Source organism: Marmota monax, unplaced genomic scaffold, assembly GCF_021218885.2.
Source record: "Marmota monax isolate L192 unplaced genomic scaffold, Marmota_monax_Labrador192_F-V1.1 WCK01_AAM20220418_F8-fsc00098, whole genome shotgun sequence".
NCBI classification, from domain to species: Eukaryota; Metazoa; Chordata; class Mammalia; order Rodentia; family Sciuridae; genus Marmota; species Marmota monax.
The window spans coordinates 596,945-741,123 of NW_026694639.1; the positions used below are offsets into that span (position 1 = coordinate 596,945).

General features: G+C 37.4%; 1 protein-coding gene across 4 annotated transcripts; it reads right to left on the bottom strand.

Annotated features, from left to right (window-relative positions):
* Nucleotides 1-14,716: 14,716 nt before the first annotated feature.
* On the bottom strand, nucleotides 14,717-116,202 carry Armc3 (armadillo repeat containing 3). Of its 4 annotated transcripts, none has more exons than XM_058572281.1 (19): nucleotides 115,970-116,202; nucleotides 113,191-113,239; nucleotides 104,769-104,886; nucleotides 89,998-90,123; nucleotides 87,307-87,375; nucleotides 86,869-87,044; nucleotides 83,780-83,974; nucleotides 77,183-77,366; nucleotides 65,665-65,817; nucleotides 65,458-65,563; nucleotides 49,481-49,730; nucleotides 45,477-45,613; nucleotides 44,218-44,386; nucleotides 42,247-42,347; nucleotides 41,338-41,439; nucleotides 40,788-40,883; nucleotides 23,417-23,614; nucleotides 20,956-21,118; nucleotides 14,717-17,564 (listed from the first exon to the last, which is right to left on the bottom strand). In XM_058572281.1, the coding sequence occupies exons 2-19, from the start codon at nucleotides 113,236-113,238 to the stop codon at nucleotides 17,355-17,357; spliced, it is 2,601 nt and encodes an 866-aa protein (XP_058428264.1). In that variant the 5' UTR covers nucleotide 113,239; nucleotides 115,970-116,202; the 3' UTR covers nucleotides 14,717-17,354. The 4 variants fall into 4 exon arrangements, with proteins under 4 accessions (XP_058428264.1, XP_046279025.1, XP_046279027.1 ...); XM_046423069.2 differs by having other exon boundaries at nucleotides 40,788-40,895; nucleotides 115,970-116,198; XM_046423071.2 differs by lacking the exon at nucleotides 83,780-83,974 and having other exon boundaries at nucleotides 40,788-40,895.
* Between the last annotated feature and the right edge of the window lie 27,977 nt (nucleotides 116,203-144,179).

The window sequence follows — 144,179 nt, forward strand, 5'->3', positions numbered from 1 at the left end:
GATTTGCAAGTAATTCTGACCCGAGGGAATAATTTGGAGTTGACAAGGTCCAGAATATGCTATAGTGGCATACAAATTACTTTGGTCTAATTTCTAGTTCACTGATCCACTTTGAGTTGAGTTTTGTGAATGACGAGAGATAGGGGTTTAGTTTCATTTTGCTGCATATAGATTTCCAGTTCTCCCAGCACCATTTGTTGAAGAGGTATCTTTTCCCCAATGTATGTTTTCGGCTCCTTTGTCTATTATGATATAACTGTATTGATGTGGGTTTGTCTCTGTGTCTTTTATTCTGAACCATTAGTCTACATGTCTATTTTGGTGCCAATGCCATGGGGTTATTTTACTATAGCCCCAAGAAGGAGGAGCTGAAGGGTTAGAGATCCGTGTGGAGGAGGGAAGAAAAGAGAGAGGGGAGGGGTTTGGGCGATGATATGGCACTGGCTCAGTGGCTCCTTGGCTGGATCGAAATCCATGGATGAAGAGGCAGAAAGAGAAGAGGATTTATAAGCCAAGAGGACATGCTTTGGGTTGCAAGAGGTATGGAGAGATGAATACGAGCAAAGGAGGAAGAAAGCCTGAATATATAAAATCTCTGCCCATTTTTTTGATCACCTGCAATAGTTTCAGATCCTGCAAAACGGTGGGGTCTTTTGTTATCTAAGGGATAATTGGACCAATCCTGAATAGAGAATTTTATCAATTTTGGGTTTTTTTTTGTTATTGTTGTTGTTTTTTCCTCTGGGGTTAGGCTGAGCGTGTCCAAATTGTTGAGGAGGCATTCCAAAGGGGACTCAGCCCCCCATGGGCCTATGAGGAAGAGTATGATATGTTGACTGGAGAGGTGTCCCACTCCAGCCAAATATCAGAACGAGACCTCAGGCTGAGGATTCGGTCGTCACCAATATCTGCCGGTGAGGGGACCCCGAAGGACCGTGGGAACTATGGGTCATCTGGTATCAGGCTTTTTTGGAATGAGAGGAGGGAGGAGGAGATCCAAGCTCGAGGAGGGGAGGGGGTTTGCCAGTTCTTATGCCAGCTGAGACCCGTAAGGAAGGGGAAGACTCCAAGAAGACCACTGTGCCCATGAAGGTCTGGGGGGTGGGGTATATTCCTTCCCGCGACACACCAAGGGGCTGCTGGACGAACAATGGCCAGTTCCCTGTGACCGTGCCTCCGTGGGTTTAGGAATCTGGAGAGGGAGACTCACCAATTTGTAGGCCAATGTGGATGCGAAGGAGGCGATCAAGAAGATGGGCGCAGGTTGGTCACTGCTCAGGTGGTGATCTCCGATGGGATGGGGGTCCTGCTTAAAAGCAGGGGAGCCCCATCCGAGTCACGCAGAAGGGGAAGAAAAGGAGAGGAAGAGAGCAGCAGCGTGAGCCTTCCAGCTTCAGCTTAAGTAGGATTGCTTTGGCGACGTGGTGGGTGCTGATTGGAAGGGTGACTCAGGAACAGACGCGGGGACACTCTATCCCGTGGGGATTGGTCAGGAAAACTTTTGACTTTGGCGCCCTTAGGCTTGAAGCCCTTTGGAGAGGAGGGGGAGGGGTAAGGGATTAGATGATGTTCTTCTCCCTAGATGGAACCTTAACTTCAGCCAGGAGAAACCCAATGGGGGAAATAAAACCCAAAGGCAAGGTCTCGGACGCCCCCAGTAGAGGAGGAAAAGCTTATTTCAGGGCTCAAGGTTAAAGAGGTCTCAGTTACATACAGCCAGCTCCTTTCTCCTGGGGCTCCAGGTGAGGCTGAATATCATGGCAGAAGAGTATGGTAGGGGGAAGCAGTTCACATAACAATCAGAGAGAGAGAGATATCACCAGTTGCCAGATACAAATATATACCCCAAAGCCACATCCCCAAAGCCCCACTTCCTCTAGCCACACCCACCTGCCTTCAGTTACCATTCAATTAATCCCATCAGGTGATTAATTCACTGATTGGGTTAAGGCTCTTGTAATCATTTCTTATCTGAACCTTCACATATTGTCTCACACTTGAGCTTTTAGGAGACAGTTCACAACCAAACCAAAACAGCAAGTTTTGGCTTTTTTCCAGCAGAGACTTACATTTATGGCTCTGAGCTGGGGTTCCCAGTGGAATTTCATTCCCCCACCACCCCCACCCAGCCCAGGCTTTCAGGACTTGGAAGAGAGTGGAAACTTCAGCATTTTACAACTAAGCCAACGCCTTGATGGAGAGACTAAACTAGACCTAAAAGGAATCCAGTGGCCTCACATGGCCAGTCTTAAGAGATCTGCCCAGGTTTCCCTCTGTTCTTCATTTCCTTTCTGTGGGATTTTATATTATATATTCTTCAAATGTCACAGTGCAGCAGCTTCGGACAAAGCAAACCTGAGTTCAGGGCCTTCATTTTGTGGAGGACAATGCGTTTTCATTATCCTGTAAATGTTTTCGGCTCACTCACAGTGTTGACCTGTTAGGGTCTGTAAACAAGTCAGGATGGCACCTGGTATTTTGCCAGGGGAGTGGTTTGTGAGGTGGCGCCAGCGAGCCATTAAGTGTGGAGATTTCTTATTGGTTGACTGCTGTATCTAGTTTATGCTAATTAAGATAAGTTGTGTGGAATGGATAAATACCTCTGTTGTCCTACAATAAACGGCTCCTATTCCTGCTGTATCAATGTTCACAAGTTCTCATCACCCCCCCAGTTATTTTGCTGCAGCCGGACTGAGGCATTGACCTAGCTGGTGATCATGGCTCTTGGGCCTGGCCAGGGCTCGATGTGGCTAAGTGCAGCCAGGTATCGAGATGTTCCTTAGAGCCACCTAGAAAGGTTTCACATTATCACTTCTGAGAAGGACTCTGAAGTCTATTTCTAGCCATTTTTAGCTCCCCCTTCCTTTTTATTCTTTTTCTTTTTCAGTGTTGGGGTGCAAGTGCTCTGCCACTGAGCTATATCTCCAGTCCTTTTATTATTGTTTTATTTGGCTAGGGAAAATAATAACTACATAAGGAAAATCTCCTCATCTAATTTAGTAGTTAACTTTTTCCTCTCACCCTAAGTCTTAAGGAAGTAAATAATTGCTTATGAGATATACGAGCTAAGCTTTCTATTCTGTAAGAGTCTAAGGAGCCAACCTAGTTAACTCTCTCTCTCTCTCTCTATTTGTATTAATAAAATGCAACTTAAAAAAACAGTTTTCTGGAAAGCCAAATAAATGAAATCATACAACTAGAAAATTGTGTATGCACATAATGACTATTAATGAGTTCGCAGATAAACAATTTGATAATACAGATGAAATGCAGTTACCTGGGTTCTCCAGAGTTATCTTAAAAGTAAAGACTATGGAATCAAAAGGAAAGACAGACATTAACTCTTTTTTTTCCAAAGAAAGGAGCCTATAAATAAATTAATTGGACTATTACTTGATTTGTATGTCAGATATGTAAGTAGTGAGAGCACTCTGTGTTTCAGCTGTTCTCATCAGTATGATTAACAGCTACTTAAAAGAGCTTGATTCCATTTGTGTGCCAGCTGTCAAGTGTAAAACAACCTGGACTTTCTCAAGATAATCAGAATCTGGCTGTCTTCAGGGCTTGGGAGCTGCTACCCATGAGCTGTGTTATAGTTTGGGTTTTTGTTGGTTTGTTTGTGTTTTTGTTTGTTTGTTTGGTTTTTTCAAGCCAGGGATTGAACCCAGTGGCACTTAAGCACTGTGCTGTGTTCCCAGACCTTTTTTTTAAATTTTGAGACAGGGTCTGGCTAAGTTGCTTAGGGCCTGCTATGGTTTGGCTCTTGCATATTTCCCCAAGTCCTGTGTGTTCATGGCTTGGACGACAGCCTGGGGTACTACTGGGAGGTGGTGGTACCTTTAGGAGATCAGGCCCAGTGGAAGGAGGCCGGGTCATTGGGGTGTACCCTTGAAAGGAATATTTGGACCCCAGCCCCTCCTCCTCCTTTCTCTACTTTCCTGCTATAACAAGCTGAGCAGTTTTGCTCTACCCCATGATGTTCTGCCTCCCCACCTAAAGGAACAGAGCCAGTGGACCATGGGCTGAAATCTTGAGCCAAAATAAACTTTTCCTTCTTAAAAGTTGATTATTTTGTCACAGTGACAGAAGGCTAACTGAAGCCAGAAAATAAATCAGTGACTCTTAGGTCATTGCTCTGAGGTCAAACCCAGACCCTCATGACTGAACTATCCCTGAGAGGATGCTGCTTCCTAGGGATGTGGAAAAACAGGGGCCTGCTCCTTTACAGGTTCTGGTTGGCAGAAAGGTCTTAAAGTATATTAACACAACCTTAAGTTATATTTTTTTGTGTGTATGAACATGTAACAATAAATCCTGGTATTATTTTCTACTACATACCACTATAATTATAATGCAAAAAAAAATAAATTAATTTTTAAAACTGGAAAAAAAATTACAAAGTCTTATGCCTTTTTGGCAAGTTAACAAGGACCTAAGTCACCTTAACTTCACAAATAGTACTTACAGGGTAAGTATACAAGGAGAGTCATTCAAATCCATCCACAGAGCAGCAATACTAAGTCATTAAATCTAACATGTTAAACCCAAGGCTTCATGGATGCTGAGCATGCACTTCACCACTGAACTACACCCCCAGCCCTCAGTCTCCTTGTTAACGAAACAGTCACACATAGCTTTTGGAGATTATCTGGGGCAGGCAAGGTGTTGGAGGAATGAAGATATGCACAATGAGGGATAATTTCAGACATAAGCTCCCAAGACAGCAGGAATTTCTGTATTTTCACATCCTATTTATAGAAGTTCAAAAATAGTCATGCAATCATCATACATACCCTCTACACTGATTGGCAAAATGAAGTTGGTACCTAATTAGGGATAGAAGTGATTTGCTTTACCACCCAACCACTTCCGGAAGTATCCAATGAAAGTGAAACTAATTAAAATCCCATTTTAGACATTCTTCATAGAACTAGAACAAACCGTCCTAAATTTCATTTGGAAGACTGACTGAAGATCCATAGTAGCCAAAGTAGTGCTAGGACAAAAAAAAAAAAGAAATCAATGCTAGAAGCATCACAATATACTATGATATACTACGAGCTATAGTAACAAAAACTGAATGGTACTGGTATCAAAACAGACACACAGACAAATGGTACAGAATAGAAGACACAGAGACAAATCCACACAGACACAGTAATCTGATTATCGACAATTATCGACAAATGTGTCAAAAACATACATTGGCAAAAAGCACCCCCCCCCCCAAAAAAAAAACTGTCAAAAACACTATACCAGCCTTTTAAACAAATGGTGCTGGGGAAACTGCTTATGCCTATGTAGAAGAATGAGAGTAGACCCTATCTCTTACACTGCATCAACTCAGAATGGACCAAAGATCTAGGAATTAGACCAGAAAATATGCAACTCCTAGAAGAAAACACAGGGTCAACACTCCAACATATAGGCAAAATGACTTTCTCAATAGGATCCCTTAAAGCTCAGGAAATCATGCCAGGACTTATCAAATAACATGGCATCAAATTAAAAATCTTCGGCACAACAAAGGAAACAAGAATATGAGGAAAGAACCTATAGAACGGGAGAAAATCCTTGCTAGCTACTCTTCTGACAGGATTAACATTCAGAATATATTAAAAAACTCAAAAAAAACCCTTAACACCCATAAAATAATGAACCCAAATGAATACATGGGCAAATGAACTAAACAGATACTTCTCAAAATAAGAAATACGAATGGTCAAAAAATATTCCATGTCTTTAGCAATAAGGGAAATGGAAATCAAAACTGCACGGAGATTTTATCTCATTCTAGTCAGAATGGTAGTCATCAAGAATACAAATAATAATAAATGCTGGAGAGGATGTAGAGAAAAAGGAATATTTTACCGTGTGGGTGGTATTGTAAATTAGTGTAACCACTATGGAAATGAGCATGTAGCTTCCTCAACAGATTAAGCATGTTACAACCATATGACCCAGCTACACCCCTCCTTGGTATTTATCCTGAGGAATTAAAGACATTATGCTACAGTGACACATGCAAGCCCCATTCATAGCAGCACAATTCCCAATATCCAAACTGTGGAACCAGCCTAGGTGTCCATCAATGGAGGAATGGATAAAGAAAAAGTAGCTAAATGTACAGAATGCAGTTTTATTCAGCCATCAAGAAAAATGAAATTGTCATTTTTGTGAAAATGGATGGAACTTGAGAACATTATGTTAAGCAAAATGAGCTAAAGTCAAAAGATCAAGAACCATATGTTTGCTCTTATAGGTGGAAGCTAGAGAGGAGGAAGAAGAAGAAAGGTGTATGGGGAGGGTGGGTCTCATGAAAATCGAAGGGAAATTGGTGGAGAAGAGAAAAGGAATCAGAGGGAGTCAGGAGGGAAAAGAAAAAGGAAATACTAGGAAATGATACTGGCCAAATTATATTTTTATATTGTGTACCTGTACGAATATGCAACAGCAAATCTCACCATTATGCACAACTGTAATGCAATAAAAATATGGAAAAATTAAATTAAATAAATTTTAGTCTTTAAGATCAGTTAGTTTAGGGCATAAAGACAGTCAACAAATATTGCTGTGCCTGTAGTAGTAATTGACCATAAGTTATATGCCAGACCAGAACTGTCCCATCTCACTGGGGGAGACTAAAGCATAATAATAGTCAATAGTTGTAAAATGTTTACTATTGTTATTAAAGAAAAATAAAAACAGAGGCCCCAGTTTAAGTAACACAAAGGCCAATTGTCCAAACATAGCCAGGTAATAAAATCATGTCATCCTGATTTCCCCCAAACACTAACCCTAAACGTAAACAAACACAAACATAAATGTTTTGGACTGGGGATGCAGCTCAGTGGGAGAGTGCTTGTTTAGAATGTGTAAAACCCCCAGACTCAATGCTCAGCATCACACAAAAAAACTATAAATAATAATAATGATAAATAAATGAAATAAATGATTTGTTCTGATCATTATTGTTAAAGAAAGATTGTTTAATGACACTTGTTACAGTGCAGTAATGAAGACTCTATTCAGAATCCCGGAGATAAATATAGAGGTGACTGCCATAGGGTCTTGCAATGGAGGAGAGAGATTGGTCCCAACTCTGACTACAGCATGGGCAAGTGGGCTTCACACACAAGGAGCAGGTGAGGGCCAGTGGATGGAAAGTAACTAAGAAGAAACATCAGGAGCCAGGGATATTCTGGCTCAAATGAACTAACAGATGTTTTGCTTAAGACAGATGGAGGTGATCAGACATTACCTGGGGTTGGGGTAATGGTGGTGAGGAACCTGATCAGATATTGAGAACGATCATGTATTGAGGATGGTAGTTCTTATCAAAGTGACATTCATTGCTAAAACTGGATTTTATAAGGAAATGCACAGATGGCCCGAGGGGAAGTTTTAGAAATAAAATTTGGCCAAGCAAAGAATCTATGTCATCATGATTCAATGAAATTAAATCAGTTGGCTACAGGTTAATCAGCTTAAGACAGCTGTTTGCCTTAAAAAAGGAATATCTGACAGTCAATTGTTAAAAAGATAAAAATACTTCCTCATTCATACTCCATAAACCGTGCTGTGATTGCTATAAAACAGACAGCGAGACCTCCAAGTTTGTGAACTGTTCTTTTTTATGCACCATAAACTCTTAGAATTCTAACTTGATCTTTTTTTTTTTTTTTTTTTTAATTGGGTGCTCCATGTTTAGCACTAGACATGCACTCTCTTTTTTACTCCCAGGATCAACTTCATGAAGTGGCTATTATTATTACGTTCTCCATTTTAGAGGTGAGGAAACCAAGATGCTAAAGATCTCACAGCTAAGGACAGCAGAAGCAGGAATCAAGTCCAAGACTCTCTGACTCTAAGGACCACACAGCTTCATGTGCCCTTCTGGCCTGCAGTTTTTACTGATGTAAAGAGAAATGACATAAGTGTACATTAAGAAAATAGCAGTGCTAGTCAGTAAGCATATGGAAAATGCCCAAATGGCACTTTCTTAGGTCACCAGTAGAGCAGAAGCATCTGAGGGAGCTTAGCAAAGAGAATTGGTCTGAATTTGGATGTGAACTCAGAAAGAAGATGAGCAGATGATATTGAGCAGGATGGTGCTGAGGGTACCCACCATGTGCTCTCTCACAAATGGTCCTTTGGTGCAGCCAGAGAAAGAAAATTGGTTTCTTTTTTTTTTTATTGGTTGTTCAAAACATTATAAAGCTCTTGACATATCATATTTCATACATTAGATTCAAGTTGGTTATGAACTCCCAATTTTACTCCAAATACAGATTGCAGAATCACATCGGTTACACATCCACATTTTTACATAATGCCCTATTAGTAACTGTTGTATTCTGCTTCCCATCTTCTCTCTCTACCCCATCCACTGTAATTCATATCTCTCCTTGTTTATTTTCCCATTCCCCTCACAACCTCTTATATGTAATTTTGTATAACAATGAGGGTCTCCCTCCATTACCATGCAATTTCCCTTTTCTCTCCCTTTCCATCCCACCTCATGTATCTGTTTAATGTTAATCTTTTCTTCCTGCTCTTCCTCCCTGCTCTGTTCTTAGTTGCTCTCATTATATCAAAGAAGACATTTGGTATTTGTTTTTTAGGGATTGGCTAGCTTCACTAAGCATAATCTGCTCTAGTGCCATCCATTTCCCTGCAAATTCTATGATTTTGTCATTTTTTAGTGCTGCGTAATACTCCATGGTGTATAAATGCCACATTTTTTTTATCCATTCATCTATTGAAGGGCATCTGGGTTGGTTCCACAGTCTAGCAATTGTGAATTGTGCTGCTATGAACATCGATGTAGCAGTATCCCTGTAGTACGCTCTTTTAAGGTCTTCAGGGAAAAGTCCAAGAAGGGCAATAGCTGGGTCAAATGGTGGTTCCATTCCCAGCTTTCCCAGGAATCTCCATACTGCTTTCCAGATTGGCCGCACCAGTTTGCAGTCCCACCAGCAATGTACAAGAGTACCCTTTTCCCCACATCCTCTCCAGCACTTGTTGTTGTTTGACTTCATAATGGCTGCCAATCTTACTGGAGTGAGATGGTATCTTAGGGTGGTTTTTTTTTTTTAAATTTTTTAATATTTATTTTCTAGTTTTCGGCGGACACAACATCTTTGTTTGTATGTGGTGCTGAGGATCGAACCCGGGCCGCACGCATGCCAGGCGAGCGCGCTACTGCTTGAGCCACATCCCCAGCCCTAGGGTGGTTTTGATTTGCATTTCTCTGACTGATAGAGATGGTGAGCATTTTTTCATGTACTTGTTGATTGATTGTATTTCCTCTTCTGAGAAGTGTCTGTTCAGGTCTTTGGCCCATTTGTTGATTGGGTTATTTGTTTTCTTATTGTTTAATTTTTTGAGTTCTTTGTATACTCTGGATATTAGGGCTCTATCTGAAGTGTGAGGAGTAAAAATTTGTTCCCATGATGTAGGCTCCCTATTTACCTCTTTTATTGTTTCTGTTGCTGAGAGAAAACTTTTCAGTTTAAGTAAGTCCCATTTGTTGATTTTTGTTATCAACTTTTGTGCTATGGGTGTCCTATTAAGGAATTTGGAGCCCGACCCTACAATATGTAGATCGGAGCCAACTTTTTCTTCTATCAGACGCAGAGTCTCTGATTTGATATCTAGCTCCTTGATCCACTTTGAGTTAACTTTTGTGCATGGCGAGAGGAGGGGATTCAGTTTCATTTTGTTGCATATGGGTTTCCAGTTTTCCCAGCACCATTTGTTGAAGATGCTATCCTCCCTCCATTGCATGCTTTTAGCTCCTTTATCAAATATAAGATAGTTGTAGCTTTGTGGATTAGTCTCTGTGTCCTCTATTCTGTACCATTGGTCCACCCTCCTGTTTTGGTACCAGTACCATGCTGTTTTTGTTACTATTGCTCTGTAATATAGTTTTAAGTCTGGTATCGCTATACCGCCTGATTCGCACTTCCTGCTTAGAATTGCTTTTGCTATTCTGGGTCTTTTATTTTTCCATATGAATTTCATGATTGCTTTATCCATTTCTACAAGAAATGCCGTTGGGATTTTGATTGGCATTGCATTAAACCTATAGAGAACTTTTGGTAATATTGCCATTTTGATGATGTTAGTTCTGCCTATCCATGAACAGGGTTACTGAATGATCAATGGGTTACAGAAGACATAAAGGAGGAAATCAAAAAATTCTTAGAGATAAATGAAAATACAGACACAACATATAGGAATCTATGGGACACAATGAAAGCAGTTTTAAGAGGGAAATTCATCGCTTGGAGGTCATTCCTCAAAAAAAGGAAAAACCAACAAATAAATGAGCTCACACTTCATCTCAAAGCCCTAGAAAAGGAAGAGCAAAACAACAGCAAATGTAGCAGAAGGCAAGAAATAATTAAAATCAGAGCGGAAATCAACGAAATTGAAACAAAAGAAACTATTGAAAAAATTAACAAAACTAAAAGTTGGTTCTTTGAAAAAATAAATAAGATCGACAGACCCTTAGCCATGCTAACGAAGAGAAGAAGAGAGAGAACTCAAATTACTAACATACGGGATGAAAAAGGCAATATCACAACAGACGCTACAGAAATACAGAAGACAATTAGAAATTATTTTGAAAACCTATATTCCAATAAAATAGAAGATAGTGAAGACATCGATAAATTCCTTAAGTCATATGATTTGCCCAGACTGAGTCAGGAGGATACTCACAACTTAAACAGACCAATAACAATAGAAAATTGGTTTCTTGAGTTATTGAGTTGATATGTTCTGACCTTTCTTGGATAATTGCAAATATGTATAATGAACTTTTATATGTTTGCACAAAACATATGTAAATATTCATATTTAAGGCAGACTGGCTATGATAAGTTCACATAGCTATGTATCAATCATTTCTATTCTATTTTTGTAGTCCTGGGGACTGAACTCAGGGCCTCACACAGGTAGGTAAATGCTCTATCTCTGAATTACAACCTTAGCCCTTTTTTAAAAAAAAAAAATTATTCTGAGGCAGGGTCTCGCCAAATTACTGAGGCTGGCCTTGAATTTACAATCCTCCTGACTCAGCCTCCCAATAGCTGGGATTACAGATGTGTGCCACAGAACCCAGCTTCATTTCTATTTTACAGATGAGAAATTCTGTAAAGCCTCATACACTGTAAGAATTGATGACGCTGTTGGGAGACAATTCTCCATGGTCATCTTTCCATGCTTACCTTTCCAACTGTTCTTTGTTTAAGACTTTCTTTTCAGTTGTTAGTGATCAGCCTTGGAAGATAGAAATACTGTTATTATATTATCTCTTATTAAATTTATAAATAAAACAGTACATAAAAATTTATTTGCCCTCTCTAACAATGCTTCTGTTTCTAAAATTATGATTCATGTTTTATTTGTTGGCAGGTTTCCTCTCATAATGTGTGAGTTCCAAAGAGATCTATTTGAATTTGCTTTATTAATATAGTCACATCTGACACTTTGATGATTGTCCTCGGGTGTGAAGTTCCATTTGTATTACTAAGCTAATTATATCCATGGCTTTAAAATTAAAAGTCTAAACAAAACAGCTAGTGAGCTGTAAAATTCTCAAGTGATTTTAAATAAAGAATAGTACTTTGTAAATACTAAGCCCTGAAACAAGTGATTTGATACTATTATAATGCTCAAAGAATAAATCAAGGACAGTGATAGTTTCCATATAGCCTTTAGTCAGAGTTCAAATTTCAAGTTTAAAAACAAGCATTATGTGGATTAGATCCTTTCTCTGAAAGGTTCTGAAATACAGTTTCCTGATGTCCTCTACCTCTCATCTCCAGATGGTTGTCTTTGGCAAAGAAATATCCTGGTGCTACCTTCTTCAGAAACACATGACTATTTGTAAGAATTCCATCTCAATTAAAAGAAAAGGACACTGTCCATTGGATTTCACATATTATTTTGAGCTTCTAGAAGAGCATTTTTTTTTCATGGATGACAGTGTTTTTTCTTATTCCTTGATGTGCATTTACTGTAAGCACAGGGCAGCCTTGAACCTTCATTACACACAGTACCTACCCTGAGAACCGAAGCTTGTGGGAAAGATTCTATTTAACTCCTGATTTCTCCACTTAATTAATAGGAATTTCTAAAGTTAGATATGAATTTTAATGAAATGTTTTGATCCCCAGAAGTGAAACTCTAGTTTGATTCTGACAGAATAACAACTACAAGCTATTGAATAGAAAGTATTTCAAAAACCTCACAACCACAGCACTTGCCAGGGTTTTGGGTTTTGTAAGCCAGTCTATTCTGATTCAGATATCTGTGGTTCCAGCTATTATCCCCATATTGTCTCATCTAGTTTTGATCAAAAGTTCTGTCATTCCTGGCCAAAGCACTAATTCCTGAAGGAGATCCTTAGAACTTTCCCCTCCTACTATAGTGACTGAGAAGGTTGTATATTCCAGATAATGCAGCTATAAAATGGACTGGCTTTGTCTTAGTCTGTTTGATGTTGCTATAACAAAATGACTGATGCTGGGTAATATTTAAAGAAAAAGAGATTTATTTGGTTCATGATTCTGGTAGCTGGAAAGTCTAAACAGCATGGTGTCTGCATCTGGAATGGGTCACCTAGTAGTGTCACAACATGACAATGGTATCACATGGTATGAAAGCCAGAGAGAGACTGATGACAGTGACAGAGCAGCCATGTGGTGAGAGAGGAAGCAAGAGAGTGGAGAGGGGCCAGCTTGCTCTTTTATAACAAACTGCTTTCCAGGAGCTAATTCATTCCTATGAGACAGAAACCACTGCACTAGACTAGCCTTATTCCCTTCACAACGATGGTCACGACCATCAACTTCCACCAGGCCTCATCTCTTAAAGGTTCTACCTTTAAGGTTCTACCATTACCATTACAACCAGAACCAGGCCTCCAGCACATGAATCTCTGGGAGACAGTCATATCCAGACTACAGCAGGCTCCTATCAGAGCCCTTTCTGTTGATTAGTTTGATGTGATCAACAATTTTTAATTCAAGCCAGTGAGGTCCAGGGATTGCTTATCACAACTATAGAAGTGTATGATCATCTTTTTCTATTTTCAAGTGGGTTGTCTTTTTCTTAGTGATTTATAGAAGATCTTTGCCTATTTCGAATATTAACATTTTGTCTGTTACATATGCTGTATTTTTTCTTGTTGCTGTAATTTTATTTGCAATGCATTTTTCTGTCAAGAACTTAAAAGTTTTATCATATATAGTCTTTTAGAGTTTTTCTGTCTTTATAGAAAGGGTGCATCCCCTTGCTAAGATTATAATTTTCCCATTACTATTTACTGAATAGACATCATTTTCCCACTGGGACAAAACTAAATTTGAGCTATGCATATATAGATCTATATCTGGAATTTTAATTTTTCTATTTTGATGTCTGTACCATACTAACTTTTGTATTTCTTTTCAGTATATATTCTGATATGTGGTATAGCTTATTCCCCTACATCACTTTATTTTAAAATACTCTTGGTATTTATATACATTTATTCTAGATCAATTTTTCTATCAAGTTCAGAAAAAAAATGTATTGAGATTCTGGGGGAAATTTTACTAATTATGTATATTAGTATGGTAACTATCATGGTGGTACCTGACTATCATTGCTACTTGAGAGGTAGAGGCAGAAGAATTACAAATTGGGGGCTGGCCTGGGCAACTCAGTGAGACTCTGTCTCAAAATAAAATTAAAAGGGCTGGGAGTGTAGCTCAGTGTAGCATGCTGAGGTTCAATTCCCAGGACCCCAGTCCACCCCTCTCACAAATATGGGGAATACTGACATCTTCATACTGCTGAGTTTCCCATCCAAGAATACACTATGTCTTTTTATTCAGATCTCGTTAAAATTTTGTAATGTGTCTTGCTAAATTTATTCCTAGGCATTTCCTGACCTTTGCTGCTATTGCAAACATATTTTCTTTTTGTAATTGGCTGATTATTAAATTTTACAGCTCTGTTTAATGGGTAAAACAGAATACATAAACTTCAAAGGCCTGTCTGAGAAAACAGTTTTAACTATTCCTGTTCAATAATTATCTAGAACCTCATTGAGAGACATACTGTAAATGGCTGACTCAAAGATGCGACAAACAAAAGTGTCTTTGGCATGCATCAGATTTTAAAAAGTGGTGTGTCTTCCTGGGCCCTGTCACAGCGGCTCTGCTCAACACTCACCTAACTTCACCTTGGTGTTAATCACTGGCCTATGAAAATTCTTTTCAGAACTTTCTACAAGGTTTTTCTTACATCCACATTTGGCCATCTTTCTGAAACTCCCAAAGAGAAGTGTTTGCCCTGGTCTTGGTTCTTCCTAGAAACTGCTCTGGACTTTTGTCTCATGGACCCTGGGGTAAATCATCCACTGGATAGCATTTCCCTCTGCGTTGGCTGCTAGAGAGTTTAAGGTCGAATTTTTATTCATCCTCATTTTCATGATGAATGCATTTTGAATTCTAAACTTATTCCTAGCCTTGAACTTTCTTATATGTAGTGGCCGTTTTTCATTTATTTCCATCTTGTTATACCTTACATATCTTTGTAATCCACTTTAAATGTTTTCTTGACCAAAACAGACTTGAAAATGCTGAGATGAGCTTGTGTCCTATTAATCCATGCTCTAATTTCATGAAATTATGAAATAAGTAGAATTACCACACTATTTGAAATAAAGACATTTATTCTGAAATAGAGAATCATGTTCTTTGAAATTACAGATTGGTTTATTAAAAAAAAATAATAACCCTAATTTCTTAAGTCAAATTTACTTTAAAATACCTTTTAAGAAAATGATTATAGGGCTGGGGTTAGAGCTCAGTGGTAGAGCACTTGCCTAGCATGTGTCTGAGAAAACAATTTTAACTATTCCTGTTCAATAATTATCTAGAACCTAGGGCCTAGCATGTGTGAGGCCCTGGGTTCAATCCTCAGCACCACTTAAAAATAAAAAAAAATAAGATAAAGATATTGTGTCCATCTACAACTAAAAAAAAAATTTAAAAAAAAGAAAGAAAATGATTATATAGCCAGGCATGGTGGTTCACTGCTATAATCCCAGCAACTGGGGAGGCTGAAGCAGGAAGTGTAAGTCCAAGGCCAGCCTCACAACTTAGAGAGATGCTGTCTCAAGACTAAAAATAAAAAGGGCTGGGGATGTATCTCATTGGTCTCTGAGATAAATCCCCAGTACCAAAACCAAACAAACAAAAAACAACGAAAAGAGAGACCCTGTGCCTACTAGAAGTAAAAGTAGGGCCAATTCTCTATTATGTCGGCTTAGGAACTGATTTCCTTAGCAAGACTCCTAAGATGCAAGAAGTAAAATTAAGAACGAATGAATGAGATGGTATCAAGCTAAAAAGCTTCTTCATAGCAAAGGAAACAGTCAGCAATGTGAAGAGAGAGTCTACAGAATGGGAGAAAATCTTTGCCATCTGCACCACTGATAGAGCATTAATCTCCAGGATATATAAAGAACACAAGAAACTTAACACCAATCCCCCGCCCCCAAATAATCCAGTTAATAAATGGGCAAAGGAACTGAAGAGGCACTTCACAGAAGAATAATTATGAATGGTCAGCCAATATATGAAAAAGTGTTCAACATCTCTAGCAATTAGAGAAATGCTAATTAAACTACACTGAGATTCCATCTCATTCCAGTCAGAATGGCAATTATCAAAAATAAAAGGAACAATAAATGTTGGCGAGGATGTGGGGAGAAGGGTACACTCATACATTGCTAGTGGGACTGCATATTGTTGCAACCATTCTGAAAAGCAGTATGGAGATTCCTCCAAACACTAGGGAAAGAGCCTCCCTTTCATCTGTAACTCCAAAAGAGTTACAATCAGTGTGCTACAATCTTGTGGCCACATCTATGTTTATAGCAGCCTAACTCACAATAGCTAAACTATGACAACAATTTAGGTGTGCTACAATAAATGATGGATAAAGAAAATGTGGTATACACATACTATTATTCAGCCATAAAAGATTCTTACTTTATGACTTTTGCCAGTAAATGGATGGATCTGGAGGCTATGTGAAATAAACCAATCCTCCAAACAACAACAACAACAACCAAAAAACCGAAAAGAAAAACAAGAAAGAAAATGATTACATGGGTAAACTTTATACTTGAAGGTTGGCTAGGAAATTCACACATCATGAGAGTCATCATACTGCTAGTTTTTGTTTTCTTGATTGAAATATGCTTACTCCTGTCTTGTGCTCAATTCTGAAAAAACAATTCCTCAGCAAGGATTTTGTTGTTGTTGTTCTATTAATTTAAAGCTTTGTTTTGATGACTCAGCCTAATAATGTTAAGAATAAATTGGGATTGTTTTTAACTGAAAGTCTACAGTTTTCTTTCCTTTTAATCAGCACATGTTAATTGTACAAAATAATGGGTTTCATTGTGACAATTTCACATGCACACACACGCACACACACACACACGTGTGTGTGTGTGTGTGTGTGTGTGTGTTAGTTTGGTCCTATCCATCCTCCTTGTTAAGCTACAGCCCCTTCCTCTAGTTATCCTCCTATTTTCATATCATCCTTTCCCCCACACCTCCATTGAAGGTCTATTTCCAAGTTTATATACACAAGACAAAGACATTTTTAGGAAATACTTTTTTAAAACTCTTGGTTGGTTGGTTTGTGGTACTGGGGATTGAACCCAGGACCTCACACCTGTTAGGTGAGTGCTTTACCACTGAGCTACATTCCCAGTTCCTAAAAACTAATTTCAATTCAGTGAAGTAGATCTAAATAGTGTGGTTAACGGTAAGTTTTTAAAACCATGAACAAAAGGAGTTAGAAAAGGAATTTGTTAATACTGAGGTCTACCTATAAGCCGATCAATACTCAAACTATCCAAATCTCAATGAAAGTGAGAAAGGGCCATTGAAGACATTAAAAATCCTCAGAGGTAGCGTCAGCACGTGCTCCTGAAGCACTCTGGGCCTGAAGGACAGTCGAGGGCCACAGGGACCTCCTGGGAGCAGCAGCTGAGAGCTTGTACTCGTGATTCCTCTGGGCAGAGAGGCACAGTGGTCCAGGTTGGTCGGGACCACAGGGACCCTTTATGTCAGAGACTGATCGTGAGCAGGAGAGGACCCACAACTCTGGCCACAAGCCCGAATCCAGCAGCATCATACAGTTCAAGAGAGTTCCTCATTTCTACACAGAACATTGCTAATAATTTTATTTAAATAAGATCAGTTGACGAACTTCTCAGAAAGTGTGTGTGGTGACTTTCTCAGCTGAACCCCTCTGGCATTCCCCTCCATGGCTCAGAGGAATCGGTAGAGGTCGGCCTCCCTGCTCTGCAGCTTCAGCAGCGCCCCCGGGTGGAACATGAGGTCCACGATGTAGACTTCGGGCAGCGGCAGGCCCCCGGTCAAGCCCTTCCGAGACTCGTTGACCAGCTTCACTTCGTTCCACGCGCGGCCGTACTCCCCTCGCACCAGACTGCAGCCGAGGCCGATTTTATCAGCCAGAGCCTGGGGGAGAGAAACGGAGAGAGAGGGGGGGATGGAGAAAAGCCCTTAGTTGTAAAACCCACCGAGGTGGAAGGTCAGATCCACCCTGCAAAGGAAGGCTGAGTTTCAAGGCTGAAAAATGTGGACGATCTGCGATAGGAGCCGATCGAATGTAAGAAGTTCCCTGGTTCCTCGCCATGCTGTGACCTCAGAGGGTCCTGGGGAAAATGACATTTTTCAGGCAGTTGCTGTATTGAATCGGGCTAAGATGGATAAGGTGTTGGGGAAAAGCTATTGCGTGGCTCTTAGCCCCGGCCCATCTATCAATCTTTCCACACCTCCAGGCTGCTCTTTGGCTGTGCTGTGCAGTGCGATCGAATGGGGGCATCAAGTTCGCGGGGACCTATTTCTAGCCAATTTATTCTGTGTAAGGTAGACAGGGACTGGCCTAGAAGGGGAAGCAGAGTTGTGAGTGGTGGGCCCTTCTGGGGCCACTTGCTGCCACCTCAATAGAGGATACTTATGTTCCTTAGACATTACCTCCTCAAATTACCCCCATTTTCCTGATTTTGAGGTTATTTTTTTAAAAAAGTGTCTTTAAAATAATCTGGAAACTTCTCAGCCTGTTCACAGTGAATAAAAGAGCTGGGAATAACTACCTAATTTCCCCTCAGCCCTGGGATTTACTAGCCACTAACCACAAGCCAACGACACAGCATATCTAGGCTTCCATTTCTTCATCTGTGAAGGGAGAACAACTGTCGCTTCCTCATTTGGTTATAAAGATGAAGTGAATTAATATGCATCGAGGATTAAAAGTCAAACATTCCATAAATGCTACATAGATTCATAAGGCAAGACTTGAGTTGTTTTAACAATCTTTATATTCATATATTAATTTAACTAATTGGTTACTTACTATGCAATGACTGTGCCAAGTAGTTTTGGGCAAGCCAAAATGATTAAGATATGGTTGTCATTTTCAGGACTTTATATTCCACCTAGCCTGACACAGCCTAGTAAATAGTCCATTGAAACACAAATAGTATCTAAATGTATGGTCCTCATGGTCGAGTGGGGTGTAGAGACCACACACACACACACACACACACACACACACATCCTATAATTATATATACGTATGCGTGTGTGTGTGCATAGATATATGTGTGTGTGTCTGTAAACGCACACACACACACACACACACGTACACGTATATATAATTATAGGATGTTTTCCAAAATAGTATTTACTGATCTTTTAACACCATGTCAAAGCACTTTAAATCCTCAAAAAAAAAAATCCTATGGAATAGATGCTATTCCCCATTTTGTGGAGAAGTATCAAGGTTACTGTAAATGGTGGCCCAAAGTGAAAGCCAGGGCATCAGTCTCCAGAGTCTGCCTTTGTGACCTTGGGGAAAAAACTGAGTGAGCCAGCCCACAAGCAAATGAGCTTACATCTTCTTTGTGAAGTGGGACACAATTGTAAACCTTAGGGATTTAGGTACTATTTCAGGTGTATGAAGAAAGACTTTACCCTTTGAAATTCATTAATAGAGAACAGAAGAAAGCCTGGGTCAGAACGTAGAGAAACCCCGGTATTTAAGAGAGGGGTGGAGAAAAAGAGGCCTCCAAAGCAGACTAAATGAAATGACATGAGAGGACAAAAGCAACCAAAGAGAGCAGTGTCAGAGAATAAAACGGACAGTGACAAATTCTTTGGCATATTAAGTAAGACAGACATTGTGGAGGTCACCATGGTCCTTATTGACAGTGGGTGGCAACAAGTAAAAGGTGAGCCAAGGAGTGACAAGGAGTTGATATGACTCAGGATTTTGACCAGGAATGAGAATTCCCTCTGGGTGGAAGCAAAGTGGTAGGTTTTTTTTGTTTGCTTGGTTTTTTGGGGTGTCTATTTTTATTCAGATAAGCATGTGGTTCAAATTCTAGTCCTACCTCTGACTGAACCTGGGTAAATTATTTTTCCAACTCTCAGTTTTCTTGTCTTTAAAGCAGGGTAGTAATTGTAATCTTTGGCATTTCTGAGGCTCTTCACAATGGGATTCATCAAGTGTCTGGGATGCAGTTTAACATGGTGACTGTCATGATACTAGGCACTGTAATAGTAGTCGTAGGTTTTATAAAAAGAGATTCACATTTTCTCTTTATATATTACAGACTTAAGTGTGTTTGTATTTTAAGTGGGAAAGAGTTAATAGAAAGAGATTTAAGACAGGAGAAGGAACAATTAGTAGAGCAAGAAATCCAAAGAAGTACGAAAGGCATTTGGATTATGAACAGGATTAGCCTGGAACTGGGGAGAAGATACTGGATGTGATGAGGTTGATAGGTCTTTGGAAGAGGGTAGGAATTTTACATATTCAGTCTGTAGTTTGGGAAACTTTTTTCTCAACTCCTGTTCTATGCCATACACTGGGTACAATAGAGCAAAAGATGGCTCCCGCTCTTAAAGTGGCCTCTTAAACCAGGCCATCCTCCCTGGTTTCCATGCCAGGAGCCAGGAAACCATTCTGTTCCTCACATGCCATCTCTCATGTTGTACTCTAGCAGCCATCAGTTCCTTTTGGTTGCTCCTCCTAACTCTCTCTCTCTTGATCCATCACCTCTTTGGTACAGGTCATCTGTACTTCTTGCTCTAGCCCCTTCTAATTGGTCATCCTGTCCCTGGTCTTGCTCCTACTCTAATTCATTCCTCATTCCATTACCTGAATGGTCTTTCAAAGTTATGTTCCTCCCTTCCTCCTCGACAGTTTTCAGTAACTACTCTCAGATTTTTTACTGAAGCACAGACCTACATGCTGCATTAGGATCAGGCCTTTAGCTTTATTTAACTCCTTTCTCTCTCTCTCTCTCTCTCTCTCTCTCTCTCTCTCTCTCTCTCTCTCTTCCTCTCTGTCTCTCACTCACATCCAGATAACCTACTCTCATCCTTGTGCTATTTTTCTAAGGGTGTTGGCTCTGGGTGGAACATTCTAGTTTTTCTTCTTTACCTGATGAAATCTTATGCAGCCTCTAATGCTTGCACTGTTGACCACTTATTTCTTTGAAACCTTCAATATCACCTCAGAAGATGCCTGGTACCTTTCAATTCAGGGACTCCTGCTTTGGTATCTCCGTACTCCCAGACACTAGCAGAGGCCCTGTAGTAGTTTTATGATAAATGCTGAATGAATATGCTTCTAATAGTCTAGACATATATGCAGTCATGTGTGTATGTATATACACACACATATATTTTTGTACACATACATTACAAATATGTCAAATATAAGCAAATCTAAAATATAGGGTCAATATTATCCAGTTAAATGTTAGCAACTGGCTCACTGTGAAATGGTAAAGACAAAACATATTAACATAATGGCCAATAGACAAAATATCTGAAATACCTTGAAAAGCAAAGCTCGGTGGTAGAAGATTCCTTTTTTGATGTATCCAATTGGAATAACGTTGGATTTAAGTTGAACTTTTAGTTCACTTATATGAAGTTCCCAGCTGAAATCAGGCAGTTTGTCTTTTGCAATCTTACCACCCATTTTTTCTGCCACATACCTGTGTCAATTACATTGAAATAAAATCAATCAAGTTTAATATCTCACTTTGGATACTTTGATTACTATTATGTGTATTATTATCCATATAAAAACTGTATTCCCTCCAGCTGGACGCAGTGGCCCCATGCTGGTAATACCAGCAGCTTGGGAGGCTGGGGCAGGAGGATTTTGAGTTCAAAGCCAGCCTCAGCAACAGTGAGGCTCTAAGCAACTTAGTGAGACCCTGTCTCTGAATAAAATACAAAATAGGGCTGGGGATGTGGCCCAGTGGTTGAGTGCCCCGGAGTTCAATCTCTGATGTCAAAACAAAACAAAACAAAGCCCCCCCAAAACTGTATTCCCTCTGATTTTTTTTTTTTTTTGCTGTTTGATTTACTTTTAAAGATGTAAAAATTTACTCACAATGAGGTTAACATTATGCTTACTGTATGTATATAAGTATTTACATATACATACAAACTCTAGCAATTTAATGTATTGTGAAGAGGAAATTCGATGCCAATTTCCCAATATTTATAACAAGATACAAATCAACATTACACCAAATATAAATGCAGTCTTGAAATTTATCTCATTCTGAAAAAAAGTATTCTGAATGATAATGTTTTAATCTCAAGTCCAAGGTGTTACACTAACATAAGAGTTTCCTCTGAAGGAACTTAAATTTAGAGACAAGACAAACAGAAAAATTTCCCACTAGATTCACTGACATTTTCAAGTCCTTTAATTTATATATAAATATATATATTTTAGAGAAAGGCATGACATCACATAGCATTGAAGTTAGACAAAGAAGAGGAGGAATTAGAAAAAGAGCAGTGAGCAATGATGGGAGTGGATACTTTGTTTATGGTTTTCTCCTAGAGCTAGGTGCTCACTGAAGAACTTAGCAATCACACCTGCCAAGATCCTCTGACAATTAAAGCCACCACTCTCTGTAGAATTGCAAGTTTAAAAGAATTTCCTCTTGCTGTACTATGAAGAACAATAGTTAAAAAAAGAAAGAAAGAAAAGTCAGGCTCAGTGGCTCACATCTGGAATCCCAACTACTCTGGAGGCTGAGGCAGGAGGATAGCCAGTTTGAGGCCAACATGAGAAACGTTATGAAACCCTGTCTCAAAATAATTTTTTAAATAAAAGGACTGGGGGTATAGCTCAGTGGTAGAGGGCTTGCCAAGCATGTGTGAGGCCCTGAGTTTTGTCCTTAGCACCACAAACAAAACAAAAAACAAACAAACAAAACCCAAAAGGAAAGTGTTGAGAAAGCTGGAAAACTGACCATGGCTCTATCTAGCCAGGAGTGCTTTAATGACTGCCAAGGACCAGAGGTCTGGGGACAGATCTCTGCATCTCTCTTCAACTTGTTGTGGACTCAGGACAATGATTTGGGAGTGATGGAAAGAACCTCAGAGAGAAACAAAGCACAGAGAAATGTGACAAATGTTTATAGGAGCTGAATCAAAGGTTTTGCTTAAGTCATCACTTCTCAAGGTCGTCAGGAAAAACTTCTGATGCCAAAAAATGCTGTCTTTCAGTCCTGGCTGACAAGAAGTCAGTGATCTGGCAGCTGCAATCCTTGCAGTTGTCACATCCAGGTTTGATGACTGCGGCTCACTTCTACTTGGAGTAGACACAGGCTCCTGTGGAGACTGCAGCTGTTGCAGGAGCCAGCAGCTCACCTCCTGGGCGGTGTCAATCACGAAGCCTACCCTCCACTTCTAGTGATTCCTGATCCCTTACAGCCACCAAGTCACATTCTCAGCCTTTCCTTAGTGGCATCGATTCAACACTCTCATGAGGACCAGTATTCCACAGGCTCTAACAACGTTCATACCCGACTTTAGAGCAATGTGAAACACAAACAGAAAAACAGAGGATGATTATTTGTATGAAAAATCATTTTTAAGTTACAAATAATTTACAGTGGGGCTTATTTAAATTATGAGGACTTTGTACACCTAAGGAATGATTTATTTCTCAAACTTTTGATTCATTCATAACATCTCCAAGACCACACTGAAAGATGTTTTTAATGGTTTAGCTGGAGAAAATAACAGACATGTTTCTCTAAGCAATTTCTAGCTCCTAGCTCTGATTCTTCAAGGAAAAGTGACCTAAAAGAGAAATTGAAAATTTTTGAAGTTCATTATGCTTCTGCTTCAGAGTCAGAGAAAGGATACTATGAAGTTCAATTTTATTGTAATGGATTTGTCAAAAATGGCTTAAAAAAAAGCAAACCACTAAAATGAAAAACATTCATAAATTAAAAATGTATATGTATACCCAGAGAACTTACTTGGCCAGAACCTCAATCTGTTCCTTAACATTGGTTATGGGCAGTATTGATTTGGTCGCTTCATACACATAAATACAGAACTCAGGATCAGGAGGAGGGAACCACTCTTTATCAGAACTTTCTCCAGTCAGTTTTGGTGCTGCCAGAACTTCTTCTTCCTCTTTCAGTTTTTCCTCTTCTTTTTTCCCTCTGCCTTTCCTTTGAGAGTAAGCAGCAATCAAAATCACATCTTTTGCTAAACAAATGAACAAAACTAACTATGCTGAGTTAATTTGAAGAGCATTATAGGAATAAAGTATTTTATTCCTCAACAACCATACCATATGTAGTTTAGAAATTTTCATTTATAGTCTATATTATGTTGGAAAAACTATTTTTGAAGAGAACCTATATGATTGGTATATATTATAAAAATCATGGATTGGGCTTTTGCACAATTGCCTAGCAAGGTTTTTGGCACAGTGTAGGCATAAAATAAATATTTATTGAATTGGAAAAAAATTGGTTTACCTAAGCTGAACTTACATATTGCTTCAGTTAAGGCTTTTGAAAGAATTTGGATAGCTAAATTTAAGAATAATTATCCAAAACATGGAACTATAGCATAAAAGAAAATAAAAATGGCATATAATTTCCAAGTCATATGGGAGCAAAGACTCATTCAAGATTTATTGAGAGAACATACTTAGTAAAAACAGAATTGCTTAGCATCAAATAAACTATTTACTATTTATTAAAAGTTCCAGACTTGAAGAATTACTACTTAAAGTGTAGCTTTTGTTTAGTAAAGATTAATATAATTTCTGTTCAATGGAAAAGGTACTCCCCAAAATTAGTTTATTACATTGTAGGATGTTAACAAGTTTTGCACAGAGCTCAGTAATCTTTTTGTAATGTTTCTTAATCAAATTGGATATAAATACCTCATATCTCAGGTATCTTTTGAACCAGTATTAACATCTTACTGGTTCCCTCATCAATTAATGAGTTGAACAACAAACAATGATATGTGGTCTCATTCCAGGTAACATGGAGTAAGCACATTCCACTCTGTCTTTCCCAGTGAACATAGCCATACAGTATTCATGTAACAGCTATTTGAGGACCCCAAAAGTAAATATCAACAGGAAGGTCAAAAAGACCAAAATGAATCACTACTAAATTGACAATGAGTTTATCCTTTTATTTTCTTCACAATTCCCCACGCTGAACTAAACCTACCGTAATAACAGAAGTGAGCATTAGCACAGACAGGAAGAAATCAAGGAGAAATGCTCTTGAGAAACAGGTAAGATAGTAGAGCAAAGTCTCTGTCTGTTTTCTTCTTATTCTCCAGTTTTGTGCACCCCAGCCCCAAAGAAATGCCATGACAGGGGAGGCACCAGGGTCTCATAAGAGGTCATACTGTTTCATATGCACTCATTCCTCTGTTTGATTGTAAACATCTGGGAAGTCATGCAAGAGAGCAGCAGGAATGAGTAAATGAAGTTTTATGGCTGGAGGACCCAAAGGGAAGCTCAAAGAGACCCAGAAAGAGAGAGGAAAGAGAGAGGGGATGGGGCTGGAGGGAGAGAGAGATAGAGATATCATGGAAAGGAAGAGGTTGAAGAAAGTGACCTTGTAGAATTGTTTATATAGCAACAGCAACAACACCACTACCAACAAAATTCGCAACTCCCTGAATGGGTTTAATAACAGAATGGAGACATATAAATTTGAAGCTACAACAATAAAAATTATCCAATCTGAATAACACAGAAAGAAAAGATTGAAAAATCAAGAGACTCTCAGGGACCTGTGGTATTAAAGAAAAAAACAGATTAAAGACTGGTGTCAACCAAGTCCCAGAAGAAGGAAGAAAAGGGTGCAGAAAGGAAAAAAAAATTGAAGAGGGGCTGAAATTGTTTCTTTAATTTAGTTAAAGACATCAATCTACATAGTCAAGAATTTCAGTGAATACCTCATTAGAATGAGGTAACCCAAAGAAATCCACTCCTTAACACACCAAAATCAAACTTATAAATTAAGGACAAAGCACATGACATGACCATGTAGGAAATCCCAAGAAATGTAAGAAAAAACTTCTAGAACAAACAGTTAAGTTCATCATGATCTCAGTATGGAAGATTAACACATAGAAATCAATTGTTGCTAGATAGAAACAACAATGGAAATCAAAGTTCGAATTCCTGCCTGATCTGTGTGCTCAATAATAAAAAATGCCAATGAAAGCAATCAAAGAAGACATGAATGCATGACATTCTGTGTTTGTGGATTTGAAGATACAACATGTTAATAATGTCAGTTCTCCACACACAAACAAAAAATGATCTCTAGTTGTTTTCCTTTTCTCTTGGCAGTACTGGGGACTGAATCTAGGGCCTCACACTCGGTAGGCAGGTGCTTTACTACTGATGTACATCCCCAGCTATTTTTATTTTGAAACGGAATCTGAGTTGCTGGGATCCTCCTGTCTCAGCCTCCTGGGAAGCCTGGGATTATAGGTTTGCACCACCACCTCCAGCTGATATCTAGTTTTAATGAAATACCTGTCAAAATCCCAGCAAAGGGATTTTCTAGATAGAAAATCTTATTCTAAAACTTATATGGAAAATCACAGACTGTAGAGTAGCTAAATCAACCTTGATGAAGAAAAATAAAACAAGAAGACACACTATGATAAGGCTTACTATATAGTCACAGTGATTCAGAGTGATACTAGTGGGGGAACAGAGAATCTTGAAATGGAGTCCCACAAACTTGCTCAACTGATTTCTGACAAAAGTGCAAAAGCAATTCAATGGGAACTTTTTAAAAAGTGGTGCTGGAGCAATTAGACAAGAGAGATCCATGTGGTGATAAACCTGTTCATTATTTTAATTGTGGTGGTAGATGTATAAACCTACATATGTGATAAAATTGTATAAATGGAATACAACCATTGGATGGTATCACTGTCAATATCCTAGTTATCTATTGTGGTAAAGTTTCAAAATTTTATAATTGAGGTACAATGCCCCTAAACACGATCCCAAATGCCGCAATCCCTTATGTTGAAATCCTGAAAGCCAAAAAGCCTGAAAACCACAATTCTCCAGGGGCAAAAAAAAAAAAAAAAAAAACCAAAACAAACAAACAAAAAAAAACAAAGACATAAAATTGGTTAAAAAGCTGAATTCTGAGGAGTCAGGATTGCCCATACAATACAGCAACAACAATTTCAGTTTAAAAATGCATAATTTTTCTGCTTTAGCCTTCTTTCCAGCTGATAAAATTATAGGAGTATTAAATGAATTGAAGCTGCATTTGCTTGAAGATGTCAACAAAGTTACTGAGCGGTTTGAAAATAATTTTGTGCATCAGGGGATAAAAAGACACACAACAGTCTGCTGTTCTCTCACCAGTGTTGTTTCTGCCAAGCCTGTGATCTTATTTGAGTGCACAGGGAAGGGACTTCTATGTACCCACAACAGCGTAAAAGCACAGGAGACAGGAACTGAGTGGCAAATGCTCATGTAGGTGTGTATCCAATTGTGGTAGAATTTCAAAAGGAGCAGTGCCATGTAGAAAATTATCATGAATGTATTCTTTTAGGAGAGCCATCCCCTACAAGAAACAAACAGCTACTTATTGATATGTAAGACTTTAAAATATAGTCAATGATACTGAAAATCAACCAGTCAACTCTTATGGACAACCTCCACACAACTGCCCATAATCTGTCCTTGTAAGACATTGTTTCATATGTCTTGTTTCCTGTTTAAATTTTATCTTTGTTTCAAGTTGTTGACATGCCTTTTTTTTTTTAAACAATTTGCTGCAGTATGTATTTCATTTTTGTGCCATTTCCAGTAGCAGGGGCATAGATTTTTAAGAAAGTTCAGTTTATTTTATGCAGTTTTATTTTTGCAAATTTGACTCCTTAAAAGTGCATTATCACAACATTGAATTTATGCGTAAAAATTGTGTGCATATGTAAAAATGCTAAACTTTCTCAGTTAATAAAGAGATGTACTATTTGTACATATGCCCTTTGAAAGATAAAATCCTTTGAGAGCTTGGCTCTTTGGTTTATTCCATATATGGTGGTGAATCACTGTGATATGTGACTGATTTGATCAAGACTTAGGCAGTCCATCCTGGGTTTTTAGAAGATGGTAGTTATAAAGCTGGGTACGCATAATTACCAATCACAGTGGTGTGTTTATACATTCTGGTTTTTGCCTTATTTCTTTATGAATGCCATTTGCCTGCTCTTAAATGTTACTCTTGTGTAACTGTCATTAGTATACCAGAGTGTTTATGCTTGCAAAAATATGTAAATATTTTTTAGTATACCAGAGTGTTTATGATTATAAAAATATGTTATTATCTCCTGTTTTATTGCATACTTGACCTATGAAGTGTTCTGTGTGCTTTTATATGTTTCTCAGATAAATCTCCCTTTTAAAAATCAAATAAATGTCTTTTAAAGATGCTAAAATTACTTTTTTCTAGAGTTATGTTTGGGATTTTGATCTTTCAGGATTTTAGACATTAAGGATTTTGATCTTTTGGGATTTCAACTTTCAAGTTTGTAGCTCTGAGGATTACCTTTGGGGATCATGGCCCAGACCCTATCTTGACCTGTAGAAATTCACTAAGTAATTTTTGATAAAGCCGCAAAGAAAATTCAAGGGGGAAAAAAAGGTTGGTTTTCAGCAAGTATTCCTGGAATAATTGAACTGCCATTGTGGAGTATTTCCATATGGAAATTGAACTTCAACCTAAACCTCACATCCTCTGCAAAAATTAACTCAAAGTTGATGATAAATCTAAAATATAAAAACATCCAATTTTTATTAGAAAATGAAGGAGGACTCTTGATTTGGGATTAGGCCAAGTTTTAGACAGAACCCCTAAAACAAAATCTATAAGGGAAATATTTGATAAACTGGACTTCATAAAAATTGAAAACTTTTTCTCTAAGAAAGATACAGCTTAAAGAATGAAAAGACAAGGTAAAGACTGGGACAAAATATTCACAAAATGCATAGTCAACAAAGGACTCCAACCAAAATATATAGAGTTCTTAAAAGTAAACAGTAAGGAAACAAACAGCCCAATTTAGAAAGTGAGCAAAAGACTTGAACAGACCCATATTTGAACAGAGGATATTAGGATGGAAAGTAAGGATATGAAAAAATGTCCAACATCATTAGCTATTATGGAGATGCAAACTGAAATCATGAGGAGATATCAGTATTTGCATATTAAATGACTACAAAATATACTGACAATACCAAGTGTTGGCAAGGATATCGAGCACCTGGAACTTTAGCGATGCCGAGAATGCAAAATGCTATCACTACCCTGGAAAATTTTGGCAATGTCTTATATAGTTAAACATATATATCTTATATGATTCGTAAATCCCACACCCAGGTATTTGTCCTACAGAAATTAAAAATTTACATTCATAAAAAAACTACATGTTTGCAGTACCTGTATTCTTAATCATCAAAAACTACAAATAATTCACATGTCTTTCCATACTAGGTCAGTGGATATACTATGGTATAGCCATACAATGAAATGCTACCTAGGAATAAAAAGGAATAAGCTATTGATATGTAAAACAACTTGGAAGAATCTCTAAGGCATTATGCTGTGTGGAGTTCCACGGTGAATCACCCCATTCAATGGCATTCTCACTATAGCATCATGGAACAGATCAGAGAATACCAGGGATTTAGGGTTTGGAGTGGTGGAACTGTTTTGTATCCTGACTGAGCCAATGGCTACATACATCTCCTTTCCTTTTAAAATTCATAGAATTGTAAAGAAAAGTTTGATATTTTGCTCTATCAATTTAAAAATATAAAAATTTCTGGGTATTAATTTTACATTTGCACAAAAGTCATAATTTCACTCTTACACAAATTATATTTTGACACAGAGATGGAAAAGCTTGCTCTTTCCTGTGGCTAACCCCAGGCACCTTGCTGACCTGATGTGATGTGCTTTGATGAGCTGCAGCCCATTTCCTGCTGTGCACCCCTCCTCCGACTGGCTGACCACTTTCTCTGTGCAATCATCATTTAGTTAAAATACCTCTGGGCTAATGCATAATGTCTTATCTGTCGTTTGTACCTCTCCACAAGGTTCACCTTATCAGACTTTTCCTGAGGGATCCCCACTCGTTGAGAGCCAGCCTTGGGAGAACAGAAGGTGATGCCAGATGACCCTCAGGGAGGATTTCCTCAGCTCTGTTCTAGAGCCACTTTGCAAAGAATTTACAGAAACTCAGAAAGAGAAGATACCAGTTAGGAGAGTCACAGCCTTCTCACTTCATAGCTGGGCAAGGACTTGAAACTGTCACTTTTCACATTTTTTTAGCTTGAGCTTTTTTTCCCCCTTCATCATTACCAAGGTGCTAATGAATGATGTGCTTAAAGATGCTTTCCCCTTTTTGAAGTACTGTTGCTGCACCCACAGTCACGAAGAAGCAGATCAAGAAGCAGTCTTGTATGGCTCCAGCAACCTTGGGTATTGGGTGTAAGAATGAATGAAAGGAGAGTAAGTTCCCAGGCAGTTTTGGACTCTAGTGTGGATTGGGAGGCAGCCCTGTGACCCTGGGCACAACCAAGACCTGCTCCCCTGCCCAGGGCCTAGCTCCCCAGCTCTCCAGAATAGGCTGGTGTGGGACTTGGGGTGGAGTTTGCAGAGGGACAACTCTGCTTCTAGATCCTGATTCACAGGCAATACTTCAGCCTGTTCTCAGTTCTATATTTTAATTTTTTCCAGCAGAATTTCATCCTTTAGTAACTAGCAATATATAAAGAAACATTTCTGTTTATGATTAAAAGGAATTGTTGCTTTACCTAAATATTTCCATACTCTTCCTTACGAATGATGTTCTTTATGAAATTTGTCTCCTTTTTTGAGGGCAAATCTTCTTAACACATTTTGTTTATAATAATAGGTCTGGCAATATTAAGATTACATGGTAGCTTCTCTGTAAGCTTTTATTTTGTTGCCTTATTGAGAACAAGGAACTCAAATTTGTCCCAGGATCAAGAAGGTTGAGAATATGGAGCTAAACAGGAAAGACTGGAGAATTACCTAAGATATCTATCTATCTATCTCTATATATATTCATTCACTTATGTTCTCTGTTCCATTAACAGTAAAAGGGGAGTGGAAATTTATTTATATTTATTCTTAAATATTACTTAAAGCATAAAGTGGGAGGGAGGGATCAACTGAAGTCCATGTGAATTTTCTTATTAATTTCTTTCAAGAAAAATTTGGAGGGGCTGGAGCTGTAGTTCAGTGGTAGAGAGCCTGCCTCGCATGTGTGAGGCACTGGGGTGGATTCTCGGCACCACATAAAAATAAATAAAGAGGGCTGGGGGTGTGGCTCAAGCGGTAGCGCGCTGGCTTGACATGCGCAAGGAGCTGGGTTCGATCCTCAGCACCACATACAAATAAAATAAAGATGTTGTGTCCACCGAAAACTAAAAAATAAATATTTAAAAAAAAAATAAAATAAAGATATGAGTCCATCTGCAACTAAAAAAAAATCTTTAAAAAATATAGAAAGATAATCCTGTTGATTGCTATTTGACAATTATAAAACTACTAATTATAAATACTAAAAGTTTCATATTTTCTAATTAAATATTGTATTTGCTGTAGCTGAGTAGAAAGTAAAATCACATGTCATTAAATGCATCCATTGTATATTATGATAAAATCTCTAAACAAAAGTTATTATTTCTCAGATATATTAACACTTTTTCTTTTTTGTAAAATAAATCAGATATCTTCCCATAAAGAGTTAAGATTTTAAGTAAATTAGAAACCAACATGAGGAAAGTCAGAATTACAGAAAGCCTAGTTTTACCTATATCCTAAAATTTCAAGGGAGCTTTTTCTTTATTTTATAATAACAATAATTATTAGCAGTAGTACTGGGGATCTAACTCAGGGTCTTGTGCACGTTTTTCTTTGTTTTTCCTTATTTTGAGACAGGGCCTTGCTAAGTTGCCTAGGCTGTCCTTGAACTTGTGATCCTCCTGCCTCTGCCTTCTGAGTAGCTGTGATTACAGGTAGGCTACACCACAGTGGCTTGCAAAGGGCTTTCTAAGAGTGGATAGCTCAGTTGCTATCATTACTCAGAGCCACCCATGAGGCGGAAGCAGGAGTATTTCCTACTGAACTTGCTGCAGGAAGTAAGAAGCAAGAGCCATCTGGCTCCCAGGTGATGGCATCTGGTATACCTTCAGCGGGGGGGGGGGGGAACCATCTTATTGAGTGATGCAAGAGATAATTTTCTGGAACTCCAGAACTGTAGTTTCCTGCTATAAATAGAAGCACTTTTTAAAATTTAATTTGAAGGCACTAAGTTGTAATAATAAGGTCTTTAATACTTAAATAAATTTTATTTCTAAATCAATGTGGAAAGAAACACTTGGAAATTGCAAAGTTAGCTCTTGTACAAATTAATCTCCAGGAAGAACATTAGTTTATGATAAAAGAAAGTGGCACTTCTAGCTTTCTTGCACAAGCTTTAGCAAATGTACCCCAGAAAACACGGATTTACTGTGAGATCAAAAAAACTAAGGATATTTCTACACTCATAGGTGGATGAATAGGAGGGAAGGTAAACAGAATAGTTAGCTGGTTCCAAAACATGTAAGCAGCTGCTTTGTAAGAAAGACCAATAAATTAATCAACACCAAAAGTGCAGGTTATAGGTAAGAGACATGATTCATAAAGGAGTTTCAGTTATGCAAGATGAATGTGTTCTGGAGAGGTGACAGATGGTATAGTAACATTATAATAATACTGTACTGTATTCTTGAAATTTTCTACAAAGGTAGGTTTTAAGAGTTCTCACCACACACACACACACACACACACACACACACACACACACACACTCAAAGGTAATCCTGTAGTGGTGGATATGTTAATTAGCTTAATTGTATATTTGAACATCATGCTGTACGCTGTAAATACATATCATTTTTATTTGGCAATGATACCTCAATAAAGCTAGAAAAAAATGAATAAAGATGTAAAAACCCCAATTCACAAACTAGTGGGCACAAAGTATTTGTTTAACCTGGGGTGGTCAAAAAGAAACCTTCACAAACACAAAAATATAAAGAAAATAAAGAACAGGAATTTGCTTGCACTTAAGGCCAGGAGGGCTAGTTCAGGGTATTAGGCAGGGTGCTGGCCTCCACCTGGGCGACGACAGGGGGTCATTGTTTCAGGAAGAAGCAGGGTTAAAAACAGAATAATCAGGCTGGGATTGTGGCTCAGTGGTAGAGTGCTCACCTCCCACACTCGAGGCCCTGGGTTTGATCCTCAGCACCACATAAAAATAAATAAGTGAAATAAAGGTATTGTGTCCAACTACAATTAAAAAGAAAAAAAAAAACCAGAATAATCTCTCTAGACTTAACCCATTTCACTTGCCCTTAGTTACTTGCTTTAAGTTGACCTTAAAAATCAACAACTTTGGTGATAACACCTCTGCCCCAACCATGAAGTTTGATTGCATGTGCGCAGACGCCCACCTTTCCCCAGCCTCTACCCAGAAATACCCGCAACCCTATCCTCGGGGAATTGGATTCAAGATGAAATTTGCTTTCTAGTGTCCATGCTTGATCACTTCATGAAAGAAAGAAAAAAAAAAGGTCTGTTTTGAAAAACTTGTTTCAGTGATTAGCATACTGTGTGGTGGGTAAAAAGGCCCGATTGGGTAACAATATGATCAAACTTTCAAAATAGTTACTCTTTTGGGAGCAGGAAGGATAGGTTTACACAGAGGCTGGCAAAAGCCAGGAGGGTCTTATCATAGGGAAGTGACAAGTTTGAGATCCAATATCGAGGCCTGAACTGGGGAAGTAACAGTGCAAACGGAGGAGAGGAATCCATTTAAGAGACAGTATTTAAGAACGGAATGGCTAGGATCCAGAGATTCACTAGGTATCAGTGGTAAAAGAAAAGAACTTTAAGATGATGGCAGGGTTGGCAGTTGTGTGGGAATAGGAGTAACATTAACCAGCAGAGGGGAGAGATGAGGAGGCCACGGCTTGGCAGTCGGGGAAACAATGAATTCAATTTGGAATATATTGAATGTGAGGTGCTAGCAGGGTGGCAGTGCAGAGAACTCTAACAGGCCACAGGGTATACAGGTCGGGACTGAGGAGAGGTTAGCTGGCATACAAATTTGAATGGTAGCTAAAACTCTGGAGAGAAGAAACCAAGACGATGAAGAAGGCTGGCGAGTATCAATTTTGGAGGTATCACAAAGAACGGGGAGGTGAAAAGGGATCAACAAAAGAAGGCATTTATGATGGACCAAAGTGACCTGGAGCAAATGAGATTAAGAGCCAAGTGCTTCAAAATCTTACAGAAATGGAGATCTGTAAGATCTGTAAGATCTACCTGCACGGGAGTTCGGGCCCAGGGTGGGCCTCAGTCCATCCCATCACTGGCTGAACACCAGAGCTCAGGCTTGGCCTAGGACCAACTCTGCCCACTGGCAGACACGCACAGTAGTCAGGCTTGGCCCAGACCCGCCTTGCTTGACCTGTGTGGGAGCTCGGGTCCAGGGTAGTCCCCAGTCCATCCTGCCAATGGCAGACACACACTGGAGCTCAGGCCTGACCCAGACCCGCCTCACTGACCTGCATGGGAGCCAGGGCCCAGAGTAAATTTGGGTCTGCACCACCACCACCACCACCTGGAAGCCCAAGTCTAACCCACTTCCATTTTGAGACACTGCAGCCATCCCCATACCCTTCCCCAAGCCTCTACCTTGGGACAATAGACAGAGCCTAGAAGCAGCTGCATCTGGGAGCAATATCCCAAAGCCAGTACAAGGCCCATTCTTTTAACCCCATCTCTGAAAGACACTGCATCCATCTTGGGGCACCTCTACTGCTATCTCGAGTTATCTCCTGCTATTGCTGCCACCACCTATACTTGCAGTAGCATCCATCCTGGGACACTGGCAGGGTCTGGAAATCCAATACCAAGGTGAGGTAGAAGTAATCTGCACAGATACTACAAGATTATAGAGTAGAAACCGTAATACCTCAGATCCACTCTGTAAGAAAGGAAATCACATAGATAACATGGGAGGAAAAACAAGGAAAGAAAAAGGGAGGAAAATTCTCCAAAGTAAGATACTACAATAACAGAACCTATGGACAGCACAGTTGGTGAAATGTCAGAGAAGGAGTTCAGAATGTTCATAATTAAAATGATCTGTGAATTAAAGAATGACCTAAATGAGCACATACAGGCATCCATTGATCACACCAACAAAGAGATAAGGGAGCAAATACAGGTAGCAAAAGATTACTCCAAGAAAGATATAGAGATTCTGAATAAAAAAAAAAAATCAGAAATCCTGAAATGAAGGAAACAATAAACCAATAAAAAACTCAATAGAAAGCATCACCAACAGACTAGATCACTTGGAAGACAAAATTTCAGATAATGTAGACAAAATATATAATCTGGAAAATAAAGTTGAACACACAGTGAAGATGGTAAGGAACCATGAACAGAACATCCAAGAATTATGAGACAGCATCAAAAGACCAAATCTGAGTTTTGGGATGGAGGAAGGCATAGAGTTTCAAACCAAAGGAATGCACAACCTCTTCAATGAGATAATATAAAAAAATTTCCCAAACATTAAGAATGAATTGGAAAATCAAACTCTTAAGGACACCAAATGAACAAAATCACAACAGATCTACACCAAGACACATTATCATGGAAATGCCTAGCCTACAGAATGAGGATAGAATCTTAAAGGCCACACGAGATCAGATCACATATAGGGGGAGACCAATTCGTATCTCAGCAGATTTTTAAATCCAGACCCTCAAAGCCAGGAGATCCTGGAACAACATATACAAAGCTCCGAAAGAAAATGGATTCCCACCAAGAATCTTATATCCAGAAACATTAAGCTTTAGATTTGATGGTGAAATAAAAACCTTCCATGATAAACAAAAATTAAAAGAATTTACAACTAGAAACCTGTACTACAGAACATCATTGGCAAAATATTCCAAGAAGAGGAATTGAAAAACAACAATGAATCAGCAGAGGGAGGTATTACACAAAAGGAAAAACCAATCAAAGGAGAAACCAAAAATAAACAAAAATTGCTGGGAATACAAACCATGTCTCAAAAATAACCCTGAATGTTAATGGCCTAAACTCACCAATCAAAAGACATAAACTGGGAGATTGGGTTAAAAAAAAAAAAAAAAAAAAAGCCCCAACAATGTGCTGTCTCCAAGAGACTCATCTCATAGGAAAAAACATCCACAGACTGAAGGTGAAAGGTTGGGAAAAATCGTACCACTCACATGGACTGTGGAAGCAAGCAGGGGTTTCTATCCTCATATCAGATAAAGTAAACTTCAAGCCAAAGTTAATCAAAAGGGATAAAGAAAGATATTTCACACTGCTTAAGGGAACCATTCATCAATAAGACATAATAATAATAATAAATTTATATGCCCCAAACAGTTGAGCGTTTGTGTTCATCCAACAAACTCTTCTCAAGTTCAACAGTCAAATAGACCACAACACAATAATTCTGGGTGACTTTAACACACCTCTTTCACCACTGGATAGATCCTTCAAACAAAAACTGAAAAAAGAAACTATAGGAGTCAATAATACAATTAATAACTTATACTTAACTGACATATATAGAATATTTTAATCTTTCAATGAAGGATACACTTTCTTCTCAGCAGCACATGATCCTTCTTTAAAATACACCATATATTATTCCACACAACAACTCTTAGCGAACATAAAAAGTAGAGATACTACCCTGCATTTATCAGATCATAATGGAATAAAATCAGAAATCAATGATAAAATAAAAAATAAAAGCTACTCCAACACCTGGAGACTAAATAATATGCTACTGAATGAATAATGGGTTGCAAAAGACATCAAGGAGGAGATTAAAAAATTCTTAGAGGTGAATGAGAACATAAATACAACGTGTCAAAATCTTTGGGACACTATGAAGGCAGTATAAGAGGAAAGTTCATTGCATGGAGTTCATTCCTTAAAAGAAGAAAAAGTCAAGAAATAAATGACTTACCATTACATCTCAAGCCCTAGTAAATGAAGAATAAATCAACACCAAAACAGTAGAAGACCAGGAATTATTAAAATCAGAGCTGAAGTCAATGAAATTGAAACAAAAGTAACAACTAAAAAAACTGACAAAACAAACAGTTGGTTCTTTGAAATTGACAGATCCTTAGGCATGCTAACAAAGAGAAGGAGAAAGAAAACTCAAATTACTAACATATGTGATGAAAAAGGAAATATCACAACAGACACTACAGAAATATATAATTAGAAATTATTTTGAAAACTTGTACTCCAATAAAATACAAAATATTGAATGCATCGACAAATTTCTAAAGTCATATGATTTGCCCAGATTTAATCAGGATGATATACACAATTTAAACAGATCTATTTCAAGTGATGAAATTGAAGAAGCCATCTGAAGACTACCAACCAAGAAAAGCCCAGGACTGGATGAATACCCAGCCAAGTTCTACAAGACCTTTAAAGAATAACTAATACCAATACTCTTCAATTTATTTTCAGGAAATAGAAAAAGAGGCAGCACTTCCAAACTCATTCTATGAGGCCAATATTACCCTGATTTCAAAACCAGGCAGACACATCAAAGAAAGAAAACTTCAGACCAATATATCTAATGAACATGGATACAAAAATTCTCAATAAATTTCTGGCAAATCGAATACAAAAAAAAATATCAAAAAGATAGTGCACTACAATCAAGTGGTGTTCACCCCAGGGATGCAAGGTCGGTTTAACATATGGAAGTCAATAGTGTAATTCATTACATCAATAATCAGTAATCCTTAGCAGGAAGAGTGAAGCCGGTGGCATCACTATACCAGATCTTAAGCTATACTGCAGAGCAATAGTATTAAAAACAGCATAGTATTGGCACCAAAACAGACATGCAAAGATAAGAACCATATGATCATCTCCCTAGATTCAGAAAAAGCATTTGACAAAATACAGCACCATTTTATGTTCAAAACAGTAAAAAAAACTAAGGATAACAGGAACATATCTCAACATCGTAAAAGCTCTCTGTGCTAAGCCACAGGCCAACATCATTCTAAATGGAGAAAAATTGAAAGCATTCCTTCTAAAAACTGGAACAAGACAGGGATGCCCTCTTTCATCACTCAATTTAACATAGTTTTTGAAACACTGGCCAGAGCAATTAGACAAATGAAAGAAATTAAAGGAATATGGATAGGTAAATAAGAATTCAAATTAGCATTATTTGCTTACAATATGATTCTATACCTAGAAGACCCAAAAAATTCTACCAGAAAACTTCTGCAACTAGTAAATGTATTCAGCAAAGTAGCAGAATACAAAATCAATGCCCATAAATCAAAGGCATTTCTGTATATCAGTGACAAATTCTCTGAAAGGAAAACTACCCCATTTACAATAGCCTCGAAAGATAGAAAGAAAGAAAGAAAGAAAGAAAGAAAGAAAGAAAGAAAGAAAGAAAGAAAGAAAGACAAAACAACAACAACAAAAAACTTGGGAATCAATGAAAGAGGTGAATGACCTCTACAATGAAAACACAGAACACTAAAGAAAGAAATTAAAGAAGACCTTAGAAGATGGAAAGATCTCCCATGTTCTTGGATAGGCAGAATTAATATTGTAAAAAAGACCATTCTACCAAAAGCACTATACAGAATTAATGCAATTCCAATCAAAATCCCAATGACATTCCTCATCAAAATAGAAAAGGCAGTCATGAAATTCATCTGGAATAGCTAAAGTAATCCTTAGCAGGAAGAGTGAAGCCGGTGGCATCACTATACCAGATCTTAAGCTATACTGCAGAGCAATAGTATTAAAAACAGCATAGTATTGGCACCAAAACAGACTGGCAGACCAATGATACAGAATAAAGGACACAGAGGCTAACCCACAAAATTGCAATTATCTTTTATTAGACAAAGGTGCCAAGAATATGCACTGGAGAAAAGATAGCCTCTTCAACAAATGGTGCTGGGAAAACTGGAAATCCATATGCAATAAAATGAAATTAAACCCCTATCTCCCACCATGCACAAAACTTAACTCAAAATGGATCAAGGACCTAGGAATTAAACCAGATACACTGCACCTATTACAAGAAAAATTAGGCCCAAATCTCCATCATGTTGGATTAGGCCACAACTTCCTTAATAAGACTCCTATAACACAAGAATTAATATCAAGAATCAATTAAATCAGATGAATTGAAACTAAAAAGCTTCTTCTCAGCAAAAGAAACAATCAGTGAGGTGAATAGAGAGCCTACAATTTAGGAACAAATTTTTACCGCACACATGTCAGCTAGAGCACTAATCTCTAGGATATATAAAGCATTCAAAAACCTTAACATCAAAAAGCAAGCAAGCAAACAAACAAACAAATAACCCAATCGATAAATGGGCCAAGAAACTGGACACTATCAGAAGAAGATATACAATCAATCAATAAATATATGAAAAATGTTCATCATTGCTAGCAATTAGAGAAATGCAAATCAAAACTACTCTAAGATTTCATCTCACTCCAGACAGAATGGCAGCTATTAAGAATTCAAACAACAATAAGTGTTGGCGAAGATGTGGGGGGAAAAGGTACACTCATACAATGCTGGTGGGACTACAATTTGGTGCAGCCAATATGGAAAGCAGTATGGAGAATCCTTGGAAAACTGGGAATGGAATCACCATTTGACCCAGCTATCCCACTCCTTGGTCTCTACCAAAAGGACTTAAAAACAGCATACTGCAGGGACACAGCCACATCAATGTTTATGGCAGCACAATTCACAATAGCTAAACTCTGGAACCAACCTGGATGCCCTTTGGTAGATGAATGGATAAAGAAATTGTGGTATGTATACAAAATGGAATACTATTCAACATTAAAAGAGAATAAAATCATGGCATTTGCAGGTAAATGGATGAAGTTAGAGAATATAATGCTGAGTGAAGTTAGCCAATCCCCCAAAAAACAATGCCGAATGTTTTCTCTGATTTAAGGCTGCTGATTCATAATGTAGTGGTGGTGGGGGCATGGGAGGATTAGATGAACTCGAGGTAGGGCAAAGGGGAAAAGGGGAGGGAGGGGAAGGACATGGGTGTAGGAAAGACGGTGGAATGAGGTGGACATCATTTTCCTAAGTACATGTAAGAAGACACGAATGGTATGACTCTACTTTGGGTACAAACAGAGATATGAAAAATTGTGATCTATATGTGTAATATGAATTGTAATGCATTCTGCTGTCATATATAACAAATTAAAATTTTAAAAAATGAAAAAAAATGTAAAATGGGAAAAAAAATCTTACAGAAATGTCCCACACCTGTTAATTCTGGAGACTTGGGAGGCTGAAGCAGGAGGATGGCAAGTTTGAGATCAGTCTGAGCAATTTAGAGAGGCCCCAGCAAGTTAGTAAGACCCTGTCTCAAAATAAAAAATAAAAAGGGCTGGGGATGTGGCTCAATGATTTAGCACCTCTGAGTTCAATCCCTAGTACCAAAAGGAAAAAAAAAAAAAAAAAACGGCCCAAAGTCACATTAATTGTTCCAATCAAGTGAGAGCATTGTCCTATTTCCCTCTTCTGGATGCTTCTGCCTTAAAGGGTCAAGACTCCTGACGACAAGGGGAGTGAAAGGCCAGGGCAAACTGGAGGCCAAAGCGGGCCTGGGGAGGCAGGAATGTGCTGGGCAGGTCAACCAATACTCAGGGCTGGACTTACAAGGTGGCCAGAACCTGCAGTTCCTGTTTTCATTTTTGAGTTCAAGTGACTGTGGGACCTTATAGTTATTTTCAGTGATCACAGTGACCTAAACTCTCAGCTGAAGTTAGAGGAAATTCTCTCTGGGTAAATTTTAAAGAAACAGGGAGGGGCAAAATAAAGATTATTTTTAATTATATCTCAGGAGTCTTGTCTCCTTCAACATACCCATTTCAGAAATAAACCTTCCTGTTTTGGTTTTCCATAGTATTGGGGATGGAATCCAGGGTCTTGGGCTCACATGCTAGACAAGCGCTCTACCACTGAGCACGCCACCAGACCCTAAAACCTCCTGTGAAAAGCCACCTCTGAGGCTGGGGGGTGAGCTCAGTGTTCAAGCAGTTGCCTAGCATGCCCAGGGCCTTGGGTTTGGTCCCCAGCACTGAGAGAAAAAAAAGAAAAGCCAGGAGTGTTTATAATGAGAAGATAGAATGACACATTTCCTACCTGGGTCCTTTTTCTTTCGTAGCACTTTTGCTAGCAACAGTGTTTCTTCCAGAAGCAGGCTCTGTTCTTTCTTCTGTGGGAGATCCAAATCCAGTACTAATACAAAAACTAATAATTTTTTTGGTTTTTTTTTTTTTTTGAGTCATTTGGAAAATATCGCAAACAATTATAATCATTCAGAAAATAACAATATGTTATATTTGCAAGGCATTTCATGGTTTATAAGGCCTTTCCCCTTTTGATTTGATTCTTTTTGCCATTAGGAAGCAGGGGCTACACATCATTCCCTCGACAGCTAAGGAAGCCAGACCTGCTCACAGAACTGACTCATGTCATTCCACATACTGCAGGGTCAACAGCAGTCAAAAGGGGAAAGCCCAAATCTCCCAGCTCCTATTTCAGAGATCTTTGCTACAGCAGTTTAAAAAGCAATTATGCAATTATATTACTGTAAGAAGAAGCAGAATCATGTTGCCAAAATCTAAAAAAAATTTCACTTCCAGATTAAGGGGAGAGTTATTTGAGTATAAATAAAACATCATTTTCTTACTTGGTCTTTTCTCTACTTCCTCTTCTTAAAGAAGATGAAGAAGAAATACTTCGTCCATAGCCAACATCTGATGATTTATCATCCATAGATGGAGGTGGAGAACTAAAATTTGACACATTTGAAATTATTTTCTTAAATTTTTGTTTTATTTATTTTATTTGTATGTGGTGCTGAGAACTCAAACCCAGTGCCTCACATATGCCAGGCAAGCGCTCTACCACTGAGCCACAATCCAAGCCCACATTTGAAATTATTTATGAATTAAAATAATTTGTCAATATTGTCAAAAGAACAGATTTCTTTCTGAAAGCCATATTTGGAGCAGACTTTTAACAGGAACATACTATTTTAAAAGCATAAAGGAGAGATTAAGACACAAAAAATATCACAAAGCATTTACACACTAGAACAGGAAATATTTATATAAAATGTAACACCTTGGTACTATATTAGCTATATAGATATATGTGATCACTTTAAAAAATGTTGAGCTTTGATTTTTTTAGTTCTATCATTTACTTCTTATTTCAAAGAAAAATGCTGGGTTGTTACACTCAAGTACACAGTTCTAGAGACTCATAAACAGAACTCATCTTGGTTGACTCCTATCTACCCTTTCTGCAGTTACTCCAGGAGGGAGAATCCTGACTTCAGAAATCCACTGGAAATTGAGGATAACATGGTGTCAAAGGAAAAGAGCAGAGAACAGGTTGCACTGGTAATGGAGGCTGGTTATTCAGTGTCTGGCTGTGACTTTATGGACCACTGTTTGTTTTCAATGGTAGTGTTAGATACAGGAGAAGAGAAAGAAAGATACCATGCTGGTAATCTTCACATATTCACATGCCGACAAACAAAAAACCAAAAAAATGTGTTTTCCTGCACCCCTGCCCCCACCCAAAGACTCACTTATCAGAAGCTTTACTGTTGATTAAGAGTACAGCTCGTTGATCACTTGGTTCTTGAAAGCAGAGCTCCTTCAATGGCAAAAGTTTAGTGCCAGGATTTATCTGTAAGATAGTTCAAGAATTGAAAAGTATTCTCTGTATGAGTCAGTATTTTTTAAAATAAATTTTGATGGACTATATTCTTGACAGTTTGTTTAATTCATTTACATACACGTCATATCTATGTGTGTGTGTGTGTGTATCTCCCTCTCCCTCTTTCTCTCTCTCTTTCTCTCATATATTAACAATATGTTATATTTGCAAGGCATTTCATGGTTTATAAGGCCTTGAGGATAACATGGTGTTAGAGAGAGAGAGAGAGAGAGAGAGAGAGAGAGGAGAGAGAGAGAGACAGAGAGAGAGAGAGAGAGAGAGAGAGAGAACTCGGAACTGACGCTGTGGGCATTCTTGCCTTTGGGTGGCGTACCTCCCTCCAGTTCCTCACAACCTTTACTGTCTTAGCTATTTCTTAGCTCCTGAAAGTATCCGAGTTCACAATCCATCTATATGCCTCAGAGAGAATTTACTGTTGTAAACAAAGCCTTAGACAGGCAATTTTTATCAGCCAGGTAGAAGAGGATGGTCTAGGATCAACTTCTGAGCTCTGAGATCTCTTTCCAGTTAACTGATGGTTAGATCCTGTTCTCATCCAAGATATTTTTCATGATCCTTTTAGAATAAGGCAAAGTGATCTTTTTAAAAGAAGACAGACCCCATCCTTCTTCTGCCCCAGATCCTCGCCAGTTTCCCACTTCATTCAGATTAAAACCCAAGTCCTTCTGATGGTCTTTGGCAGCCCTTTATCTCTCTGATTGAGTTGCTACTCTTCTCTCACCTTGTCCTGTCAAGGATGTTTACCCCTTGTGGCTTTTGCACTGGGTATGTGTGTCACAGGGTGTTAAAGGGTATGGTGGTGGTGCTGGAGGAGGAGCCAGAGTAAAGTTTTAGACTAGTTGTTTTTCATTATTCAAAATTTCTCACATTCTCTACTGCCATAGTTGAGACCTCCCTTGCAAATACAGCTCAGCTATCTTTTATGGTCCTGTATTCTCTGCTTCTTTGAACCCAATTGGTCCAAGAAGGCTTCTGCTTCCAGCCTTGCTCAGTCCAGTTCTGAATTCCTGCACCTGCCCACCAAAGCATATGGCTTTTGCTCTTCCGAGTTCCCCCAGGGCCTCAGGAAGTACACACGTGATGGGACTTTCTGAGCTCTGCCCCCACTAGCTTTCTCGCTCCTCTGTGGTTTTCCTCCCTTTGTCATTTTTCCTCTTGCAGAGGCTCTACCTGACCTCAGGGACTTTAGGTAATGCTTAAATTTTTTGAAGTCTTTAAATCATGTTGTTTTCTCAGTTTTGCAAGGTTCTAAAGTTTTCTCCACGCCTCTTATTGCCTTTGGTGTAAAGTTTTTTTAAAAAAAGAAATTTCAACTTAAGCAGCCACATCAAAAAGTCCTCAAGATATTAATTTTTCTTTCTGTTTTTCTCAATATAATGCTGAATTATACTGTATATTTTTTTGAAATTCCATCAATAAATGCAATTAAGTAAGATAATAGTCTTCTACATTTTAAGGTCTAGTACTAGAATTTGGTTAGTTTCAATCAGAGTCTAATTAATGAAATGAAAAACATATTTTTATTCACTAAGCACAAGAAGTAATAGAACCAAAACTTAAAATGACCCTTTTGTAGCTTATCTGACATTTGAGACTGGCATTTGCAAGATGATTAAACTATAATTAGATTCTGGCTAAATCTGTTTAAAAATGTGAAATCTTATAACCAAAGTTAAGGATAATATGCTGATTTTCAAATTTCTGTCTCTAAAAATATGAATTATATTTGGTGCTCATAAAATGGCCATGTAATGGCATCATGATTAAAGGAAAAATTATTACTCTGCATACTAAAACACAAATAAGTGCTGTCACTTACCCGACCATAATCATAGAATCCATCACTAATTATGTTATTTGACAATAAACAGCCAGTCTGGCTATATTTCAGAGAGAGATTATTGTTGAGCAGTTTGTTATAAGCTGCCTCACTGAATTTATTTTTTCGTCTCACCGATAGATTAATTTCTTCAAGGATATCTATAGCCCTGTCAATAAAAGCAAAAGATATTATTTGCTTTCTAGGAGCAATCCAACCTTGAGCTCTCTCACTTACATGCTTAAGGTCCTGAAGGAATTGACATGCAAAGCTGAATGCCTCCCCGATCCTTCTAGATAACGTAATACTGACAAAATTATGAAGACAAATCAACCCTTTTGGAGAACATATATGCCATATTCAAATGGTTGTGAAAACAAAACAAAACAAAACTATTGTGGTTTGGGTTAAGTGTCTTCCAGAAGCTTGTGTGTTGAAGGCTTGGTTTCCAGTCTTTGGTGCTCTTGGAAGGTGGTAGAACCTTTCAGAGTGGATCTAGTAGGAGGAAGTTAGATCATGGGGGCATGCCTTTGCAGGGGATATTGGAACCCCAGTCCCATCCTCTGTCACTTACTTCCTGCTAGGATGCCACTGGCCCTAAAGTAACAAGGCCAACTGATCATGGACTGAAACCTCCAACACAGTGAGCCCAACAAACCTTTCCTCTTTGTAAGTTGATTCATTTCAGGCATTTGTTGTGGTAATAGAAAGTTAGCTAACACAAACACTTTTAGGGGGAAAAAAGAATCATTGTCTATTTAAAACAAAACTAGTATTGGACCCCAACCTTTTCAGCTAACCAGGCAATATATACAAAGAATAAAAATGGTTAGGAATTAGTAGAGTAATTGTAAAACCCTATTTGCTGCTATGCTAAGGGCAACTAAATTCACCTGCTGTTTGTAAGAAGAACAGATTAGGCCAGGTAGGTTAATTAGATAATTCTGGTAAAAAAAAAATAATTAAAAAAAAGGATTGGATGGCTGGGGAAGAAAGACTGAGATGATATCATGGCCTGCCTATTTTATTTTAGTCTTAAAATTGAGAGACAAATAGATTGGGTTTGGCAACAGCAGAGGAAAGTGAAAGAGAAACATGTATCAAGATGGAGAAGTGAGAAAGGAAATAATGAAGCTGGCTGGGTAAAGGGCAGTGGGGCAGCTGACAGGGAGGGATGGGGAAGGACGCCTGCCTCTAGACAGTGCTTCCCATCTTCAGCTCCTCATCTGAGCCGGAGACTTGAGATGGCATCCACTCACCCGAGCCGGCATAACTCCACCGCCATTGGCTCCTCACTGGCACAGACCATCACAGCCCAACTGGCATGCCTTCTCACCTCGTCATTCTTGGAATACAGGAGCTCCACCAGGGGTTCCAGTCCACCACAATTTCTTAACTAAAAGCAGAAACCAAAATTTTACACATTAAGAATATAAACATTCATGCTTAAAAACAAACAAAAAAACCTCATTGTTTGATTGTTAAAGTTTTTTTTTTTTTTTCCCGGGCCCTCTACCACTGAGCCACGTCCCCAGTCCTATTTTGTAGTTTATTTAGAGACAGGGTCTCACAGAGTCGCATAGTGCCTCACTGTGGCTGAGGCTGGCTTTGAACTCACAATCCTCTTGCCTCAGCCTCCTGAGCTGCTGGGATTACAGGTGTAGGCCACCATGCCCAGCTGTTAAAGGTTTTTATGATCTAAAAATGTGTCTCTATTTAGAGTTATTAAATTTAGGGGAAAATCAATTATAAACCTTTATAGACAGGAGCCCAGTTTCTATAAGAAGAGACCCCCACAGAAGGAACTCAGCATGATGGCATGTGGTAAGGGGGCGGTGGGGAAGGAGTCTGTCTTCTCACTGCCTGCCTACACAAGAGATGCTCTGTGCTGAGGTACTCTGCTCCTGAACACTGAATCTTCACTTGGTCCTATGGTAGACGGTCCCCCCACAATGGTGTGCTTATTCCTTGGTACATGGAATAAAACTAAGGATTTTGAGATGGAGATTATCCTGGATTATCCAGTGGGCCCAATATGAATACCAGGATCCTTCCAAAGAGGAGACAGGAGTGCCAAAGCAGTAAAAACTGTGATAGAAGCTGAGATTGCAGTGATATGCTGTGCAGATAGATGAGGGGAATACAAACCAAACAATGCAGGTGACTCGAGGAGCTGGAAAGGGTAAGGAAATGGACTTTCCCCTAAAGACTCCAGAGGGAAAACAGTCCTGTTAACAATTTGACTTTGGCTTATAAGACCCATTTTTGGATTTGTGACCTTCCAAAGTGTAAGATAATAGCTTTTTATTGCTTTAAGCTACTAAGTGGTGATAATTTGTTATAGCAGCAACAGGAAACTAATACAATCCCAAGGCTGGATTAGAAGCAATCAATGTGGGCAAGCAGCACCCACATCACTGGACACAGTCACCAAGCCAGCAGTGTGGCCAAAGCAATATTGAAGCAATTCTTAGAAAAGGACCCACCAGTGCTATCTGCACAATTTCTCTATTTCTTTAAGAAGTAGAGAAGAAAAAGAACAAGAAAAGAATTTGAAGGAGCTACATTAATTACTTTATTAAAATAAATTACTAATGTGTAAAATTGTTCTAATCAGGAAAACAAAAATATCTGACAGAGCTGTTGTCTCAGGTCTGAAATACAATACTGGGACTAGGGATACAGCTCAGTTGGTAGAGTACTTGCGTTGCATGCACAAGGCCATGGGTTCAATCCAGTATCACACAAAAAATAAATAAACAAACAAATAAATAAATAAAATGCAATACTGTATTATAGGAGCCTGAAGGATCAAAATAATATTCTATCAAATATTAGTACCAAAGACAGTATCCAAAGTTGAGAGCCCTCGTGGACCATGTTCCACTTTCAGTTATTCTTGTCTCAAACTCAGACTCTGGCAAGATTTTCACATTAGCAAACGTAACTTGGATAGCTCAGAAAAGTTCTTTTAGCTCCCTATGCTTAGCAAGTCAAATTTCTGAACATCTTTGTTTCTGGGTAAAACACAAGATAGTTATTAAACTCCATGTGTTCCCTTGGTAAATACCTCCTTCATTTATTAATTCCTCTGTTCACTCATGCTCTCATTCATTGAACAATTATCTACTAAGACTACAGTATGTACCAGGTATATGTTAATGACACGGACACAGGGAAGAAAAAACTCAGTTCCCTTCTTCAAAACCTCAAAGAGCCTATAGTCCTTCTCGCAAGAACCATAAAGTGCAAAAGGGATGAAAAGGAAGTGATGTGTGGGGTGTAATGGAAGCACAGAGGATGATGAACTCAACTTTGAAAACTAAAATAAGGCCTCATGGAGGATAGGACAGTTAAGCTGTTTCTTTGTTTCTTTATTTATTTATTTTTGTGCTTCTGGGGATCCAACCCAGGGCCTCATGCATGCTAGGCAATCACTCTCCCACATAATTACCTCCCCAGCCCCTGAGCTGCCTTTTGAAAGAGAAAGAGGAATCTATCAGATGGATCACAGGGAGACTAGCTTTCCATGCAGTCAAATCAAGGAGGTATAAGTGAGAGAATGGCATGTTCTGATGGAACAACAAACAGTGTGGTATTTCTGGGGTGTAGAGTCCCACCTGGGAAAAGCTGGAGTTTGGGCTGAATAGGTAGGCAGGTGAGGATCATCCAGGGCCCTCCAATGTAACACTAAGCTGCTTAACCCTTACTATGTGGCAGTGGAAAGCCACGGGAGACTTGTAATGGTGTGATGAAGGTCACATATTGGTCACAGATTGGTCTGGAGGAGGTATGAGGAGCAAAAGCAGTAAAGAGCCTTCCGCAATCTTTCAGGAACTAGACCGACTGCTCTGCAAACTCATGCAGGAAAATGTGGCCATGACACTTGAGTTTAACACTGTGTTCCCAGTGCCTAGCAGAATTGCCTGGCATGTAGTACTTGACAAATAAATATCTGGTGGATACCTGAATGGATGAGTAACAGGAAAAAGGGAAGGAGATAGAATAGATATCTAAGAAACAAAAGAAAAATGAGTAGGAGAGCATGAGTATCAACTTGGGCTCTGGACTTGGGTGTGTTCTCATGTCACTTACCAACTCTGCTTTGTGCATCTTATTTCTCTAAACCTCCTCTTCATCATTTGTAAACTGGATTGCAAACATGCCTATTTCAAGCAAGTCTTGAATGCTTAGCACAGAGCCTGGCACAGAGTAGGTGCTCAATAAATGTTAACTTTTGTTATTTTTATTGGGGAAGAGGAACAAAGTCCTTGGGTGTTTGAATAAGTTCAATGGTGACACATTTCAAAAGGAGAAAATTGAGAGAAAAAGGATATTTGTAAGTTTATATCAAGTTTTAGTAAAGATATACTAGTATCACCATAAGCACCAAGATTTTTATATGATCAGCTTTCAAAAAAGAAACTTCTATGTTTAAAGTTTATGGTGTACAAAAGAAACACCAGAATATAATCACATGTGTAATTTAAATAATCCTAATAAAAGGCAGTCTTGTTTGTCTACCATGGTGCATTTCAATGATCTTGAACCCTTGTGTGTTTCTCCCAATCGAATCCACTCCCTAAATCTCCCCAGAGCAACCATCTTCTTGAATTTGGGATTAATTATTACCTTGCTTATCTTTATCATTTTAACTTATATATTTGGATGCCTAAACAACATAAAGCTTAGCTTTGCATATTTTTGAATGCTGCATTGGAAGCATAAGTATTGTTCTCTACAACTTGTCTTTATTCAGCGTAAGGTTGATGGAATTCATTCCTGCTGATGTCAAGCTGTGGTTCATTTCATTTTGACCTTCATGAGAGTCAGTTTTGTGAATACACCATAATTTATTCATCTGTTCTCTTAACACTAGGACAAATGATTTGTTTCCACTTGTTTAGATATTATAAATAATGCTTCCTGGTACGCAGAGGTGAGAGATTCCTTTAGAAATCTCACATAGAAACAGAATTGCTGGGTTGCTAGGATTTGCTCACCTTCTTTGCTTAAAAATGCCAACTTGTGAGCGCCTGCCTAGAGTGTGCAAGGCCCTCAGTTCACTGCTCAGCACTGCTTAGAAAAACCAACCAACCAACCCCTAAACTGCACAAAATGCCAACTTGTTTTTTCATTGTGGTGTTCCAGTTATGAAAGGACTTAAATCACGGAAATGTTCGCGTACCTGAAAATGTTTCAAATGCATCCACTAATAGGTACTGAGCAGGAAAACCAGAATGAATGCTGGGAAAAGTCTCACCCCTGTCCGAGCCTCCACGTCGCACGCGGTGGCAGCCACCATGAGCGCGGCTTTGCTCTGCACCACCGGGTTGTCAGAGCGCAGCGGGCCCAGGAGGGCGTGCATGATGTCGCGGCCCTGGATGCTGGCGCGCAGGGGCTCCTGCATGGCCATGTTGGTTAACACGGTGGCGGCGTTGGCAATGGCTCCGTCTCGTTTGCTAGACAGGATGCTTATCAGTGGATCGATACCGTCGGCTTCAGCAGCAGCACTGAGTAAATGAGGGAGAAATGACTGTGATTCATCTGAGTTCAAAAAATGAATCTTTGGAGCATTCAACAAAGCTTATACAGCAAATGCACACAGAAATGACGATTTTAGAAATTAATTTGTCATGCGATGAACCCAGAATTAGGTGCGGTGGTAAGCGGAGTCTGGGAAAATTTCAGGTGTGAATGAATTAAAATAATCCTTTTTTTTTTCTATTTCCACAGGTTTTGGTCATAGGAAAAAAGTATGCATATTACTTCGAAAGGAGCTCTATTATAACTTGTTTTTTCCCTCAATAAATTCTGTTCAAAGAAAATATATTAGACTCTTTCTGTTAGGAAAAACAAAACTTTAAATAGGGAAAATAAGGGAACATGGAAACTCCTGATTTAAATTAAAATTCTTTAGCTCATCTTCCATTTCTTGAAATGAGAGTGTTATTTGTAGGCAGAGGCTAAAATGGTTGAAACCAGCAAATTTTTTACATAGGAATTTTGATTTTACAGATTGAATGTCAAAGATCCAAATCATGATGTTGCTACAGATAATTTTAGGAATGCAGGTACATTTAATTTTTAAATTTCCTATTCCAAGGGCTACAGTTAGCTATTAATATCTTAACATTCTTTTCACAATGAGAAAACCTCTTTTAAGAACATGGTATTTTCTATGGTCTCTACATTTTAATCATTTAAAAATCTCACAAAAGAGTGAAAATGAAAATTAGAGTATTTAATGAGTGGGAGACCACTTAATTAGATTCTTTAATATTTGGAATTGCTTTAAATAGATGATGTTCAAGCAATGAGATCGAGCTGTTCAAACAATAAGATATACAGAGCATCCTGGTTTTAGATGAGGACCCAGAATCACGTGTTAAAAATCCACTTTAATCATTGTGTTAATAGAGATCATCAAGATCATAAAAAAATTGAGATTCCAATAATATGAACAACTCTTTTAAGTTTATATTTTACACATTTTTTTCCATTTAAGATCACATGATAACCAACTACATGATTTAAGCCACCACCCTGCATTCTGATGCATTTAATTTGGCACTGTCACTTAAATTGTCTGATTGTGAGGCTTGGAGACCTCAAAAACAGAAGTTATGACAATTGTCCCTATGAGAGCCAATGACAATTAAGATCTTGGTAAAGAGACTGCTAGCCCATGGTGAAGGGAGGCTGTGATTCTGGCACAAACTGGTGTGGAAGGAAGCTGGACAACAGGGTTGGACAGGAATGCCATGGGCTGGGAAGGCAGCCCTGGAGAATGACGGGCTCCATTGGTGTTGGCTCTGAAGGGCCACTTTCCACTCTGGCTTACGTATTCCAGTCCATCAGCCCAATTCCATCAAACACACCGTACTGATCCCAAGGTTCAGCAAAGCCTAGTTCCATTTCTCCAGGCCTTAGTGTACAGTTAACTGTTCTTGTGATATCTTCTTTTCTTTCTCTGGGAAGATGTTTCTTAAAATTAAACTTTGTCTGGCTGTTATATAGCCCATGTTTACTTGTTTTGTATAAAATGTTGGAAGGCCCTGCATCTCACTATGATAGCCCAACGGCTAGCATTCAGTTTCCTTTCCCAGGGGATAAAATAAACACTCATTAAGATAGTTTCACTTTTAATTCTCTCTTCTATTATTAATTGACATGGTGGTCATTTGGTCTTATGAATAAGGAAAAATTTGGAGTTTCTAATTTTTTAGTTTACCAGAAACTTCTCATTTTTTACATTTTTTTTCCAAATTATATATGTTAAAACATCGAATTTTAAATACTTATAGCAAGACCATTGTTGTTGCTGGGAATCAAATCTAGGGCCTCGAACATGCTCAGCGTATGCTTTATCACTGAGATATACCCCCAGCCCCTGGGATCTTAAATTCAGTATATTTTCTAACTAATATATGCTTAAATATGTTCAGAAATCATTTTCTTTCCCTTTTGAGTAACTTTTCAGGAATCCAATGAAATCAGTCCCTTAAATCATATACTTTATATTTTTTAATTATCATAAACATGCCTTGGTCAAAATGCATGATTCCTTTATCAAGAGACAGGTTTTTTTTTTTTTCTCTTTGACAATGTTCACTTTTTAAAACATCTTGGCAAGTTCAGAAAGAGCACACAATGGAGGTATTTCAACGGCTTCTGTGATAGAAGCCAGAAGTATTTTAAGAACATGCATACCAAATAAGTCCTCAAAGGCTTTGTCTTTTATGTGCATCCAAGAGATTTTAAAAAATTCAAGGAGTACATAGGATCACACCCCATCATTTAGTTTCTCTTGAAACCAAGAAACTAAGAATTACTGGGTCAAATATAGGAATTTCTATCAGGTGTGACAGATTTCTCAGCCTTCTGCGTTGCTTTTGGCTTCCTTCTCCTGCATGAAGACACATTTTGCATTGCTCCATATCTCTGCATTCTGCTCTTTTCTTTGCTCTTTATGGAGGCAGTAAAGGGAAGTACATAAAAATCTAGCTGTTTAAAAACCCAGAGATTCTAGTACACAGGGAAGAGAGCTTTTATTACATTGACATAAAAACCAGCACAGGAAGACAAATCCTGCCTTCACATCTGGGAAGAACCACCGGCATTATCTGCACATTATCTGTCCCTCATTTGGTATGTTCAGCTCTAAGTCTAAAAAGAACACCTGAAATTAACTTATTGTAGAAAATTAAACTATTATTCTTACTTAAGAAAACTAATTTCATTCATAAAAAAGTACAGAACTTGTACTTTTTACCAAAAACAACTGCGTTAATTTTGTTTCTCTTAAGCCAAAGGCATCATTTTATTTTTCTCTGCCTCTAATAGGGAAACAGGCTGAAGACTGTCACATTTTAAAAGCATATTCCAGTTTCCTAAGTAGTATAGTATTATCCAAATGAATGGGACAGGAGTCAAACAGCTTTGCTATAAAATCCAGAATTATAGGGCCATATGCCACCGCAAATAATTTTAAAATATTTTCTGATATTTACTATCATTAGTCTCCATCCAGTTGAAGTTTAATCCAGTAAGAGTTTAAAATGTAAATTGAAAACAAACCTAAAAAGCAAACCTAGGAATGTATAAAAACATCTGTTTACATCATGTGACACGTAAACAAAGATGAAGTTTGACATGTCGTGTATATCCAATGTATTACGGGTCCTAACTACTTTTCTCTTCCATTATTTCTCAAATCTCACTCCTCAGTCCATCATTCTACCAAATTTAATCCAACAGCCTCTTTTGTGGGTTGATATAAGTAGACTGTCCCTGACTTACAATTTATGATTTTTCAACTTGACAATGTTGTGAAAGCAATGTACATTCAATAGAAACCATGCATTTGCATGTTTTACCAGGTCAGTAATGTGCTGTAAGGTACTCTCTCACCATGTTGAGTATCACCCATGAGCCATAGCTCCCAGTCAGCCAAGTGATCATCAGAGTAAACAACTGGTAGCTACAGGATGCTGTGTTGCTAAGCTACAGTGCACAGAAAGTTAGTGTATTAAATACATTTTGGACTTAGATGCTTTCAGCTTACAATGGATTTATAGGAACACTCATTGTAAGTTGAGGAGCACCTATAATCTCATCCTCACCCTGGTCCTTTCTCCATCTGACAGCTAAAGCAATCTTTTAAAATCATAAATGTAATTATATTGCTTCTCTACTTAAAACACTCAAGGTTTCCCATCCCTCAGGATAAACCCCAAATATATCATATGGCCTCCACAGAGACTTTCAATATACTGGGCTCTTTCTCACTTCAGAGTACTCCCATGTGCTTTTCCCACTTCCTGATATCCTCTTTCCACTGGATAATTCCCATTCAACTTTCATAGTCTAATATAAATGTCTTTCCCAAGGGATTACTTTTTTCTTCTCTTTTTCTTTTTTCCTTTCTTGGTTATAGGGGTGTTTTACCACTGAGCTGCATCCACACCCTTTTCATTTTTTTTTTATTTTGAGATACATTCTCACTTAAATTGCTGAGGTTCTCACTTAGTTACTGAGGCTGGCCTTGAACTTGCTGTCTTCTTACCTCAGCCCCCCGAGTTGCTGGAATTGTGGGTATGCATCATGGTGCCTGGCCATGGAAACATTACTTGATCCCCAAACTGGTCTCTTTTTAAAGGTGAGCTCAGTGCCTTTGTTTACTAAATGTGAACTTTTCTTTTTGTTTAAAAAATTATATTTTAATGAGGGGCACAGTGGGGTGCACACCTGTAATCCCAGCAATTTGGGGAAGCTGAGGCAAGAGGATTGCAAATTCAAAGCCAGCCTCAGCAATTTAGTGACACCCTCAATAACTTAGTGAGACCCTGTTTCAAAATGAAAGATAAAAAGGACTGGGAGTCTACTCAGTGATAAAGTGCTAAAGGGTTGAATCCCTAGTACCTTACCAAAAAAAAAAAAAGTTTGGCATAAATGTCCATAATCAGAGAAAGGTAACAATTTAAAAATAGTATTTTACTGCATTTGTTATGGTTTAGAATTAAGCAGTCTTTCACATCCCAAAGCCCCACAATGAAAAAACATTTACAGCTGAGTGTGGTGGTGCATGCCTATAATCCCAGCAGCTTGGGAGGCTGAGGCAGGAGGATCACAAGTTCAAAGCCAGCCTCAGCATATTATTGAGAACCTAAGCAACTTAATGAGACCCTGTCTTAAAATAAAAAATAAGGGCTGGGATGTTGCTCAGTGGTTAGGCAAACCTGAGTTCAATCCCTGGTACCAAAAAAATAAAAAATAAAAAATCACAGAATGGCTACTGAGGAGAAATTCAATTACACAAATGAGTCAGTGAGTCAATTGCTCACTGAAATATACTGTGCTATTTCGTGGCTGTCTTTGCGCTTGTGTTCCCTTTGTCTGAAATACCCTTCCCTATCCCTCCTGCACTTCTGCCTGAAGAACTCTATTTAGTTCCCTCTTCAGTTCCTGTGTAATGCTCCCTTTCTCTGCAGCTGCCCATAACCATCACTGACCCTTTTCGTCAATTACTCCTTCCTCTGTGCTTTGCCTACATCTGGTAGTACTTCTTAGAGACAATATTTGAGTCTTATTTATATCTCTAATTCTGAGAAGATCAAAATACTTTAATTGACCTAAATTAACTCAAGGTGAGTGAAGAAAAACCTCTGCATGAGTTAAAGAGGAGTGAGGGGGAAAGGTGCTTTGCTCAGCTTTAAGTTCACAAGAAAGAATATGATCCAACAAAATCGGGATCTCCACTTTTATCACTTACAGCTGTCCTTGAAACTGGTTCATTTCTTCCCCATCCTTAATGCTTCTCCAGTAATTTTGGGTAATTTTTAAGTGAAGTTCCATAAATGAAAGTTTGTACTGTGGATCTTAGGAATATACTTAATTCACATATCGAGGAACGCCTCTTTTTTGACTTTGCAAACATTGTTGACTCTGAGGGTGTCATCAGATGACACCATTTGGTACCTCTTGGAACTGGATCTTTGCTGCAGTTTGAGGTTCACATGCGACCCATCTGTAAAGGCTGGTTACGTGAATCAAGGGTGACCTTGAGTAGTATGGAAATCTGTTTAACAGAGCCCACATACAGGGTAATATGTGGAACCCGATGGAACAGATGGTAATATTGGCAGTAAGAACCTTGTTTGTTAACAGTGATTACAACCATTCCCACCAGCATGACTTTTCATATGTCTCTGAGAGTTTTGTCACACTGAGGAAGACATATTGGCGGCAAGACTGTGCTGCAAGTGGTCAGGAGAGGTGCATGTGTAGCGGCAATTCAGAGGTGGCATTTTTAAGCCTTGCTGGCTGACAGTAAATCAGCAGTGGTTGAACCCTGTCTAATATGATAAGCAGGTCTCCTGGTTGGCACCTCCATATTTGGAATGCGGAGAACAGGATTCCTGACTCTTGTTCCTGCCAGCTTTTCAACAAAGGCAAAGATCCGAGAAGTGGGGTATGTTTGCTAAATTGGTCACTTTCAGGACCCAAAGCAGCCATCACCTGACTGTAGCCCCAGAGCTTCAGAATGGTGGGATGTGTGCCCTCAAACTCTGGCTCAACTCCAGGATTGACAAAACTGGCCAAGAGAATTTCCCCCTTTTTAAAGAAATATTATTTAAAGAAGTTTTTTTGGTCTTTTTTTTTCTTTTTACTATTAAGGGAGAGAATCACAATTAACTGCAGGTAAATGCTTTAAATGAAGGGTTTTAAAATAACATATAATTATTAAAGTAAAATATAACCCCAGTCAAAACTGTTTTGACTTCTATAGCAAAATAAGAAAAATGCAAAACAAACAAACAAAACCCCTAAGAAATATGTGAAATCCCCTGGTGCTTGTCTGTAATCCCAGATATTTAGGAGGGTTAGTCAGGAGTATCACAAGCTCAAGGCAGCCTAGGCATTTTAGGGAGATCCTGTCTCAAAAAAGAAAAAAAAATGAAAAAGAGCTGGGGGCGTAGCTCAATGATGAAGTACCCCTGGGCTCCCAAGTACAAAAAAAAAAAAGTGCTATTTTACATATATCGATGGGCCTTAGCAGTAATGATTTGAGACTTCCAGAATGCTCTTTTATGTTTCACCTCCTCTGACATTGTGGCTTCTCCAAAAGAACCACAAAGAGAATAGTCTTGTTAACCTGGTCCTTCCAAAAATAGCACAGGTGTTTTTGTTACTGATTCTGAGGCAGTCAATCAAAGTCTGGGGAAATCAAATGTAATTTCCTTACATGGAGTAACACGGAGTCTTTATTGACCTATCTGTTCAATCACAATTCTTCATTTCCCTACATGCTCCCCTTGGTTTCAAAAGCTAGATTTCCCTGCCAGTAATTAACTACCTGCCATCAGGAAAAACAACTCTCTTTACTTCGCATGGATGACTTGTCTCCTAATAAAATAGGAATTGTGGTCAGAGTTTAGGATATTCATATTCAGTGTCCTCTGCAGCTTATTTACCCATTATCTATAGATGGCAAAAGACACAATCCCAAAGAAATGAGAGATACCATGTTGTTGATTTTCTTAACTAAATAATAAGGATGCGAATATGCTAGTTTGACAGAAAATAAAAAAATCTTTAGCACTGAGCTATATCCCTGGCCCAGGACTGGCTTATTCTCATCAGCTAAAATATCTTTCTTCAGAGAGTGCTTTCTTCACCAGCTCCATGGCATTCCCTAAGACCTCTTTCAAGACCCTTTCATGTCCCTTTTTATGACACTGTGCTGCTTTATTTTATTTATACTGCTATCACTTCTGAAATTACCATTGAGAGTGACCTGTGTATTGTCTCTCCCTGACTAAAATGTAAGCTGGATGAAATCAGCTTCAAGGAACATTTGTCCCCTTCCCTACTGTGCTCCTACAGCTAGAGCAGCCTAGCACATGAAGAACCCCCAGAGAATGGTGAACTGATTACAAAAGACATTTACGTTAGTAGGTGAATCTGAGACACAGTGAAAAAGCCACAGACAGGGATCCCCTCCACCCCTATTGGAAGCTGAGTTCTAGAATCCAATGCTGCATTGTGGGAAATCATTTAGATGCACAAAATAGTGGGGTAATAATCTAGGTTCCTTTGGAGGTTTTTATTTAATAACAAGAAATATGAAATTCAGACAGATTAAAATTTGTTCATGAAGCAAGTTAATAAACAGACACGGGATTAAAAACACGGTCTTCTGACTTTCAATCCATTATCATTTTATATTTATCAATTGCTTAGATATTAACAAGCACAGTGTTTTCAGGAAAAAAAAAAACACAGAAACAGGACTGCTGGCCTGTGGTAGAACACTCAGTAATAGAATACTTGCCTAGCATGCATGAGGCCTAGGTTCCCTTCCTACTGACCCCACCCCCAACACACACATGTTAAGGGTGAATAAAAATAAATGTACATATGCTCAAGTATGCTTCCAATTAAAAGTGAGAGGATCACACAATATAAGATATCCAAACTGATCATTTCCTCTGAAAATCAGTAATGCTAGAAATTAAACCCGAAAGTACCAGGAACTTTAAAATGATGGTATGCAGATATCAGTCTTTGTTCTGTAGATTATAAAAATCACACAGATGATTTTCTAATTGAACATTTTATGAGATTTTCCGAGCCTCACAAAGCTAGAAATTAATCAAATGCTAACTATTTGTCAAGGTTTAGGAGGAATCACCTGACCCCAAATGGGGATATGGAGTCAACTGTTTATTGCAAAGTTCATATTTTCATTTTGCATGTTTTTGAAATCATTGTTTGTTTTCAATCAAATATAATCAATGTAATAACGAGACTATCAGAGAGGAATCTAGTTTCTAAGGAGTAGAAATGAAAAGCATCCGCAGTAAAGTTGAATGGAAATAATGATAGAATAACACAAGATTAATATGAAGATGGTTTTCATCTATTTTATCACTAAAATTCCAAAGGACTTTTAAAGTATTAAATAACACTTTAAATTATTTGGAGTCTCATTCTTAATAAAAAAGTTCAATCATTCTTTGTACAAATGGAACCTCCTAAAACTAGCTCTCTTTATGTGACAAGACACATTGTGATCACACTAATTCAAAGGATCTATAATTTTATAACAGTTATGTTAATAAGAATTTTAATCAAATTATCTTTTCTATTATATAGAATTAATAGCAAATATCAACTCTAGGGAAACTATGATAGCAATTAGATTTATTAATGTGGTTCGAATATATTATATTTGTCTTATGTGGTCATATAGCACAGCAGATATTCATCTACCTGTACAACGAAAGTGTCAAAATATTTTGAAATGGCTCTACCTTAGAAAGAACAAACACAAACACGAAACATCTATTAAATAAAAAATTAGCAGCAGCATCTCTTGAAAAGCATCACAATGAAATGTTTCCCAGATCACAATGTTTTAATAGTGTATTAAAATATTATCATCATAGTGTCTCAAATTAAATCGGTGTGAGTTTCATTGAGATACAGCGACCCTGCCATTGCTTCTTGCCCCTCCCCCAACTTCTCCCAGAACGGCCACTAGGGGTCACTATGAAGACGCGGTTCCTCTTGCTGCGCAAGCCAGGAAAACCTGAGCTCTGCGGAAAGCGTCTTTCTTAGGAAATATCCTGGGCGACAAAGACAATAACTGCACATCTTTAGCATCAGGTCCAACCTATACATCAGGTCTATAATATGAGTTTGCACTTTTCGCGTATTTTTTTCTGTGGTCAATGTTGCCTTAATAGAAAGTACTCCAACTAACAAGGTTATTTGTTCTAAGTGAACCCGAGTGTTGGCCCAGAGGAATGATCTAGGCACCGGGAGTTAAAATTTATTTTTCAAAGGGTGGTAGTACCCATGTTTAGCCATTTCAAAGGGATTTGTATCACCCTTTCCTGCAAACGGATGGAGAGGGAGAAGAGAAACTTAGTGTTTTGCCAACTTTGAGAGAGCTTCCCCCCCCCCCCTTTCCTTCAAAGTGGCCTTCATTGGTTCTGCCTCACAGTTCTCATTCCACAGTAAAATGTGGGCAAGTCTAAGGAATAAGCATTGGTATAAAATCTACAAGTTAAAAAATAAATAAATAAATCATGAAAAACAAATACACAAATATATTTCCTTCCTTTATTTAAAGGGGCGAGAATGGGTGGGGGCTTGGCAAGTGCTCTCTGTACACACAATGGGTAGTGATCTCTTAAGACCCTGTCCTCCCCATCAATACTGGTGACCATTCAAGAGTTTGGTCACTGTGAGTGCGGCACTGCACTGGCTTTTCCTGATGCACTATATGAGGTTCTGACTTCTGAAATACCATATAAAGTTCTGAATGTGGGATACTATTTACATTTTTTCTATAAGCTATATGGCTTTCATAGGCATGATACTCCATGAATAATTCTAGTGGGCATGAAAACTCTTTAGTCTTTATTTCTATGTCAGTAAAGAGAATTTTTAATACTGATGATAAGAAATAACAGATCATCCATATATGATAAGGACATTCATTTACAATGAAGACATTCAAAAATTTCCAAAGCACTCAAACACACATCCATATAATTTGGGGGCATTCTATCGATTTCTTGAGCCCCGTTGGGGTATACTCCTTACTCATGTCATCATTTCTTTTGTGTGGTCCTGGCCATAGGTCACACGATGGCAGGACAGTCCCTAGAGAAGAGCTCTTTGTCTCCCGTATTATGGAGGCTTGGCAGTGACCCAGCAATCAATCAATCATTTTTTTTTAAGTAGCCACTATATATGCTACCATTTAGAACTTTCTTGGGTCACTGCTATTGTGGAAAGTCAAGAAAGAGTACAAAAAATAATAAACAAGGAAATGGAGATAAAATGGTCTCTAAGATTTAAGGAAATCACCTAGTTCTTCAGGGAGATAACATAGAATAAGTATGAAGAATTAGGGTTAGTATGATCTAACACATTTATTATGTATAATCAGTGGAGTCTTAGTTATACATTTACTTATAGCAAAACCAGTTTTCACTTACATATCTGTAAGTTTCAAAAGGATTGTCGCTGTTACTTTTTATATTTTTATTTTATTCATTGCATCTTATTTTCTAAAATAATTGCATCTTTTGAAAAATATCCTGCCATTTTCTAATCCTGTCATAGTTTACTAATGGCCAAATTTAGTAACATTGGTAAAGGAAAATTTAAAACACTAAACTATTCATTCTTGAAATGACTTTAAAAACTAATTCTGATCAGCTCCAACAGATGGCAGTGATGTTATAAATTAATAGTTTAAAATACCTCATATGTAGGATTGGCTCCTCAGAAGGATGTAAACCACAAGTAATTCTCCCAGTACTTGCATAAATAATATAAAATTTTGATATGATTAATTGGATAGACGTGTACAGGGTAAACACAACATGAAATTCAGCCCCAAATAACAAAAATTAATAGCTTTTTATTCCAAAAAGTATTACACAGTGAGCATTATCAAATAGATTAGTGGTGTACCAAGAAAGGACATCTGTGTCCAAGTTAACTAAATGGATCACATGTTTATATAAAACTCATTATTGCTTCTTGGTTTCCATTTTAATCTGTTCCTTTAGATGGGGACTGTTTTATATCTTCTCTTAATTTACTCATTTAAAAATAATTTTACTTTCTCCTTTCACTTCTATTAAATGAACCTAACTGTTACCATTCTCTGCAATGCTTTCAATTAAGGTTTTTTTTATTCTTGTTCATTGTCTTGTCATATTTTCCCCCACAAACCTTTATTCTACAGATGATAAAGAATGAAAACCATTGATAGAAGTCTTTTAGAGGTAAACCACTGTTTACCCCACTGTTCTTTCTATGATCCAAATTATATTAAAACAAACAAGTAAAACAACACTGATTATTTTAAGTCATGGGCATTGCTGGATGTTTTAGACTTTAAAACAGAATCCCTGTTTTACCCCTATTTCTTTGCATTTGGTTGTATTTTTTGATGTAAGCCTATTTTCCCCAAAATATCTACTATGGGATAAGCACTATTTTACATGCTTGAGATGTATTGGTGAATTAAATAGAAAAAGAACACGGATGCTGATGATGGTAGGCTACAGAAAATAAGTAATAACAAAGTAGGTGAGTTAAACAGTATGTTAGAAATAATAAGTCTGAGGAAAGGGTAGCAGGAAAGAGGATTAAGGATATGAGTGTAAGCAGGGTGCAGTGACTCGTGCCTGTAATTCCAAAGACTTGGGAGGCTGAGGCAGGAGGAACTCAAGTTCAAAGACAGCCTCAGCCTCTTAGCAAGGCCCTTAGCAAACTTAGCAACTTAGCAAGACTTTGTCTCCAAATATAAAAAAAGGGCTGGGATGTGGTTCAGTGGTTAAACATTCCTGGGTTCAATCCCTGGTACTTGAAAAAAGAAAGAGTATGTGTGTTTGTGGTGCAATTTTAAACACTGTGTTCACAGTAGTCCTCTTTGCCAAGGTGACTCTTGGAACAGTGACTTGGACGGGTGAGAGAAAGAGCTGTAGGCTGTCTGGAAAAGAGCACCCCAGGCAAGACGGCAGCCAGTTTAAAAGACCTGCAGAAAAGCACTCTTGGAATTTGAATGCACTTCCAGAATATATCTTTATATATATATATTAAGGTTTACTCCACAATATTAGCTTATTTGTAAGTAAAGAGATTTGTGTTTGTTAATAATTTTTTTAATATTTATTTTATTTTTTTAGGAGTAGATGGACACAACATAATGCCCCTATTTTTTATGTGGTGCTGAGGATCGAACCCCAGTCCCACCGGTGCTAGGCGAGCGCTCCACCGCTGAGCCACAATCTCAGCCCCTGTTAATAATTTTTTAAACTACAATCTTATTTATGCATAACCCAACTACCTGGGAGCTTCCTATATCCATGACATATAGGAGAACTCCAGTGGAGGTGGGCAGAGAGGGCCTCTGAGAAGCCAAAGTATGTTCAGGTTCTCCTTAATGGCTTTTATATAAAATTAGATACCGCTGGTTCCCTGGGGGCCAAGCCTTTAACTTACAGAAAGGAAGGGATCTGAAGGGAATCTTGGCTGGGAGGAAGGTGGAGGCTCTGCCAATCAGATACACAGGCAGCAATGAAAACTAACAACTGACAGCCTGCCAATAGGGGTCAACCTGCATCCCCAAGGGATGCCACCCACAAGCTGCACCTAGTGAATGAGGCCGGGGGTCCCATGGTCCTTAAAGAGCCCTGAGAACATTGTGAGGACCACTTACAATGATGTTCCTGAACCTCCTCTCCAAAGCTGTATGGTCAGTTACAAGGGTGGGAGGAAGGATTTTAGAAGATGCTAATTCAAATTCATTGCAAAACATTTAAAGCTTTAGTCATGGAAGAAGTAAAATTTGAAACGTCCAGAAAGCTGGACATAAGAAGGCTTATTCACAGAGAATACCACCAAATAGGTGAGACCTTGGGCACCAATTAAGGTTTTAAAGTCAAAAACCTTCCTCAAAGGGGTAGGGACAGTCTGGTTATTTATTCATCATTGCTCAATGTCATGCCACTCTTGACATAAGAATCAAGATGCTTGAAAATGTGAGATCAAATATATTAGATGACAAATTAATTTCCCCAAACTATAAAATACTATATTTTTAAATTATAAAAGCATTTTAATTAAAAGAAAAAAGCATTTGTCAATTTCACAAAGAAACATCACAAAGTATGTTTCTCCTTCCTCTGGCTGATTTTTTTTTAATTTAGAAAATTTAGTTTTCCCTACTACTTTCTTGGCCCAAACCCATCACATAAAGGAAATTACACCAATATCACGTATCATAACACACCAGTGATTGCTCAATTCATGAAATGAATTATAGAAGCAACCCTGAGTTCAAGAGTTAGAAATTCATTTCAAGATGGGGGTTTAGGAGATGAGTTAAGCTCTAACATACCCCCAACTGGTATATGGAGTGCTTAAGTATATTTTTTAAAATTAGGCTACAGAATATCAGATACCCAAATAGCTACTAAATGCACACAGAGAACTTTAGCTCTGAGCTTTTACCTTCTTCCTTTACTATATATACCACAGAAAAGCAATTGGGAAACTCTGGTTTCAAGCACCCTAGCAGCAAAGCCAAGGTGCTTGCTGGGGAAGAGGATACAGTAGCCTGTTCTTAAAAGGGAGGCTGGAAACACCCATCCATGCTGACCTTAACAGATTTTTTTTTTTTTATTTGAGTAGAAACATTTTCTATTAAAACAAACCATTCATCTGTGTTGTCACCCTGGTTGTGTCGGGCTTTAGTAATTAATACTTGGGGAGGCTTGCTAGAAGGATTGACAACGAGGCTTATCTGTGCTCATTCCTCTGGAATCTTTAAACTCCCGTCTTTAACTTTTGGCACAAACGTGTCAAATCTGACTCCTCAAAAACATTTATTTTCAGTACTTTTTAGCTCAAAAAGTTCAAAGTAAGAACTCTTATAGACCTCAACGAATATCCAGGGAACCCCTTACCAAATACAAACTAGAAAATAAATAAATAAATAAATAAATAAATAAATAAATAAAAAGGAATGGATGGTATATAATAGGTTTTAAAAGCTGCAATTAAAATTCAACAAGAGCAAAAAAAAAAAAAAACTAACAAGAATAACAGCAAATTACAAAAATAAAGTTGACTATAGTAGAGAGAGAGAGGTTAGTCACTGTTGAGTTCTAATTGACCTTTCTATGTCGAAGAAATGGAACATAAAGTCAGAGGACAAAAATCTGTGACACAGATAATTAAATTGAAAGAGAAACTCTGAAACCAGCACTTTTAAAACTACCTACCAACCTAATTGTCTGTGATTTTATACAAAACTGTGAAGTGATATAAGCCAGACAAACTCACATCAAATCAAGGTATCTATACACTCGAGGGGCCTATTTAGTATTTTAGATAATATATAAGTCTAAGTGGACTAGAGATAGAAGTGTTTTAGTGTCACTGTAAGATTTTTGATAGTGGCATGACTATTCTGGAAAAATTACAGAATATGCTATCTTCAAATTACTACTTCCTACGACTCAATATTCTAGAAATTTATGTGCTTTCACAGAGATAATCAGGACCCTTCATTTAGGAAATTGTTATGTCAAAGATTGTAGCTGACAAAAGAGCACAGTTTCATTTTGATGTTATGCATTTCTGCTATTTTTTAAAAATCAGGCTTTGTTAGAATTTTAGTCATTCCATTAAGGCCTTATAAAATATTTGTGTGGGAGTAGAGAAGGGGAAAGAAAGGTTGAGAAATAGGTTGAATGGGGGAAGAGAGGGATGCATTTAAGGTTAGGAGAAGGTAATTTTAGCCACAATGTCACAAAACAATAATAAATGAAAGTTAACTCACATAGCAAATGAGATGTAAGGAGGGCAAATAATTATTTTATTTATGAAAGTTGCCTTCAAAAAATTCTTCCTGTTTTCTAAGGCAATCTTATCTTCTATAGAGGAAAGATCAGACTTTACAATTTGACACATTTGGGTTGAATTTCCAGCTCAGCTATTTAGTGAACGTGTGCATCCAGGAAAACTACGTAAGCATGCAGAATCTTGGTTTCCTCATTTGTTGATGGGTTACTTTGATAATGATTATTATTATTTTTTGTGGTGCTGGGGATTGAATTGAACCCAGGGCCCTCTGCATGCGAGGCAAGCACTCTACCAATTGAGCTACATCCCAAGCCCTGATCATTAATTTTTAAGATGAATATAAATCACAAACCTCAGTGCTCATAATACAGAGGACATTCCTGTCCCCCAAACATTCTTCATGGCATTTGTCTATAATATGTTCCTCTTAATTGACTTTTAAAAATGTTTCTATACTTCTTTAATGCTTACATTTTTCTTTCAAAATGGATCTTTTACATTTTTATGGATTTATCAAATGTTTTCAGGACGTTGTCTCTGATAGTTCCAGCACTGTCCACTTTTTTTTGCACCAGAATCATCTACAAGAGTTAGCCTGGTGCCTGAAAGGGATGCCCAGCATGTTTCCCCAACAAACTTGGAAACAGCCGGGATTTTGTAATATCTTTGGGAAACAGGCCAATCCAATGATTCTATTTTCATAAGGGATCAGAAAGGATAATGTAAGATGACCTCTCTGAAAAAAATATGTAACTATCTTAAAATATTAAAACTAAGACACCTTAGATCGTGGAATATCCTTGACAAGTCCGGGTGCAGCAGCAGTTTTGCACTTACTTGGCATTGACAGGGTTGCAAGTGGTCAGGTTTGCCAGGGCCAGAGCCGCGGCCTCCCTCACCTCTTCATTGTCACTTTTGAGCAGCTGAACTAACTGTGGAATCCCTACGGATAAAGAAAGGCAAAAAGATACTTTAAAAATGTCCATCTACACTAGACTATGGTAATCTAAAAAAGTTCAAAATGCTCGTTTCCAGTTTGCTTACCCTGAGTATTGAAAAAATCTTTGCTGCTCGAATTCTCAGACATTGCTGAAATAGCTTGGGAAGCAGCAATTTTAGTTCCATCGCTTTCAGAACCCAAAAGGGTTACCAGGCACTTTTCAACCTCAAGTTCATGAAAAAGTTTCCTATTTTCAGCTTTCAGAAACCAAAAGGAAAAAAAAAAATCAGAATTTGCAAAAAATATGCAAGTATTACTACTAATTCCAAAATATGATACCAACTGTTTGCTAACTATAGTGCCAGACTCTAAACTAAGCAAAATATAAACTTACTTAACCTTTAGAACAAAGTTATCACACAAAATGAGTCATGGATGCTACCTTTCCCTCTTGTTCCCTTAAATGATGTATATCAAACCATGGCAAAGAAAATTCTGTAATAAGGAAGAGGCAAGTTATTAGATATAGCAGGCACTTATTTAACACCAAGCACATGCTAATATTGTTCACATACTCTGTTTTCTCACTAATGACAAGAGCCTGATTATTTGATGGTTATTTAAAATACAAAACCCAGTATCTGAAGAATGCATATAATGTAGAAACTGGTGGGCTGGATGCCCAAGACTTCAGGAGAAGCACAGTCAAGGGCAGGGGAGTAGAATGAGAGTTGGAATATGTTCCTGAGTCTTAAGGACGTTACAGTCTTATATCAAAAATTCATAATCATCTTTTTATCAAATTACAATACATGCTTAAGTAGCAAAAATTAAAACTATTTAATTGAAAAATTAGCACAAACAATTAGAAATATGTTAGAATATTTCTTTATTTGAAAAGAAATGTATGATTCTATATTCATATCGTGATATTCCTCGCATTATTAGATACTAGATTTGTTTGCTTGTTGAGTCCTGGAGATCAAACTCAGACCCTCATGTGTGGTAGGCAAGCCCTGTACCACTGGGATACATCCCCAGCCTGAAGAGAAAGAATTTTTAAGGTTCTTTAGTTCCCTAAACATTTTTTTTCTTTTGACTTAGTTTCATATTTTAAAAAATAACTGACAGTCTCATTACTATACTAAATATTGCATCAAACTAAGTTAGAACTTATTTTTTCCTTTTGTGTTCCATTAATTATGTTTTTAAAACTTTTTTTGTCCTACTTAATTCTAAAATCATTTATTATCTTTTATCTTTTTAGGGACACAAAGCCCTAAAGCCATAAAGAGGTATCGGAGATTAGTGTGGAAAAAAAAATCTACAAATAATTCCTTGCTAAATTACCTCCAGTTTCTTCAAAAAGCTTTTGTGATAAACTTGATTCTCCACTAATTACCTTTGTAAAGTTTGTGAAATTAACCTTTTATAAATTAAATTATCGTAAGTAAAATAGAACTTTATGTGAATATGTGCTCTGAAGATGTTATAACATAGGAGAATATTCTGTTAGAATATGCAACTCTGCCAAAACTGCTGATAATAATTTATATTTCAGCCTCTGAATATGGAGCTAATTCATTGCTTATACATATTTTAATTAGTTTATTTTTTTCCAGAAAGATTTTCAGACATTAACAGCAACTAGGTTTCCATTTTAAAATTGTGATTTTTTTCCCTTCCTTCAATAACAATACAAAAAAAATCACCCCTTTTCACAGAAGTATCACAGTCTGATGGATCCCTATTTGCAAATTGATTTTGCCTTTCCTCATCTGATGCACAGATGTATACCAGGCAATCTGGCCCAAACTGACACAGGCTAAGTTACTAACACTGCTGCTCATTCATCTTAAACCAATCATGAACCATGTCCTGTAATCCTATCATTTTAATCCCTTGCTCCTTTCATTTAACATTAGAATTCAGGCAGGTCAGAACTGTGTTTCATAAAAAAAGCTGCAGTTAATACTTAAATCTCAAGTATGTGCCTCCTAAAATGTTTTACAATTTATGGAGTCCTTACTGGCTTTCACTGAAAAATAACATTATCTGAAACTTTTCCAGAGCCTCTGACCTAAAATGCTTAGATTTATCATTAAGACGTCCCTGATGGTTCTAAATCAAATTCCCTAAACAGAACACTCTTAGTGCAGATTCTATCAGGAAAATTGGCCAAAATACAGTAGTAATTTATTTGAATAGACTGACTTTGGAGTATGTAATTATTGCATTCAAAAAACAGTATATATGCAATTATTGGAAAGATTTTTTAAAATAATTTAAATAAATACTGTGGGCAATTAGTTTCTCAACCCTGCTGGGAGTGTTCTTAAAATCCAGCTGTGTTCACCAAACCTCCAAAGTGCTGACTGCAGCGTGCCTATAATAGATTTAAAAGATGAATTAACATATTAACTAAGTACTTTCATTGAATTGCTACACCAAGAAGTAAAGTATTTGTGTTTTAATTACACAGATAATAAAGATGGCAAGACAGTTATGCTACTAATAGAGTAATGGCCTTTACAAATAACACTTGTGCAGTATCGCTAAAATAAAAAGCATGAGGTTTTGCTGCTAAAAATAAGTGTGCATGTAATGATGCTTTTCTTGCCTCTGCTCAGAAGTGGCTATTGTGCCACCTTTGCTCCTGCTGAGATGTTAATGCCAGTTCATAAACCTCGTGGCAACATGGTAATTAACACCTTCTTCCTACTGGTACCAGGTCAAATGCACACTGACTTGGGCTTCCCGCAGCAGGGAATGCATGTTAAAACTTTCCTCCACAAACAAAACTTAAAGAATGCGTGTGACACATGTGTGTGTTCCAACTGCGTTTTTGACACACAGTGACAATGCATGACCACATCTTAAAAAAAAACTGTGATGATAGAAAGTAAAAGAAAATTAGAAATAAATATTGATAGTTACATTTGCCTAACAGTATAAGGAGTAAGATTTGTCCAGACCTACATAGAAATGGAGTTTTCTAATGGGAAAAAAAGTTTAATACCTTTTCACGAATACTTATTTTCAATACAGAAATATCAGGAGATAACTTTGTGAATCCTTAAGTTTTAGATTTTGTGTTTGTAACGAATATAGAATAAAACATATCTAGTTTAAGTTGACTGGGTCTGGCAGATAGAAGTCAAAGCAAGCCAAGAATTTACACACACACACACACACACACACACGTATATATGTATCTTTAAATATATACGTGTGTGTGTGTGTGTGTGTATATATTTAAATGGATGAGAAATACAAGTAGGACCTGAAGGGAAGACAGAGTCTAGAATCAGGCACAGAGGAAGAGGATCTGGCCAGGTTAACAGAGTTAAGAAATAAATTGATAAACATAAAGGAGAACAGTCAGGAAAATGAGGAAGATGCCAAGCTAACCAATTGCACTGTCCTTAGGGATGTTGACTCTGGCCAGGTACCATATTGAATTCTGGTGAGAAACAGGCAGTTCTGCCCACAGATGCTATGGTGAAGGCAAGTGGCTTAAAAGGGAGAGATTTTTTCAGTCCCCTGTTTTTTCCAATCAGAAAAGGGTTTACTCTTAAGAATTACTTGGGATATGTAGACAGAGAGAAAGCCTGAGATGTTATGGAATCATAGATCTTTCTAGAAATATCAAGAATTAAGCTTTCAGATCTTCTAGGCTATGAGAAGATTAAACTACTTAGACACTGACTTTGAAGATGCATTCGACATATTTTTCCAGTGTTGGTATAGTTACCAAAGATGGAATCAATTTAGGAAGGAAGGAGACTGGAGGATGGAGGAAGGTTACCAGCTGAATACATTGAATTATAAAAATATGAACTTTGGGGCTGGGGACAAAGCTCAGTGACAGAGTGCTTGCCTAGCACATTCAAGGCCCTGGGCTCCATCCCCAGCACCATGGGAGTGGGGCAGTTTTTACAGTAATAAATGAAACCTGTGAGACAATGGCAAAGGAGAGTACTGTGAAACAGACTGTAGTTGGCTTACTGATGTTAGGGTAGATGTAAATCTCTCCTATCTGGAAATGAAGGTTCTGCTAAACAATGGAAGTTCACTTTTATGCTGTGCTTGCTTGGTATTACATAACACTAGCGTCAGCTTACTGTGGTTCATGCACAGGTGTTTGCTTTAATTCATCACCGTAGGGATGGACAAAGGTCTGATGTGAGGAAACAGATATTTAAAGCAGGCTGAGCTGTACTAGATTCAATCATATGAAAGTATATATTTTAAAGAGAAACTAGTTATTTTTACTGATACCTTGAAATGCAAGGATGTTAGAAAATTTTATTTTCTCTCTAAATCTATCCATTTGAAGAACGAAGATACCAATAGGCCAAAACAATAGTTCCAAAATTAGAATCAGAATCAGAGCAAGTTGAGTATAAAATTATAGTCTATCCCAAGTTATATGTTTCAGAACACAACAGAGTGTCTTGACAAGAACAAGTTGATAACCAATGCCTGTGTGATTGTGGAACATAGGAAAAATCTCTACTGCCAAATGATGTTATCTGGTTCTGATCCTCTACTCTAAGAGTTGTTAATTTGGGGACCATGAATTCTGAAGACAGATGAACTTCAGACAGTTCAAGAACTCCCTGAAATTATATGCAGAGTATTGTGCACATGTAAATTTGAGAAGGTTACTTTTTGACCAGATTCTCCGAGGACTTCAAGACTCCTCAGAAATTGTGTTTGGGCAATGTCGTGGGATGTGCTTGGGAGCTGTCAGAAATACAGGCAGGAATTCAGAAGACATGACAGAATTAGAAACAGATTTGAGATTTGTAAGCAAATAAGGAAGCAGTTGAAACATGAGTCATACGTGAGATTGCTCAGGGAGATTTAAAAAAGAATAAGACAGAGGACAGGAAGACAGGTCTAATTCTGAAATGGTCAATGAGGAGAATGAGCTGGTAAAGATGAAGGAGTTGGTCTGAGAGTTCATTAGGAGAACAGTCAGAAGAGAGAAGGTGGTTTAGAAACGGAGGGGCAAAAAGAGTTTTAAAGAGGAAGGATAATCAGCAGTGGACGCCACACAGAAATCAAGCTAAAAAAAATGAAGATATATCTTTCTTTAGAACTCAGGGTTAAGGACTTAAGAAGTCAATGTCAAATTCTACAAGGACTTAGTTTTCAAAAGTGAAACCACAAGCAGGCTAAGCGATGGAGATGAGAGGAGGAGGTAGAATTATTTAGAATTGGCTAGTGTCAAAGAGGCCAAAACAAAAAAAAGAAAAAGAAGAACATGAGTCAAGGGCCAGAGAAGAAATTCTGTAACTCACCCCTGGTCAACAATTATGGGCTCTTGGGACATTCCAGACATCTATCAACATCCTCCAGTGGGGTTGGGGAAGATAGAATGTTGGTGCTGTGATGCCACATTTAAAGGAAAGCCCCCAAGGAAAGCCCAAAACTGGGCTGAAGGATTCCACTGTCATCTCAGTTGATTGGGAAAACAGGCAGAGGGCACCCCGTGAGCCTTGTCTCTTCCGTAAAGCCAGGCTCAGGCAGAGCGCTCAGTTCAGCATTCCACATTGAACACTGAAATTGGAAATCATGAAAGACAGCATCATAGGTATGGAAGAAAGAACAGAGATGGTCTAAAAATAAGTATTTCCGAAAATAAAAGAAAAAAAATCAAATGAAAAAATAATGAAAAGAGTACTAGAAAAAAAGACATTTCTTGAGTTGGGGAGAGGGGTCCCCACTCTGGAGATTAAGAGGCTTTGCTGTATAGTAGAGAGAGTGGGAAGAGAGATTCAGGCACATTTTTGAAAAATTTTTGAACTCACAGGATCAAGGTTCTACTCAAGTATAGGAAGAAAACATCATACATACAAAATAATAAAAATTGGATTATTCTCAGACTAGGACTCTTCAAAAGCAAGGTTCAAACAGAAAATATTGCAATTTGAGAAATATCAAATGCAGCTGAATTGTCACATGTGTTTGAGAGCAACAGCTTATTCACAAATAGAGCAAGGTTTCAAAAGCACGCCAATCTTGGATCTTCCTGCAAAATAATTTTTTAGCTGAAAAACTAGACTGTGGTTAATTTGAAAAACAAATAAAAAATAAAACCTTAAGAATAGGGAAGCTTTGTCATGAGAATCTGAAGTGGGTACTGAACTGGATTCAATGTGTATATGAATCCAATGGCAAATATGGGTAAAATCGATTGCAATGGCAAAGTTATTCTTTGAAAAGAGAGGCTTATAGAGTTTGAGGGGAGGGGAATATATAACTCCCTATTAAATTTGCAAACACAAGGAAGGGGATAACTTGCACAAGCAAAATGACTAAATATCTTACCAAGTATAGTAATTTTATCTTGACAATAACTATTCTTAAAAGTTTGAAAAAAAAACTGTAAAAAGAAAGAAAACAGTGTAGAAAAACAAAGGTCAGAAAACACAAAACATGAGGTCAGTAATAAGGCCAAATGTAGTAGTTGTGAAAATAAATCTGACACCTTCTCCACCTCGACATTTTGAATCTAGTGGCAGTGAAGTTTCCCCAATACTGATAATATGTCCCTCACTCCCAGTTCTGATGGGTTCTCAGAATCTTAACCATACTTCTGAAAGTAGTCCCTTCATGGGTCTCTATATAAATCACCTGGAATTCACAGAACTTTCTTCTGTTAAAATCACTTTTGATAATACACAGCAATCTTAATACCAAGTTAGAATCTGAAGCTAAACAGCAGTAATTGAGATTTAAAAAAACACAATCAGGATAGGATGTAAAGCAATATAAATAAAGCAAAGTGGATTCAAGTTACTAGAGAAATTTGACAGAAATAATGCAATGAGAAACTTCCAGGATACCATTCTTCATCTGTGATAGATTAAGTAGATAAAATAATAAATAAGGACAAAAAATCCTGTCCACTATAATTTATAAAGGTGGACTAAAAGATAAATATCAAACCCTCCATTCTGTGGGAAATACATCTGTTTGTTTATTCAACAAATACTTACACATCTATCACTTTCATTTTCTGTCCTTATTTCTGGAACAGTGTCTTGCACATAGCACACATAAACATTGGTTCAATCACAATCCGAATACCCCTTTTTAAGATTTACAGATCACTTGTGCACATGGATCATGCTCCAGACTCAAAGAAAATGCCATACCAGTCTCAAAGCAAAATTTTCATTTTTAAAACCATGAATTTAAAATATTGGAATTTAAAATGAATATCTTTGAACTCTGGATCCTGACTGAGAAAGGGGCCCTGGAGCTCACTGCCAGTCTTTTCCTCAAAGGGTTGGTGGGATTGAAATAGAAAATAATCATAAAACAACCCATCTTTATATTATGTAAAAATCACAGTACCTGTTTTAAAAATACTGCTCATAATACTTATCAACACACTTCAAAGAGGGTATTATAAAATCGGAGAAAGTTCCAAAAGAGGAAAGAGAATGATCACAGAATAGTCTGAGAACAGATCTACAGGGAAAGACTAAAACAAGGATCCTTCACTCTGGAAAAATCATGGTTGATAGGAACATGATGTAATTACAAATGTCATAGGTGAAGTAAATACAGAGTTAGTCATTGTATTCTAAAATAAAGACAGGAGACACAATTTGAAACTGAAATGTAGTTATTTTAAACTAATCCAACGAAACAAATCAGAAAACACTAAAGCCAAAAAGGACTTAAGAGACTATCTGTTTGAATTACTTTGTGTTATAAATAAAAAATGAATGTCAACATGATGTTAGAAAAACTGGATATCTACAAGTTAGACACTTTCCTATGCTATATACAAAATTAACTCAATGTAGATCAAAGACCTAAATATAAGAGCTGAAACTATAAAATTAATTTTTAGAAAAGGGAAAAGCTTTCGTGACTTTGGATTTGGCAATGAGCTCTTGAATATGATGCCAAAAGCAAAGGAAATAAATAAGTTGGATTAGAGCAAAATGCAAAACTCAAAGGCATCAAAGGAAACAATGGAGTGAAAAAATAACCTACGGAATGTCAGAAAATTTTTGCCCATCACATATTAGACAAAAGATTCATGTCCACAAAGGACAAAGTTCAACTCAACATCAAAAAGAAAATAAGCCAGTTAAAAATTGGATAAAGGATTTGAGTAGACATTTCTCCAAAGAAAATATTTAAGTGGCCAATAAGTAGATCAAAAAACTTCTTGACTTCACTAAGTATCAGGAAAATGCAAATCAAAACTATGATGAAATATCACCATTTCATACCCATTCCAGGGATGGCTACTATCACAAAACAAATAACAAGTATTGGCCAGGATGTGGAGAAATTGGAAACTTTGTACATTGTTAGTGGGAATTAAAAATGGTTCAGCTACTATGGAAAATGATACGGCATTCCCTCAAAAAGTTAAAGACAGAATTACCATATGGCTTAGCAATCTACTTTTAGGTATGTACCCCAAAGAACTGAGAGCAAAGATTCAAAGAAACATTGTTCATCCATGTTGAGAGCAGCATTCTTCACAATAACCAGAAAAGCCAAAGCAACCCAACTGTCTATCAGTGGTTAACTGGAAAACCAAAATGTGGTTTATACCTACAATGGAATTTTATTCAACCTTAAAAAGCATGGAAATTCTGACACATGCTACAACTTGGATGACCCTTGAGGACATGCTAAGTGCTAAAGAGCCACAAAAGGACTAATTCGTATGAGTCCACATACCTGAAATACCTAGAGTAGACACAGTCATAGAGACAGAAAGTAGAGTGGTGGGACTGAGGAGGCCGAGTGGGGGCTTGCTGTTTGATGGGTATAGAATTTTTGTTTTGCTGAATTAAAACATTGTAGTACAAAATAGATGGTAGCACAAAAATGTGAGCATATTTAATACTACTGAAATATATATTTCAAAAGCAAATGGCAAACTTTATATTAAGACTGTTTCATCACACGTTAGAAAAAGAAAAAAAAGAATGGAACTCATTTTTTCTCCTTCAAACAAAATGTGCTCCTCCTCCTCCTCTTGAGTTCCCCATTTCTGAGTTGTGCCACTTAATTCCCAGCCGTTCAAGTCAGATACTCGTCCTTATCCTTGATAGCACCTTGTCCCTCCCTCAGCACAGGTGGCCATTTCACAAGTACTTAAGGATCCTCATAATGCGCCAAGAGCTGTGTTTGGTGGTTCCTTGCTGGATACCTTGAATCCATCAGAACCCCCACATCTCTGTTTCAGGGCACTTTTTATGTATCTATATGTATTTTGTCAACTCCTAATTGTGGAAAAACTATGTACTTGTGTTTTGATTGTTGTTTCCATACATATACATTTGTCTAGAAGGTAGGATATTTTTAACATAGATTTTTATTTCCAACTGACATATAGTGATTGTACTGAGTGTGATGTTTCAATACATGTATACAATGTACAGTATATAATGTACAATGATCAAGATCTATCACCTCACATCTTTATCATTCTTTTTTTTCTGTTGGGAACATTCAAAATCCTTTATGAAAGTCTTTTGAAATATTCAACTGATTTTTTCTCAACCACGTCCATACCACTGTGCTATATAGACCTTTAGAAGTGATTCCTCCCACACCAGGTACACCCCAGTACCCCTTAACTCTCCTATCTCCAGCCCCTTACCCCACCCTTCCCAGGCTCTGGTAGCCACTATTCTATTCTCTGCTTCTGAGACCAACTTTTTAGCTTCCACATATTAGTGAGGACATGCATTTTCCGTTCTGCTGGGGCTCATTGCTGCCCCATCTAGCTTACCACAGCAACCCCCTTTGTGGTCTCCTATGTCTGGTCCCGCATGCTTCCAATCTCTTCTCCATTTTGCAGCAAGAGTCCTCTTTCTTTAGAAAGCAAAAAGCTGCAATGTTCCCCCCACCCCCCGCACCCCAAGTCTTTCAATAGCTCTTCCTCACTGTTAAATAATGGCTTATAAATGTCCCTTAGCATTTGGCATCTCTCTACTTCTGTAGCTGGAACTCTCAGTTTTTCTCTGTGTTTTATTCACCTCCATTCTGAACTTATCATACTGCCAGGTCCAGAACTTCCCCCACTCTGCCGTCCTCTGGCCTTTCCATACACTGTTCCTCTTTAGACAACTCTTAGTCCTCCTCCTCTGTCCTACTCAACTTTTTGCTTGGCCAATTTCTGTCATTTGCCCTAGGTCCTATCTTGTGAATCACATATTCCAAGAAGACGTCTCTGACTTCCATCTGCATCAGGTGACCTTCCTGGGGGATTCTGTGTTTCCATCATCAAGCACTTTAAACACTGCGTTGTGATTGCTTCTTTACTTGGCTGCTCTAGGTTTACTGACAGAAAGTGGGGGCTTAATAAATCATTAGTGGATGAATTAATATACAGGTCTGGAGAGGCTGTGGTTCACCCAGAGACACATAACCAGGTCACTGCAGGGCCAGTGGTAGAACCAGTGCTGAACTGAAACACCAAAAACTCTCTGTCCAGTGCTGCCCAAGACAGGAGATATGAAACTCACCACCCCCACCTGGGCTGGAACTGACACAGAATGACTCAGCCACACTAGGCCACCGAGAAGTCGAGATAGGCCAAAATTCTAGGTTTGGCATTGTCCCTGTCTTCCCAGTATAACTTTCTTTTGGGTCTCAATTGGCTAAGAATCCTGGAACAGAAAAAACAAACAAACAAACAAAAAAAAAAACAGAACTGGCCAGCTCTGATAATATCCAAGTTGCATTTGATGGATACAGAATAAGCCAACTTTGCCAGTATTAAAAACCTTAATTTCATAGCCTGTCTTCAGATTTGGCATTGATAATGTTACTCCGTGAGGCGCTTCTCTGTTGACTACACACTAGAAAATGAAATTCTGCTTACTGTATTAAAGCTTGGCCTTGAAGAAATCCAGTATGGGCTGGAAAAAAAAAATGTTTTATACAATATACACAGACATACATACAGATGCAAGTGTATATATTTAGAATATAAGTCACTTAAAATAGTCAAAGCTGTCATCATTTATAAGAATAGTGATGCAGAAGGGGAAAAATAAAATCACATCTTTTATTAAATAAAATACTCCAAATATACATAAATTAAAACTATAATTTCATCTTCAGTGCTTGGGATGTAATTAATCTCTCATATTTTACAGATTTATGTCAACATAGCTTGTCACTGAAATGAAAACTGTATTATGTATATAGTAGGAGCATATTATTTTTCATGGCACTACTAGACTCCAGCTGAAACTTGAAATTACTTTATGGATGTCATTCTGAATGTAGATTTCTCAAAACAGTGTTTTCAGGATCACAAACAATGCACACATTCTATATCACTCCAAATTCAAGACAAATAAAGGCTTTAGAACTTAATTTAGGAATGAATTGCTTAAACATTAGGATTATAATTAAGTCATAGAGTTTATTACATCTCTTATAAAGCAATCTTTAGTTTAACTCATTGGTAGTTAATGAGTTTTGGCCTTAGGGAATAAGTGCAGTGTTATTCTTGAACGGTTATATAAAAGCAGGTACTCTAGTGTTTGTCAGTACTAATCAAAATTATGAATATAAGAGGAAAAAATGTATGATTAGTTTGTTGAAAACAAGACATACCATCATAAGCTGCTTTAGTAATTGCTTTCGCTGCATTCTTCTGAATATCAGGAATTGTGGAGTTTTCCGCAAACGCTAGGAGTTTTTTAAGACCCCCTGTTTGCTGAATTAGTGTCATAGTTTCCGTATCTTCGAGGCAATTGGCTATCACTGAAAGTGCTTCTATGTGAAGGTCATTCAATTCCTAAAAATAAAAGCAAACACAACTTTAGAAAGTTGTATTAAAAGAAATTTATTTACTCTTCCCAAATTTTACTACAAGAGGAGCTGAGATCACTTTGAACATAATGTAAGAAATTTTGTTGTGACAAGGCCTGAGGAAATGGGAATTGTTTTTACCAAAATAACAAACCTCTCCCAACCATTTGCCCCATTTTTTTTTTCGTTTCCAACTGACATATTCCAAATGTTTTATGAATTAAAAATAAGGCTATAGAGGACACTTCCATTAATGGTAGCCAAGTGAAGTTGCTCATTTAATCTTTCACCAAAATTCATTTTAAAATCTAGAGGGAAAAAAAATGGTTTATCCAGAACTGGGGATTGAACCCAGGACCTCACACATGCCAAGAAATAACTTTTGAAACAGCAGACAAACTGCAGGAAGATATGTTCCTTAAAATCTGCAACTGTTAGAAGGAACTGATTGTGAATTTTGTGGCTTGCTTTCCAGGTGATCAGAATCTCCCCAAACGGTGGAAAACTGCAGCCTTACTGCAGCTAGAAATTTCAGGAAGAAATCCTAAAAGGGAGAGAGGCGCAGGAAGGATGAGCCACTGTGGTGATGTTCCACTCAGCATTGCTTCTGACCAAGAACTCACTTCACCACAAAGGAGCGCAGTGATGGGCCCATGCTTAGGGAGTTCACTGTTCTTACCCTGTCCCCGACATCCCAAAGCAGTGGCTTGATAGAATGCTGGAATGTTCTTTTAAAGACTCAAGTTACAACACTAGCCAGGTGTTAGTACCTTGCAGGGCTCAGTCAAGTTCTCTACTAGGCTTCATAGGCTGTGAATCAGTGTCTGACATATGGTGCTAATTCTCCCATAGCTGGTCCAGGAACCAAGGAGTGGAAATGGGAGTGGCGCCACCATTATTACCCCTAATGACTCACTAGCAAAACTTCTGCTTCCTATCCCTGCAACCCCTATGCTCTGCTGATCTAAAGATCTTAATGCTAAGGGGAGCAACACTTTCACCAGGGCAAACAATGATGATTCTATTGAATTGGAAGGTAAGACTGTGGTCCCTCCCACTTTGGGTTCCTCAAGTCCCTGAGTCAACAAGCAAAACAACAGAGTTACTGTGCAGGGGAAATTGGACTGCTGCTACACAGTGGAAGTAAGGGAGAATTTGTCTGAAAATAAGATTCTCTTATGGTGTCTCTTGTGCCCTGTGATTAAAGTCGATGGAACTCCACAAGAACCCAGTCCATGCAGGATACTAATGTCTCAGGATGAAGGATTGGGTAGTCCCAAAGTACAAAACTATGATCAGTTGAGGTACTTGCTAGAGGCAAAGGGAATATGGAATAGACAGCAGAAGAAGGCAGTTGTGAATATCAACTATCATCATGAGACCAGTAATAGAAGTGAAGACTTTATCATGAGTATTCCTTGCTTTACTACGGAGGTGCTTGTATGTACACATGTGTATCTGTATGTTCATGTGTGTTTATGTATGTTCATGTATACATATGTATTAATATATCCCTTTGTTTTTCCCTCTTATCCCATTATGTTACATTAGATGTATTAACTTTATACTATAGTATTTAATTTTTGTTAACTTTAAATTGTAGCATTTAAGTTACCAAATGTTAAGGAGAAAAGTAAACATCACCCAAGGACTTTGGGAAAGGGTTAATGCCTTTTTGGTTGGATATAGGATAGCTGGATCATGTTAGGTCAATATATGGCCTTGGCCTTGTCTTTATTTGAAGATTATGGTTTAAGGACATATATGGAGAGAGAGAAATGGCAAATTGAACAAAGGGTATAATGGTACAAACTTATAATGGTTAATTTTTATGTTAATTTTAAGTTTTACTAACTTGGTTAGTCCATGGTACCCATATGTTTGTTTAAACATCATTCTAGATGTTTCTGTAAGTACCTTTTTTTTTTAAGGTGCAATATTTAAATTAGTAGATTTTGAGTAAAGCAGATTACTTTCCATAATGTGAGTGGGCCTCATCCAATCAGTCAAAGAATTTAATAGAAAAACACTGACCTCCATGGAAATAGAGGAAATTCTGCCAATAGGCTGCCTTTGGACTCATTGTAATGCTTCCTTTGGTCTCTAGTTTGCTGCCTTACCCTGCTGACTTTGGACTTGCCAAATTTCCACAATTGAGTGAGCCAATTTCTTAATTATCTGTTTTATTCTGTGTCTCTGGAGAACTTTGGTACAGGATGTCATCCAAATTCTGAGTATAAACAATGCCCAGGCCTTTGGATGACCACTAAGTCATATGTGCATGGAGGAGGTGCCAAGAATCCCCGTGAATATAAACAGGCAGGGACTAAAAAGCAATATATCTTATCCTTAAAAGAGGGAACCATGCTGGTGAAATTTATAAATTTACTGCTTTTCAAATATAGTGATTTCTCAATCTAGTGTAACACAGCAGGTAGAAAGCTGAAGACTCACTGGCTTAGGGTATCAGAGGTCAGAGCCTGGGGCTCATAGAGGAGCTACAGACTTAAAGAAGGGAATGCCCAGAAGCAAGGGAGCCACAGAGAAACGATGAGCACCACCCCCCAAACTAAGTTAAGATCCTTCCCACATTCATAGTTGAACTCCAAACCACTGAATCACGGGGGTAGATCTCCAGGGGGTCAGGCTAAAAACCACAGCACTGAGAAACTGTAAGAACTGAGAAGAGATACCAGCTGTTGGACACCACAGAGGGACAGAGTCTGTAGCTACCTGTCTACTAGAACAAAGTACCAGCAATCCTCAGGAAAACACAACAGAATCTGGAATCACTGGAAGGGATTTCCTACAATGTTCATTTTGAACCAAAAATTACTAGACATGAAAGAAACAGGAGAATGTGAAACACAGAAAAGAAAAGAAAAAAAAAGGTGGTCAGTTACATCCCACTCTAAATAGGGCCAGATGTTCGATTAAGTAGCCAAAGACTTTAAAGGAGCTGTTATAAATATGTACAAAGAGAAAAGCTGAACAGACATGTAACTTATAAATGAAAATTTCAGTTTTGAAAAGCACAAAATTAAAAAGAAAAATTCATTAGACAGAAGATTGAAGATGGCAAAAGAGATCTTGAATACGAATCACTGAAATTATTTAATCCAAAAAAGAAAGAAAGTAAGAGATGAAGGACAGAGTCTTCTAAAGCAATATCAAGTCTTCTAAAGCAATATCAATATAAAGTCTTATAAAGCAATATCAAGAAAGACAACAAAGTTGTTAATTGAGTCCTAGAGGGGAGAGAAGTAACAGAAAAAATTTTTGAGGGTTGGGGTTGTGGCTCAGTGGTAGAAACACTTGCCTAGCATGTATGAGGCACTGGGTTTGATTCTCAGCTCTGCATATAAATAAAAAAACAAAATAAAGGGTCCATTAACATCTAAAAAATATTTTTTAAATTTTTTTAATAAATAATGACTGCAATTCCCATATGTATGGAAAACAATAATTTACAGATCTAAGAATTTATAGATCCCAAGCAGGATACACAAATTATATATAACTTCTATGCAGAGGAGAAATGCAGGAAGCCAAAGATAAAGGGATAATCTCAAAAGCAGCCAAAGAAGACAAATTATACTCAGGGAAATATTATAATTAGTGGCCAAATTCATATCAGAAATAGTGACTTTCAGAAGAAATAGCAAAGGGCTAAACAGAAAAAAAAAGTACAAACCAGGAATTTTGCATTAAGCAAAAACAACTTCTCAAAACTGAAGGCAAAAGAAAGAAACTTTCAAATAAATTTTTAAAAAGCTAATTTATGCCAGCTTATCTGCACTATAAGAAATGCTAAGTGAGGCTCCTCTGTCTGAAGGGAAATGACCTAGTTGGAAGCTTAAATCTACAGGAAAGAATAAACAATACTCCAAATGATAAATATGTGGGTAGATAATAAAGAACTAAATATTCAAGAGTAGACAAGACACACAAATGTGGATATGAGATTTTTCCTTATTTTTTAAAAATTCATACTATACAGGACTATTCAAAACAAAATAAAACCAGAGATATATTGTTTTAAGTTTCCAATATTTTATTTGAAGTAGTTCCATATTAATTCTAAGTAGAATATGATCATTTTAAGTTGTCTATTGTCATCACCAGAGCAAGCACCAAGTGCAAAGAGATATAGCTAGAATGCTGATAGAGAAATTAAAATGCAACATTAAAAGTTAAATTAACATGATAGAAGGCAGAAGAGTGGAATGAGCCGATAGATCGGACAAAGAGAAAACAAGTAATAAATGGTATACCTAAATACAACCAAATCAATAAATAGTTATATAAAAAATTGACTGAAATTTTAATTTCAAAAGCAATCTGGTGGAAATGACATTAATTTCATGTGTTCCAATCCACAGGCATGTTAATTCTTTTATTTACTCTTCATTTATTTAAGCCTTCTTTAAAACTGTTTTGTATTTTTTTGGTGAATAGATTTTGCTCAAATTTTGTTAAATTTAACTCCTTGTAGTTCATGCATTAGGAATGCACTGTAAATGTAATTGTATCAATTTTTCTTTTCAGTTGTTTATTTGTAGTATGTAGAAACTCCATTAATTTGTATGGAGCTTTTATCCCTTGACTTTGATAGATCTACTTATTAGTTCTATCAGGATCTTGTAGTCTTGCTAGATTTTCTCCAGTCACGTAATCTGTGAATAAATACCGTTTTATTCTTCCTCCCTAGTCTGTCAGTCTTTTATGCCTATTTTTCTCTTGGCCTTGTCACCGTGGTAAGAAAAGCCAGGATGATGGTGAACAAAAGCAATGAGAGCAAACATCTGGGCCCTGTACTGCATCATATGTGTGTTTGTGGGGGGCACTTCCATTTTTTACTTTAGATATTTTGATATCATTTGAATTTTTCCCAACTAAAACACCTGCATTAATTCTGAAAACGTATCCTTCTTGCAAATGTCCTAACTCTGTGATTGTGGGCAAGTTACTTAATCTGTCAGCTTCATTCTTCTTACCTGTAAAATGGGGTTAATGATTCAATAATTACATGTGACATGTATAATGATACAATTATTATCATTTATTCTCATCTTATAGAAAAACATTATCACATTCTCAAAAGAATTATAAAATTAATAAAATCGAATGTAAAACATCTAAACAATGCCCACCACATAGTAGATGTTTCCATCCCATTTTTTTATTTAAAAGACAACAGGTAAAATATCAAACAGGTGAAAATACCATGATATATCAGACAAGTCTAGGTTCATCCCTGCAGTTTCTCCTCCTACTTGAGCAACATAGGGAAAATAAAATAACCACTCTGATTTTCAGTTTCCATTTTTAAATTGGTAAAAAAAAATACTGGGTTTATCATGCATTCAAATTCTATATCACAAATGCAAAATGTTTTGCTCAGAAACTGGTAAATAGGGGATCAACAAACCAAAGATGGCTAGATTTACACAGCTGAGAAACACATGTGTGTGAATATTGCCCTTCTGTATTTTACCAGTTTGGTATAATTAAGCTCTGAGATTTATTAATTTTTTTAATGCTTAGATAAAGTGAAACTTAATATTAAGTTATTATTCAGGAAATCTTTACTCTGTCCCTAGCTCCCGAATTTCTAAGAGGTACTAAGAGTAGATTTTGTCATTAGAATTCATTAAATTTATTCACATAATAACCTATGAAAGTGGATCTGAAATCTACATATTACCATTTCACTCTGAAGTTTAGACAGTGGACCCTTGCAGAAGTTGCCTGACTCCCTTTCAGGCAAGTAAAGAATTCGATAAGTTGTTAGATTGGTTTCTGTGACTGGGAAATTATAAAGAAGGCCTACAGAGTCTGAAAGTGTACAATTCATTCCTAAGGAGCTTAGTGGGAACTACAGAAATTCAGCTCCAATATTTCTCAAAATGTGTTTACAAGATAAATTACTTTGTGTCTTATTCCAGAGAAAATCGTGGCAGATAAAGGTTAAAAAACTAATTCTAGGTGTTTTGGGGAATTAGAAGGAAGATCATAGAACAAGAGTTCAAAATTTTAAATCTTCTAAGCCAAAAGTTTTTGTTTTTTTTAATTAGCTTAAAATGGCCTCAATAATTAGTCTAAAGCCAGGCATGGTGGTGCACACCTGTAATCCCAACTACTTGGGAGGCTGAGACAGGAAGATCACAAGTTCAAGGCCAGCCTCAGCAATTTAGCAAGGCCCTAAGCAACTTAGTAAGATCCTGTTTCAAAATGTAAAAAAAGAGACTGATTTAATCAGGTTAATAACCTTTATGTAGCAATTAATTAATTACTCCACTATACTTTGTACCATGCTTCAATATAATAAAATTTAATTTAAATATTATACAATTGATATTTTATAAAACATTTAGAAAAGATATTCTTTGAAAATACCTTAGTATCTATGATCTTAATAAGTTGGTCCAATCCTTGATTTTCTCTTAGCATTGTACGGGATTCCTTATCATTTGTAATGACATTTAAGGTTTTGAGAGCCAACAACTGAATAATTGGATACTCTGACTTCAAGAGCTCCAACATAGGAGGGATTGCATTTAGTTCTTGAAGTGTAGTTCGACACTGAAAATCCTGCCATGAAATACAAATGATCACTTCAGTAATTTCTGAAGCAAAATAAAGTCCCAAGAATGGAGAAATTCTATTTTCTGGCAAATAACATTGTGAGTTACAACTTCTCCATCTTTTATTCCAGATTGCTTCCAAAATAATTCACAAAAATAATAAAACTCTCAGTGGACAACACCAAATTATCCATTGGTATATGCAGACATTGTCAACAACCAGAAATAAACATGACCAATGACTTTTATAGTATCCAGTGTTTCTTTATGAAGCAGCAAATTCCTACTATCATAAATAGCATTACGATAAAACCTATGCATGATAAAATTCTTTTCATACTCTGATATAATGTTTCAAATAGTATTTGATAAGATGAAATGATGGCACCGATTCCTTATTATCTTCAAATGGATTGTTTATGAATACCTATGTGCATGCAGGCTATTGACAGGCTGTCTGCATGCAAATTTACACAGGTTTAGAGCAGATGCATGACCTTTCCTTAAGACATTTATGATATCAAGAGATCACTATATTTTAGACAAGTTGTTCTGCAAGTGTATCAATAATTCTGTGTGAGTGGGAGCAGGGAGGAGGTGACTGGTGGTGGTGAACAGAAGAAAAAGCATGGCAAGAAGTCACTAAGAGCCCCATTAACAACTCTGATTGTTAAATGATATTTTCACCCCAAACGTGACAAGTAGAGAATAGCATTAAAGGTGGAAAAGCCTCCACTTACAACTAAGCCTCCTCCTCCTGGACATCCTTCAACTGACCTCTAATATTCAGCTTTCTTTAGACATAGAAAGTATAGGTTGCTCTTTATTATGGGTTAAATTGTGTCCCCACCTTATTGGGTGAATGTGACCTCATTTAGAAATAGTCATTGCAAGGGTAATTAGGTAAGATAAGGTCATCCTGGAGGACGCTGGGTGCTTAAGAGTGTCCTTATAAGATGGGTGCCCTTATGGGAAAGATGACAAAGGGAGAGACCGGAGTGACACAGATGTAAGCCAAGGAAAGCCATCACTGGCCGTCCCCACCAGAAGCCAGGAAGAGGCGAGGAAGGAGTTCACCCAGCCTCAAGTGCAGCCCTACCTTGATTTTGAACTTCTAACCTCAGAATTGTTGTTTTAAGCCAGCCAGACTGTGGAACTTTGCTACAGCATTCCTGGTGTCCTGCTGTTAGCTAATACTTCTGTCATTAAGAACTGTGGGGGCGCTGGGCATGGTGACACAGGCCTGTAATCTCAAAGGCTGGCGAGGCTGAGGCAGGAGGATTGTGAGTTCAAAGCCAGCCTCAGCAAAAGCAAGGCACTGAGCAACTCAGTGAGACCCTGTCTCTAAATAAAATATAAAATAGGGCTGGGGATGGGGCTCAGTGGTCAAGTGCCCCTGAATCCCGGTTACTCCCCCCTCCCCCACCAAAAAAAATTGTGGAGACAATTGCTTTTCATTCCTGCTTGATTAAAAAAAAATAGGGAAATACAGGTAAAAGGAGTCTGGAGATTAAAAACATAAACACATGTGTAGGAATATTTAAGCCTGTTGGGTGAGGGAAAGCCTAAGTAACCAGAGAAGGCAAAAAGGAGCCCAACTTTCTCTATAGGACCTCTCTTAGGAGTGGGGGCCTGGTCCAGTTGTGCAGACACACTGAGGCCAGAAAGATTTTGAATCTATTTCTCTCTCTTTTCCCAGATACTTTGCTTTGCTACAAATCCTCTCTCTCACTCTTGCTTCAAAATCTTTCTTTCACACTTTATTGACAGCCATTTAAAATGGGGCTTTTGTAGTTTTGCCTCATCTCAGTCTTATCAAATGTGTGTGTTGATTATTACGGAAATGAGCAGAAAAAGCAGCAGAGAAGGCTGTTAAACTTCTGGGAAACTGACCTGCTGCAGGTGTGAGGGTGTGGGTGTTGAGAGGGTGTTGTGGGTGGGGGACAGGGCAGAGGGCAGGACCACAGGGAGGGGAAAGTGGCAGCGTATTCATATCAGGGTCTGGCCTGCTCAGTAGTCTGGTGAGTGGCTGTAATCCATTGTGTTCAAATATTTGCACTCTACCCGTAAAATCTACAGACATGTTTGCTAGACAGACTCAGAAACTCAGATAAATACTTCTGTGTATCAAAAATAAATAAGACATTATAGAGGAAAACAGCCAGTGAGGTTGCCTCTTGCTATTGTGAACAATGAATGCTCTTTTTTTTTCCCCCTTGATAAATAAATCTAATCCAAAGCCTTGGTATATTGAACAGGGGAGAGATTATATTCAATGTGCTTAAATTGCCAAGGTTAGATCAATAGGTCACTTCCTTGGTTCAACAGGAATCTTAGATTTCCTGTTTTAGAAGAAGCACATTTTATATAGATTAATCCCACCCTAATATGCATGCCATGCTATTCTTTTAAAACAGAAATATATGGGGCTGGGGTTGTGGTTCAATGGTAGAGTCCTTGCCTCACATGTGTGAGGCACTGGGTTCAATGCTCAGCACCACATATAAATAAATGAATAAAAAAAAGGTCCGTCAACACTAAAAAATATTAAAAAAAACAGAAATATATTTCTAAAATATGCTTTCACAGGAGGCAATTACTTATAAAATGTGAAACTATATCTACACTAAATTTATGTTATTTTTTGAGTGATAAATACTAAATGTATCCAGAAGAACTGATAATGCAAACCTGGTGAGTTTTTTATTAAAAAAAAAACTTTTTAAAATTGGAAAACAAATCCTGTAATAGTTTCTGTCAAAATGTTTTTTCTTTTCTCAGAAAAAGGTTTGCTCTGGGACACAAACCCAGAGCCTTATGCATGTTAGGAAATCTCTCTACCACGGGCCTAGAACCCTAACCATCAAAACACTTTTAACACTTTTTAGAAGTTAATCTTACCTGAACCAAATTGTAAATGCATTCAATAGAATTCTTCTTCACATCAGGGTCTGGGCTGCTCAGTAGTCTGATGAGTGGCTCCAACCCACCATGTTCAAATATTTGTACTTTACCTGTATACTCGACAGATATGTTTGCCAGACAAAGACTCGCAAACTCATGGATAACTACTTCTTCTGTATATCAAAAATAAATAAGAAAAGTATGTTAAATGCTTATTCAACCCATATTTTAACATATGCTTTGAAAACAAGAGCTCCACAAATCTTACTTAGAGCCCACCTTTTCCATAAAACTCAAAATTAAGCTGTGGTTTTCAAGATTTTAATGACAACTCATAAGTGATAGTTCAATGTGAACTATTTACAATAGGCAATTTCATAAAATTTAAAAAGAAACCAGTTCCATTTTTGAAGTGAATGTAGAATACAAAGTTACCTTCTGGAGAGAGCTGGGCAATAACAGAACTCATGACATCTAACTCCCTTAACAATTTTTTAACATCACCTACAAAGGAAGAAACAGAACATCCATTTTTATTAAAATAATAATGGCAATGTCTATTGAACAGTCCCTTAAGAGATAGATATGATTATTATCTAATTTTACAGACAAGGGAATTGAGGTCCAAAAATTACACAAGTAAGTGGCAGGGCTAGGTTGCAAGTCCAGGTTGGGCTGACCTACAGGAATTCTCCCCTATATCCCTTGACCACTGGGCTACCTACCTTCCAAACACCACAAGTGATAACTGTGAAAGTGCCAAATGTGCCTAGAGCACATATCAGTAGAATTGGGTTATTGTGCCCTACACTTTTATTATACAATAGTAATTATTTTTTCTTTTTCTTTTGCTGGAAGGGTATTTAAATTTTTTTATTTTAATAAAGCTTACATAGAATGCAAAGAAGAATTATTCTAACCTATTTCAGTTAATACGTCTTGATTGCTTACATTCCATTTAATGAAAATGCCCAAAATGCTTAAAGATAAGTATATTGGCTGTTTTAAAGTTCACTTTTCTGAGGAATAAGGTATCTCTGATCCTTTAGTTTTACAATTGATCTTCTTGCTCACTTATCTTCATCTGTAGGCCAAAATCAGCATCATGAGAATTTTGGGAAAGTTCACTTTGCAGCAACCAAAGTAGATGGTGTCTGCATGAATTCTTTCTCATTACCTGCTGAATACACTTGGCTTTTACTGGACATCATTTCCTGAGGAATTCAGGACTATGTCTTTTATTCAAAACTTCTGCTTTCTCTGTTTCTGTTGGAAGTGGCTAAAGGAGATCAGGCAAAATCACAGCTAGACATATGGAGGTGAATAGACTTGAACTACCAAAAAATAATCACTCTTCTAGGAAGTGTGCTGTCCCAAGGTGGAGGACCTCATTGTGCCTTGGCATAATACTCAGACCCTCAGGTACACTGAATGGAGTGAACTCCACCACCCAAGGTGAGTGTTGTTATACAATAGGTATATACAATAGGTGTATAACAAATACCCTTGTTCCTCAAATTCTGAGGTGTGTAAAGACCTTGTTTGGCAAACCAAGGTGTGTGTCACCTGATGCTGCAAGAGAGATGCAGTGATGCCCCTCTCCCTTTTCTGGTTATATGTTCTCTCTGCTTTCAGTTATACATTTAACATGGCACTGTGCACAATTATGATACAGCTCATCCGTGAGATCCATTTAAAGGCTCCATACAAATGATTACTCTGTTATTCATTTCTCGTCACCTCAGTTGACTCATGTAGTTGGCATAAGAGTCGTGCCTACCTTGCAGAGCTGCTCCTGAGGAATAAATGACTCGATGTCCAAATAGCACTTAGAACAGTTCCTGGCGCATCGCCAGTGCCATGTAAGAGTTGGTAGGGTGTCCATCCCCCACAAACTTCTTCATTCTGCTGCCATCTGTGGAAATGCTCTCAGAGCCCCTGCCTTACAGCATTACCCCTGTCATGGCTCCTGATGGTGCTGCCTACACCGGGGACCTCAGCAGAATCCTGCCTGTTTCCAGAACGGCAGGAGCTCTCCAGGCAGTCTTTGTACCTGAGATTGTAACGACACTCAGAATACCCCCTTCCTCTCCTCTTTCCATCCCTCACTTATAACGGTCTCTGGGAACACTGATGCCACAGCCCCTGCTGGGCACACGGGACCAGGATACCACCCTGTCATCGAACAGCATCCAGAGAAAATGGAAGATGGGAATACGGGAAGGAGGGGAAGGAATCTGTGCTCCTGTTCTGCTGAGACCCTGGTGAGACTGGGAAACTATTGTGATTTGAGCTATGTTCCATCGTCAGAGTTTATTTCCAGCCGCCTGAACTTCATGGCAGAATTCAGTCTCCATTAAGAATGTCCTTTAAGTTTTTTGTCAGTTACAAAGCTTTTGTGGTCTGGCTGGCTCAAAAACTACCCTGATAGCATAGGAAAATGACTTGCACTGTTCATAAGTCAAGCCATGACTTCCTTTATTGGCTTGGTTTTGGGCCAAATCAATATTCTAATAGACATAACAGCATATTTTAACTAATGTTATTATACCACACTATCAAATACATAAAAATATTTCAAGCAAGTATTAGATTTGACTGAAGAATAAATGTCCACATCTGAATTTTTGGCAACAATATGATACAGAATTGTGATACAGCCAATCCCTGAGATAATAGTTTGCAGTTTTAAAAATCAATTCATCAAAACTCTTTACTCTAGGCTTTATCCACCATGAAATATAGATGAAGTATAATTTACATGTAGTCAGCAAATGACATTACACTAACTTAAGAAAAATCCATTTTTGTTTTAAAAGGTAATGATTACTCCTCCTACTTGTAAGACTGGGATACACTGTATCATCAGTTTTCAGAGAAGCTTTAGTATGTGTATATCTGCACCTATTTTTATTTTTTAAAAATATCCCTTAAAATATGAATCATCCATTTGTTGCATTGTACTGATGTAGCTATTTTGTTAACACTGAAGTCAGGTTAAACACAAGCAAAGCAAATCTCTTAAATTTAAAAGAAGAAATTTAAGTGTATTGTTACACTACATGAGATTGTTTATTTTTTAAAAGTCGATATTCACTGTTGTTTTTTAAAAAAGTTGGTACTTACTGTTAGAAGCCAGGATTCCAAATATCATAGTAGCATTTCTTCTTACAATTTTGTCTTCATGAGCAAGAAGCTTGGTTAAAGGTTCCACAGCTCCGAGTTCAAGGAGGGTTGCTTTATTTTCCTCTCCTGACATCACAGGTAAAATGAAATCACACATTGAGATCATCAGTCTCATTAACACTCTTCTTTGTATCATTGCAATTTCCTTTTTGCCACGTGCCTCTCTCATACCTTTTTGCTTCTGCTCATATTTCTCTCAGAATAAACTCATAGGTCAGTTACCTTGGATGTTGCTACTCTCTCCTCTCCCTGATGTTTACAGAGCTGTCTTCATCTCCTTTTGAGTTCAGAGGCTACAATGCACCAACACAGAGGGACCTCATCACCCTATCTAATGTCACCATGCCCAAGTCTTCCTTATGTTTCTTTATCCTGTTTTATTTTCATCAAACCACTTAACAACCTCTGTGTTTTGCTTGCTCACTCCATTTGATAACTTAAATTTCCAGGACAAGCACCCTTGCTGTATCCTTGGTGTGCCGCATAGTGTTGGTCACATAATAGTATTCCATACACACATGAATAGTTCATTATAAAGCAATTCATTAGCATGGATAGTCCCTACTTAAAGTATGTGTGATGATCAAGGGGAACTAATGTATCACTAAATGGAGGCATAGCTCCTTTTATCATGGAAGACGAGCCTGCAGCCAACATGCATGTAGAGATGAGCCACCAGGTCCACTGGGATTCGAGCTCAGCCCAGGATCACTGGGGAATCTAGCTGTGGCAAGAAGCCCCAGAAGCAGAAGTCCAGTAAGGCCAGAGTCTAGACTAGTTTCAGAAGAACTTTATCCATACCTCTCTAAGTGGTATATCGTGCTGTAAAGTTTGGAATAATGTTTAGGTCTTGATTAATTTCAGCTTTTCAATTTCACGAGTTTTGAAAATATATCTTTCATTTCCATTATGAACTCCAGAGTGTAATAGTCACTTTAACTTACAGGGAATTTGCTATGTCATACGGAAAGATTGTTTACTTCTCTTAAGACTGCCAGATTGTCTTCCAAAATGGCCATACCATTTTGCATTCTCACCAACTATGAATGAGACTTTCCTTTGCTCCACATCTTTGACAGCATTTGATGGTGTCGCTGTTAAGAATTTTAGCCATCTAATAGATATGTAGTTATTATATTCAGATATGAAGTGTCTGAACATAATAGTTCATGTGTGAAATGATGCAAGAACATACAGAGGTGAAAAAATTAGATTAGGAGAGTTGAAGCCAAATGGTTGGCTTAATCCACTGAAATGGATTAGCCAGGAGTTAACTGTAGGCATTTAGGATGTGGCTAGAGGAGTTACAGTCACTGGGGGAATGCCTTTGGGATATATATTTTGTCCCTGGCAAGTAGAGCTTTCTCTGCTTCCTGATTGCCATGTTTTTGAAGTTCTTTCCTCCACCACACTCTTCCACCATAATATTCTGCCTCATTCTGGGTCCAAAGTTATGGACTCAGCCATTTATGGACTGAGCCTTCTGAAACTAGGAGCCCCTCCAAAACTTTTACTCCTCTACATTGTTCTTGTCAGGTCTTTTGGTCACAGTGACAAAAAGGCTGACTAAAACAATGGTGGTATTTCGTTTGTTTTAATTTGAAATTCCCTAATAACTTGTGATGTGGAACATTGTTCTATGCTTATTTGCCATCCATATCTCATTTTTGGTCAAGTGTGTGTTCAGAATGAATTTAATGGAGTATGATTTATCTGGAGTATGATGTTCTTAAAGATCATGTTTTAGCCTAGAAGTTTTCAATGTTACACAACTACTTATGTGCCGTAGTCTGGCTGGGCACAAATCATGAGCCACTCAAGCAGGAACAAACTTTATTTCTGAACTCCACCAACACGCTCCCCGGGAACTCTCCCGAACACCACCCACACGGCTCCTTCAGGAACACACCACACACCAACCGGAACTTCCACCACTGGAACTTCAACAACCAACGCGAACTCTTCAGGAATCCCCACAAGAGCTCAACCGGAATGCAACGGGAACTCTGCGAGAACTCATCATCTTAACGGCTCGCTGGGGTCACCTCTCAACCACTACTTCTGGCAAAAATGTCATGTGTCATTCTGACTCGGCTGTGGCCCTCAACACTTATGGAAAAGACTGTCTTCACTGAATTGCCTTTGTATCTTTGTTGACAAATTTGTCCATATATATGCAAGTCTATTTCTGTACCTTCTATTATGTTCCATTGATCTGTTTATCTTTACAATGATAACACTGTCTTAATTACTGCAGCTTTACAATAGTCTTAAATCAGATAGTGTGAGCCCTCCAACTTTGTTCTTAAAGTTGTTTTGACTTTTTAGGTCCTATGCATGTACATATGAATTTTAGAAATCTAAAATTCTATTTCTGTTAAGAAATAAAGACTGGTGAGATTTTGATAAAATTGCATGGATCAACGATCAACTTGTAGAACAACAACATCTTAACAATTGAGATCTTTCACTCCATGAACCCAGGACATCTTTACAATTCATTTGAATCTTCTTTAGTTTCTTCCAGCAATATTTCATAGTAATATTTCATATGGGTCTTTCCTATCTTTTGGTCAATGTATTCCTGGGTATTTCATAATTTTTGGTGCTGTGCTAAACAGCATTTTGTAACACTGATTTCTGATTGTTTATTGCTCATTTGTAGAAGTGCAATTAAGTATATTGATTTTGCCTACTACAACCTTGCTCACTTACAAATTCTAAGGGCTTTTCAGAGATTCAATAGAAAGCTCTACATATGTGAAAATTAATTTTATGTGTCAGCTTGACTAGGCTAAAAGATGCTCAGACAAGTGATGAAACATTATTTCTGGGTATGTCTGTGAAGGTGCTTCTGGAAGAGACAGCATTTGAATTAGTAGACTGAGTAAGAAAGCTCTACCCTCACCAATGTGGTCAGGCAACATCCAAATTATTGAAGATCCAAATGGATCAGAAAAGTGGAGGAAGGCAAAAATTCTCTCCCTCTTCTTGAGTTGGAACATCCATCTGCTCCTAACTTTGGAGATCAGAGCTCCTAGTTCTTGGGCCTTCAGGCTCCAGGACCTTATCCTAGCTGGCTTGGTTCTCAGGCCTTTGATCTCCGACTGACTGGAAGCAATGGCTCTTTTGGTTCTCCAGCTTACAGATGGCCGCAGGACCTTGGGCTTCCATAATCACACAAATTAATTTCCATTAATCTATCCTCTAACTATATGTTCTACTTAACAGTTTATAATTTTTCAGTCTTTTGATTAACTGACCTCTTTATTATTATAAAAGGACTTATCTATGGATGCCTCTTTTCTCTGTTTGCTTTCCTGATGTTAACATACCCACTTAGGTTTGTTTTGGCTAGGACTTGTATGTGATATCTTTCCTCATCCTTTTATTTGTGTCTTTATATTCTAGGTATATATTTTTTTTGGAAGGCATCATGTAGTTTGGTCTTTTTTTATCCAATACAACAATATCTCCAGGTGAATTGGAAAGCAGAGACCATTTACATTTTATCTGATTATCAGTACAGCCTACCATCTTGTTACTTATTTTTCATATGCCCCATTAGTCCTTGTTTTCTTTTTCTTCATTTCTGCTTTCTTTTATACAAATTTGAGTGTTATTTCTTCCTTTATTTTACTTCTTTTTTTGACTTATTTGATATATATATTTGTTTTGTTTGTAATTTCATTGGCAGGGTGTAGTATATTGACATCCACTCTCCAGTTGGATTGCACTTCACGTCTAGTACTAGAACTCTGTCTGAGTGTACTTCCATTGTTTTTCCTTTTTACCTGAGTGCTGCTGTTGCCACGTTATTTTACTTCCATATATGTTCCAGATTGCACAATGTATGTTTATTATTTTTGTTTAAAGTAAAAATTTGCTTTTAAAGGGATAGAAATGATCAGAAACAGTCTTCGGTTGACACCACTTCTGGTGGTGTCACCTCCCTCTGCCAAAGCCCTTCTTTTACATAATTAGTAGTGTGGGTCTGCAGGTAATCAATTATTTCAGATTTTGTATTTTTAGGAAAAGACTTTATTTCACTTTTGTTTGTAAGGAATATTTTTGTGATTATAAAATTGTAGATGGAAAGTTTTTATTTTTCTTTCAGTACTTTAATTTGTCAGTCCACTGACTTTTTGCTTGTGTTGTTGCTGATAATAAATCATTCTAACTGATTTTTTGTTAAATGCTGTCATCTTTATCTTTGTCCTTCTAAGTATAGCACTCCCTATATTCCCACTGGCTGCTTTTAAGAATTTTGTCTTGAACTGTGACCACGCACAGAGCAGGCCCAGCGGCCTGCTGAGGGGCAGAGCCGCCCCCCACCCCCTGCGCCGGCCAGGTAGGTGGAACTGTGACCACACACAGAGCAGGCCCAGCGGCCTGCTGAGGGGCAGAGCAACCCCCCACCCCCTGCGCCTGCCAGGTGACCACCGACAGAAAAGGCCCAGTGGCCCGCGGCGGGACAGAGCTTCCAATCACTCCTGCAAGGTAGGCGGGCCTGCGACCCACCGGCAGAAGAGGAGCAGCGGCCTGCTGAGAGGCTGAGCCGCCCCCTCCCCCTGCACCGGCAAGGTAGAGGGAACTGTGACCACGCACAGAGCAGGCCCAGCGGCCTGCTGAGGGGCAGAGCCGCACCCCACCCCCCGCGCCTGCCAGGTAGGTGGAACTGTGACCACGGACAGAAAAGGCCCAGGGGCCCGCGGCGGGACAGAGCTTCCAATCACTCCTGCAAGGTAGGCAGGCCTGCGACCCACCGGCAGAAGAGCAGCAGCGGCCTGCTGAGAGGCTGAGCCGCCCCCTCCCCCTGCACCGGCAAGGTAGAGGGAACTGTGACCACGCACAGAGCAGGCCCAGCGGCCTGCTGGGGGCAGAGCCACCTCCCACCCCCCGCTCCTGCCAGGTGACCACCGACAGAAAAGGCCCAGTGGCCCGCGGTGGGACAGAGCTTCCAATCACTCCTGCAAGGTAGGCGGGCCTGCGACCCACCGGCAGAAGAGGAGCAGCGGCCTGCTGAGAGGCAGAGCCGCCCCCTCCCCCTGTGCCGGCAAGGTAGAGGGAACTGTGACCACCCACAGAACAGGCCCAGCGGCCTGCTGAGGGGCAGAGCCGCCCCCCACCCCCCGCGCCTGTCAGGTAGGCGGAACTGTGACCACTGACAGAAAAGGCCCAGTGGCCCGCGGAGTGGCAGAGCTTCCAATCACTCCTGCAAGGTAGGCGGGCCTGCGACACACCGGCAGAAGAGGAGCAGCGGCCTGCTGAGAGGCAGAGCCGCCCCCTCCCCCCAGCGCCTGCAAGGTAGACGGAACTGTGACCACCATCAGAACAGGCCAGACCTGCAACCGAGAGACAGAACAGGCCCAGTGGCCTGAGGAAGGGTAGAGCTGCCGCCCCCCGCGCCTGCAAGGTAGGCGCACCTGCGACCCACTGGCAGTACAGCCCCAGAGGCCTGCAGAGGGGCAGTGCCGCTGCCTGCGCCTGCAAAGTAGACAGAACTGTGACCACCGACAGAACAAGCCTAGCGGCCCGCAGAGGGACAGAGCCGCCGCCCGCGCCTGCGAGGGCGACTTTGCAACTATACAAGACCAATATAAATATATAGGGGGAAAATTCAATAGCACAACAGTTTCACCAAGTAGAAAGGAACGCGAACAGTATGAAGAGACAAGGAAAGAAAGGACCACAAGCATTGCAGGTCAACTCAACGTTAGAAGAGGTAATAGCTGCAGCAGATGGAATGTCAGATAAAGAATTCAGGATATACATGCTTCAGATGATCTGGAGTCTCAAGGAAGACATCAGACAGCAAAATCAGACAATGAAAGATCACTTCAACAATGAATTACATAAACAAATCCAAGAAGCAAAAGATCAACTATACAGGGAAATAGAGGTTATAAAAAACAAACAAACAGAAATCCTAGAAATGCAGGAAGCAATAAGCCAACTTAAAAACTCAATTGAGAATACTACTAGCAGAGTAGAACACTTAGAAGACAGAACATCAGACAATGAAGATAAAGTATTTCAACTTGAAAAGAACATAGACAGCTCAGCAAGACTGTTAAGAAACCATGAGCAGAACATCCAAGAAATATGGGATAACATCAAGAGACCAAATTTAAGAGTCATTGGGATACAGGAAGGGACAGAGTTTCAAACCAAAGGAATGAGCAATCTATTCAATGAAATAATACGAGAAAACTTCCCAGACTTGAAGAATGAGACAGAACCCCAAATCCTAGAAGCCTACAGGACGCCGAATGTGCAAAATCATAAGAGACCCACACCTAGACACATTATAATGAAGATGCCCAACATACAGAATAAGGAGAGAATTTTAAAAGCTACAAGAGAAAGGAAGCAGATCACATTTAGGGGTAAGCCAATCAGGATAACAGCTGATCTTTCAACACAGACTCTGAAAGCTAGAAGATCCTGGAATAACATATTTCAAACACTGAAAGAAAATGGGTTCCAACCAAGAATTGTGTTTCCAGCGAAATTAAGCTTCAGGATGGAAGATGAAATTAAAACCTTCCACGATAAACAAAAGTTAAAAGAATTTGCAGCTAGAAAACCATCTCTTCAAAACATCCTTGGCAAAACATTACAGGAAGAGGAAATGGAAAATAACAATGAAAACCAACAGTGGGAGGTAGGACACTAAAGGGGGGAAAATATCCAAAGAGGAAAACAAACCATGTTTAGTAACATAAATAAACAAATATGGCTGGAAGAACAACCCATATCTCAATAATAACCCTAAATGTTAATGGCTTAAACTCGCCAATCAAGAGACACAGGCTAGTAGAATGGATCACAAAACAAGACCCAACAATATGCTGCCTACAGGAGACGCATTTGATAGGAAAAGACATACATAGGCTGAAGGTGAAAGGTTGGGAAAAATCATATCACTCATATGGTCTTCGGAAACAAGCAGGAGTATCCATACTCATATCAAATAAAATAGATTTCAAGCCAAAGTTAATCAAAAGGGATAAAGAGGGACACTACATACTGCTCAAGGGAACCATACACCAACAAGACATAACAATCATAAATATATATGCCCCAAACAATGGTGCAGCTATGTTCATCAAACAAACTCTTCTCAAGTTCAAGAGTCTAATAGACCACCATACAATAATCATGGGAGACTTCAACACATCTCTATCACCACTGGACAGATCTTCCAAACAAAAGTTGAATAAGGAAACTATAGAACTCAATAACACAATTAATAACCTAGACTTAATTGACATATATAGAATATACCACCCAACATCAAGCAGTTACACTTTTTTCTCAGTAGCACATGGATCCTTCTCAAAAATAGATCATATATTATGTCACAGGGAAACTCTTAGACAATATAAAGGAGTAGAGATAATACCATGCATCCTATCTGATCATAATGGAATGGAACTGAAAATCAACGATAAAAGAAGGAAGGGAAAAGAATACATCACTTGGAGAATGAACAATAGGTTACTGAACGATCAATGGGTTATAGAAGACATCAAGGAAGAAATTAAAAAATTCTTAGAGATTAATGAAAACACAGACACAACATATCGGAATCTATGGGACACATTGAAAGCAGTTCTAAGAGGAAAATTCATTGCTTGGAGTTCATTCCTTAAAAAAAGAAAAAACCGACAAATAAATGATCTCATACTTCATCTCAAAATCCTTGAAAAAGAAGAGCAAAACAACAGCAAAAGAAGTAGAAGGCAAGAAATAATGAAAATCAGAGCTGAAATTAATGAAATCGAAACAAAAGAAACAATTGAAAAAATTGACAAAACTAAAAGTTGGTTCTTTGAAAAAATAAACAAAATCGACAGACCCTTAGCCATGCTAGCGAAGAGAAGAAGAGAGAGAACTCAAATTACTAACATACGAGATGAAAGAGGCAATATCACAACAGACACTTCAGAAATACAGAAGATAATCAAAAATTATTTTGAATCCTTATACTCCAATAAATTAGAAGATAGTGAAGGCATAGATAAATTTCTTAAGTCATATGATCTGCCCAGATTGAGTCAGGAGGATATAGACAACCTAAACAGACCAATATCAATTGAGGAAATAGAAGAAACCATCAAAAGACTACCAACTAAGAAAAGCCCAGGACCGGATGGGTATACAGCAGAGTTTTACAAAACCTTTAAAGAGGAACTAATACCAATACTTTTCAAGCTACTTCGGGAAATAGAAAAAGAGGGAGAACTTCCAAATTCATTCTACGAGGCCAACATCACCCTGATACCTAAACCAGACAAAGACACTTCAAAGAAAGAAAACTACAGACCAATATCTCTAATGAACCTAGATGCAAAAATCCTCAATAAAATTCTGGCCACTCGGATACAAAAACTTATCAAAAAAATTGTGCACCATGATCAAGTAGGATTCATCCCTGGGATGCAAGGCTGGTTCAATATACGGAAATCAATAAATGTTATTCACCACATCAATAGACTTAAAAATAAGAATCATATGATCATCTCGATAGATGCGGAAAAAGCATTCGACAAAGTACAGCATCCCTTTATGTTCAAAACTCTAGAAAAACTAGGGATAACAGGAACATACCTCAATATTGTAAAAGCAATCTATGCTAAGCCTCAGGCTAGCATCATTCTGAATGGAGAAAAATTGAAGGCATTCCCTCTAAAATCTGGAACAAGACAGGGATGCCCTCTCTCACCAGTTCTGTTCAACATAGTTCTCGAAACACTGGCCAGAGCAATTAGACAGACGAAAGAAATTAAAGGCATCAAAATAGGAAAAGAAGAACTTAAATTATCACTATTTGCAGATGACATGATTCTATACCTAGCAGACCCAAAAGGCTCTACAAAGAAACTATTAGAGCTAATAAATGAATTCAGCAAAGTGGCAGGATATAAAATCAACACGCATAAATCAAAGGCATTCCTGTATATCAGCGACAAATCCTCTGAAATGGAAATGAGGACAACCACTCCATTCACAATATCTTCAAAAAAAATAAAATACTTGGGAATCAACCTAACAAAAGAGGTGAAAGACTTATACAATGAAAACTACAGAACCCTAAAGAGAGAAGTAGAAGAAGATCTTAGAAGATGGAAAAATATACCCTGTTCATGGATAGGCAGAACTAACATCATCAAAATGGCGATATTACCAAAAGTTCTCTATAGGTTTAATGCAATGCCAATCAAAATCCCAACGGCATTTCTTGTAGAAATAGAGAAAGCAATCATGAAATTCATATGGAAAAACAAAAGACCCAGAATAGCAAAAACAATGCTAAGCAGGAAGTGTGAATCAGGCGGTATAGCGATACCAGACTTCAAACTATACTACGGAGCAATAGTAACAAAAACAGCATGGTACTGGTACCAAAACAGGCGGGTGGACCAATGGTACAGAATAGAGGACACAGAAACCAATCCACAAAACTACAACTACCTTATATTTGATAAAGGGGCTAAAAGCATGCAATGGAGGAAGGATAGCATCTTCAACAAATGGTGCTGGGAAAACTGGAAATCCATATGCAACAAAATGAAACTGAATCCCTTTCTCTCGCCATGCACAAAAGTTAATTCAAAATGGATCAAGGAGCTTGATATCAAATCAGAGACACGCCGTCTGATAGAAGAAAAAGTTGGCTACGATCTACAGTCGGTGGGGTCGGGCTCCAAATTCCTCAATAGGACACCCATAGCACAAAAGTTAATAACTAGAATCAACAAATGGGACTTACTCAAACTAAAAAGTTTTTTCTCAGCAAAAGATACAATAAGAGAGGTAAATAGAGAGCCTACATCCTGTGAACAAATCTTTACTCCTCACACTTCAGATAGAGCCCTAATATCCAGAGTATACAAAGAACTCAAAAAATTAGACAATAAGAGAACAAACAACCCAATCAACAAATGGGCCAAGGACCTGAACAGACACTTCTCAGAGGAGGACATACAATCAATCAACAAGTACATGAAAAAATGCTCACCATCTCTAGCAGTCAGAGAAATGCAAATCAAAACCACCCTAAGATACCATCGCACTCCAGTTAGATTGGCAGCCATTATGAAGTCAAACAACAACAAGTGCTGGCGAGGATGTGGGGAAAAGGGTACACTTGTACATTGCTGGTGGGACTGCAAATTGGTGCAGCCAATTTGGAAAGCAGTATGGAGATTTCTTGGAAAGCTGGGAATGGAGCCACCATTTGACCCAGCTATTCCCCTTCTCGGTCTATTCCCTAAAGACCTAAAAAGAGCATGCTACAGGGACACTGCTACATCGATGTTCATAGCAGCACAATTCACAATAGCTAGACTGTGGAACCAACCTAGATGCCCTTCAATGGATGAATGGATAAAAAAAAATGTGGCATTTATACACAATGGAGTATTACTCTGCATTAAAAAATGACAAAATCATAGAATTTACAGGGAAATGGATGGCATTAGAGCAGATTATGCTAAGTGAAGCTAGCCAATCCCTAAAAAACAAATGCCAAATGTCTTCTTTGATATAAGGAGAGTAACTAAGAACAGAGTAGGGTCGAAGAGCATGAGAAGAAGATTAACATTAAACAGGGATGAGAGGTGGGAGGGAAAGGGAGAGAGAAGGGAAAATGCATGGAAATGGAAGGAGACCCTCAGAGTTATACAAAAGTACATACAAGAGGAAGTGAGGGGAAGGGGAAAAATAATATAAGGGGGACAAACGAATGTCAGTAGAGGGAGCAGAGAGAGAAGAGGGGAGGGGAGGGGAGGGGAGGGGAGGGGGGATAGTAGAGGATAGGAAAGGCAGCAGAATACAACAGACACTAGTATGGCAATATGTAAATCAATGGATGTGTAACTGATGTGATTCTGCAATCTGTATATGGGGTAAAAATGGGAGCTCATAACCCACTGGAATCAAATTGTGAAATATGATATATCAAGAACTATGTAATGTTTTGAACAACCAACAATAAAAAATTTAAAAAAAAAAAAAGAATTTTGTCTTCATCCTGTTTTTTTGTTCTTATTTTATTTTCATTTGTTCCTTTGAGTTATACGTGACAGTAGAATCTATATGAGCACAAAATATATCTTATTCTAATTAGGACCTCGATCTCCTGGATGTATATGACAGTTTTAAGTGATTAGTTTTGTGATGAAACTTGGTTTGGTTTATTTCATATTCTTTGTACTTGTGGTTTGATGAGCATCTTCAATCTTTAGACCTCGAGTTTTCATCAGATTTGGGGACATGTTGGCTATTATTTTTTCAATTATTCTTTCTGTCCTCATCTCTCTTTTTCTCACACTCCAGTTACACACATATTGGGCCCCTGAATTTTTCTCATAGCTAAATGGATCTCTGTTCATCTTTTTAAAATATCTTTTCTCATTGTGCCTTATTTTGCCTAGGTTTTCTGTCTTTAGATTAAAAAACATTTTCTTCTGCAATTCTAATCTGCAGTTAATCTAAGCCATGTATTTTTATCTTGGACACGGAAGTTTTCATCTCTTCAAGTTATATTTGGATCTGTTTTATATGTTCCATGTTTCTACTTACTCTCAACATATGGAATAGAGATGTAATTAATCTTTTAATGTTTTCTCTGCTAATTCTAATATGAGTCAGTTTTTATTTACTGCTTGATTTATATCCTTATTATAAATTTTTTCTGTTTCTTTTCATGCCTGGTGTTTTTTTTTTTAATTAGTGCATTGAATTCTATTTTGTTAAGCAATGAATACTTCTGTGTTCTTGAAATTTGGGAGCACAATTAAGTTACTCATAAGCAGTTTAATCCTTTCAGGTCTTGCTTTTAACATTTGTTAGGTGGTTAACAGAACAGTTCTCAATGTAGGACTAGTTGTTTCACCTACTAAGGTGTGACTCTGTGTATTCTACATAATGCTCCATGAATCTTGAGGTTTTTCAGTCTGGCTGATGGGAACAGGTACTCTAGCCTGTGTGAACACCAGGCCCCTGTTACTTCCATAGTTTTGGGAGTCTCTAAGTAAGTAGTTCCCTCACAAGCACACACATTGCTCAGTCAGTACTCCATGAGTACTTGAATAGTAGTTAACAGGCCTCCTGCGTTCTTTCTTTGTGCAACTCACTTCTCTGCTACTTGGTCCAGAAAATTCTGGGTGCCTTTGTCTCCCTGGACTCTTAGGTGACTTCTCAACTCAGAGTCCACCAGGTTTACCCTTTCTGTTCTGTGGCCAGGAAACTCTGAAGTCAACAAGTTGGGGCAATCATAGGACATATTTCCTGTGCTTCCCGTCCCTCAGTGGTTACTGCCCTTGTCTGATGGTCAATGTCTTGCCAACTGATACATTTTGTCTGTTTTCTTGGTTGTTCCACATGCAGTAGGATAGATAAATTTGGTCCTTTACTCCATCTTGGCCAGAAGGAAAAATCCCATCACTTTTCTTAAATTTTTTTTTTTCAGAAAATACTGCCAGAATGAAGTAACAGACCAGATATTTTTGTATTGATTTCACACGAAATACATGCCTTTTTTTTTTTTTTTTACCACATATGATACAAAAAGTGATATAATATAATTAGGTACATGTGACCTAATTAGCCAGAAGACCTAAAATGATTCTAAGGCTGAGTGGGATGCACCCTGCCATAGACACGTAGTCCAATAACTCCTTGAAGTTTGAACTCAATTCTATACAACCTACCCACAAACCATACCTTCCACAACCACCCTGGGTTTTGTCTGGATTCTCTGTCATCACAAAGCAAGGTGAGTACTATGCAACTTGCGAACTGAGCAATTTGTTGTTCTTTTATCCAAGTCCCCAGTGTTTAAAGCATCATTTCTTTAAAATCAAATTGTTCTCATCTTGATTTGAAATGTTTTGTTGAAAATACCAAGCTATGCTAAACTCTTCAAATATTCTCAATTGAAATGTCATATAATTTAATAAAAGTCCAATTTTTATCATCATTTGGAATTAACTAAAATATAACTATTTTGTATATTTATAAATCCTCTATGAATAGATCCTTTGATAGAGTCTGATTTTTGGTCTTTATAATTTTAAAATGAACTTTATTTTTTACAATAATTTAGCTTTACAGAAAAATTGCAAAGATGGTACAGAGAGCTTCCACATATCATAGACCCACTTCCTCTTTTATTAACATTTGATGTTAGTATGATGGTATGCTTCTTACAATTAATGAACCAATATTGCTACACTATTACTAATATCCCCATAGGCTTTGGGGGTTTCCTTTATTTTGTTGTTGTTGTTGGTGGTGGTGTTTTGTGTTTTTTTTTTTAACACTACTGGGGATTGAACCCCGGACCTCACACATGCTAGACAAGTGCTCTACCACTGAGCTACATCCCCAACCCCTTCTAACTTAAAAAAAATATTATTATTTTGCAGCACTAGGGCTTAAACCCATGAGTACTCTAACACTGAATTATATCCCCAGCCTTCTATATTTTTTGAGACAGGGTGTCACTAAATGGCCCAGACTGGCCTCTAATTTGCAATCCACCTGCCTCAGCCTCCCGAATTGCTGGGATTGCAGGAGTGTGTCACCATGCCTGACTTTGGTTTCCTTGGTTTTTAACCTAATATCTTTCTTCTGTTTCAGAATCTTATTGAATTTCTGCATGACAGTTAGTGACCAGGTCTCCTTGGCTCCTCTTGGCTGTGAGAGGTTCTCAGACTTTCCTGTTTTCAATGGCCATGACCATTTTGAGAAGTACTGGTTAGTATTTTGTAGAATATCCCTGAATTGGGATTGGTCTTATTTTTTTTTCAATATTTTTTTAGTTGTTGATAGACCTTTATTATTTTATATATTTATATGTGGTGCTGAGAATGGAACCCAGTGCTACCACTGAGGACCAGACCCAGCCCTTGTCTGATTTTTTAAAATCATGATTAGACTGAGTTTATGGGTTTTAGGGAGAAATACCATAAAGAGAAGAGGCCACTTTCATCGCGTGATACCAACAGTGCATACTGTCAACCTGACATCACTATTGATATAGATTTTGATCACTTAGCTGGGATAGTGTTTGTCAGGTTTCTTTGTTGTAAATTTGTTCTTTTTTCTCTGTTTCTACATGACACTCTTTGGGAAGAAGTCACTATGTGTGACCAAACCATCAAAAGTGGAAAATTATATTTCACCTATTTGAGGGCAGAGTATCCATGTAAGCTCTTGGAATTCTTCTTCATGGGAGATTTGTTTTTACTTCCTTCCTTCCTTCCTTTATTTATCCATCCATTTAATCACTTATGTATATCAGTATGGACTTAGGGATGTTCATTTTATTTTACTTTGGGTTATAATCCAACACTATTTTATTTTCCAGCTCTAACCACTAGGGCTCTGTTAAGTACTGTGGCATTTTTGCATTTTTTTTTTCAATTTCCTTAATTCTCCGGACTTTACAAGTTTTAAAACAACAATAAAACCTTCCAAATGACTATTCTATCCAGTGACTAACTTACCCCTTAGAATTATGGTAGGCACTTAGGGAGAAACACTGCTTTCAGGGGTACATTAAATGAGATTCCAGCTGTCAGGAAGAATTCATCTAATAGGAAGGGAAGTGAAAGATTAGGGAGAAAAGTGCCCATTATGTAGTAAATATTTTAAGTAACTAATGAAGTAGAAAGATAAACTGAAAAAATCCAAACCTTTTAAAGCAAATTTATAAATGGCTTCACATGCTTTAGCCAAAATTTCTTCTTCAGGAGAATTAAGCATTAACACCACGGTTGCTGCTTTTTTGCTTTCGATTGTTAATGGATCAAACTGAAATGCAAAGAGAAAAATATAAGGTTCACATATGAGCTTTAAAAATCACATAAGCAGGGCTGCTGGCATATACCTGTAATCCCAGGAGCTTAGGAGGCTGAGACAGGAGGATTATAAATTCAAAGCCAGCCTCAGCAATTTAGCAAGACCCTACAAAACTTAGCGAGACCTTGTCTCAAATAAAAAATAAAAAGGGCTGGGAATGTGGCTCAGTGGTTAAGCACCCCTGGGTTCAATACCCAGTACCAAAAATAAATAAATAATAAGCTAATCAGTTAATTAAATAAAAATTTTATCATTATAATATTTTCATCTTTTTCTTTGGTAATATTCTTTGTCCTGCAATTGTTGTCTGATGGTAACACAGTCACCCTAGATTCCTTATAATTAGGGAATATAGGGAAGCATGTATGTTTCTTTTTCTATGCTTTAAATTTTAATCTATATGCATCTTTATGTTTAAAGGAGTTTCCCAGGTCTTGCTTTTTACTCATTTGACAATCTCTCACTTTTTATTGGAATATTAGGTCATTTATATTTAGTATAATTATTGATATAGTTGAACTTTTAATTGATCATCTTGCTATTTGTTTTCACTTTGCCCCATTTGTTTCCTGCTCCTCTGTTCCTTTCTTCTCTTGAATAATACACACACACACACACACACATATATATATATATTTAGTGTCCTATTTTATCTCCTCTAGTGGCTTATTGATTGACTGTTTTACTGGTTATGGGTCATATTTTCCTTTTTTGCATATCTAATCATTTTCTGTTGGAAACTTACATTGTGAAAGTTATGTAGTTGAGTGTATAGATTTTTTTTATGGTAGCAAGGAGAGAGGAATCATCTCTTAAAATATATTGAATTTTGTTCTATGGATCAGCTAGATCTATTTAAGGCCTGTTTTTAGCTTTATTATGGAAGCCCTATGGAGCCTTTTACTATAGAACTAGTTTAGTCATGCTACTACTAAGGCATGATCCTCTTTGAGACTCTATCTGATGATGCCTCAAGTGTTCAATAAGGCTTTTTACTCTTTCTGGTCAAAATTGCATTGTTTCCTGGACCTGTCTGAACTTTAAAAATTATTCAGTTGACAGCTTCCTGGTAGTTGTTTGTGCATGTTCCTTGCCATGTGTAGTTCCCCCTTGTAAAGCTTAAAATTCAAAGACCCACGAGGACCATTAACCAGATTTCAGGAGATATTTCTCTATGTTCTTCCCTCCTTTATGGTACCCTGTCCTGCAAACTGCAGGCACCTTAGTCTTTCAGAACTCTTAATTTCTCAAAGCTCTTATTAGAACAAAAACAAACTTTCCTTAGATATGAATCATCCTCCATATACCATCCTACTTTTCCTTCCCTTTCACAGCCAAAAACCTTACAAACTATGTATTTTTCTCCATTTTTTCACTCTCACACCTGGCTGCCCAATCCAATCTGACTTTCCCCCTTATTGAATCACCTATATAGCTCTCTCTGGGGACACCATTAGTGATCACTATGTCACCTACCACTTCTTGATAGTTTAATTTCATTTCTAAAGGATTAAAAGAATATTTAAGACTACAGAAGATTATGGTTTATTTCATTGTCAAGCCTGCAGTTTTCTGGACAAATGTTGATTGTTTTTCTTCATTATGGTTTGGATGTGAAAAATCCTTGAACTTTCTTTTTATTTTATCACAGCTACATTCTTCTGAACTTCTCTGTAACAGCACATAATACCAACTGCATTGCTTCTTGGACTTCTTGTCTATTTAGTATGTTGTATCATCATCCACTCAGTTGCCAAGGCCCCAAATCTTGAAAAATCATTCAACTCCTCTCCTTCCCACACTATGGGTATAATCTATCAGTAAATCCTCTCAGCATCACTTTCAGTATATATCCTCACTTCTCTCCTCCTTCACTGTCATCTCTTGGTCCTGACTGCCAAGATATCTTAATGGTGCTTTGGAAATGGGCTCCAGATAGGCCTTCTGGTTTTCACCCTTCTTCCACAATGTAGATAGATTGATATTCTTTTTTGTTTTAAAAATAAACCAGACATCACTACTCTTCTCCCTGAAACTTTCCAGTGAATTCTACTTTTTGTACATTAGAAAAAAAAATTCATCTTTCTAAAAGGCTCTTTGTGATCACTCAGCTCCCACCATCTTTGTGGCCCAGCTCCTACTCCTTGATTACTAATCTCTAGCTACCCCAACTTCCTTGGCATTCCTTAAGCACATGTAAAGCTTTGGTTATTGTTTTCTGGCTATGGTTCTCCCCTCAGATATGCGCACAGCATAGTCCCTCATTTCATTTAAGTCTTTTTCAAATGTGACCCCACTAGGAACTCTGCCTGACCTAGATCCTGTTCCTAGTAGTCCCATCACTCACTATCTCACATCCCACTTTATTTTTCTTTATTGATATCATTACTTCCTGAGTTATATGGTTAAGTGACTGCTTCTCTCACTAGAATACAGTTGCCTTGGAGCTGAACTTTGTTTTGTTTCCATCTTTATGCTCAAGATATAGAACATTTGCAATGGTATGCTCTCAATATTTGCCCAATTAGTGAAGGAATTTCTTCAGGCAAAGGACCATGTTAGTATTTATCTATCTGCATTACCAAAGAACAGTACTGGAATATTGCCGCAGTCTGGCTGGACACAAAATAACCGAGCCACCACAAAACCCTTGTAGATTCATTCAAGCAGCAACTCTTTATTCCCAAACTGTCACCAGCACTCTACACGCACGTTCTGGGGAAAATCCACACACTCCACCAGGCTCTGCATACCAAATACTCTCTGAATCTCGGGAGAACTCAACAGGAACTCAAGGAGCGGGCGCCTGAGGCAGCAGGATACACCCTATTCCCAGCAAGATCCACCTTAAACCTGGAACCGCCCTATTCCCAGCAGGGACCCACCCTAAACCCAGATCCACCCTAAACCCGGATCCACCCTGGTCCTTGAGCAGGGTCACCTTTCTCAAACATTCATGCAATGTCACTGCAAATGACCTGGGTCCAAGGCAAGCCCATTTCCACAATGGAGAGTCCTCCCTCTAAGCAACATTGGGTAGGCTGACAAGGAAATTGCCATGCGTCATTCCTACTTGACTATGGCTCTCAGCAGAAATGGAAGTACTTAACACATGATTGTGAAGGAATGTATTAAAGGACCCCTGGAAACTGTTTATACGTGTGGTCTTAAAGTGCTTTAACTGGGTACTGCCATCTGTTGTCAGGAAACCTAAATCTGAGTTCATGGAGCCATTGATGGGCTTCTTTTTGTACTGCATCTGTGCAAAAGGAGGTTTGCAGTGCATTTTTGTGGGGAAAGGATCTCCATTTTCATCCTATTCCTACATTTCCCTGATGGTCCACCAATTCCTTAGACAGCCTTTCCTACTCAGAGCAGCTTCCCCAATGTTCCAGCTGGTCACTGGACCCTGCATTCAGAACAGATTTTCCTTCCATTTGAGAACTTTCACTTTCTAAGTCTGTTTGTTTGCTTATTGTGTGGTACCAGAGATGGAACCCAGGGGCACTGTACCACTCAATTACATCCCCTGCTTCTACAGAATTTTTCATTTCGAGACAGGATCTTGCTAAGTTGCCAAGGCTGGCCTGAAACTTGTGATCCTCCTGTTTCAGTCTCCCAAGTAATTGTTCAAAAAAAAAGAATTCTTTTTGAGTTGGGGTTTTTCTATGTCTCCTAGGATAGTGTTAAATTTTCCGACTCAGGCAATCCTCCTGACTTAGCTCCCTGAGTACTTGGCACTGCAGGCCTGCCTGTTGTCTGCCTTGACCTAGGGCCTATTTAAAAATACTTTGATATTTTTAAATAAACATGTGACTAAATCTATGATTAAGCATGGCCATGCTGTGATCTGCATAGAGTGACTACAGTTCTTAAAGGAGTAGAATACATGAAAATACATTTAAACAAAAACTAGAGTAAATATCATTTAATCTGTCTGAATGATTTAGAAAACACTCCAGTATTTTGCCGTATCTTCCGGACATCATTAAGAAGGCAATTTAGGGTATGAGAAGCTTAAAGGGAAGATAGAGACCATGAGAATTACAATCAAAGAGCTGTCAAAGCAGAAGAAATACCAGTGTTTGGCAGAGAATGGAGATACTTGGCATGGCATTTGTTTCTCCTACGGTGCCTACAGCATTATAGTAATTTTTTATTTAAAAAGGCACTGAGAATAAAATGATAGCTATAACAGAATGCCACATGACTAAATAAATAATACTGTGCTGTAATTACACGTCCCATCTGCTTTCCCATGAGGAAGCTGCAGTCACCAACAAGCTTGTTGTGAAATTATAATTTCGCGCTCTGTACAAAATAAATGACGAAACAAAATTATTTACAGAAAGAATCGAAGAAAGGGGAAGCATTTTTGGCTAAGCTTTGCATTTTAAGCCCCGTCAGTTGGAGAGGCCAGAGACTCATAAAGACATTTTATATCTCTGTTAAAGAAATAAGACTTGTCAAGAATGATGGTGTCCATGAAACTTCACTGATGGAAATGTTTCGATTTCGTGTTGTTCAATATGCCATTCACAGGTCATGTGTGGCTCTTGAGCAATTTAAATGTGGCCAATGAGACTGAGGAACTGAATTCTTAATCACTTTTTGGTTGTTAATTTTAATTGTTATAGACTTAAATTAAAATAACTACATATAGCTAATGATTACTGTATCATACAGCCAAGGCTGAAAAGAGTACAAAGCTATTAAGTTGAGCTCAGTGGAAACAGATAGATCATGAGAGTCGAGTGACTTTTATGGTGGCAATATGTGAAAATAAAAGGCTCTTTTGATTTTTAATGGAATGTGTTTACCACATCAGTGGTCTCAGATCATGAGGATCCAGTTGCCTAGGACAGAACCAGACAGACAGCCGGAAGTAAGTTGCACTCATCTAATATGAACTTTTAGTAGAGAAATCTAGACATTGGTAGCAATCTGCTAAAATATCCAACGGTTAAAATAAATATAGCTGAATTTGCCTTTAGTTTACTTTACAACCTAAATAAAAGCAGCAAACTTTTAGAGCAAAGAAAGCAAACTGATAATGAACCACACGTGTATATCATTTATGTGTATTATTATTTATGTGTATGTTTATGAGTTGATTCTTTTTAATTAATTCATGGTGTTTTTGTCTATCTGTGATGAGGGAGAAAGATCAGAAAATAACTCCCTTTGGTCCTTTGTTAAAAAACAAAAAGTGGCAGTGCTATCAGCCTATGACAAATGATTAAAGGTTAAGTTCTGAGACTGATGATGAAGGTCTGGGAAAAGCAATTCCCCAGGAGACAACCCACTCTTACCAGGAAATGGATTTAGAGCCCAAGTGGGGGAACATGTTCTATTATTTTCTGTTGCTTTGATTTGATAATCACCATGCTAGAAAGTGCTGATCCATTAACACAAATGTTCAGGTAACTTGATCCTTAATCCTTAAGATTTTAGGGCCAGGTGTCAGTCTAATGAGAACTTAAGATACTGTAGGTTTATTCACTGATGCTCAGTCACCTCTGAAATATTGAGAGAACACAATTTCCACCCTTGCAAACTCAAAAAGGCCTGACCATGAATCATGGTGGCCGAACACCAGGCTCCTGGGAGCATTCATGGCCAACTGGCTTCCCACATCTGATATCCCTGCCTGCTTGGACAGTTGATACAAACTCGTCTGTTCTGCAGAATGAGGAACAGCACCCTCAACTACATCTTTACTATCAACAACATTTGCTAAATTCTTACCTAGTGTTAGGCACTGTTCTAAGTACCTTATTCTTATCTGATCTTCACTGGGTAGTCCAATGAAGTAGGTAGCATTCCATCCTCACTGTGGTACACAGAGGGTAGGAAACTTGCCCGAAGTGGGAAGAAGGTGGGTGGAATGAGGATTAAACTTAAGCAGTGTAACTCCAGAATCTATGCTCTTAGTCACCGAATATCTTGCTTTATACTAAAGAATGCTTTGTAGAATCCTTTATATTAGGGATTCTTTTGTGCAATCATTCCACAGGAACTTTTCTTTTATTAAAGCATCACAAACAACCTTTCAGCCCAACATGAAAGTGATTTGGGAAGGCAGAACGTCCCGTGTTGGTCATTCAAACAGTATCTTCTCCATATCTAGGCAACTTCTTAGCTGGTGTCCCTTTCATGAGAAGGAAGTGTAGATCCAGAAACCACATATGTGTATATTAATGAATGTTATGAACAATGAGAAAATTATGAAAACCAAGGAACTGTCTTGTTCTAATCATATCTCCAAATACCCTTGTTCTCTCTATTACCCATTTTAAGCAGTAGACAAAATGCTAATTAAAAGTTAAAATCATTGGAAACAATGCTCAGGAAATATATGGTGAACAGATTACCATTAGTTTATTAGTTTGTTAGTTTATTAGTTTATTTTCTTATGCATTTGTATATTCCTCTTTTAAATCTGGTTTTCATTTACAGTTTGTAGAACAGAACTTTCATAGACTGTGAAGAGGCAGACTTTGAAACAAGTTCTGGGTTAGGATACCTGTTTTGAAGTATTTGAATTTATAAGGAAGAAAAGGGATTAGATATTTTCATGCAACTCTCTCAGCTTTGTTAACACAAAGTCAGAGTAGGAGAAGGATGGAAAGCCCTTGGAATAGGCAATAAATAGTCAGGGACCACTGGTAATTGTCACAGGTGTCTTTGGCTACCTCAAGGATGTTGGGAACCCAGGAAGGAAGATTGAATTTCTTTAGTCCTCCACTGTATCCCCAAAGACTGGAGTAGAAAGAACAATCCCAGCAATACATTATGAAATTATAGAAAGGGTATTAAGACAAATTTATCTATTGTTTATTCTAATCAGAGTGTGTTTCTTGCCAAGAGCTATGTTCCTGAGTCGACTTTCTGCTAAGATGCCAATAATGCTATTTGGCAATAAAAAGCGGGGTAATGCAAACCTAGGACGCACGGAGTAAATAGGATCTGCCACGTTTTAGGAGTGTGTCCAAAGGAAAGCAGCCAGAATGAAATGACATCACGCGACCACAGTGATCGCGTCTGCAAAGGCTTCCTGGCCTGAAGCAGACAGGTGCTTCTATGGTTTTTGTTCCTCTGTTGAAGTATCACACCTATGTTGATAGGGTGTGTGTGTTTGTGTGTGTGTATAAAAGGCCAATAGCAACTTCTAGTGTTGGAAACACTGAGGAGAATTTATCAAACACTTTAAAAAGCCACACTTTCATGGTAACTATCATAGAGACCTCTGAAAGATGTGTGTGTGTGTGTGTGTGTATAAAGCACAATCCAGGGGATTCCCATAATAGATCTTATTTACTGAATGCTAGCTCCTAGGCACCCAGAATTTTATGTAATTCATTTTGGTTTAATTCATACAACGATCCAAATGAGTTTGAGAGTACAATTCTCATGTAAGAGATAAGAAAATACTGAAATAACTTGGCCAATTTTGGCAAAGTGGCCAAAATAACACAGCTCATGAGAGGCCAAGCTGGGACAAAGCTTTTGGTCTTAACCACAATGCTCCATTCTGGAGGGGAAGTTTCTGTAGGAAGCTCAAAGTTTCTTGCAAAATTTAAAAGTCTCCGAGTCTGGGCACTATCTTCATTTCTTTTCTATTCAGATCCCATCTGAAGAAAATCACAACAAACATCTGTTTTGAAATGTTTCTAAACCAAAAGTTGTCAAAGGTCACTTTCTGTTTTTAACACAATCTTTTAGCAATTGATTAAAGGGAGCAAATAAAATTGTGCTATTAAGAGAAAGAAGGGCCTACTGTGGTGGGGAATTATTCCAGGAGACTCTTTTGTTAGAACTAGAAAATACAGGACTTCTCATGTCCAAGGTTATCCACAGACAATCCTTTACACATGTCTTAGAGCTATAGCATGACTTCTAAAGTGAATTTTCGAAAATTCACTTGGGTAATTCACATTAATGAAAGACTGGCAAATGTAACCCTGAAGTATTTAAAAGAATGAATTAAAACTATTTATTCATTAACAAGGCTATAAACATGCCATCCACATACTGGAAAAACTAACAATTACTCCTTAATTGTGCTAATTATATAATGACAATGTTGTAGATGTTTGTTTATCTAATGTTAGATTTCTCTGACTAATCTTATCATTAGTCAGACTTTGGACTTCTGCCACCATGTATTCATGTATGTACTGGTACATGCCAAACCGAACAATTTATTTTTAAAACTGGTGGTTAAAGCTACTAGTATTCAAATCAGAAACTTACCACATCTTTAGGAGGAGGTTCTACTTCCTTTTTTATCTTTTTACCCATCCTGGAAAAAGATGCAAAAAAAATGCTTTATAAAGTGACACTTCTGCTTTATGAATGTGTGCAAATCTCTCAGTAACCCATGTTCTTGGAGGGGGTTTACTTTCTACTTTACATTGTTACCTAATAAAAGAAATCGCAATACCTGTAGGAAATTATTGCACACATATGAACATGTCACCAGTATCTCTATTCTAAACACTACAATTTTAAAGGAACTTATTGCTAAGATTGTTGAGCATAAGTTGTGGTTTCCAGGTTAGATAGGAGGTGAATATATTAGTGACATAACTTCTGCTCACATAACAGAAAATGCTTTCCCATGTTTATAGCTTACCTGCTTGAGAGACTAAATCCAAGTTACTTTTGAGATCGGAAAAACTGTTACAAAGCAGGGATGTTTGTCTATTTTCTGGCACTCATCTCTCCTAAGCACCTACAACAATGTCTAGTATATATTAGGAATTCAATATCTATAAAAATGATTAGCTCTACTTTTCTTGGGAATAACGATTTCATGAATGGTATACAAGGTCTACTGCATCTGAATCAACATTTGTGTTATTTTCCTAGATTATAAAAAGTTTAATATAATCTGTAGCTCAATTAAAAAACAATTGAGAATCTGAAGAAGTTAGGGCTGTTCCTTATACGACTCTTTTCTTCCTGCCCTTGTATGCCCAAGGCTGTGTGGAAAAAAGTCAAAAGAATAATATACATATATAGTTAACACACCACAGAGGTGTAACTCAACTGGGTTTAGAGCCTCCCAAGATGTTGGTGCCTATTAGAGTGACCCAATCTCCCTAGTTTTCTTCAATGAGAGTTTTTGGGTTATGTTGGCAGTCTTGGATGGTGTGGACTAGCTATACAGAAATTTCCATAGTCTCCAAAAGAAACCTTGGGAAACAGGAAATTCTTGGAGAGAATCTACAGTGTCAAGGTTAGTTCAAAGTGCTTATAAAAGGCCAATAGCAACTTCTAGTGTTGGAAACACTGAGGAGAATTTATCAAACACTTTAAAAAGCCACACTTTCATGGTAACTATCATAGAGACCTCTGAAAGATGTTTATTCCTGGTCACTAACTTTAGGTCACATAAAGTGTAAGATCTTTGAGGGACTGGAAGATTTATTTTGTAATGTGCTACCTTACACTATATCCAGTATTTAAAATACCAAAGTGAACTCACATCCTCCATTAAATGCAATTTTCATCAAAAATTTTGCTGTTGAAATTACTCAGCAATTAGTATGTATATGTGGAAATTCTTGCAAAATGAGAAAATTGGTTTTAGATGTAATGAAAATTTAATATTAATAAAAATTTAGTTTCTTAGTTTTTTTTCATAAATTAGAGCCAATATTTTTTTTTCAAATCTCTATATCTTTTCTAGGTGCTTGAAAAGTATGTTGGCCCTAGACCTTGTGCCTATAATATTTCAGGTGGACACATGAACTATTCCCATTATGGACAAATGAAGAGCTATCAATCTCTAGGAACAAAAAGTGAATTAATAGCTCTTTATAATTCCAAAATATAGCAGCCTCTGGCTTATAAAAGAATATTATTCCTATGAATAACATTCAAGAAGCAATTAAATTATACCTGCATAAAGTTGCTTTAAATCATATGATTTTCACTCAGAAACATATAATACTAATAGTATTTGTAGCAATTGCATAACAAAGAGCAGAAGCTAAAATAACCTAAGCATACATAACTGCATTTGATAGAGCCAGTTTTAGGCAATAATATGAAATTAGAAGCATCTGTATTTTAATACCACATTGGGTATGGTAGTTAGTGGGGAAATAAACAGCTGATATGGGACTATACAAGAGATATCTCTAATCCATTTCATTGTAGAGAATTTGGAAAACATAGAATGAGACAAAGAATAAAATAAAAACCACCCTAAGATACAGTCAGGGAGATTAGTATTATTTCAACATAGTTTCTTTTTCTGTGTTTTCTATAGTGAGCTCGTGATTCTAACTGGATTTCTATTCCCTATTTACACTTTCCATTCCTGGAACCATTTTCCTATTAAATTCTTAAATTTCAGGTAAGTTCATGAAATTTTAGTCTTTATTTATCACTAAAATCATCTACAACAGATTCATGTAGCATGCCATTGAAATAATATTTCAAAGTCCATTATTTATCTAGCTAGTCTCTTATTTTCAATCCTCTGAAATTATGTACAAAGCTGCAATGCACATCTCTTAAAATTTCCACCCACATCTCCAACTGTTCCTTGAAGACAAATCCCAGCAGCAAAATCACTGTGTGAAAAGGTACCAAATTCTGGATATTGGGTAGGAAAACAAGTCTGCTTTAAATCTGCCTCTTCTAGAGCCACGTTGCTTTTTATGAGTTTATTGATCATTTGTATTTCTCCTACTATCTCAAATCTTTTCTAAGGCTGAGGTTCGTTTTGCCCAGACTTAAAGAGGAGAGGGGCGCTAAAGCAAGTGGGCCCCGCTTCTCTGGTCATCTTAGACCTTCAGATTCCCTCTGGGGACCTCGATTTTGTCACCTTTTAAAGGTGAGGTGGGCTTGACGCTTAGGAAACCCATCCTTAGCCCTTCTAACACTGCAGGGAAGCGACCACCTCTAAGGTGTTCCCTCAGTTGTCCCAGCAGTTCCCATCCGAATGGCACTTTCTCCTTCCCCAAATTTTGCAGTGGGCTCTGCTCTGCGCCTCTCCAATCCCCAGAGGCAGGTGTACCTGCAGGGAGGTTCCGCCGAACAGCCTTTGCTCAGAACCAGTAAACCGCACCTGCGGATACAGGCGCACCTCCGGGTCCACAGTTGTCCCTGGGTTGCTAGGTGACTCCATTCTGCGCCTGCGCGCTTCCGCCAGGGAGCAAGCTCTGTGCTTCCCAGTTGCCCCCCTTGCCCAGCCCTGGGCAGCTTTCAGTCGCCAAGGAGCCAAGTGCGTCCTCCGTTCCGCGAGTCCATGTTTTGGGCCAGAGTAAAAATCAGGAATGCATTAATTAGAACAAATTAAAAAAAAAAATTGAAAGACCTTTTCAAAATGTTAAGGAAAAAAAAAAAACCCACGGGAATTCTCCTCTCTCCTTGTTGAGTCAGGTAAAAACTGTAAATGGGGAGCTAGCTGCTGAGCCTTATAAGCAGATGCTATTGCATTCTCTCATCTTCAAGCCTCAGCCGGAATCTGTACAAAAGACACCAAATCGCCACCTTCTGAGGGGGCTTCACGAGGTTGCGGACCTTCATTGCCAACTTTCTGTGCACGAAGCTATCCAATCCTCTCCCACGGAACGAACCAGACTCTTAAAAACCTCCTCCTACCCACCTTTCTCCCCTTACTGTCGTTCTTCCCAATCGCCCAGGTAAAGCTTTCCCCCTATAAGGTTGCCTGCTGCATTCCTGTTCTACCTTGTAGATTCCAAGCATTCTCTACCACTCCAGTCCCAGCCAAAACTTCTCTTCCCTTCTGTTTTTCCATACTTTTCTCCTATTGATTTTTTGATCATTCTATTCCCTCATCATTTCATTTATTAAGCATCCACTCTTTGCCAGGTATGTGCAACTCTCAGAATATCCTTTCATTTTTATTTAATTAAGCCATCTTTATAAAATACTCTTACATTGCATTTACTTTCTTTAAAATACTTTTTTTTAGTTGTTGATGGATCTTTATTTTTATTTACTTACTTTTATGCCGTGCTGAGAATCAAACCCAGGGCCTCACACGTGCTAGGCAAACACTCTACTGCTGAACTACAATTCCAGCCCCACTCTTACTTTGCCTTTAACAAAAAAATCTTTCCTTCTTTACATTTTGCAACTCCTGCCCCCATTAGTCCCTCAGCATTGCTACGTTGATATGTTTTTATGTTCCCTTCCCACCTTTTAAATTACTGGACAGTGTCATCTATACCTAACAGTTCTTCATATTAAATTTTTTATTGTGAAGTATCTGGTGTGACTTCTGCCTTCTGGTTGGACTTTGAGTAATACCCTTTTGTATATTCAGTCTTCTATTTTTCTTTTCCAGCTTGTTTCCTCATTCCTCATCAATTTATAAATATAGTTAAGTCTCTCCAGTGCCTTACAAAACAAACAAACAAACAAAAAAACAACTCCCTTTGATCCTGGTGGTGATCAGTTTTCTGTTACTATAATTAAAAACCAGAGGCAATTGACCTATAAAAAGAAGACTTATTTTGGCTCCTAGTTCTGGATATTCCAGTCTAAGATTGAGTGGCCTTGTTTTAGGGACTCTGACCAGGGTGGCACATCATGGCAGGAGCAATGGCAGAGCAAAATGCACATCTCATGAGCTAGAAAGTAGAAGAACCAGACAGCAAGGGGCTGGGGTCCCAGAGTCCTTTTTGAGGACACACTCCCAATTACATAAGGCCTCCCTTTAGACCCTGCTTCCACAGCACCTCCCAATAGTGGCACCAAGCCTTTAACACACAGACCTTTGTGGGACACTTATCCAAACCATAGCAATCTCAGATCCTTCTAGCTACCCGTCTATCATTCTTTTTCTCCTTCTGATCATTACTTTACCAAAAAAATAGGTTGCTAGGTACTTCTGCATCTTCAACTTCCCATTCACACTTCAGACTATAATGATCAGTTTTTTTCCAGGCCCTCAAACTACTCAAATCCTTCAGATACTTCTCAGTCTTTGTGTTCCTTGACATTGCTCCTGCATATAACATTCTTGGTGATAATTTGTACTTGAAACTCCGTCTTTGATTTCTGTGATGCCACTTGCTCTTGATCGTCCTCTTATTTCCATGCCCATTATTCCTCAAGTGTTGCTGTTCCCCAGAGATTTGTTCTCACACCATATGCTTTTTCTGGGACAATCTCATTTTTATCTGTGACTTCAATTGCCACATATACAACTCCCCACCCAATTCTGACACTGAGCTCTAGGCTCATGTATCTTTCTACTTGCTGGGCAGCTCCAGCTACAAGTCCACAGACACCTCAACCATCAACACTACCCACCTAAATGCATCATTTCACTAGAAAAACATATTTTTTCTGCTTATCAAAGGGACAAGCACCCACATACCTACCAAAACACAAAGTCTGCCACCCATTCTCCTTCATGCACAATTATTAGATTCTAAACATCTTCTGAGTTAATTCTCACCTTTCCATTCTCACAGCCCAAATACAAAATGTCACCATCCTCTACCTGGATTCCTCTAGCAAGCCTTCTGACAGATCTCTTGTCTCCTAGTCTCATCCTAGCTTTGATCTCTTGTCTCTAGGGTTATCAAAGTAATGCAAGTCTAATTTATCTCTCTTTGCAGGTTCCCAGTTGCTCGGCTGCATGATGGGGTGCGAGTATCTTCTTAAATTGGAATTCAAAACTCTTCTTGTTCTGACTCCTCCCTTCTATAATCATTTCTTTCATCACTCAAAAAAAATAGCCAATTGCTCATCATTCTTCAAGCACACCATGACATTTTGTGCCCTTCACTCCCCAATGAGCCTGAAAAACACTATTTGTTTTTCAGTTTTATCAAGGTCATGATTTCCTGAAGCAATTCACTGTCCTCAACACAGTGAAACATTTCTCATTTTGTGCAATTACTATACCCTACACTTGATATATTTGTTATTTCTACGTGATGTTATCATTTATTTGTTTGTATGTGTGTCTCCTCACTGAGGCAATTTCTAAAGTTTCTTTGAATAACTGGCATTTGGTGAATATTTATTATGAGCCAGTCATGAAGTGGTTAAAATGAATCATTAGCTCCCCACCATAATCCTAGGAAGTATGAATGAAGTCATTGGCATGAAGTCCCTTTACTAATAAATGGCAGGAGCAAGACTTGAATTGAGGTTGGCTTGACATTTATAGACATGTTCTATACCAATGCATCATACCAGCTCATTCTGAAAATACAGTATTATAGTAAGTCATAAAGAGTGTCAATGAAATAATTAAAACCATTGTTTTGATTTTTTTCTCATAGACTTAGTCTTCACTGAGTATGCCTATTTTTGTCATGTTTATTTTAATATATATGGTTGGATGAGTTCTGAGAAGGGCTTACAGTTGTACCACTACCCACAATGAAGACAGAATATTTCCATCATCCCAAGTTTTTCTCATGCCCCTTTGAAGTCAAACCTCTCCCTCTACCCCACTTCCTTGGGAACAACTGCTTTGTTTCTTTCCCTATAATTTTGCCTTTTCTAGAAGGTCTTATAAATGGAGTCACATAATATGCAGACTTTTGTGTCTGACTCTTCTAATTTAGCACAGTGCTTTTGAGATTTGTCCATGATGTTGCGTGTATCAGTAGATTGTCTCTCTTTATTGCTGAGTAGTATTGCACAGCATGGAGATTCAACATCCAGACATTCACTGGTTGATGAATATTTGGGTCCTTTCCAATTTGGGACTGCTATAAATAAATCCTGCTCTGGAAATTTATATACAGGTTTTTGTGAGAACATATGTTTCTCCTTCCTTGGGAAAATACCCAGGAGTGGAATTTCTGAGTTTTATGCCATGTATATGTTTAATGTTATGAGAACTGCCAAACTGCTTTCCAAAGGAACTATTCTGTACTTGTATTCCCACCAGCAATGAAGGAGAAATCCGATTGCATCATATGCTCTACAGCACTTGATATTGTCGGTCCTTTTAATTTTAGCCATTCCAGTGGGCATATAACAGTGTCACCTTCTGGTTGTAATTTGCACTTCCTTCATGATTAATGATGATCTCATTCTATGTGCTTGTTAGCCATTTTTTGTACCTTGTTTTATGAAGTATCTGTTCAAATATTTTTCCTACTTCTAATTGGATTGTCTGTCTTATTGACTTGGAAAAGTTCTCTATAAATTCTGGATAAGGCCATTTATCAGATACATATTTTCTACCAGTGTAGGGTTTATCATTTCTTAGAAACATCTTTCAAACTTCAGAATTATTATGTGTTGATAAATTTCCAATCACTCATTTTTTTTGAAGGTTAGATTTTGTTGCTCTTATGTTTAGTTTTGCTTTTGCCCTACTTAAGAAATCTTTCCCTCACCCAAAAGGGAAAAAATAAGAGTCTCTCTCTTGCATCTTGTTTTAGAAGTCTTATAGTTCTGACTCTTCCATTTAGATCTATAGTTTGTGTCATGTTAATTTTTGTATATGTTATGCGATGGTTTGAGGATCAGTTTTGCATATGGATGTCCAAATGTTCCACTACCACTTGAAGAAAACATTATTCTTTACATATTGAATACTTTGGCACCTTCATCCTTTGTAAGTTGGTCTATTTCTGGGCTTTATTCTGTCCCTTTGATCAGGATATCTAGCATTACATGAATACCTCAATCTCTTTGATTGTTGTAGCTTTACAGTAAGTCTTGTGGATTTGTTTCTTTTAAAGTTGTTTTGGCCATCCTAAGTCTGTTGTGTTTCCAACGTGGTTTGAAACTAATTTGTCAATTTCTACAAGAAATCTGCTGGGGATTTTGATTGAGATTGCATTAAATCTATAGATAAATTTAGAGAGAATTGACAACAATATTGAATTGTTTAATTCACGAGAACAGTGTATCTGTCCATCTGTTTGATTATTTAAAGATTTCTCCTCTGCATGTATAGAACTCACACTCATGGTTTTTGTTTGTTTATTTGTTCATTTGTTTGGTGGTGCTGGGAATTGAACCCAGGGCCTCATGCATGCTCTGCAAATGCTTGACCACTGAGATACAACCCTTACCCCTGCACTCATTTTTTTTAAAGCTTGCATCCGAGTATTTTGTAGATCGTTTATGCTACTGTAAAGAGTAGTTTTTAAATTTCAATTTTGAAATGGTCATTTATAGTATTAAAATACATTTGATTTCTTTTATATTAAACTTGTACACTGTGACGTTGTTAAGCTCACTATTACTTGTAGTAAGATTTTGTAGATTCATTAGGATTTTTTGATGCAGTCATATCCCCTACAAATTAAAGACATTTTTATTTCATCTGTTCCAATCTGCATTTCTTCCTTCCTTCCTTCTTTCCTTAGTTTCTTTCTTTTGCTTTAGCTTTTTTTTCATTCTGAATTTATTGCCTAGAATTTTAATAAGGTCTTTTACTCATCAACAGTCTGATTACTATGAAATATACCTCATGTAGAAAAGTTTTCCAGAATGAATCGTTGCCTTGGCACCTCCAGAGATAATTAATGAATTTAGAAACCATAACCTAGACACTGGGCTGCACATTGCTTCTGGCCCAGTTACTGCTCCTAAGCTTTTCTGGAAGCCTGATGAAGCTATGCATTGTTGACAGAGCCAGATTGTGTGGAGACCTTACAAGAGGTAAGGTATCATTGTGTGGCAGTCACAGGGACTCTAGTAATGACTTCTATTAGGAATGTAAAACTCTAAACCTGTCTCAGTGTAATTACCCAGTGTAATTAGAATAACCTGCCCACCCTGTGTCCTTTGTAATCCTTTTGTCTGCCATATAGTGCTAAGGCAGTGGCCACCTGGTCTGTCAAAAATATCTCCAACATGGGCAAACGGGAGCGAGGGTGGGGTGGGTGCATGGAGGCAGGAAAGATGATGAGATGAGATGGACATCATCACCCTAGGTACATGTATGACTGCACATAGGGTGCGATGCTCCATCGTGTACAAGAGAAATGAAAAATTGCGCTGCAATTGTGTACAATGAATCAAAATGCATTTTGCTGTCATATATACCTAATTAGAACAAATAAATTAAAAAATAAATTTTAAAAAGAAGCAAAAAATAAAATAGAAAAAAAAATCTCCAATAGATATATTTTTTTCCCTGAGACCACAGATGACTTCCAATAAGACATCCTCTCAAAATAAATGGACCCTCACTGTTTTCAAATTCAACCGGGTCAAACAACTAGCCCCAGGTTTACCTCCTTGAGCTTCTAACATCAAAACGCTGCTTCTGATTCTATGTGTTGGATCACTTGAAGTTCCCTTGCAGTAAACAAAATCAATTCTAGCAGGAAATTAGAGACTTATAGTGTTATTATAGGCTAAAGGAGTAGGTTCTAGGCTCAACTTTCAGAGATGACTTTTAAAACAATTCTGCAGAAATAAATAGCCAAGGAAATCAAGGAATTGAGAAGATTAAGTCATTTTAGTGCAGTAAAATGAAGATTGTCTTAATTTGACATTTATCTTCTCCATTAATTCTATCCATCTACTCAGTACCACCCCCAGCCCTGCTTTCTCTGACAGGCTACCAAGTGAAACAATGTGCCGAGCAAATCAGAACAGCTCCACCTCTCAAAATGTATACCTTAAAAAAAAAAAAGATTTGAAACTTTTAAACCAAGCTTAAAATACAAACCAAAATTATTTTATGAAATCAGTTACACCTAATATTAGGTTAAGCTTTAAAAATGTGTTAAATAGAATTTTAAGCATCTTAATGAACATAAAATGGAAGGATCACAGGAAAGGTAATATTGTGCATGATCAACACTAATAGATTAAAAGAAAAAATTGTTAATGATATTTAGTTAAATGTTCCAATGTGTAGTCCAACGATTTAGGAATATCACTAGAGGATTATCTACTTATGCCAAAATAAAATTTTGTTAAGGTTTTGAAATAATATAAAATCATTTTAAGGGATTTAAAACCTAGTCATTACCACAAAAAATTTCAATGTTGCATAGGTCAAAGAAAGAAAAAGAGTAATTATATTTTTAAAATGATAAAAACTATAACATATAATTTTTTAAAAATCAAAGTTCAAAGTACCTATAAATGGCAAGAATGCCATTTTAATGCATCAAAGAAAAACATAATCTGATACTTGCTACCACTACTGTAAACATACTTTCTCACCAAGAATATGAAAGGTTTTGATCTGGAATTACATGTAGAAAATTTGAGCTACAAATCAGAAGAGAGAGAGGAAAAAAATATTTGCAAGGTCAAACTCAACTTTGACATTTAACATTTGAGGCTATTTTATTTATAAATGTTTTATAGGCTCAATATTTGTTACTTGTGTATTTATTTTTGTTTAAAATGTTATTTCATTTTCAATTGACTAAGTATTTATGAGGTAAAATGGGAAGAGCATTTTAATGAACATATTAATGAGCATCTTAATGTTTGGATGCATGTATACATCTTGGAATAATCAAATCAGTCTAATTAGCCTATTGCCTCAAGTACTTATCATGTTTTTATGGTAAGAATATTTAAAATCCATACTGTTAGTTTTTTTGAAATATGCAATACATTATTATTAACAATAGTCACTCTACTGTGCAACATGACATCAGAACTGATTCCTCCTGTAAAACAACTTTGTACCCTTGGACCCATATCCACATCCCCAGGCTCTGGTAACCACCATTCTACTCTCTACTTCTCTGAAATATCCTCTTTTAGATTCCACATGTGAGTGAGATCTTATTTGTCTTTCTCCAAGACATGGTTATTTTTACTTTCATAATGTCCTTCACTTTCATCCATGTTGTCACAAATGACCATTTTCTGATTTTTAAGGCTTAATACTATACCATCCGGTCCCACATTTTCTTTATCCTCTCCTCCACTGATGAGCACAAAGGTGGATTCCATATTGTGGCTATTGTGAATAATGTTGCAGTGAACATGTGACTACAGATGTCTCCTCAACAGACTAATTTCAATTTCGTTGGATATATATACCCAGAAGTGAAATTGCTCTATGATATGGAAATTTCATTTCTAGTTTTTTTGAGAAAATTTCATACTATGTTCCTAAATGGCTATGCTAATCACAATACCACCAACACTGTATAGGAGTTCCTTTTTTTGTTTGTTTGTTTGTTTTCAATTGCCTTGCCACTACTTGTTATCTTTTATCATTTTGATCATAGCCAATCTAATAGGTGGGAGGTGATATCTCATTGTGGTTTCAATTAGCATTTCTCTGATTAGAAATATGATATATTTTTTAAAATATATCAGCCATCTGTATGTATTTTCTTAAGAAATAAATGTCTATTGAGGTCTTTTTGCTTATTTTTTTAAAAAAATTTTTAGTTGTTGATAGACCTTTATTTTATTTATTTATATGCGGTGCTGAGACTTGAACCCAGTGCCTCACAGATGCCAGGCAAGTGCGCTATGGCTGAGTCACAGCCCCAGTCCTTTTGCTTATTTTTTAGTAGGGTTGTTTTTGAGTAGTTTGGTTGTTATTGAGTAGTTTGTATATTTTGGATATCTGCTTCTTATCTGATGTAATTATTGCAAATACCTTCTCCCACTATTTGGGTTATCTTTTACTCTGTTGTTTCCTTTTCTATGGAAAAAATAACTTTCTAATATGATACCAACCCATTGGTCTCTTTTGCTATTGCTGTCTTTCTTTTAAGATCACAGCCAAGAAATCACTGCCCACACCAATGTCATGGAGACTTTTCTTTATGTTTTTTTCTAGTAGTTTTATAATTAATTTAAGATCTTAAATTTAAGTCTTTATATAAAATTTATTCTTTCTTTCTTTATTTTTGCATTACAATTCTTAATACACCATTATGCCATAATCTATCATATCATATCTCTGATTATATATAAGGTATGTTGACACCAAATTAACATCTTCATACATGTATTTTGTATAATGATGAGGATCTCTTTTCACCATCCATGCTATTCCCCTTCTCCCTCCCTTTCCCTCCCACCCCTATTCCCTATCTAGAGGTAATCTTCCTCCCTTGCTCTCCCTCCCAACCCCATTTTGAGTCATCCCCCTTATATCAGAGAAGACAGTCAGCATTTGCTTTTTTGGGATTGGCTAACTTCACTTAGCATAATCTTCTCTAATGCCATCCATTTCCCTGCAAATGCCATGATCTTATTCTTTTTTATTGCAGAGTAATATTCCATTATGTATAAATGCCACATTTTTTTTATCCATTCATCCACTGAAGGACATCTAGGTTAGCTTCACAGTTTAGCTATTGTGAATTGTGTTGCTATAAACATTGATGTCGCTGTGTCCCTGTAATATGCTGTTTTTAGGTCCTTTGGGTATAGTCCAAGAAGAGGAATCGCTGGGTCCATGGTGGTTCCATTTCCAGTTTTCCAAGGAATCTCCATGAAATTTATTCTTATTTAAGAGGTAAGATAAGCATCCATTTTCATTCTTCTGTAGGGAAATGTTCATTTTTTTTCTGACACCATTTATTGAAGAGATCCCTTTCCCCATTGTAGCTCCTTTGTCAAAGATCCATTGATAAGGTGTAAAATTATTTCTGGTCTTTTCATTCAATTCCATTGGTTGGTGCACCTTTTTATGCCAGTACCAAGCTGTTTTGATTACTATAGCTTTCTAATATATTTTAAAATCTGGTAGTGTGACGCCTCCAGCTTTCCTCTTTTTTGGTCAAGATTGCTGTGTTCATTCAAGTTCCTTCATAGTTACATATATTTTAGAATTATTTTCTCTATTTATGTGACATTTTAATTGTATTGGATCTGTAGGTTGCTTTGGATAGAATGTACCTTTGGACAATATTAATTCTTCCAATCCTTGAACATGAGATATCATTCCATTTGTTTGTGACACCTTCAATTTCTTTCTTTGCTGTTTTATAGTTTTTAGTGTATAGAACTTTCACTTTCTTGGTTAAAATTTACTCCTAAGTATTTTATTGTTGTTTTTTTGTGTGTACTATTTTAAATGGGATTTTCTTAGTTTCTTTTTTGATAGTCATTGTTAATATACAGAAGTGCTAGTAAATTTTTAATGTTGATTTTGTATCCTGTAACTGTACTAAATTGTTGAGTTTTTGGTGGAATCTTTAGTTTTCCATATATAAGACCATGTCATCAACGGAGACCATTTCACTCCTTCCTTTTCTATTTGGATGCTTTTTATTTCTTTTTCTTGCCTAAATGCTCTGGCGAGAACTTCCAGTACTATGTTGAACACAAGTGATGGGAGTTAGCATCCTTGTCTTATTTCTAATTTTAAAGAAATATCTCTTGGTTTTTCACTATTGAGTGTGATTTTAGCTGTGGGATTGCTGTATCATTATTGTATCAAGAAACATTTCCTTTGTATCTGATTTGTTGAGAGTTTTACCATGAAAAGATTTTGAATTTTGTCAAACAATTTTTCTGCATCTATTGAGATGATCACATGGTTTTGGTCCTTAATTCCATTAAAATGATCTGTAGAGTCTCAGTTGTTTATTCAAATGATTACACAGCTCACAGGAAACTATGTCTCCCTGCTACTGCCTAGTATCATATAGGGTATTGTACCTCATATCACTAGCTTGAGAAGATCAAAATTCAAAATTTGAAGTTTGGTGTCTATTGACTGGGTGTTGCTTTTTTCACAATTTTTTTTTTTTGTAAATTTTTAAAGTCATATGTTGAAATATGATGAGTTGGGAAACGTCTGCATTTTGTTGAGAATCTTTGTTTCCACATCCATCAATGATTCTGGCCTATAGTTTTCATTTCTGTGTCTTTTTCTGGCCTTGGTATCAGGGCAATGCTGGCTTCTTAAATGAATTTGGAAGTTTTACTTCTTCAATATTTTGTAAGAGTTTGAGAAGAATTGGTATTCTTCTTCTTCTCCTTTTTAAATTAGATGTTTGGTGGAATTCGACTATGACACCATCTGGTCCTGTGTTTTTTTGATGGGAAACTTCTAATTACTGATTCAATCTCTTTACTTGTTATTTGTCTTTTAGGATCTCTAGTTTCTTCATGATTCAGTCTTGGTAGATTATTTGTTTCTAGGAATTTATCTGTTTCTTCTGGGTTATCAATTTGTTGGCATATAATTGTTCACAATGGCCTCTTATGATTCTATTTTGGAATTGTAATGTTTACTCCTTCTGATTTATTTATTTGAGTCTTCTTTTTCTTTGTCTAGCAAAGGGTTTTTCAACATTTTTTAGCTTCTCAAAAAAAAAAAAACAGTTCTTAGTTTTGTTGATCTTTTGTTTTTCTAGTCTCTATTTTATTTGTTTCTGCTCTGATCTTTGTTGTTTCCTTCCTTCTGCTAACATTGGGCTTAGTTTATTCTTTATTTTTCTAGTTCCTTGATGTGTAATGTTAGGTTGTTTATTTGAGATAGATGCCTTTTGATTATGGGATTAATCCATAAGCATTCAAAGTAATGTTTTTTTATATTTATTTTTTAGTTATAGATGGACAAATATCTTTATTTTATTTTATGTGGTGCTGAAGATCGACCCCAGTGCCTCACAAATGTTTGGCGAGTGCTCTACCTCTGAGCCACAACTCCAGCCCTCAAAGTAATTTCTGATAGGTGAGGACTTACTACTGCCATTTTGCTAATTGGTTTTTGATTGTTTTGTAGACCTTTTATTCCTTTCTCCCTTTCTTACTTTGTGTGGTTTGGGTATCAGAATAATATTGGCCTCATAGAATGAGTTTGGAAGGATTTCCTCCTTTTCTATTTAATAGAATAACTTGAGGGGTATTGGTATTGGTTCTTATTTGAAGGTCTCATAGAACTCGGCTGTGAATCCATCTCATCCTGGGCTTTTCTTTGATGGTAGGCTTTTGATGGCATCTTCTATTCTATTGCTTGAAATTGCTATTTAAATTGTGTACATCTTCCTGATTCAGTTTGGGTAGATCATATGACTCTAGAAATTTGTCTATGTCTTCCAGATTTTCTATTTTATTTGAGTATAAATTTTCAAAATAGTTTCTAATTATCTTCTGTATTTCGATAGGGTCCATTGTGATATTTCCTTTTTTTCTATCCCAATAATTCTCAAATTTGGTCTTTTGTTGTTATTCCATAATTCTTGGATGTTCTGTTCAGGGTTTCCTACCATCTTAACTGTTTGGTCAACTTTATTTTCAAAATTATATATTTTATCTTCATTGTCTGAGGTTCTGACATTTCTTCTACTGTGTTGGCCATGGATTCTAATAATGTATTATCTTGGCTTTTGGGGGGGTACATTCCTTCCTTGTTTTTTCATGTTTTTCGTGTGTCTTCCCTTCTAGCAGCGAGGACCCGAGGTATTAGAGTTTCTAACCTATAGACTTATAATGTCCCTGCAGGTTTCTCATACCTCTCCTTTAAGGGGAAGATCAACATTAACAGGTCTCAATGCAAACAATATGCAGGCTTAAACCAAAGAGCTTCTATGAAAACATTTACAATTTTGTTACAATAGACAGAATTGATGTATTTGATTATTATCTACAATATAAACAATAAAGTTCGTTAAAGGGTCTACATGGTGGACAAAGAGAGAACCAAGGGTGAGATGTTAAGGCGATAGGAGGTGAGGATATAGAGGTATTGATCTTAGGAAGTGTTTATAAGGGATCAGATTCTTCTGGCCGGTAGCAGGAGAAAAGAGAGAAAGAGATTCTTGGGCGGCAGAAAAGCAGGAAGAGGATAGAGAGAGTACAAAAATCATACAAACAAAAAAAAATTAACAAGAAAAAGAAAAAAATGTAAATAAATAAAAGGTAAAAAGAATAGACAACAAAACTGTAACATACTATTCAGATATCCCAGTCCTCAGTAGCCAATTGCATGGAAAATACTTGGTTTCACAAATGTTGGGGAGATGAGGGCAGGTAAAGAGAGAAGAAAGAAAAAAATGAAAAAAAAATCTTGAAGGAAAATTGAATGATTATTTCAGTTGGTATTCAGTATCTTCTCTGCTTCTCATCCAGTGGGTGGGGTTGTCTATATCTCCACCCACGGGGTGGTGAAGGTATTCAGGTGGGAAGATTGGTCCTGGAGGCAGAACTCCTAGAGGTGGGGTATAGCACTTGCAGGTCCTCATTGGAAGACTGCACCCCAAGGATCTCCTTTGGGGCCCACTCATGTGATGTGGGTACCTGGCCTTAGCCCCTTAGATGGCCTGCACACCCCACAATTCCTGGTGTTTAACATAGTCCCTAAACTGTATCTCTCGTGCCTCCCTCCCTTTCTACCTCCCCACCAGGATCCTCTTTCTCCAGAGTCCTGTGGGCTGGGCTCTGGGGCCTGTGCCCCTGTTTCAGACAGCTGTTCTGTATCAGGCAGCTTGAGACCAGACTTTGAGAGATATGGGCCAACCACAGAGCTGCAGGCACTGTTCTGGGTTAGTGGCTGGGGGTGGGGGTTAGGGGATTATAGATACATTGGTATTGTTTCTAGGCCCCAGCCAGTGTCACAAGATGAGAGTTGCCCTGACTAAAGATGGCGATGGCGGCAGTAGAGGTAACCCAAGATGGCAATGAAGGTGTCTCAAGATGGAGGCAACCACTTTCAGAGGTGGGGCAACAAGGATGGACAGTGGTGGCATTGTGTGGCATGTTCAGGGATGCAGCACTGTGGTGTGCAGTGGGTGATTATCTCCAGACCCTGTCGAGTGTCCCAAGGTGCAGGCTACCACGTGGAGAGGACTATGGCAGTAGTAGCAGTGTCCCAAGATGGAGGTACCCTGGGGAGCCCTGCATTGGTTGATGGGGAGCCAGTGTGTGGGCACGGTGGGTTTTCACATGGCATGGTGAGGGTCTGGCTTAGGCCCCTTCTGCACTTCTTGTAAGGAAGTTTGATAGGTCAGCTTTTGTTTATCTGAGAAAATCTTTATGGCTTCTTCGTTTTTGAAAAGTTGGAGTCTGGCTACAGTATTTTTGGTTGGCATGTTTTTTGTTTGTTTGTTTGTTTGTTTCGGGATTTTGAACATATCATCCTTTGGCTTATGAGGTTTCTACCTGAATGTCCTCTTATGGGACATACTAATTCCTAATTGTATCTTTCTTATCATGAATACATCATGTAAATAATACTTAATAATTTTCACCTAGCTACATATTGACTATCCACTTTAGATCATCTGAATGATTATTATAATTTTCTATATATGACTTGATATTTGAGAACCACTAATCTAAGGATTTGTTGGATTTATAGAATTTTGTTCCCAGTAGTACTAGTCCAATAACTTGCCAGTATCCATACAAGAGGAGATCATTAAATGTGTCTCTATACAATTTATAATTAAAGCTATTCCCACCTCCCCTAGATTAGCCAGTAAATATGGCTTAAGATAGTTCAGAAGCAAGATCACTATGTTGGTCTTTAATGTTACAACTAAAATTGTGGATGAATATGAACTAGGACTAAGGGAGGGGAGAAATCTGGATGGATTTTCGTATGCCACCACAGGTAATGCTTTTTTTCATCTACATTGTTACCAACCTTCAGACTCAACACCTTTCTCCTAGGACTGTGTCATAGTGACCATAGATATATCCCTGGATGAGTCATTTTGTCTTCTTATGTTCTGTGTGTTTTAAAATCCATATTCTTAGGTACTATCATCCTTATTCACCACCCACCAACACTTTGGTGCTATTAGTATTGAAAACTAGTTACAGCTCATAATAGTATCATTCTCTCCCATGTTAACATCTTGAAAGTCTTAGCATAACAAACACTATTCAGTTCAGTAGATAGGTTCTGGAAAATAGGTTTTTGAAAGGAATTTTTGAAATCTAATCACACCTTGAAAACATTAATATGGTTCACTGTTCAGAGAAATCTGAGGATGAATCATTTTTCATAGAAAATAACTCTTGCTGGGAATAGAATGTTTTTTTCTCCCCCCGCCCCCCAAATTCACAAGTAGAATACTTAATCCCCAATGTGATGGTATTTAGAGGTGAGGCCACTGAGAGGTGAGTACATTTATATTAGGTCATGAAAATGGGCCCCTGTGATTTGATTAATCCCCTTATTAAAGGAAGTGACAGGAGATCTCTCTCTCTCTTCACATGAGGATTCAGTGAGATAACAGCTTTCTGTGAACCCAGGAATTGTGTTCTTACTGGACACCAGATCAGTCAGTGCCTTAATCTTGGAAGTTCGAAAAGTAAATGTGTGTTGTTTACACCATTCTGTCTGTGCTGTTTGTTATAGCAACCCAAACTTAGGCAATTCTTCAGTAAAGAAAGCAATCATCTATTATTTATCTACTTTATAGCTCTAAATTTTCTTCAAATGAAAAGATACATTTGGATAACATTAGGTAATTTATCACAACTCATTCCTTTTTAAAGTATTTTTAAAATTTATTTGCATTCAAATTGTATTAGTCACCTGGTGGATTACTGTAAATCAGTTGAAACTGGTCAAAGATCAGTAATAACAATGTGAGACTTCTGTTTTCTGCAGTGATGAATTCAATACAGGGGAGCCGTAAGCTACATGGGAACCTTTCACCTTCTCTAGAGCTTAAGCATACGGTTTGCCAATATGCAAATGGTTGCTATTTCTCTCAACAGTAGATTACCACAAGGCAGTTTCTTCCACCACACTGCGTTATTTAAAAGTTATCTGCTTTTTTGGCAGCCAGTCAAGGGAGTTCTTTGCTTGTAAATCCTCTTTATCTCATGCTATGGTTGAAGGGAAATCTTGGCACAATTTCAGTGCATTTGTCTTCTTGTACCAGGGGAGAAAAAAATTCAGGGCTCCAGAGATTGACACTGTGCTGCAAACGGTGATGGAACAGTGGGGAGCCCTGTAGGCTATTCAAAAGGGTAATGCTACTAAGCACCCACCGCGTAAAATAAGATCCCCTCTCATGGGAGGCAGACACACCATAAAGAAGATCATTTAAAAGCTTGAATGCTAGAGTTTCAAAGTAAATAATGCTCATTGTGTACTTGACTTCAAGCCTTTAAAATCAGCTTAACTTAGTGAACTAGGTCCATAAGGACCAGTCATTTAGTCCTTAGTCTAGTTTTTACATTATTTTGACTTTGAACTTGTTTTCTATGATTTACACTGGAGATATCAGCTTGCTTGCTGGATGTCGTGAGGTTTACAAGAGGGTACATCCCACTCCAAAAAAAAAAAAAAAAAGAGCCATAACAGATGTCTGAGACAATGTATCCCTTTGAGATAACATCTCATTCTGTGAAGGATGCCCTGGAAGGACTTCTGCCCCCATGTGTAATCCACGCTGGTGGTTAACAGTAGAAACCGCTGTCACAGCATCTCCTTGACATGAAGTGATCCCCCTGGTTTGACTTTTGACATTTAATTTGTCTTTGAAAAAAGGTGACAAATGTTTAGGGTAGGATCCTTTAAACTGAGAATAGCTAGGTTGATCTAAATACAACCCAGATCAGAATTACCAGAATAAACTGTGTTGACTGTAATGCCGTTGAGGATGTCCCCAAGAAAACCAGTGCATACACAGTAGATAGATGGTTCTACGAGTTCTTCTCTTCACCTGTTGTGCTAAATAGTGATTTAAAAGCACATAAAACTATTGAGGTTGGGTCTGAGGCTGATCGTTCCTGGATTTTCTTTACCTAATGGGCTAGAGATTTTGGCTGAGTCACTAATATTTGATTACTGGTAGAAAAGGAAGTCTGAGCTCACCCTTCCCAATGGCATGTAATGACCATGATTCTAATCTATGGAGGGGTCCTTCGGCTTGAACTTAGAGGACCCTCCATATTTAAAGGGACAGGCCACCCTGCATGGATCTAGTCCCAATCCAGCTTCATTTGGGGTATATTAACTTTAATTTCCATAGATTATTGAATTCTGGGGTCCATTGTGGACAGAATTGTCAGTTTTCTTATTTTCAAAATTACACTTTCTGTTATTTCTATTTCAGGAAATATCAAGTAAAACAAGTTTTAAAATCAAAGGCGAGTGTTTGAAACTTATAACTAACTAAAGTTCGATGCAAATATTTCTACAATCAGAAAAAATAGGCGGAGGAAGATGCATAATTGTCAACTGTAAGGTAATTCGAAGTAAGGAGAGAGGCAAAAGTTTCCCTGGTTTGGGTTTTGTTTTGTTTTACAGTGTAGCAGATAGATCTATCTAACATTGAAAAATCTTAATTAGATTTTTAGTTTAAAGTAGAGTTTAATCTACAATAAGTGAAATTAGTTAAACTGATGAAAATTATAACTCACAAGAGATAATTCATCTAGGTTAAAGAGTTAAAGAATCTTTAACTTTGTCTAGATCTTGAACTTTAGATTACCTGGAAGGAGTTAATAATTCCTTGAGTAATTGATTGCAGGGATAACAGGGTTATTTTAAATATAACTCCTTCATAAGAATCAAAAAATGAAGTCACTTCAATCTAATTTAATTTTTCACCATGGAAAAATTTATACATTGAAGTCACGGGGAAAAGCTCAAAAAGAAAAAAATGTCAAAAAGAAAATACAGATTTAAATTTCTTCTATTCAGAAGAGGGTAAATTCTTCACTTCAATCTTAGGCTCTATCTTCTGTAAACATATTTCTACTGTTGCAGAAAAGAAAATGTGGGTCAACATATATTCCATTTTTTAAATATTTTGTTTTTATTGCAGACACAGCATGACTATGTGGTCCTTATACATAAGAAAGTAAGCATAATAAATGTTGCACTAGTGGTCTAACTAGCATGCAAATTCTGTTATTGAACAACACACGTGACCCTTTGAGTCCACTGATGTTGATCATACATATCATGAGGGCCCTACAATCTTGTATTATGTTTTTTTTTCACATCTTCATACATGTATTTTGTATAGTGATGAGAGTCTCCTTCCACCATCCATGCTATTCCCCTTCTCCCTCCCTTTCCCTCCCACCCCTATTCCCTATCTAGAGGTAATCTTCCTCCCTTGCTTTCCCTCCCAACCCCATTTTGAGTCACCCCCCTTATATCAGAGAAGACATTCGGCATTTGTTTTTTTGGGATTGGCTAACTTCACTTAGCATAATCTTCTCTAATGCCATCCATTTCCCTGCAAATACCATGATCTTATTCTTTTTTATTGCTGAATAATATTCCATTGTGTATAAATGTCACATTTTTTAATCCATTCATCCACTAAAGGGCATCTAGTTTGGCTCCACAGTTTAGCTATTGTGAATTGGGCTGCTATAAACATTGATGTGGCTGTGTCCCTGTAGTATGCTGTTTTTTTAGGTCCTTTGGGTATAGTCCGTGAAGAGGAATAGCTGGGTCAAATGGTGGTTCCATTCCCAACTTTCCAAGGAATCTCCATACTGCTTTCCAATTTGGCTGCACCAATTTACAGTCCCACCAGCAGTGTATGAGTGTACCTTTTTCCCCCGGCATCCTCACCAGCAGTTGTTTGTCTTCATAATGGCTGCCATTCTTACTGGAGTGAGATGGTATCTTAGTGTAGTTTTGATTTGCATTTCTCTAATTGCTAGAGATGATGAGCATTTTTTCGTATATTTGTTGATTGATTGTATATCATCTTCTGAGAAGTGTCTTTTCAGGTCCTTGGCCCATTTATTGATTGGATTATTTGCTTTTTTTGGTGCTTATCTTGTTGAGCTCTTTATATACCCTAGAGATTAGAGCTCTATCTGATGTGTGAGGGGTAAAAATTTGTTCCCAGGATGTAGGTTCCCTATTCACCTCACATATTATTTCTTTTGCTGAGAAAAAACTTTTTAGTTTGAATCCATCCTATTTGTTGATTCTTGGTGTTAATTTTTGTGCTTTAGGCATCTTATTAAGGAAGTTGAGGCCTAGCCCCACGTGATGGAGATTAGGGCCTACTTTTTCTTCTATTAGATGCAGAGTCTCTGGTTTAATCCCTAGATCCTTGATCCATTTTGAGTTAACTTTTGTGCATGGTGAGAGACAGGGATTCAATTTCATTTTGTTGCATATGGATTTCCAGTTTTCCCAGCACCATTTGTTGAAGATGCTATCCTTTCTCCAGTGCATGCTCTTGCACCTTTGTCTAATATAAGGTAGTTGTTATTTTGTGGGTTAGTCTGTGTGTCCTCTATTCTGGACCATTGGTTTACCAGCCTGTTTTGGGGCCAGTACCATGCTGTTTTTGTTACTATTACTCTGTAGTATAGTTTAAGGTCTGGTATAGCGATATCACCTGCTTCACTCTTCCTGCTTAGAATTGCTTTAGCTATTCTGGGTCTCTTATTTTTCCAGATGAATTTCATGATTGCTTTTTCTATTCTATGAGGAATGCCATTGGGATTTTGATCAGAATTGCATTGAACTTGAATAGTGCTTTTGGTAGTATGGTCATTTTAATAATATTAATTCTGCCTATCCATAAGCAAGGTAGATCTTTCCATCTTCTAAGGTCGTCTTCTATTTCTCTCTTTAGGGTTCTATAGTTTTCATTGTATAGACCTTTCACCTCTTTTGTAAAGTTGATACCCAAGTATTTTATGTTTTTGAGGATATTGTGAATGGTATAGTTTTCCTCATTTCCTTTTCAGAGGATTTGTCACTGATACACAGAAATGCCTTTGATTTATGGGTATTGATTTTATATCTTGCCACTTTGCTAAATTAATTTACTAGTTCTAGAAGTTTCTTGGTAGAGTTTTTTGGGTCTTCTAGGTATATAATCATATCATCAACAAATACTGCTAGATTAAGTTCTTCTTTTCCTATAGTTATTCCTTTAATTTCTCAATAGATGTAAAGAACCATATGAACATCTCAATAAATGCTGAAAAAGCATTTGACAAAATATAGTACAAATCACTAAAAAAACTAGGGATAACAGGAACTTACCTCAACATTGTAAAAGCTATCTATGCTAAGCCTCAGGCTAGCATCATTCTAAATAGAGAAAAATTGAAGGCATTCCCTCTAAAATCTGGAACAAGACAGGGGTGCCCTCTCTCACCACTTCTATTCAACACAGTTCTTGAAACACTGGCCAGAGCAATTAGAGAAATGAAAGAAATTAAAGGAATAACTATAAGAAAAGAAGAACTTAAATTGTATTATGTTCACTACATTTAAAAAAAAATTTTTTTGTAGTTGTAGATGGACAGAATGCATTTATTTTATTTATTTTTTGTGTGCAGTGCTAAGGATTAAACCCAGTACCTCACACATGCTAGGCAAGTGCTCTACCAATGAGCCACAACCCCTGCCCATGTTTACTACCATTTTTATGAACATTTTAATGACATAATCTAAGTAAAAAATCATTGTTTTAAGTTTGGCCTTACAAATTGCAGTGATTGGAAATCAATTAATTCAAATAAAAAGTTCATATATGTTATACTTATTTAAAAGAACATTGCTAAAGAATATTAGAGTTTTTGTGATGAAAAATGTTTTTCATGTCTATTCTTTAACTAAAAAATGTTGTCATTTAATTGATTCACCAGAGTGGACAATACTGTGTACACAAGAAGTCATATCATCCTGCACTCCTGAGTACTATGATTTAGTAGTTTTAAGATGGCCCCCTAAGTGTCTTCTATCAAGAAAAAATTCATATTAAGGATGATCTATATCTGCTAAAATAATCAACTATCACTTGTTATGTCCTCAAGAGCAGAGCCTCTAGATCCCATTTTTATGACCATTTGCCCCATGACCTAAGTAATGCTCCCAGGATTTTGGAGATGTATAACTGATACAAATATTTACACACATAATCAATCATGAATACGGATTTGCCACTATTATAACTATTGGGAAAGTTACTTGAAGGTCCCAGCTACTTTACAGAGCACTATTATGCAGCACCAGAAATATTAGAAGAGGATCCAAAATGCTTTATCCAAAATACTTCAAAATAACATTTATATTCTAAATTTATAGATTTCGTGCCTAAATATAAATAAAAAACTGAATTTTGAGGATGTTGTATGTACATATTAAAACAGTAAGTGTAACTATTTCTTTCTCGACAAGAAATGATAAAATCAAAGTTTGAATGACCATGTAAAAATAGATTCCACCAACTGACATTTGGATTATTAGAATGCTTATAGGTGTTAGTGCTGAAACTAAATTTATTGACCTTATCTAAGGAAAGGATCTCAACAAGAAGATGTGTAAAGAAATTTAAGATTTAAAAAATGACTTACTATGAAAACCAGAATAGACATTTCAAATGATCAGGAAAAATAATAATAATAATAAGTTAAAATTATCTGAGTAACAATTTTATGTGCCCTTATTAATTTCCCCATGTTTTGGGATGTAATTCAAGAGATATGGGTTACTGGCACCTTTACCTAATAGGAGCCTGATACTACTGGATCCTCAAAAACAACCTAAGAAATAACCTAAGATAACAGGAGTAAAAAGCATCATATTCATTTCCAAAATCCTTTTCTCTTTTTACCCATAAACATCTTTGTCTGTATAAATCAGATTCAGTAGTTCTTTTGGTCAGGGACCCGTATCTTTCACTTAGTTCTATCAACTTATTTGTGCTATTTATATTTTGAATGCTGCTATCAATTGTTACTCCATTATTATTTTAAAGAAGACTGCATTTGCAGCTCTTTTTTTTTCAAGAATTAGATTTATTCATTTAATAGATTGAGCTCAACCTTTTTTTAAAAAGAGAACTAATTATGAATTGTTTTGGTAAATAAAAAACATATTAAATGAATTTCATGACTGCTTTTTCTATTTATATGAAGAATGTCATTGGAATTTTAATAGGAATTGCATTAAATCTGTATAGTGCTTTTGGTAGTATGGACATTTTGACAATATTAATTCTGCCTATCTAAGAACATGGGAGATCTTTCCATCTTCTAAGGTCTTCTTCAATTTCTTTGTTTAGTGTTCTGTAGATTTTTCTTTGTTTAGTGTTCTGTAATTTTCATTTTAGAGGTCTTTCATCTCTTTTAGATTGATTCCCAAATATTTTATTTCCTTGAAGCTATTGTGAATAGGACAGTTTTCCTAATTTATTTTTCAGTTGATTCATCCTTGATGTATAGGAACACATTTGATTTATATTCTGCTACTTTGCTGAATTCATTTATTAGTTCTAGAAGTTTTGTTGTGGAGTTTTTGGGATCCTCTAAATATAGAATCATGTTGTCAGCAAATAAGGATAGTTTGAGTTCTTCTTTTCCTATTCTATTTTAACATTATTCCTTTCTTATTTAAAGGATATCTTTAATTTCTTTTTTCTGTCTGATTGCTCTGGCTAGAGTTTCATGGATGATGTTAAATAGACGTGGTGAAAGAGGGCATCTCTGTTTTGTTACAGTTTTTAGAGGGAATGCTTTCAATTTTTCTCCATTTAGAATGATGTTGGCCCTAGTTTAGCATATATAGCTTTAAAAATGTTGAGGTATATTCCTACTATTCCTAGTTTTTCTGGTGTTTTGAATCTGAAGTGGTGCTGTATTTTGTCAAATGCTTTTTCTGCATCTATTGAGATGATTGTGTAATTCTTGTCTTTAAATATATTGATATGATGAATTATATTTATTTATTTCTGTATGTTGAACCAACCTTGCATCCCTGGGAAGAACCCCACTTGATCATGTTGCATTGTCTTTTAAATATGTTTTTGTATGTGATTTATGAGACCTTACATTATACTACAGACTCTTTTTTTTCCTTTGTAATTAGCAAGAACCTTGTGTAATTAATGAGATGTTCTAAATCTGTACAATATCCTATTTCTTATCATAAGTTCACTCTTACTTTTAGCACCCAACAATGATTTTTGCCTATAACAATTGTTACTGTCTTGCTTGCCTAGCAATAATTTTGTTTCCATCATTCTCCCTACACATATTAATTAGAATTCTATTGTAAAGAAAGACTTTCCCTTAAATCCATAAATGAAAAGAATAAGTTTAGCTACAAAACCAAATGCTATAAAGTCACTGTAAGAAAAATCCAAATACCAAAAAAAAATGAATTAGAAAAAAATTTCAAATTCATACTATCACCTATGTGGTATGTATTATACAATACATTAAAACTCCTACAAATAAAAAAACCAGCAACTTATAGAAAATAAATAAGGGATCTGGATTTTAATTATATTAAAGTTGACTTCACATCAACCTCATAGACAATAGAGCCAACTTCTGTAGCTGTACAAAATGGGCACCACAGGATTCAAGGAAGCACTGGCTTTAGTTAAGGAAGTTGTGAAATGCTCCTCCTGGATTTACTCAGAGAACAGCCTGTACAGACACCTAAGTGTCCTGCAAATAAGGTCACCTTATTTGTCACCATGATTTGAACTATTGTTTCATCAGAATGTCAAAAATCGGAGTTTGATAATACCCTCTGTATGCAAGAGTAAAGGAAAACAGATACTCTTAAGCTGATGGGATTTTAATAAGTACAACCTCTGTAGAATAAATTGCTAATATCAAATACTAAATGCACATTGCATGTATAAGAAATGACATGTGTTCCAGAATACTCACTCCAGCATTATTTGTAATTGTGAGAGAATGAAATCAATATAAATGCTCCTTAAGAGGGGACTGATTAAATAAATGATGGTTTATTCACTGATGGAATAATGTCCAGCTGTTTAAAAAAAGAATGAAAGGAGGAGGAAGATGGCAGACCTTTCTAAGGTCACTTCCCTGGTGGCTCCATGGCACGAAACCAAGAAAAGCAGACAGGCAGCTTTTCAACAAAGTGGATGAATAAATAAGAATTATGGGGGACTTTATTGGAATTTACTGGACTTTACTGGGCACTCAAAACAGATTGGGGACCCAAGAGATTGAATTAAATAAAATAAGAAAAAAATCCTCAGCACCACAGCTGCAGCAGCTATTGAAGGCACAGGCCACAATGGTCCCTCCATGAATTCGGTAAATAATAAGGGAACTGAAGAAACCCACATTCTAGGAGGATTGAGACATGTAGGGATATGGAGAGTTTAGAGATTAGAGTCACTGCCCAAATAAACAATAAGCTGCGAGGCATGATACCCTTGTACAGGACAGAAGCCACCATCTCTCTCTTCTAGATGTGTGGAAGACAGCAGAAGGAACAATTTTTGCAGCCACAGTGTGGGGGCCAGCACTAAGAGAGATGATTTTTGCCAGACCCTAGTCTGGCTCAAAAAACAACCTGGGCAAACCCACACAGCATGACAGAGAGTAGGCCTAAGTAAGACTAGGAGAAAATCAAATATGGAAAGAGGTTTGCACAGGAGAATACTGGTCACAGAAACCCACCAGGCTTCCTCCTTCACTTCTACTTTGGCTGTTTGTAAGATTGACTGGGAGAGAAGTGCCTGACCAGGAATCCAAAAGGGTGGAGACGGGAGAGATGGAGGTTGAAGACTGAATCAGAGAATCTGCAGGTGACCTAGTAGGATAAGAACAGGCCCCTACAACACACAAGTAGAATAAAAAAGAGGATTCCTAGGGTTCAGTCTTCCGTGTGGACCAGCAATGCTGGGCCTTAGAGGTGTGCTGATTTAAAATCTTCAGAGCAATTGGCATTCAGTAATTAGACTGGAACATACCTGAGCCTACAGCCTGTCTCCAGGAGCATTGTCTCTAGGATTAACCTTTTCACCCATTCACCTAAGGGTGGAGCAAGTATCAAACTCCAGAGAACCCCATCTAACTGCTGAGAAGAGAAACTGAGAAACTTCTGAACTCCAATGGAAACAATTGTTCAAATTTTCATAGACCTTTTTTCTCTTTTCCTTTTCTTTTTCTCCCACATTTATATCATTTTAGAAACCAATTATTGTTTGTGCATCAGTTTATTGAGAACTGAGATGTCTGAATAGTATATTTAAATTTTGTTTTATATCATTTTATTTTTACTTTTTTCTATTTTTAATTTTTTTCAATTTTTATTTTATATTTTTATTTATATCTTTCTCTTACTTATCTGTTTCACTTGATTCTCTTTCTCTTTTCTCCTCTAACAGCCAACCTCTATTATTCCCTCTTTCAATCTTCATATAATTTTTTTACTTCTATCTTCTCGCCTCCTTTCTCATACACCTATACCACTTTTGTTCTCTCTGTGTCCAACATTTGAAATTTTAAACCCTTGTGCAAACTTACTGTTTTTATCATAGGCAATAACTGAACATATCATTTCTATTTATTGCAAGAAAACTATAGATGTCATAGGAGGAGCTATTTGCTATAAGGCTGTCTATTGGTTGCATTGGGTGCTGTTATTATCTGTCTTCCCCTTAAAGGCAAAGTACAGAAAACCTTCATGGACACTATAAGTCTACAGACAGGGCAGAAACTGTACTACCTCAGATCCACACTGCTAGATGGGTAGACACACAAACAGCATTAAAAAAAAAAAAAAAAAAAAAAAAACAAGGGAACAAATCATCCCAAACTAAGATGCTCCAATAATAGAATCCGTTGATACCACAATAGAAGAAATGTCAGAGGAGTTTAGAATGTACATAGTTAAACTGATCTGCAGGTAAAGGATGATGTAAGGAGTGAAATCAGAGAGAAAATACAGGAGGTGAAAGTTCATGTCAATAAAGAGATAGAGATTATGAAAAGAAATCAAGCAGGAATCCTCAAAATGAAGGAATTAATAAACCAAAATAAAAACTCAATAGAAAGCATCACCAACAGACTAGACCACTTGGAAGACAGAATTTTAGGCAATAAAGAAAACATACATAATCTTGAAAATAAAATTGGCAATGGAGAGAAGATGTTACGAGAACATAAACAGAACTTCCAAGAAATTTGGTATAAACATGAAAAGACCAAATTTAGATTCATCAGGATAGATGAGACATGGAGATACAAACCAAAGGAATGCATAATCTTTTCAATGAAATAATGTCAGAAAATTTCCCAAACCTAAAGAATAAAATATAAAATCAAATACAGGAGGCTCACAGGACCCTGGAATGTACAAAATTACAACATACCCACATCAAGTCACATTATTATGAAAATGCCTAACATGCAGAATAAGGATAGAATTTTAAAGGCTGCTAGAGAACAACGTCAGATTACATTTAGGGGGAAACCAATTCGGATCTCAGCCAATTTCTCAACCCAGATCTTCAAAGCTAGGAGGTCTTTAAATATATACCAACCTCTGAAAGAAAATAGATGCCAACCAAGATTTCTATACCAAGAAAAATTAAGCTTTAGATTTCAAGATGAAATAAAAACCTTTCATGATAAACAAAAGTTAAAAGAATTTACAACTAGAAAGCCTGAACTACAGAACATTCTCAGCAAAATATTCTATGAAGATGAAATGAAAAAAAAAAGTGAAAACCAGCAAAGGGAGGAACTACACTAAAGGAATAGTCAATCAAAAAAGAAGACATAGTCTGGCAGATTGGATTAAAAAGAAGGCCCAACACCATGCTGTCTCCAAGAGACTCACCTTATAGGCAAAGACATCCACAGACTGAAGGTGAAAGGAGAGGAAAAAAAAAAATCACTCGCATGAGATGCATAAACAAGCAATATTTATATCCTCATACCAGATAAAGTAGATTTCAAGCCAAAATTAATAAGAGGTGGACAAAGAAGGACATTTCATACAGCTTAAGGGGATTATATATCAAGAAGACATAACAATCATAAATACTTATGCCCCAAACAATGGAACATCTATGTATAGCAAACAAACCCTTCTCATGTCAAGAATAAAATCTACCACAACACAATAATACTGGGTGACTCTAACACACCTCTCTTACCACTGGATAGATCCTCCAAACAAACACTAAACAAGGAAACTACAGAATTCAATAATGTAGTCAATAATTTAGACTTAGCAGACATATATAATATATTTCATTCATCAATGATCAAATACACTCTCTTCTCAACAGCACATGAATCCTTCTCTGAAATAGACCATATCTTATTCCACAAAGCAACTCTTAGCATATACAAAAATATACAGATACCACCCTACAATCTATCAGATCATAACAAATGAAATTAGAAATCAACAATAAAATAAAAAATAGAAACTACTCTAACACCTAGAGACTAAATAACACACTACTAAATGACCAATGACTAACAGAAGAAATCAGAGATGAAATAAAAAGATACTTAGAAGTAAATGAGAATAGTGACACAACATATCAAAATCTCTGAAACACTATGAAGGCAGTTCTAAGAAGAAAGTTCATTGCATTGAGCTCATTTATTAAAAGAATAGAAGATAGCCAAATAAATAAGCTAACATTACACCTCAAAGCCCTAGAAAAAGAACAAATCAATATCAAAAACAGGAGAAGACAGAAAATAATTTAAATCAGAGCTGATATCAATGAAATTGAAATAAAAGAAACAATTTAAAAAATTGACAAAACAAAAAGTTGGTTCTTTGAAAAAAATAAATAAAATTGATAAACCCTTAGCCATGCTAATGAAGAGAAAGAGAGAGAAAACTTAAATTACTACAATTCATGATGAAAAAGGAAATACCATGATGGACACTACAGAAATACAAATAATAATCAGAAATTATTTTGAAAATTTATACTCTAATAAAATAGAAAATATTGAAGACATCAACAAATTTCTAGAAACATATGACCTACCCAAATTGAATCAGGAGGACATACACAATTTAAACTGATCAATTTCAAGCAAGGTACTATCAAAAGCTTACCAACTAAGAAAAGCCCAAGACCAGATGGATTCTCAATTGAGTTCTATAAGACCTTCAAAGAATTAACACCAATACTCCCAAATTATTTCATGAAATAGAAAAGGAGGGAGCACTTCCAAACTCCTTCTATGAAGCTAGTATCACCCTGATACCAAAACTAGACATATAGATCAAGGAAAGAAAACTTCAGACAAGTATCCCTGATAAACATAGATGCAAAAATTCTTAATAAAATTCTCGCAAATCGCATACAAAAACATATTAAAAAGATAGTGCACCATGATCAAGTGGGGTTCATCCCGAGGATGCAAGGTTGGTTCAATGTATGGAAATCAATAAATGTAATTCATCACCTCAAGAGACTTAAATACAAAGAATTACATGATTATATCATTAGATGTAGAAAAAGTATTTGACAAAATATAGCACCCCTTCATGTTCAAAACACTAGAAAAACTAGGGCTAGTAGAAACATACCTCAACATTGTAAAAGCTATATATACTAAACCCAAGGCCAACATCATTCTAAATGGAGAAAAATTGAAAGCATTCCTTCTAT

What these genes read in the sequence shown, in the direction of transcription:
- Armc3 (XM_046423069.2), bottom strand. Translation starts at nt 113,238, where the DNA reads ATGGGTAAAAAGATAAAAAAGGAAGTAGAACCTCCTCCTAAAGATGTG. An exon ending in GGAAGTAGAGAAAAGACCAA is followed by an intron (nt 40,896 to 41,337) that starts GTAAGAAAATGA and finishes AAAAATTATTAG; the next exon opens with TTTTTGTATTAGTACTGGAT. An exon ending in ACGAAAGAAAAAGGACCCAG is followed by an intron (nt 23,615 to 40,787) that starts GTAGGAAATGTG and finishes TTACTCTCAAAG; the next exon opens with GAAAGGCAGAGGGAAAAAAG.